We start from the raw sequence: 144,179 nt of genomic DNA on the forward strand, positions 1-144,179 counted from the left end.
ATATTTTCATTTATAACTTTATTTCTTATGTTTAGAACATTACTGGAAACACAGAAGCTTGTAGGCACAAACAACTTAATATCCAGAGTTTTTGAATAAAATATTTGCTAATGAAATCACAGTGACTCATTTTCATGAAAACTACGTAATTTAATACATCTTATATACATACAAAAATCATGTGTTGTAAAGACTTATTTTGTCTAAACAGTGGGTGCTAAAATCCACTGCAGATCTTACATTTTAAATCTCATATCTCATGTTTTAAATAGATTATTATACGAATATCACATCCCCAAAGAAAACAAACTTCTAATAAAGCTGTGTATTTTCTTCATATTTTTTTCCTGAATTAGAGAAAAAAAAAAAGATAATTAATAACACAACAAATGTATAATCTAGGAGTATAAACTAGAATAAAAATGCAAGGGTAAAAATATGTTCTTTTTTTGAGTCTATGTTCCATGAGCAATATTGCTTCTCTACTGGCATTGGTTTGATACATGTAAGTCTACAAAACATTCCATGAGCTATTATGTAACAGGAGAAGAATTAACTGGGAATTAGAGGAAATAGTCCTTAAGTGTAATAACTGGCAACTACTTGCTATATTTCTTGCTTCTACATACACTTTTTTCTTTCTATGAGGCACATTCAAAAAAAAGCCAAAATCCAAATTTCAGTTTGCAATGTACTTACAGTCATAACATTTTGAGTCTAATTCAGATCTCCTGTTTTCTACTTCTGCAAGATTTTTCATCATTCAAATAATTCCTCCAGTTAAAGTAATAATTCTGAAAGGACTGTTTCTTTACATAGCCTTGTCTTGTTTCTGCTTCTATAGATATTCCATGCTGGCCACTAAGGAGTGGACCAAGCACAGTGTCCTTAGGCACCAGTCTGTTAATGTCAGTGGGAAATCTCTGTAATGCTAATCCCTATGTATGACTCACCACTTCTGAGTGTGGTCATTCTTTTGACTTTCCAGTTCTGCTAGTGAATTCCAGTACAGTAAAGATATGTATATTTGCTTACAAACAGAGTATATGTATAAACACGTAGAAAATACGTACTAAAGTTAGTTTTGCATCCCTGATCTGAAATAGTGTTTGATCTACTGACACACTGAGAAGAAGATGCACTCAGCCATATAAGCTATCTCGAGCTTCTTTATACATTTTGGAAACTAAGATTCTGAAGAGGCAGTCTGAGCAAAGGCAGACAGCACTTGAGTGGGACTGGAGAGATCTGCTTTTCTTCCTGAGTCTGTCGCTGCCGAGTAATTAATGAGCGCTTCTTCTCTTTGTGCCTCAGATTCACCACTTGCAAATTTAAGGTAATGATTCTGTCTTTTGTATAAAGTGCTTTGGAATTAATGGAGAATAAGCATTGCTTAAGAGGGAAATTTATTGCTAAGGAAGGGCCTTAGCCTTATTTCTTTCTTCACTTTTCTAATGAAATAAACACAAAAACTGTCTTCTTTGAAATCATTAGGAGGTTTACACTTGATAATAATGCTGCTAGAACCTTTTCTGTGTGAATGACAGAAATTCTGCTCCTTTAGAGACAGCATTAACAGCAATTCTTGCTCAAAGACATGTAACTATCACCCTACCTATGAAATGTCTACACTTTAATAGGTAGAAGATAAGCAGTAGCTTTGAGAGCAACAAGGTAGCAATTTTCAATGTAAATGCTATATTTGAATAGCTCTAAGACATTCATAATGCAACAGCATGCGTATTAATAATATTAGTACTACACTACATTTTCCTATATAAGATTTTGTCACAGAAGTTTCCTAAAAATATGCTTTGTTTGTTCATTTATTTTACTATGTCAAAGCAGTTTGTAAAGTACAAATTGTAGTTTATAAAGTTCTTGTGTGTCCTCTAAGAAATGTATGTGCTTCTTTTATATTTGATGTTATTTGCTATCAATAGGAAACAAGCTTTAATCATTCCTATTATTTAAAAAAAAAAAAAAAGCTTAGAGAGATATCCAGCAAAATTCATATTTTGGACATTTATCCCCTTCAAAATGTTTTAAGTATCTCGTGACAGAATAGTTGAATGATTTTCTTTCCCCTTCTCCTCCCCTCCTGTTCCCCTCCCCTTCCCCTCCTGTTCTCCTCCCTTTCTCCTTCTCTCCTCTTCCCCTCCCCTCCCCTCCTCTTCCCCTCTTCTCCTCTCTTGTCCCCTCCCCTCCCTACCCCTCCCCTCCTCTCCTCTCCTCTCCTCTCCTCTCCTCTCCTCTCCTCTCCTCTCCTCTCCTCTCCTCTCCTCTCCTCTCCTCTCCTCTCCTCTCCTCTCCTCTCCTCTCCTCTCCTCTCCTCCCCTCTCCTCTCTTCATTTAAATGGTGAATATAAAACCCCATAGACAATGTAAACACAATAAATCTAGCAATGTATGAATCCAAAACCATTCTAATTGGAATATACTAATGGAAATAAGTTTTACTCAGCTAATCTGGTAAACAGAGTAAAACCTTCCTGTTACTGCATCCCTCTCCAACAGCAGCATGTGTTCAATAGTCCTCCGGTTCATTCACAAGTCATGCTGTGTGTTCACTTATCCATCAGATCTGCTTGAAGTCAGCCTTTCTTACAGAACCTTTGTGAGCAACTCCCCAGCCAGTCCTCCCTGAAGAAGTTATCTGTTGCCATATACACACAGTTTTTATACATCCTGATATTCTTCTACAGCAAGCATCTTCTCCTCTGAAATACCTTGTGTTCAAGGATTCGTGGATTGATGAGTACAGAGGAGATGAATCTCCACCTATTCTAGGCTGAATTTTCATCATCTTTATTTCAAACACTGTATCATACGGGAAAGGCATCTCATGCTCGGGGAGGTAGAGAAAATCTCCATTTAACTGTGCTTCCTTTTGATGAGAAATAGATTATTTGGCATATCTGAGATTATTATTTTATTCAAACTACCTAAGCAATCAGAACTGAAAATTGCACAGAACAGGTTGTCCACATCACTCTTGCATTGCATGATAACTTCATCCAGCATGCAGTTACATGTCCTAGCATGATCATTTGCCTTTTTTTTTCCTAGCATTATACAATGCTTTCCATTGTAGTTACATGAGAATATAAATATCATGATTTTGATTTCTAAGCCTTCCACAATATGCTCCAGATGATTTTTCTTATCCTGAATTTTTCACTGGTATCTAGAGAGCACGATTTTTCCAATTGTTGGCTGTTTTCATAGTAACAAAAGTAACTCTTCTTTTTTTTCAAATTCCGAATATTTGTTTTAAAACAGATATAAATCGGTACGATCTGTTCTGGTTGTTTGCTGTGTATAGGTTTTACATGATTAATATCAGACGGGTGAGAATGCATGACAGACTCCTGTCAGGGCAATTTCACATGACTACACATTTGCCCTTCAGCTTCTCTTTCCTTTTCTGCTGCTTGCTTTTTTTGCCATCAATTTGCAAACTCACAGTCCTGCGTTTCTCTAAATTCAAAAGCTCTTGGAATAACTCCTTCACATTATGGTTTAGCTTGGCAGAGGTCTCCACGAATGCACACTTCCACTTCTTGGCCGTAGCTTCTCCTTCACTGCTTTCTACCTCTCGATTTTGGTTCTCATCATTTTTGTTCCCCACCAGCATTATTGGAATGCTTTCTACATCACCTTTAATCTGACATATTTGTTCATAGATTGGTTTAAGTTCTTCCAAGGACTGTCGACTGGTGATAGAGTAAACCAAAATGAAAGCATGTCCTTTAGAAATAGAAAGACGTTGCATGGCTGGAAACTGATGGCTCCCTGTAGTGTCAGTTATCTGCAAAGTGCATATGCTTTTATCACAACTGATCACTTGCCGGTAGGTGTCTTCAATGGTGGGGATGTAGCTCTCTCTGAAAGTGCCTTTCACAAATCTCAGGACCAAAGAACTTTTGCCAACTCCTCCAGCCCCGAATACAACAACCCTGTAATCATTGCTTTGCTCCGGCATGTTTCTCAGTGTGTCTGTTGTTCAGCTAGAGGGGAAAATCTAGGAAAGAAAATACCAAAAAATAAAGATATTAATGCAGCTAACTTCAGTAATTGAACTTATCTTTCCCAGTAAGAGAAATAAACGTGGTAGAAGTGATGTTATGCATGTTGCAGAGTTGCGGTCTAGCCTGGATAAGTAATAAATGACTATCTTCATCACTTACTTAAAATGAACGTTGTGATTTTAAGTTATATTCCTACTGGAATAACATTACCAAAGCAAAAAGCTACATATGGGAACTGGTATTTTATCATGGCCGTGTCCTGAACAAACTGAGCAGAAGTGAGACTGAACTCCTCCTTTGTATCCAATAAAGTGTTTCTAATCACTGTTAAAGCACACTGCTACATATGTGTATGACAGTCAGAGAATCACTGAATCATCAAGGTTGGAAAAGACCACTAAGATCATGTTGTCCATCTATTAGTCCATTGCTCTGAATATGCCGTCTCTTCGGCAGCTAGGGAATTTATTTCCTGTGCCCCTGGACAACACGTCTCCATGACTTGTAAAATGTATTTGCAGATTAGCTGGAGTACTGCATCCAGATTTGGGGCCCCAAATACAGGAAAGATGTGGAGCTGTTTTAGAGGGCCTGGCGGAGGGTCACAAAGATGACAGAGGGCTAGAGAACCTCCCCTATGAAGACAGGCTGAGGGAGCTGAGCTCGTTCAGCCTGGAGAAAAGAGAGCTGTGAGGAGACTTCATTGCAGCCTTCCAGTATTGAAAAGGGGATTATAAAAAGGAGAGGAATCAACTTTTTTCAAGGGTAGGCAGTGATAGGTCAAGCAGGAATGTTTTTAAGCTCAAGGAGGGATGTCATGGTGAAGTTCTTTACAGAAAGTGTAGTGAGATGCTGGAACAGCTGCCTAGAGAGGTTGTAGATGCTCTGTTCCTGGAGATGTTCAAGACCAGGCTAGATGGGGCCCTGGGCAACCTGGTCTAGTATCAGATCTGGAGGTTGGTGGCCCTGCCTGTGGCAGGGAGGTTGGAACTTGGTCATCCTTGGACTCCCTTCCAACCCAAGCCATTCCATGATTCTGTGATTCTATTATTTTCTTCATCTAACTTGTCTGCCCATTGTATTTATGACTTGCCTCTTATGTTTGTATTTGAGGTATTAATAATATATTCATTTTCTTCCACTCCAGAGGGGACAGAGAGACAGAGTTCCTGCATAATAAATACCTTCAAAAATTCTGAAAATGAACTGACTTGTATATTTCCCCTCACTGTAAAATTAGGTTAGAATATCAGGTTAGAATACAGACAGAACATTAGAATCCAATGTGGGGCCCATCTACAAGAAGGATCATAAGGAGCATCCAGTGAACTACAGACCTTTCAGCTTGACCTCTGTATCAGGGAAGGTGATGGTGCAGATTGTCTTGAGTGCGATCACGTGGCATGTGCAGGACACCTAGATATCAGGCACAGCCAGCATGTGTTCATTAGAGACAGATCTTGATTAACTAACGTCATCTCCTTCGATTACCAGGTGACCCACCTGCGGATGAGGGAAAGACTGTTGACATACTCTACCTAGACTTCAGCAAAGCCTTTGACACTGTCCCACAGTATTCTCCTGAGGAAGCTGGCAGCTTAAGTCCTGGGCAAGTATGTACTTTGCTGTGTAAAGAACTGGCTGGAGGACTGGGCCCAGAAAGGGTGATGGTGAATGGAGTCAAATGCACCTGGTGGGCACTCATGAGTTGTGTTCCCCAGGATTTGGTACTGAGGCCTGTCCTCTTCAATGTCTTTAATGATGATCTGGGTGAGGGCATTGAATGCTCCCTCAGTAAATTTGCAGATGGCATCAAGCTGCAGGAAAATGCCAGTCTGCCTGGGAGTAGGAAGGCCCTTTAGAGGGACTGGCTGGATTGCGGGGCTGAAATCAGGGGGATGAAGTTCAAAAGGATCAAGTGCTGGGTCCTGCATTTTGGTTACAAAAACCCCAAGCAGCACTACAAGCTTGGGGCAGAGTGGCTGGAAACCTATGTGCAGGAAAATAATTTGGGGTATTAGTTGTCAATCAGTTGAGCATGAGTAGCAGTGTGCACAGATGGCATTCTAGACTGTATCAGAAATAATGTTGCCAGCAGGAGGAACAGGGAGGTTATCATCCTTCTGTACTCAGCACCAATAAGGCCACACCTTGAGTACTGTGTTCAGTTTTGGTCCTCTTAGTACAAGAAAGACACCGAGGCCATGGTGTGTGTCCAGAGAAGGGCAACGAAGGTGGTCAGAGGTCTGGAACACATGAGGAGTGGCTGAGGGAACTGGGATTGTTCAGTCTGGAGGAGACTCAAGAGAGACCTTATAGCTCTCTATAACTACCTAAAAGGAGGTTGTGGTGAGGTGGGAGCTGGACTCTTCTTCCAGTTATCTATCAACTGAATGAGAGGGATGCGCCACGGGATTTTTAGGTTGGATATTAAGAAAAAAACTGTCTTAGAAAGACCAGTCAAGTATTGTAATAGGCTGCCGAGGGAGGTGGTGGAGTTAACGTCCCAGGAGGCATTCAAGAAACATGTAGATGTAGCACTTAGTGGGTGTAATGGTAATGGATTGATGGTTGGACTTGATAATTTTAGAGATCGTTTCCAACCTCAGTGGTTTGATGATTCTATGATCATATAGCCCATTGGTGCTGGTAAAATCCTTCTCCTTTTATAATTGAAAGCAGTTAAGAAAAAGATACTCACTACGACCTATCACAGTTTTGGTTTTGTTGCAACGTTTTCACCATGTTGCACTGTTAGAATTCCATGCAAAGACACATTGCAAATTTCTTTGAAACTTTTTGGCTAGATGTTTTAGAGCAGCGTTCATTTTTATAAAAAATCTGATCCTATACTTGTTATCTGGAGCCAGAGACTTTGATCCAGTTCTTGAGCTCTTATGACGTCCTATCGAGATGTTAGTTTGATATACAGTACAGCATTGTCAGATGCTCTGTATTAATTTCCTGAAAGCTCTTTTTCCTCAGGCAAAATCATCTCATGTCAGTCAGATTTATTTATTTATTTATTTCTTCATTAAGCCTACGGAAATGTTCCTGTATTCTCATGGTTATGATGAAAATCCAATGAAATTTCAGCAATGCATTTGGTTCAAAACCTTACATGAATGTAAAACAACAATCCATAAGGCTATCTAGTGATGATACCATTTTGCAATGATACATGATGGAAGGTAGACATTAGTAGAAAATGCTGTTAGAAATATGATGGATTAGAACATGGTTTATGGTGACATCAAAGGTAAAAAAGATAAGCATTATGAATGAAGGGAGAAAAAGAACTCTGAAAGGATTTTTTACATGTCTATAGAAAAGTATTTCTGTGGGAGTATTATCACGATGTTTGCCATGATGGCATTTAAAACAGCTTTTCATTGCAACGTGAGGTTTTAGTGCATTTGGAAAGCACTTTTTTATTCCCATGCTGAACAAAATGTTCTTTGAAAGCATGCTTCTTGATGATCAGCCAATATAAATTGTGATTTCTTCATTGCAGGAACGTTGTAAGACTTGATTTATGTCAGCTCTGGTTTTTAGGTAGATGTTGTTCTTGCTATCTTTGTAAGCAGATATGAATACTTTTGTACTTTGTTGAAGTTTTTGTTGATACTTGAATGCAGCTTTGGTCACAGATAAGCATCCATTCAAAACACCTTCTATTTTTGCATTATATTTACATAAAATAGGAGGTCAACTCACCAAGTAACAACAATGCGAATATCTGTGCATAGATTAACCGTAAAATACAGCTAATAAAAATTATTTGATATTCGGAGCATAACTGTTTCCTGAATCAAAATTTTAGTTTGAAAATGTTGGCTTATTTTCAAAACGTTTATTTATAATTCTGTTAATTCCGTGCACTTGAGTTTAAGTCTGATAATTTTGTAAGCAGTTAGCAGACTGTTGGGTAACGTTAAAAAAAATAGATTAAATTACATTAAATTAAGTAAAACACTATTTACTCATAACTGTTACAACTTTTTAAATACCTTCCTAAGAAGGGAAGTATTTTAGACCGTAGCAAAATCAAGCTTGAAATGCAAAGAAATCAGTTACATAATTTCAAAATAACAATATGCTGCATTTTGTTCAATGTATTTATGCAGTGCCAGAGATCTTTAAGATTTCTTTGGGTCTTCCTCACTTGCACAAACAATAATGATACCAAATGAAAAGTTTACCAAGAGTGGACTAATGTTCTACTGGGTGTCACTTTCCAGTTAGTGGATTGGGTAACCTTAAAATTAAAAAAAAAAAAAAAAAAAAAAATCTACACTCAAGGTCTGTTTGAATTCATCTTTACTTTTGGCATGTTAGATACTTCACTTAATTGGAACTACTTTTAGATTTATTTATCTATTGGAGTATTTGGTAAAGCAGTATGTTATTATTTTAAGTGCTTAGAGACAAATGTCACTGAGCAACCTTAGAGGTCTTGCATGTATGTAGATAGGTATTTGTTAATTCACGCACAGAAATAAAAATGTTGAGATAACAGCATGGTATTAAATCACTATAGAACCGATATGCTTTTATTTGATTTTTCTCCCCATTGTAACAACTGGGGTTTGTTCAGTTTACCATGGATTTAATTCATCTTACTAAAGAAAAAATTACAATTTTATATATTAACTTTTCACTCCGTAATGCCATTGGATAGAGCTGTAGAACTTTTCACTGAAATGTTCCACTTGTACGAATATTTGCATGGTTGAAGACTAAGTCTCATCTCTCAGTCTGTTTTTTAAGAGCAGAATGCTCTTTATGGAAATGAGGTATGACTATACATGCTGTGGTGAACTTCTCTGGATGTCCACTACCCCTCAAAAAGTAACATTTTTTCTGTATCTAACAGAAAGATGTGTGAGCTAAAAGTTTTCCTTAATGAAGAAAGTTAGAAAAATATGGGAGAAAAAAAAATCAAAACCAAAATTTCTCAAGTAAACGTTTGGCTCTAAATGCTTTGGGTGCTAATTCCCATATACTGTGAGATTCATGATAAAAACATAAGCATATAAAAGTACAAATTGACACATAACACTGTGGATGTTCTTGGAAGACTGTTTCTGTTCAGCAGAAAAAACTGTACAATGATCAATGGCCCTTTTGCCTTTCCTCCTTAGTCCTCAATTCCCTCACATAAACTTGAGACTGTTCAAACAACACTTCTGTAGAAGCAGAATCATCACAGATTCAAGTGTTGATGACTTGTTCAAGAGTATATAGCTCCTACTGTTCCCTCTTCTTGCCACACATGTAGTGACTGCTATCTTCACTACTGAGATAGTTCAGATAGTCTTATATAGACTAAATAATTCCCCATTCAAAACAGTGTGGATTAGATCTAACTAAAGGCTATCACTATCTGCTTTTCAGTCCATGCCTTGCATAGCTTGCTGTCCAAAAGCACTACCAGTCAATGAAATATATTTTGCAACTGTTAGGCAAGAACTTGTGAATAGGTTAATACAGTGGGTTTCAGGGCCTGAAAGAATATCTGACAAATGATTATATAGTGCAGTTCTGTCGACAGTAAGGTTTCAAGTGCTAGGAAGAAGCCTGCGCTTTCACCAGAAATTGTCTGTAGATCAAAAAGTTTGGAAAGCAGCAAGTAAAGTATAAATGCGGGATGTGACAAAAGAATGAAGATTTCTGATAGTGGTTTCAAAATTTTCACAATAATGTATTTGCTGCCTATGATGTGCTATTTGCTGATGTAGTAGGAAATATATTTTTTTTATATATATATATATATATATACTGTAAAGTGTATTTTCTTTAACAATTACTTTGCAAATCTGCACCTCAAGTTGTTACTTTTGTTACAAAATACTTTTGTTACTGAAATGTTGTGTTACTTTTAAACAGGAAAGCGATTTCATATTCGTTTTAACCATTTTCCCAGGTTTCTGTACTTTCTATTCTGAAGTAAAAAATGTATACTTAGCCTTACGAGTAGTTTACTTTCAACTCATGTTTCTTTTCCTTGTAGCAGCGTGCAAAATTATAAAAGTCTGTATTTTAAAAATAAAAAATACTTTCTCAGTTACACACATCTGCTTTCTAATGTTTGAGCACATAAAGAAAACTGCAGTGCGTTTTGTTTGCAGGAATATATTAGCAATTTGTGTTAGCCAATATTCGAATACACATAATACCTTTTTAAGAACAAACAAAAGTTGTCAGTCTATATTTTCAGAAAAGAATATAGAAATCAATAAAAGACAGTAATTTTGTTTTTCCTAACTTCACATTCATTTTAAGGTAGAACTACTGAATTTTATTAGAAGGGAAACATCAGTTAGCCAGGAATGTATTTACACTTTTCATATGACTGGTTGCCTACACACAGATTTTAATCAGTGATGTGATTAGAATCACAGTGATCTGTGAAGATTTCATTGACACCTATCCTGAATCACCTTAAACCAATTCCCGTGCTTGAAGTCATGATGAGGGAGATTGTATGTCACTGACACAGCCTACTGCAGCTCTGCATAGTCAGAGGAATCAGAGGCTTATTCTGACCTCATAAACATAAGTCTAACATTCAACTCGAATTTACTCAAGAGGATGTGCTTCTAACTTCACTGTGAGTGGAAGAGTATGTTTGTCACACACTAATACCCATTTTTTTTGTCATTTTGCGTTCACATCAATCATTATATAGTAATCAGTATTTTTGCTTGTTTTCTCAGAAAGGTGAAAGAAAATGTACTCTGTTTCAATTCATACATACAGTGGAATTGTCACATGACTTTTTATCACTGCCTTTGCAATGGTAACAAAAGTCGTACATTTTGTTATTTTACTGCAACACCGAGAGTGCAGTGAAGTATTTGCTGATAAAATCTTTGTTTGAGTGGAAACTAAAAAATAACTTTCTGAATAATTTTTCCTTTTTTCTTTTTTTTTTTAATGTTTCCTATAAGAAAAACTGTTCATTTGAAAAAGAAAGTAATATTTCTGATATTGTGTTTTTTTTTTTTTTTTTTTTTACTTTATTCTAGTATGTAATACTGACAATTCATCAGTAAGTTCTGTTTCAGTTTCCATGTATAAATGGCCTCATGCTTACATGCCACCTGGAAACTGGAAGATTGAAATGCATCTAATTAGTTAGTTATTACAGAATAATTACTGAGATTTACTGCAACTTGAGAGCAATTCAATGTAATGGTGTCCTTTTGATAAAAAACAATGCAGAGAAAAAAAATATTTGATTAAAAAGAAAATAAAGTAGAAGAAAAGGGAATATAGGGTTGAATGTGATCATTCTTTTCTGTAAGAGAATCTTTGAGCAAAAATAGTTTTTAATGCAATTTTTTAAAGATAAGCCTGGGGGAACAGGGCACACTCTGTCACAATGAAAAGGTGTGTCTTTGATTTTTACATGTGATGGTGGGATCTTTACAGGGACAGATGTATTGGTTAGCATAAAAGTGAAGTTTTCAGTTGAAACTCAAATGAAACTAGGACCACCATTAATAGCAACTTCAGAATCATCAGTGACAGAATAAATCTTATCCACCTTGAGAGGCTTGGGTTGTTGTTTTTTTTTGATACTATAGACTGCAGCGCTGGTATAATACAATACTGACCACTTGGGCAGGAGGAACTTTCTCTCCAAACTCCTATGTTCCACAGAGACCCGTTCTGCACTATACAAACGGGATATCGTTTAGTCTAATGAGCATCAGGGCTTATGTATCTGCTCTAGTGCAGAAGTGCAGGAAAACCTAGAAGAAAAATGTGCTTGTGCTGGGCTTTGTTGTGGGACATGCAGTAAACTGTGCTTCCCAAGTGTCTGGCCAATTTGCAGAGATTTTTAGGCAACTTCCAGTGAATGGCAAAAATGGTATTTGACACTGAAAGAGACCTTCTAGAATTTCAAATCCAATTCATTGCTGTTGCAGGCAACAATTTCATAATCTCTTCCATCGAGTTCCATCTGAAAAACATGCAGAACCTCTTCATTACTTCAACAAAAAAGCAATTTCAGTAGGTTAGTGCTCTAATGGTTTGAAACCATCCATTCTGAGTGTACTCACACCCCATTTATACCCATTTGTTCTTTGCTTTTCCCAGGGATGAAGACTGCTGTATATTGCAATCATTTTCCCAGACTTTCAATTCCATGGAGCCATTGATTTGCAGTTACATATTTGATGTACATATTTAATGTTTGGATAGCTATTCATGCAAAACCATACAAATGCATTGCGCAATGTAAGAGGTATCATGAGACCTGAAGTTATTTCATAGTCCCTGAAAAATGGCACAGATGCTGTTCCATGAGAACTAGGCTCTACTGCGTTTTGCAAGCACAGCTGGGTCCCCCTGCAGGGAGCTCCTGAAACTGGAGTGAAGTCAGAACAGGGGGAAAAACAATAGCCAAAATAATCATCTGGCCCAGAATTAACCATTTTAGAATCTGAAAACATTCCAGGTACAATAACGTATAAACCCTAGCAAAAGTAAAAACAGCAATCACTTGTAACAGCTTCATTTTTATTAAAAGGTATGTGAGCGCACACATCACACGTGCAATTATGTCAAATCACAAACGGGCATTAAACATCCATGTATGATCAATCACACATAAAAATAAGAAATTCAGAGAATTATTTTAAAATGAAACACTTCAAATCTTGTTGCTCAGCCCGAGCTCACCCAGCTGTGACTGCACCACACAGAACAGCCCACATTTTACAGGACAGACACCATAAGAGGAAGTACTGTCATCTATGAATTCATGTCACTTACTTGAGAATAGCCCTTCATGATTTATTTTCATTCATTCAGCTGAGAACTGCACAATATACAGAGCAAACAAAATATTTTTCACCTCGAAGATGAATGTTGAAAAGTTGTGTTTGTTCCAAAGAAACCCACAACATTTTTGTGTTCTTTCCTCACATAAGGAAAAATGTACTTTAACATAAAAATATTTTTTAATAAAAAATTTTTTAAAAACCCTCTCTTCACACCATTGTAGTGGCAGTGTATTAAGTAGGGCAAAATTCAGCACATACAGTTTTAATGAAAGGCAGTTCAAAAAAAATAGAAAGTGATACAGCTATGACTAGCATCCCAATAAACAGAAAAATAGTGCTGTTAAACTGGTCAGCGTGCATGTTACCGGTTCCTGGCTTCTATACCAGCCCCAGCTTTTACTGTGCCATATTCTCTATCTGTGGCAACGATTTGGATCAGATCTTGCAGTTGTAACTCAAGCAAAACTCTACTGAATTTTTTCCTGAGTGAGGACTGTGAATTTGGATCAGAGAAGGTAAAAAGAACCTCTACTCTCCTTGCAAAGCTATGTTTATGGATAAGGCAATGAAGACAAGTGACGGAAAGAAATTTACCTGTGAAGGAACAGAAGGCTGCAAAATCTCCTCAGTTTCTGCCTGTCATCAAACCAGCTGCTCACCCTCTCTGCTGTGGGTTTTTCTGTGCTAGGAAAGGGAATGCGTCTCAGTCGCAGGGCTGTAGGTCTATCCTCTCCTCCTCTGTCTTGGGTCCTGTGATGCCCGTTGCCTGCTGCCTGTCCTAGGCTGTGGCTCTGCACTCTCCCCGAGTGCTGGGGCCAGGTGGGTGCTACTGTTGGCTGGGCTGCAGCTTCACTCCTGCTTTCTGCTGCTACAGATAGACTGGCTTCATCCTCCGCTCCTCCGCTGGTGCTGCTGCTTAAATGGCGACTGCACAGCCCATCTAGGCTTTTAACTGCCACCTACTGAGTAACTGTGGAATATGTGTATGGATGCATATGTTACATTGGCTGCAAATTTCTGGCATTCTCCCCAAATGCAGTGCATTTTTACAAATAAACTTCAAGCCTTCCAAATATTTAGTAGTTAAAACTGTAGTTTACTTTAATCTTATACTTTTTTTTCCCCTTTTTTTTTTTTTTCCCAGTAGCTAAATGGAGCAAGATCACTCCTTTAACTTCAAAAAGCTTACAAAGCCTTTGGTTAGGCTAATCCTCAGTGGCCTAAATCACCGTAGCTCCATCCAAATCAGTGGAGCTCTGCTGATTTATATTAGCTGGGAAATTTGTATTTTAGGTCCAATATTTATTTGCAAAAATACAGTAGAAATGAAACGCTAAAAGCAGATGTTATCCAACAGAGCCTTTCAACATTTCAGTCACCGGAAGCAGATGAGATAAATTTTCTGTGTGTTTTCCTGAGAGCAGAGTAAAATCATTTTCTTGGGTTTTACAGTCAAACGAAAAGTGAGCAAGCACACTGATTTTTCCAACTTAAAATGCAATTTTTTAATGAAAAATCCAGAGACAAGTTCTAGTGCCTCCTTCAGATGTTTATACCCAAATCACCTCCTTGCAATGCCCAGCTTTCTCTCTCCAGAGTAGAAGCGGGCTCTACACAACGTCTGCACATTCCCTCACATGGGTCACAGGTTGTTCTGTGTGACCGAGGATGATGGCACCTCATAACCTTGTGGCACCACAGTTTCTCTCAGTCTGCACACAAAACTGAGCCAAGCTGCTAGCCTGGTGGGGAAAAGGAGCTACCCTGCAGCGATAGGTGGCATCCAGCACCAGGTATGACAGTAAGGAGAGGATATGATTTTTAGATTTGCTGTGACTGTGGTGGGAACCAAAGGTTGAGCAGTAAGCTCACAACAGCTGGTAGGATTTGTTAAATGTCACTCGTGGTAAAGAGAGGCTTTGTTTTGCTCGTTTTCATGAAACATTCATATATCATGTTATTTTGTTTGACACAGAAATGAAAAGGTTTTTCCTTTACATGTGCATTTTGCAGATGTCTGAGAGCATTAGGTTGCTGGATGACCTGTCCTTCTAGCCCTGAGGAGTGATTTGTACTGGGTGCAGGTCTGGTACAGACCAGCCTTGACCCTTGTTCTTCAGGCCGCCAGACAGCAGGTATGGGCCCAGCCATGCCCCAACAGCCATAGGCCTACTGAAGCAGCCTTCCAGCACAGCCCTACCTCAACAATAATCTAACCCTGTGTGCTCTGAGGACTGGCTAATTAGTATACTGAAAGCAAAAAGTGGAGGTATTACAAGACTGCAGTTACTGCAACAAAGCAAAGCTTAATCTACAGGCTGTGTAATATTAGATAAAGATTTGGCTTTTTCCTGGTGCTGCCCATGGCAGCATGCACGTAGGATCTGGCTCTGCTTATTCCAGAGTCTACAGAGCGCTTCTGAAGCTATAAAAAATACATCTTCTCAGTGATTTGCAGGTAGCAGATCTCAGATCTAAGCAAGTATACCCTTACTACCAGTGCAATTTTTAACTTGCCTGAAAAGTGTTAGAAGCATCTGATGAGCATTAGAGTCATAATTTGCAACAACTTTCACTCATTTGATTTACACCACTAGTCAGGGAAATTTTAATTCTTGAATTGTATCCCAAAAAGACAGATGTTCAAACCTTCAAGACCAGGTCTTTTAAAATCCTGATCCTTTCTGAAATACAATTTACGTCAATTGCAACTATCAGCGTAGGCTGCTGTCATTCTACTAACATGTCCAAAATAAAGAGTTCTCTCATTGGCAGACACATCTGCGCTGGTATACACATGCTCGAGTTAAGCAGCTTTCAGTAGGGCTCTCCTCCCACTGCAATCATGGTGAGGTTTTTCTGAGCACAAGTGCAGTGCTAGGCTTGCACTATAAAGCCCTGCAAGGGACACAGGCTGCTGCAGAAGTAATGCTTCCTATTTATTTCTATGGAAATTACAAAAGATATACAGAACACATTAATGCTGTTTGATAGCTACAAAACACTACTTTTCAGCATAGTCACCAACATTTGCTACACATTTTTGCCTGTGATGAACAGGAGTCTGCAAACTGCACTTGTGAAAATGTGTACCAGTGGAGGTGACCCACTGCTGCTACCGCAGCAGTGTCCAATGCTAAGACCATACTCTAGACTGCAGGAGAACCACTGTGGCAAACTGAGAGAGTCAGTGAGAGGGAGAGTAGCTGGTGTTCTGCCAGGAGCTCCAATGAAGTCCCCTAGGAATGCCGCTCCTCCCCTCTGAGAACCTAAAATGCCCAAAAAAGACAATTCACGCAACCAGAACATTAACTCTTTAAGTCCCACTCCCACCAACAACAAAAATCACAAAACCACAACATTCCACCCCTTATTCCACATCACTGCATCATGCTTAACATATATCTACATGCAAACAAGCAGTAATTAACATGCATTACATACACATGTTACTGATGCCACATGGAGTAAGTGGATTGTGCTGGTTACACAACAAGCACAGATGGGAAACCTCAGCCGTTCAGGAATCTTAAAGGTGATTATGGACTGTCCTGAAGGCAAAAAGTTTGGAACATCACCAGGGGAAACAGTATTGCATGCTAAAGAGGCCTTACCATACAGTGAACTACCAGAAAATGAAAAGAAATATGCCCTGTTCACAGATGAATCATGTCGTATTGTAGGGAAGCATTGCAGATGGAAAATTGCTGTGTGGAGCCCCAAACAACAAGTTGCAAAGGCCACCGAAGGAGAAGGAGAATCAAACCAGAGGTGGCCAATTGCTTTATCTTTATACTGCCTCAAAGATGGTGGCAAGTGCCTTACGGGGGTGGTTACAGCAATGGGAACAAAGCAACTGGCAAAGAAGGGGTAAAACTATTTGTGCTGCTGAATTGTGAAAAACATTGTTGCCTGAACAAAGAATATGGTTGTAAAGGTGTGCCATGTAGATGCTCATGTGTCCAACTCGTACTGGAGTTCTAACATATCTGGCACAGCAGCACTCAGTGGGGGTGTGACTTCATTCATTCCACGATAGTCTGTCAGTCTCCATTTTCCACTGGCTTTACACACTGACCATATGGAGCAGTTAAAAAGTGAGTGAGTTTTGCTGATCACTCCCTGACTCTCTAGCTGATGAATCAGCTTATGAATGGGGAGCAAGGAATCCCTGTTGGTGCTGTACTGTGCACCATTTTTGTGGCAATTGGTACCTGCTGCTCTTTCACCTGTAGTAACACCACAATAGACAGATCTTCTGACAAAGAACAGATCTTCTGGCCTGGCAAAACAGACAGCTGCTTAACGTTGTGTGTATCTACAGCAGCTATTCCAAAAGCCCATTAATATCCCTTGGAATCCTTGAAATGCCCCCCTCTGAGATAATTTATACCGAGTATGCACAGAGCCCTCTGGTCAGTCACTATAGGATGCTTCTGCCAGTCTTTACCAGTGAGGCTTATTTCTGCCTCCAACACAGGCAATTCCTGACAGCCCCCAGTTACTCCAGAAATGTAAATCAGTCCTGTGCCTTTATAACCCAAGGGCATCAGAGTGCACTGGGCACCAGCATTCACCAGCGCCTTATATTTCTGTGGGTCTGATGTGCCAGGCCATCACAGCTCAATACACTCTATTATCCTATTCCCTCTCTCCCCTCCCCCTCTCCCCCCCAACTGAGGGCATGGCCCCTCTATTGGTTACCTGCAATAATGGGAGCAATTTCAGTGGTGGTTGATCTGTTTTGTAATTCTCTCACCCATGCTCATAGTGCAGGAGTGGGTTTGTTATGCCACTTCTTCATGTCCTCTCCATGCTCACTTAAGCAGCTCCACAGGGTGGCATGTGACATAGATTTACTGCAGTCATTTGCTCAAGCGGAGAGGTGTTTCCCTTTGATAGCTGAGACATTAATCAGTTCGGTCATCTCTTTCAGCAGACACTTTTGATCATCCTGGTCTTCATCGTGTGTTTCCGATACCGCCACGGGTTCATCACAATTAATCAATAGGGATGATTCCTCCAGCATACCATCTTGTTTTTTCTCCATTTTATCTATCATCTTAACTACTTTATCTAGTTTTTCTGTTACTTGGGAGACAGCTGAAATGAAAGCATGGGATGGTAATAATTTTTGTTCAAAATTTTGAAGTGTAATAAAGTGAAGTTCAAAAACTGGTGGTCTTCTGTTTTGATCTCGTTACCTATCAAACATTACTATTAATGTACTGGCGTACCTTTTCGATGTTGCTCTTGTGAGCTTCAGCCATATATCAGGTGTACTCCTCACTCTCTCAGGATCATGGTCCTGGTGTGGATTGTTAGGAACAAATATGGTATCATACAAAATTTTCACCACAGCTGTTTCTATCAAATATTGAATACCTTTCTTGCAGTATTCCAATTTCTCATCTCAGGCTCCAGATTGTCTTTCAAGGGATATCTTTCCTTCATAGCTGCTAACACTCATTCTCAGAGGGTGCCGGCTCTGTTTTCCAGACATCTACTAATCCCTTTGTCAATAGCTGAGTCTCAGGCAATGCCTCCTAGTTGGTGAGCTTCGTTACCATCTTGAGACATGGCTACTGGCCCCGCTGTCCCAACAGTGAAGCAAACAGGTGACAGTAGTTTCATTTGGGCACCCTGTAAACTCCTTTCTGGAGCCTTGGATTTCAGTCATCTTCAGAGATCAATGAATAGTGGTAACAGTGACTCCCTCCTCCTCACTCTCCTCTCCGTGTCTCTTAGTTTTCTCATTTGCCTTTCTCAGTGATGGTGGTTTTAGGGAGGGCCCCTCACCTGGATCTTCCTCTACTTCCTCCGCTTCTTCTTTCCATTCTAGACATGAGGACACCCGTTTCCATTTCTGCACTCCACAGGGGAAACTGACATTGATACTGGTGCTTCCTGTGATCAGTTGAGTTTGACTTGGAGACTTCCCCCTTTGTTCAGATCTCAGTTTGGAAACTCTTTCTCTCCAGAATAGTATTATATAGAGCTAGGTAATCACAAGCCAAGCCTGAGATAAGCCATTCCTCCTAGGATCTTCCTAAGCCACACCATCCCTTACTCAAATTCTCGCTTAGTTTCTTGGGATCCCACAGTATCCAAGAGAGAAATCCCATGACACCGAGGGTCCCCATACTTCTAATCTCTTTCCTAAACCTCTCCACATTCCCTAACACTCCACATTCTCTGGCTTTGGGAAAAGGTTCCTCCACATAATGTAAATTAGCATTGCAGAGAATACATTCAGAGAGACTGATTACACAGTCCCTGAGGTACTAGCCATTTTGTGGCCCCACCAGCCCTGGCCTGTGACTAATAAGGCAAGGCACTTGTGGCCCATGCACTCTGGGAGAGTGGGAGAGGGGGAAGGGAGATAGGGAAGTAGCAGATGGGTCTAAAAAAAAACAGAACAAGAAAAACAACAGGAACAACCTGAGGTGGAACAGTAATTTACTAAATCCAACAAAATTAAAAGAAATGAGAGAGAAAAAGTGTCCAAAGCTAAGATCTTACTTTAGATTGCAGGGGAACCATGTGCTTTCTCTGCAGCAAACCAAAAGAGTCAACGAGAGGGAGAGTGGCTGGTGTCCTGCCAGGAGTTCTACCTTTCTTCCTCTGCAAGCAAAGTCCTCCAAGAATGCTGCTCCTCTCCTCCCCTCCAAGAACCCAAAATGCCCCCAGAAAACAATCTGTGGAACCAGAACAGTAACATTTTAACTCCCACTGTTTTACATGATGTTATGAGGTGGAATACCAACAACAAAAATCACAAAACCAAAACACCACTGCTCAAATGTACCACCCACTGCCTCACTGTGCTCACATCCACTGGTTGGTCTCCATAAACATTCAGCAAGCGTGGATGAATGGCAATGGGTGCTATTTTTTCTTCACAAAGGAATTCAGCAAAGGAACACACCTTTGCTTCACATGCACTTCCATGTCAGATGCCATTTTGTCAGACTGCCCCTGTGCTGCCATCTGTCACACTGCAACAAAATGTAATGGAATATGGTGGAAAGGTTCAGTCTCTAATTCTGTACCACCATCCACCTCTGACATTGTGGGCCAACATGATAAAATAGAAGGCATTACTTTCAGAGCAACCCATGTATTTTGGTGTGAGATTTCCTTTCCTACATATGCTGAAAATGAGCATGACAATTTCTGCCCTCAGCTATGGCTTTGTAGGCTTTGTAACACTGTTGTATTCAATAGTGTTACCTAGGTATTCCAGGATATGCAGGCACAGGAAATGTGTGTTTCCCAGGTGTGCGTCACCTCACTGTAAAACCAGCGTAATCCCAGCAAATTCCAAAGGCCTAACCCAGCCCAGAAACAACAATATACGAAATTCCCCACCCCAGGCTGTAGGAAGCACATTGCATTGCGCTGGGTGCCAGCTCTGGGCAGAGGTGATACAGCCTCACAGAGGAAGCCATGCAGCCATGTTTGCACCTCAGTGCCTCTTACAGGTTTGTGGTTTGCAGAACTACAGGGATCACAGAAGCAACATTAAGTTCTTCATCCTGACATGCAGTCAGTCCTGTTTCATTAGTGCATTATATCCCTCACAGTGCTGGTCACACTGAAGAAATGTCCTTCCCGAAGGACCTCTGTGGTAAAGTCCCAAAATACAGTGTGCTCCATGCATTGCTCAGTGCAAGGGAAAGTGGAGAGGGCAACATACAAAGCCCTTTGAGACTGCTTCCATAAAACTAACATTGTCGACAAAAACCTCTTGCATGCTACATGATTTTTGTGGTTCTGTACTGCACATGAACAAGAGACTTCCTTAGTTAGCAAAATATAACCTGTCTAAAGATTGAATGCACATCTATCATAAAACTATACATGCACTGAAAAATACTTTATTACATTTCTAAATTATTAAAAATTCTCTGAAGCAAAATATAGCATTTCTATCTCCATAACATCATGGAATCATAGAATCATAGAATTGGAAAAGATCTTCAAGATCATCAAGTCCAACCACAACCTAGGCATACTACCCTAACTCTAATAACCCTCTGCTAAATCATGTCCCTGAGCACCACATCCAGGTGGTTTCTAAACCCATCCAGGGATGGTGACTCAACCACCTCTGTGGGGACCCCATTCCACTGTTTAGCAACCCTTTCTGTAAGGAAGTTTTCTCTTGATATTCAACCTAAACCTCCCCTGGGGCAACTTGAGGCCATTTCCTCTCGTCCTATCACCTTCACCAGTGAAAAGAGACCAGCCCTGATCTCGCTGCAATCACCTTTCATATACTGGAAGAGAGCAATAAGGTCCCTCTCCGCCTCCTCTTTCCCAGACTAAACAGCTCCAGTTCCTTCAGTCTCTCCTCACAGGGCATATTCTCCGTGACCTTCACAAGCCTTGTTGCCCTTCTTTGGACCTGCCCCAGCAGCTCAATGTCCTTTCTGTATTGAGGTGCCCAAAACAGAACATACACTGGTGGGGCCTCACCAGTGCCAAGTACAGGGGGAGGCTTACTTCCCTAGTCCTGCTCACCGCACCATTTTCGATACAAGCCAGGATGCTGTGGGCCTTCTTGGCCACCTGGGCATGCTGTTGGCTCATATTCAGCAGACTGTCTATCAGGTCCCACCAAGGTCCCTTTCTGTCAAGCAGCTTTCCAGTCACTCCTTCCCTGGCCTGTAGGGTTGTCTGGGGTTGTTCTGACCAAAATGCAGGACCTGACATTTGGCCCCATAGAAACTCATACAGTTAACCTTGACCCATTGATCCAGTCCATCCAGGTCCCTCTATAGTGCCTTTCTACCCTCCAGCAGACCAACACTCCAACTTGGTGTTGTCTGCAAACTTATTGAGGGCGCATTCAATTCCCTTATCAAGATCATTGATAAAGATGCTAAATAGGAGTGGTCCCAATACCAAGCCCTGGATGATACCACTCATGACTGTTTGCCAACTGGATTGGGCTCACACAGACTGAATAGCTGGTGGAGGAGTTACAATTACATTACTCAGTACCATTTAAAAAGGATTTTATTTACCGTTATTAGCCAGAAATTTTATTTACCGTTATTAGCCAGAAATTAAGATATTCTGTGTAAGACTCATAAAGGTAAATAATAATGTTTCCATTTAATGTATTGAGTTCATTATTTTTGCAGCACTTCAAATGTAAATAATGTATATACATAGGTATATCTGTTTAGAATTTATACCAATTATAACAGAATATGTGTGCACAGCCATCATATCACATTTGCACTTTCAATACTTCATAAGATCCCTACTCGCTATACTTATTTGTTAATAAAGAGCAGTCTGACTCTTGCTATTGCTTTCTTCATTTAAGGCTAATTGGTTGATGTATCAGCTGTAAGTATTCTCTATTAATCATTTGAAGTGCAGAAGACAGAAGGTCTTGGCATTTTAAGTACAGACAACATAATACACACTTTGGAAAATACACTAATTTTATTTGTCCCAGGTCACAGTTCCCAATTTTCTCTTCACTATTTATTGTTGCCTATTTTAAACTGAAACTTCCATCATAGGTTGTCTTGACATCACTGATCTAATTGGTACTCAGATCCATCAATTACAACAATTGGATATGAGTAGTGAAAGATGAAGAGCCTTCCATCATTTTCCACATTGCTGCTCCCAATTGCTTTTGGATTTGTATCCATGTGTTTTGGGGACCTACAGGCCAGTGACTGAAGAATGATCCTGGGATGGAACAAAGTATTCTGACAGTTTTAAGGGAAGAATTTTGTTTTGTTTTGTTTTGTTTTTGTAGAGAGAGCTGACCTTGGTAGTTTATTTTGTTTTTGCCAGAGCTTGTTTTGCAAGCAGGTATTCCACTTAGGCTCTGTATCATGCACTAGCCACACAGGCACAGTGTAGAAAAGGAAAAAAACTATGTAGACCCTGGGGAGAATAAAGCTTGAGAGAGGCTGTGGTGGGAGAGAAACAAGAGCACTTTGAATCAGGGGATTTCCTGCTCTACCTGCTGAATCCACTGATGGCATGTTCCTCCTCTCTCCTTTTCAGCGTTTCACCATCTCTCAAGGGTTGGTAAGTAATAGAGCACTTGCTTGGAGAGCTTCTGCTTGCCACTTACTGGGATTATCTAAAATGGATGCCTGTGTGTGTGTGTATGTACTGAATAAAACTCCTAACCCCCTGTGATGCTCTTAGTGTGTAGTTTGCTTCCCTCTGCTCCTGAGACACCCTGTCTCTCAGATCCAAACATACCCTGAAACACCATGCAAAGAGTAAAATCAGAGTACCAAAGCAGGAAGCAACAGGGAATTGCTAATTAGGCCTGGACATCACTAATGTGATACTCTTCTACTACCAAAAGTATAATTTCTCATGTTTTTGCAGAAATGTCCCGGGACAAGAATGGCATTTGTCTGGAAGTCCTACAGCATGCACAAAAATTGCACATTGTAAACAATTATTTGGTTTCTGCAGTATATCTGGAGTATCAGCATGACTTTTCATCTTCTCAATTCTTGTCTAGTATAAACTCTCACTTCTACTAACTAGATTAGATGCAGTTGTATCTTGATGTTATCACTGTATCCAGAGCTGTGCACTGTTGGTATTCATCTCTTTTTTGAGGATGTACAGAAGATAACAGAACTGCTTCAATGCCCATGGTATCTTTTTAGTTGGGCCTTATGGTTTTCACGTACTACCTACTGGTTTTCTCTCCTATCCACCATTAAATGTTAAGTACTACAGCACTATTTGGCCCAGTGTACAAACCTATTAGTACCAATATTAGTGAGAATCTATTTCCTGAATACGTGCTGTGAAGCAAGGTTAAGTGCATGTTTATTTCTTTCTTGTCACTTCCCATTCCACATGTTATTTTGCCAGTCCTTTACTCCATTGATTCTATCAGCATTTCTGTCTTTATAGAAATTTTATTTGTCTCTGGCAATGTTTTAATAAGCAGTACTCCATCACCTTGCCAAGAATAGTTGCAGATTTAACAGAAGTTCTATCTTCTATGCTGAAATTCATATTTACCTGTCAGGGTTAAAGAAAGAACACACAATGCCATAGTCACCTGACTGCAATTAAGCAACACTGGTTGAGTCTGCTAAAATCTCCCACTGGTGATGGTGTTGAACATGCTGGGATGGCAGTTATGACAACCTTGTGCTGTGTTCTGTGCACAGCAGCTGACACTGCTTGTCAGAGTGAAAGCTGATCAGACTATCCCTTCCACACATCCTCCTTTTGGCATTGGTCAGGAAGGCTTATACCAGCAATGCAAACAGCCTAACACCACCTTGTGTTACAGAGATCTGCCTCCATCCTCCCCAGGTATCCTACCTTTTTGTAGGATTCAGGCAAAAATGTTATATTCATTTCCAGTTATGAAAATTAAGTAAATAATAGAAATGCAAAAGCCAGTTGATAATATGTCTAGTAGATTCCTCCGTGTCACTGCCTAATATTATGCCATATTTTAATTGAGTTTCCATGAAAATGACAGGAATGTTTCTATCTCTGCCTTATGTTATGGTGATACTTCAGTTTTCTTTATGATTCTTGCTTCATATTTGTCTATTAAATTTCTAATATTTTAAGACTTTTCGCAGGATCAGTGCACCTATCCATATCTGCAGATAATGCTTTGGCACTGGTGACACCTTTAATATCATCACTATGGACTCACTTGCAAAAGCCAGTGAGTCAAATATATTTGTCCTTTTTACAAGGACTGCCTCTCTTCCCAATGGCTCCTCATCTCCTTCAAAGTAAATGATCTTGAGAGAAACTTTTAGCCACATAAGAATGTGGAATTGGCGCAACAGAAAAGAAGAACCTGATATGCATAACTTCTTTCTCTTGAATTATCATATTCAACAGCTTAATTGGAAAAAAAAGAAACAACAACAACAACAACAAAATACCGTAAGTCTTTTATTCTTTATTTGCTATTAATGACATTAAGGAGTGCAAAGTGCAGGTATTTCACTGGACATGATGAAATTCAAAGCCACTTCACAGTGTTAGCCAAAATATGAGGAACAATCTTCCAAGGGATAGTGTGGTGTAAGCAAAATTCTTGTTTAATATATAAAAATTTATCATTCTTATATATTCATTTGGAGGAAGTACCATTCTGAATAATATTATAAGAAAGATATTCTATTGATATTTACATTTTTCGCAAATACCTATCAGTTTATAATCCAAACGCAGGTCTCTGTCCTCATACAAGCAGAGCTGAAGCTCGGAGAGGTGAACTTGTTTGCACAAGGTCATCTAGTCCACAGTGACTCTTGAGTAAAGTAGACCTTGCTGAGTCTTAGCAGAGCTTTCTGCACACTAGCACCTCCTGTAGCTTTATTAGGTTTAAATTTAGGTTTATTATGATGCTGCAGCTGTGGCCTTAAGGACCAAGGTATTTCAGAATACTTATTATTCATAAGCGTATGTTTCAGTCATTTTCACTGGATTCTGATGATATGTCTTCGCTGCTGGTCAAGGGAGTAGAAGCAGTCTTACTGTGATTTCATGGATGAGAGTAAACTTGCTTGTGTGAAGAGTTCCTACGACAAGAGTGCTTCTATATTTGGAATTGAGTCATTAGTAGCTCTTTTTTGGATATCTGTGTATTTCACATCAGTGACACTGGTGAAGACACAGCCTGAGTCTGTGACATAGAAAGATTAACAAAAATCATAGGATCATAGAATCACCAAGATTAGAAAAGACCTCCAAGATCATCCAGTCCAATTGTCTACATACCATCAATATTTCCCCACCAAACCACGTCCCCACCAAGCCAATCTACACGTTACTTGAACACTTCCAGGGATGCTGACTCAACCACCTACCTAGGGAGCCCATTCCAGCACCTGACCACTCTTTCAAAGAAAAAAAAATCCTAAATCCAACCTAAATGTTTAAGTCCCTGTTTCAATGCCTACTCACCTACAGTCTTTTAGGCTTCATAGCATTCATTAAATAATACACATTTTTAGGAATCCCTAGATGTGCTTCTTTTCCTTTCAAAGTGATTGAGAGTTTGCAAAATCATCATTTGGTCACTGAAGAAATCCCAGTTTTTTATTAATTTGGGTGATTGTGAGGAATGTCCAGTATTCTACTGCTGGGAAAGCATGACTAATGAAGTACAGCTTCCAAAGCCTTAGATTTGAGAGAGGCAGTGAGGATGAGAAAGGAGAAAACTAATGAGTTTAGAAAGCAGATATACAGTAAACATGTAGGGTAGGGCTACCCTTAGTTATTGTCCCAGTAGAATTCCAGGAAATATTGTCAGATTCATTCCAAATATTTCCAAAGATGGAAAAAGTCAAGGCTGCATCAATGTCCAATGCTTGATAAAAGGTCAAATGCTAACAGAAAATACAGAGCTGCTGCCTCCCTTCAATGCTGTGATAATACTTTTGGGAAGCCTTGATACATAAATCCCTGCTTACTGGGCTGGATAATGTCATCAGTAGCTGTCTGCTCTGAATAGAATTGTGGATTACTGAGAATATGATGAGGCTTCCCACATGCAGTTCATGCTACTGTTCCTGAATACAAAATACAATTTTTCCTGTGTACAAAATATATCAGTAACAAAAAGGCGAGGTACCTGTATTCATAAATTGTTCATGGGCATCTCAGAAATGCCCATTTATCACAGTTGGTTACATGTTGATCTGAGATGAAGAAATAAGAAAAAAAAATGTGTGCATCCTGTAGGATGTCACAGATGTGACTATAATAAAAATGTTCCCTGCTTGAAATATAATAGCCCTTTCAGTGTAATTTGAATGCCTGCTGTTCATTTAAATTACCTACTGCGTGGGCTGTGTGCCACTATACTGTACAAACATAAAATAAATATATAGTATTTGCTTTTCCTAAGAAGAAATAAGAAATACTAATGTTGCACATTTTCATAAAAGTATAATCATGTTCATTTAAGCTCTTCAGAAAGAAGAAAAAAAAAAAGAAATTGTATTACTTCTGCAAGCTACTTATACACTTCTCTTTGCCACTGTTACTGAAACATAGGCTTTTAATAATCAAGAATGTGGCTCTGTTCAGAGAGTTTACAGGCCTCCTGATACCTGATCTACCACCTGCTAGACGAATACATCAATCCTCCAAACATTTCTCTTGAATAAAGATGGTAGATTTGGATGCAAGAAAGTGTTACAGCTTCAATTCATTAACTCTGGGTCTCTCAGAGTAGGTTAAAGAACACAATGTAGTCTGTGTAGAGATACTTAAATCTGTGCCAAATAAGCTAGCTCCAAAATTAAAAACAACACAGTCATCTCAGCTCAGCAGTTTTCTCAAAGCAATTGACTCTACTGAAAACTGCAGTAAGATGCCTTCAGAGACAAGATGCCTTCAGAGACATGATTGTACTTTTGGACCTCTGCTAGAATCTTGATCCACTGCTACATGGAGGTATACTGCATTAAGAAATGTCCAAAAAGCCCACCGGCCACACAGTTTTAAATGGCTTTATTCACTGTGCAGCAATGCAAACATCTACACATATGTCAACTAACATTACTGCATACTGAGTAACTCACAATAAGCTGGATATAAATAGTATTTCTTAGAACAGAATTTGCCCTGAAGAGCCCATCTACCTATACAGATAGTTATGGCGTGGTCACAGCAATAGCACTCATGACATCAGAGCCTTTGTTTTTATACTGGAGCTTTGTGGACTTCCACTGAAGACAAAACTTGGCTGGTAATTTTCATTATTTTTTTTCCTCCTAATAAACTGAATTTTTATACAGGAAATACCTACATTGGACATGGAAACTTTTGTGCTTATCAGAGCTCTCTCGCTAGTTTTGTAAAATATCTCTGGGTTACCTCAAAGAAGCATGCTGTTTCTGTTGCCCTTTCTAGGGGAGATAATATTAAGCAATGGTAAGACAAATCATCATTGGATTAAAGCCCACCTTCATTGTAGTAGACTATAAGATATGCCAGTTTACAGAGCTGAGAACTGTTCTGTTCTGTAGCTGTTACTGTCCTGGAACAAGGATGAGTGCAGGTATATTCTGCCAAAATCAATTCTACAGGCAGAGACAGTAGACTGTCTCCTTGCTGTTAGAAAAAACAAGAGGGAGAGGAGTATTTTGAAAAATTTCATCGAAGTCTTTCAACTATCTCCAAGCAACAGAAAACAACAGAGGAGCTGTGCGGTTCTTTCAACTTGCCTTTCATTGTAAGAGGCATCTTTGTTGAGATTTGTGTGCTTCTTTAAAAATATCTTGGTTTCAGTGAACTTTACAAAGACTACCAATAAATGTGACACCATGGCATTTCCACTGGGAAGAGAATGGTGCTTCCCAACACCACATGAAGCTGCAAAATCCAGTTCAAGGCTGGAGCTTCATTTGTGAAAACAGCACTTAATGTAAATCTGTTACTTCAGTTAACTCAGTATTTTAGATTTACATTTCTGCATGGATTGGATAGCTTGACTAAATGCAGTATCCTTATCTCTTTCTATTTTTGGAGGGCTTGGTTTTCCATGTACTATTATTTGCAAAATATCAGCATGTCCTGCTGATCTTCGCAAATTTTAAAATATATGAAAATACAAGAGTTGAGCCTTTCACTGAATTTGTATTGATATAAGATTATCTTGATAGTCACAGAATCACAGAATTACAAGGGTTGGAAGGGACCTCTGGAAAGCATCCAATTCAGCCTCCTGTTAAAGCAGTTTCCTACAGCAGGTTGCACAGAAGAGCATTCAGGTGGGTTCTGAATATCTCCAGAGGAGACCCCACAACCTCTCTGGGCAGCCTGTTCCAGTGGTCTGTCACCCTCCAAGTAAAAAGGTTTTTCCTCATGTTTATATGGAACGTCGTATGTTCCAATCTGTGCCCATTGCTCTTTGTTCTGTTGCTGGGCACCATTAAAAAGAGCCCGGCCCAACCTTCTTGACTCCCACCCATTAGGTGGTTATAACCACTTATAAGAACTCTGAGTGACAGAGTTGTTCTTTTCTGATTATTTCAGTAATCTCATACTTTCTTCTTCTTCTTCTTTTTTCTTTTTTGTTTTGTTTTGTTTTTCCTTTGTTAACAAAGATTAGTCCAGTTTTCAGTGTCAAACAATAACTGTAGCATCAGACCTGAAGACTGTCACACTGTCTGCAGCCTGCAGGCTCAGGTATTGCTCTTCTTCCACATAGCAAGATATGAAACTTATTTCAGGAGTGAATGACCGGATTTCTCATTAGCTAGGCATGGGACTGCCATCCTCAGTCCAGTGAAGCAGTAACTCTAAAAAAGCATAATCTCATCTTTGGCCAGAACAACGAAAAATATTTTTAATCATTCTTTTACAGGGTGAACAAAATAACAGGCTACATTGTTCAAACAAAATTTAGACTGATCAAAGAAACTTGTGAATTGCACTTTGGTCTTTAACCAGCTGTTGTCTTTCAACAGATACTCTGCATGTCCAGACTGTGGCCTCACATTATTGACAGTTGCCTTCCTGTGCTCAGTACCCTTATCTTCATTGCTCATTTCTGAATAGGACTGTATGCATTAGTGATTAGCACACATAAGTCTGCAGAAGACATGCATGTTTGAAATACAGTCCCTAAATCCTGTATCAATGAGCACTTCATTGAAATCTCTATATGACCTAATGCACTGGTGAAGTCTGTAGTAAACCTAGTTCCATTACAAAGCAAATAAGCCTGAAACACAAAAGCCCATTACTTCCAGGATTGCTAACTGTGAGCTTGTGGTCTGAGGTGCCTCATTTTGCTCATTATTTGAATCCTTAGAATAAGTTTAATTGAACACTATGGTTCAACACAAGCTATATTAACTCTTTTTTTAATCTGTTCCTTAGGCAACTACTTATTAAGTAATTTTCAGAAATACCACATGCAGGCATTTATGTCAGAAATTAGAAAGCAAGAGTTTCTCAATGTGATTCCCAATGTCTTTTTTTAAAATTCATAAGTCTGTCTGGAAATTCAGAACAGAAGGCTATACTAGACAGGATTCAGTCACCAAAATAGATTCCCCACTCATCAGGCACCAAAAAAACCTTAAAAGAATGGTTCATATCGTATTTGAGATTACATCTTTTTTTGAAGTTAAAAAAATCAGACTTGGCTAGCTGTTGAATTTTCTGCAGATCTACAGTGCCTGAATAGCCAATGATAGCAACTTACTCTATCCTCCGGCATTGCAGTTTTAAAAAAAAGTCTATTTCAGTACACCTTACCCTGAAAAATAGTAATTCTAAGGGTGTACAACTTAAAATATTGAAATAAATATTTCAAAAATATTTCAAATTGCTAAATTTTGTGTGGGAGGATATTTGCTTCAGTTCTTATCTTCTGAGAAAGGATTAAAAGGGCAATGTACAGAACAGGTTTAAGTTTTAACTGTGGCTCCCTTGAAACCAGTAGTATTAAAATTGTTGACTCTGGCAATAAACGTATTCTATAAGATATGTTACATAAATAGATCTTTAAAAGAATACATCATTATTCAAAAGACATAAAATCAGGTAGGAAAATTCTGGTCATTTTACAGTCTTTTTATCACAATTCCTAAATCCGTAAGATTAACTTTAGCCTCTGGTAGTTTGGATTTTTTTGCTTAACAGTTTGTATCCTCTCCCACAAAATGGTTACTTTCAGCTAATTCTGTACTCATTTGGTCTCTTCTTTCACCTTTTTTCCCTATTGTCACAATCCTGGCCTTGCAAGCCAGGACAAAGCAATTCCAAGCAAATAAATTAGCCCTATTATTTTCAGTAACTGCCATTTTTCTGCTATTTTCATATAAGGATCTTTCAGCTGCCTTTTCACAGAAGAATATCTGTGAAAGAGAGTGGAGCAAGTCACAACTGCAACCATTTCATTTTCAGCCCTTTACATTGACAGAATAGTTCAAAGCAGTTTTCAGCATTATTACTACTAGCATTGGTGGATAGATCTTAATCACAATACACAAGCAAATTCTTTACCTACTTCCTTTCAGTGTGCTCAGATTTTAAGCAAATATGAACAGAAGCTTCTAGTCAGAAATCTGTTCAATGCAATCAGATTTCTACGTGACATAAAAAGGAAAGATGGCCATGGGATTGACATAAAACTACTTCAAATGTGGTAGAGTTTTATGCTCAGCTCCCTGAAAGTTCCTACTGTGCTGAACAGAAAAATATGATAAAGGTCAATCAGAAGATGGAATGGAAATAACAAACAAAAAGTATTATGTTTATAGTCCTTTGAAGGACAAAGAGAATGAGAATAAAAGTTAAATCGTGTTTAACATATAACATGGCATTCTGTCAGAGATGACCACAGTTTTAATGGATGACGTAGAAAAGTCACAAAGCAAAGTAAAAAAACTACTCTATTTGATTATTCTGCAGTGACAAATGAAGGTTAAATAAGTGGGCATCTGTATTTCTATAGCTAGAGTTTCTTCTAAAATTCTCTGAATTACAAAGTTTGAAATGACTTGTAGTATGCCACCAACTGGGATTGTGCTGGATGTTCCACCAATTTCCATGTTTTTCAGAACAGACTTACTTTTTGCATTCCTGTACTCTCAGATAGGTCAAATCCAGCAACGTAATTTCCATATCCCCGTGCAATTTAATAGCTTTATATGGACTATATTTTAAAATCATGTAGCTCTTGTTCTTTGTGCATTCATGTCTGTATTTATGAACAAACAAAGAAACAAGTAAACACACTTGAAGTCTGTAAAATGAGATATTCCATTTAGGTAACAGAACCTATAGCAAACAAATGTATCTGTCAGAAAGCTATCTACTATCTCTACAATATGATGTCACAATATATTCAGTCTCATACAAGAAAAAAACAACAAAACCCTAAAATGAAACAAGGAAAAAAAAAAAAAGAAGAAAAAAAAAAGCCCTTTCTCTTCACTGCTACCATGTTGGTTCTCTACCTCTGTGTCAGGGATATCTGAGACATTTAAATAAAAAGATTTTGCCAAAATTCCCAATGCCTTGTTTATTCATTAAACACATGCTGCTTTTTTGAGACTTTCAGCTACAGTGACCTCTGAATTTGTGCTAACTACTGGCCACACAGCAGTTCTTGCTGTTATTTGTGTAGTGTGTGTTTATGTATTCAATTTCCTTAGGTCAACCTATAAAAAAAACTACAGTTTGAAAGAGAGCTTCATGCAACTTCTAAAATGTATCCAGAAAATATAACAATAAGGATCTTGCATTTTGTTCATCCTGTGAGAGAATAGTAACAAAGTGAAAAAAAAGAAAAAATAAGAACAAAGAAATAAATGTTAGTCTTTTTCTGATTCAAGAAGTGAAACACAACCGACATAACCGAATTTGAAACTAGTGAAATGCTGCCAATCATATACTTCTGTTCACAAGTGAACAATTTCAGGAATTGAAAAACACATAAACTAACATTTCCTGAAGTTTTGCAAATTTAAAGGTGTTTATGGTACAACAGAAAGCAAACGTTTGTATGTAAGAAACTGAGAAGCAAAAGGGTTAATGTCCCAACAGACAACTGAAAAGGAGGTTTCACGCTTGCAGATAAGGGGCCTTGTGAAGGCAAGACCAAGCTTTTCCGGACCACTTCTTTTATCTGGTGATAATACACAGACCTGTTGAATTACAACAGGCAAACTAAGTGGGGGAAGGAGAGTTCTGTCAAACTAGCCTGTGCAACAAAGAAGGTGAGCTAGCAGTCATTTGGGTGGGACAGAGTGCCCCCTGGCCCCTGAAACCCCTCTGATCCACTGACCCACTTCCAGAATTACTCTGGATCTTAAACTGCACTTGCACGGGGTTAGGGCCATTCTTCAGTCCCAGCGGAGACCTGACGACAACCTGGGAGCCTGGACTCATTTACAACTAATGACTGAACTCCTCCTCGCAGGGAGAGTGTAAATGCATGAATGCAAAAGACTGCCATGTTGGACGCGTGCCCACCACCAGAGGACCAACCCTGAATACCAAGACATCGCTAGATTGAAGGGTGGTGACTCCCACTTTTTTATCTTTACCTCTCTCCATCTCTCTCTTTTCCATTTACATTAGAATGTAACACAAGGCATATCACCATTGCAAAGGAGTTTGATGTTTGTGTCCACATCGCATCTAGTTACAGCACTGAATTAGTAAAACCCAATGGCTACTGCTGTTAGCTACTACAGATAAGTGAATCACATAAGCACTTAAGTTGGCATACCTATGTTATGATTTTTGTACCATCTCTTCGCAAAATCTCTGCCTTGCTCTCTTGAATTTCCACTGTTTGTTTGTTGTCCCTTCTTTCTCAACTGGAAGGACAGAAAAATAGCAACTACTGTAGTGAATAAAAGGTTAATCTGTTATATTGTAAAAATTGTAAGAGTAGTTTGTGTAAGAGCACGAACAATGGGAACGATACGGGGTCGCTAGGTATGGGTGGAGTTTGGGGCATAGAATAGGCGCGGAATATTGTAACAAATTTCTAGAATTAATTGTAATAACCACTCCTTGTACCATGAATATGCATGTATTCCCTCTATAAGTAGAGACGTTTACCTGCTTTCAGCGTGCAGGCTAGGAAGGTGTTATCCCCCCTGCACCCGGTCGGCCAAATAAAATGTACTTGTTCTACAACTACTTCGTGATTATAGTTTGTTCCACAAGTCAGTTTTGGCGAGCCAGCCAGGAGATTCTTTGCTGGACCGCAGGACTGGTCGGAACAAGGGACGCTTTCTGGCGTGTCCCGAAAACAATTTTTTTCGGAGAAGACTCCCCAGGCCGACTCATCACTGCGGGGCAGGGGAAGAGCTCCGGCGTGGACCAGCTATACTGCAGGCACAGGGGACCCATAAGTTGTAAGGAGACGTCCTACGCGGGGTTGAAGGAGCGAGGGTGCTCCCCCTGAGGGTGGATCCACAGATAACGTTTGGGTGATCGAGATCGGTGTGGGAGTACGCCCCTCGGGAGGGAAGTCCCACTTAGGAAGGTAACTCAACAATCCCAAGAACCCCACAGATACAGCGCACGAGGTATCCCAAGTGTGCTCGGGAATGTAAGCTTTGTAATACTCTGTAAAGATCGTAGCTACAAATGTGAGTGGGATCCATAGTGTGAATGTGCTGCGAATGAGACGTAGCTAAGCTACGGAGTGACTGAGGAGTTCTTCTGATCCGTCGTTTCGTTCTCCTGCGAAGAAGACAGCTGGAGACTGTCATTGAAGTGTTTAAAGTGACTGGTCAAACGGGAGGGGGGGGGGGGGCCCGAACTGGTTTTCTTTCTTTTGTGATAGGAAGTGTGTTTGTCATTGTTGCTTATCTTTGTAATTGTTAAGTGCTTTTGCTATAAAAATATTGCTTGTGGAATCCCATTTATAATATAAGTGCTATTGTTGCTGGGGGACATTGGTTATAGCTCTTGTCCAGGGAATTCAGTGTTCCCATGCCCTGGGGAAGTAAGCAGACTCAGTAATAAGTAAGTAATAACTCAGCAACGGAGACTTTATAAGCGGCTGCTATGTAACGCGAATGTTAAATATTGGGTCCAAAGTGTGAGAGGTGTTAATGTGAGATCTGAGAGTAACTGGATGCTTGTTACACCCTAAAAAACAATTGCAGCCCTGTATTTGTTGTTAGATGCTTAACCTGTAATACGGACCAGGAATTACAGTGGAACATAGGAGACTGGCATTTCTGGTGGGTTGTGAGCTAGGGTTTAAGAGAACACATATCAGGTCTACCTGATACACTCGCTATAAGGTGTGGACTTTGGAGTGCAATAAAGAATTAATAAGATTTAGTATGGGGGGAGCACAGAGAAAGGAAGTTCCTAGGCGAATCCCACTTGAATGCATCTTGACTCACTGGCGAGATATTGCTGGGGAGCTGGGGGCACCCTGAGCAATAAAACTTTAATTAAATACTATAATCGGTGGTGGTTGTTATATAAGTTGAAAAGCGGTGAAAAATTGCCTGTAAATGACACTTTTAGGTGAAAATTGTCCTGTAAACGGCACTCTGAATTACAATACCCTTTTATAGTTAATGTTTCTGCAGAGGGAGGACAAAAGGGAGGAAGCTGCATATGCTGATACGTTCTCCACCCTCCGTAATCACCCTGAATGGCAGCGGGATTGTGGTATGGGGCCGCTCCAGAACCTGATGGCTGTAGCATTAGAAAAAGAGAAAAGCGGTGGCAGAAATAGTAACTTGAAACGCTGCTGTTGCTCAGGGCAGTGTTGCACCAGACCAGGCAAAGTCAGGGACCCTACGGAGTTGCCGTAACACTTTCAGGCTCCAGGAGCTCCGTGGGAGCAAAATAGGTCACAGAGCAAGGAAGAAATTCCCCCGCCGTCACCTACACCCCCACACAGTCCTATAGCATCGAAGACTAGGAAACAACAGGGAATAATACAGGGACCTCTATGGGAAGCCGTAGGGCAGATGAAGGGGCAGTTCTTATTATGGTGCCCTTTTCCTTTTCTGATTTAGAGGTGTGGAGAGGGGTTGCTAAGGATTATTGGAGCGACCCCACAGGAGTAACCAGGCATTTTCAGTTTTTGGTTAAACAGCATAGCCTCGACTGGAGTGATATTCGGGTTTTGCTAGAGCAATTAACAGAAGCAGAAAAGCAGTTAGTGCTAAAAGCAGCACTGGATTTGGCAACAGATGCAGTAACAGCTAAGAGTGGAGATGTAAAGGATTATTTTTCTCTTGCACATTGGGATCCAAACCACACTGCAGACAGGAAGTATCTGGAAAGATATAGAGAGTAGGAAGTGAAGGGAATGGAAAGAGCTGTCCCCAAAACCATTAATTAGTCAGTCTTGGATACCATAAGACAGGGACCAAGGGAAATCCCGACTGAGTTTCTTGGTAAGTTAAGGGACACTATGAGGAGGCATAACCCCTTAGACCCAGGATCAGAAACGGGCATTCAGCAGTTCGTTTCACTCTTTATACAGCAATCAGCAGGGGATATCAGAGGAAAGCTTTGGAAGTTAAATTTAACAGAGAGCAGGAATTTGGAAAGTTTGCTGGATGAGGCATGGAGAATATATACCATCGAGAAGAGGAGGATAGGAGAAAGGATAGGAAAGTGTTGGTGGCAGCCCATCAAAGAATTAGGGAAATGACGTTCGAGAGGCTCCGGAGACCCCTAGAGATGGACCGATGTGCGTTATGTAGAAGGAAGGGACATTAGAAGAATGAATGCCCCTTTAGGGATTGGGAAAGGAAGGGAGCTTGGAATAAAATCCAGGCCCCAGTAGAAAGGAGTTGACTGGGGCCTGGGGAATCTATCCTAGCAGATCCACTGGTTAAAATTAAGCTAGGGAAGAAACTGTGGCATAGTGAGGAATTTTTAGTGGACACTGGAGCAACTTACTCAGTGTTAAATACTTCTCTAACTCCAGTAAGTGATGAATTTGTAACTGTAGGGGGAGCCACTGGTCAAAATGAAAAGGCTTATTTTCTTAATCCTCTACAATTCAGTATATGCCCAATTCACCATAACCAGTACTGGGATGAGATTTACTTGAACAATAGTGAGCAGAGATAAAATTTCAGTCTGGGAAAATAGAATTTAGGATAAATGAAGACCAATTGATTGAAGTACTTAGTTTGGCATTGATTATTAACCCCACTGGCACAGGAGTTCTGGATGAAATGTCAAATCAAGTTTACCCAGGAGTATGGCCAATGGAAGCCCCAGGATAGGCAAAGACCGCTCTCCCAGTTGTGGTCAAAACCAGGAACTCAACCAGTGAAGATCAAACAGTATCCTCTGCAGCTTGAAGATAGAAAGGGAATTCAGTCAATAATCAATCGTTTTGAGGTTTGGACTGATAGTAGAATGTGAATCAAAGTATAATACCCCTATTCTACCAGTTAAGCTAGATGAGAGTTACAGGATAGTAAAGGATTTAAGAGCTATCAATAAAATAGTGGAGGATCTGTACCCACTGGTGGCAAATCCACATACAATGCTTACCAAGTTATCTAGTGAATTGGCTTGGTTTACCATACTAGATTTAAAGGATGCCTTCTTCTGTCTGTCCCAAAAACCAATCACTATTTGATTTGAATGGGAAAACCCCAGCTTGGGAAGAAGGACAAAACTTCATGGACAGTGCTTCCTCAAGGGTTCAAAAACAGCCCAACTATCTTTGGGAATCAATTGGCTAAGGATCTGGAGCAGTGGTAACACCCACTTGGGAAACAAATTTTACTACAGTATGTAGATGATCTTTTGATCGCTACTGAAACAGAAAGGTTATGTGTGACATGGACAATAAGTTTACTAAATCTTCTTGGACTTAACGGCTATTGAGTATCCCTATACAAAGCCCAAGTGGCTCAACAGCAAGTAGTCTATCTAGGCTACGAGACCACCACCAGACTGAGAACACTTGGAACGACGAGGAAAGAGGCCACCTGCCAAACTCCTGAACCACGGACAGTTAAGGAACTACGTACTTTCCTGGGAATGATCAGATGGTGCATGGAAGTGAGAGAGGCTGGAAGGCACAAGCAAGTCATCTCCCAGGTCTGTCTTACACTACTCTTTCCCAGGAGCATGATCTACAGTAATACCAATGCTGGCTTTGAGGACATGCAGCCAGAGCCCTGAGTGGGTGGAGAGTTGGCAAAGGTCACTGCTTGCACTTAGTTTCTATCTGGTACTTAGTTCCTCCTTTCTCCCAGGAAAAGAGAGACATTTCTAAGTTGTTTCATATCATATTCCTGCCCTGAGTCTCCAGTCAGAAGAGAGATGATAAGCAATCAGCCATAAGATGTGAATTTCTACACAACTATCTACAAACACTCCGGCAGTGTCAAGAATTACCAGTGTTAAATTAGCTTTTTACTGGATAATTACTTCATCTAATTATAAGAGGAGTTCCATCGGCAGTAAGCATCAGTGAGGTACTATGATGATCAGTAGTGATCAGTAGTGATCAGTGAGCTGATCAGTAGTGATCAGCTACTCTCTGGTTCTCAAATAATTGTGCAGCTAAGTGAGACTGGATTTCTTTCATTTGGAAATTACATAATGCTTGGCATTGCTATCTTTCATGTCCATTTAGATCCATAATGATGAGATCTGTATGCAGTTTAATAATGTCTCTAAATTACTGTGAGTGATAAACACTAATAATTAGTCTATTATTTCATAATGTAAACATTTGAAAGATATCCCTCATCCATTCTTCTTGAACCATCTTCAATTCCATCATATCCACATTTCTCATCAAATCAATAAAAATCTGTCATGGTTTTATAGTTCTTGTTATCAGTATTCCACATCGTAATATCATGTAAAGCACGGGGAATTAAAGTCCAGCTCTGGTGGACTGACAGCTTTCTGGATACCTGGTTCTCAAAAGAGAAGAAGAACTACATATCCCAGGGGACTTCACATTCAGAGAGGAAGATAGGTCACAGGAGGAAGTCACGGCACTCGCTTGCTCACTGCCTGGCAGTGTGTGGGTGTGCTCTCCAGCTGTGTGCCTTCAGTTCAAAGTAAGGTTTTTGGTTTTGGACACACTTTCTCTCTTATAATTGGATTTAAGGCTAATAAATCAAATAAAATAAGAGGACAGTTGACTCAAACTGGACAGAGGGATGTCCCATGCCATTGATATCTCCTAATATCATGTATGTCTCCCATATCTTCCTACAGGAAGCTGTCCAGGGGGATGCTGTTACTCAGAGACTGTCTGGGCATCAGTCAGAGGATAGTGAACATATGTAACATGGATCACTTGTTTCATATCTCTTAACATTCAGCCCTGCAGAGAAGGACTTGAGGGTTCTGGTGGACAAAAAGCTGGACACGAGCCAGGAATATGCTCCTGCCAACAGTATCCTGGGCTACATTAAGAGAGGGGTGGCCAGTAGAAAAAGGGAGGTGACTGTTCCCCTCTGCTTTGCCTTCATGAGGCCCCATCTGGAGTACTGCATCCAAGCCTGGGGACTCCAATACAAGAAGGATACAGAACGGTTGAAGTGGATCAAGAAGAGGGACGCAAGGACGATTGAAGGGCTGCAGCACCTTTCCTATGAAAAAATTATGAGACACCTGGACTTGCTCAGCCTGGGGAAGACTCTGAGGGAACCTCACTGCAGCTTTCCAGTACTTGAAGGGAGATTATTAAGCAGGAAGGGAAGCAATTTTTTATACAGTCCAATAGTAATAGGACAAGGATGAACAGCTTTAAACTAAAAAAGGGGAAATATAGGTGTGGGGAAAAAATTTTCACCCAGAGGGCGATAAGGCACTGGAACAGGCTGCCCAGATAAGCTGTGAATGCCCTATCTCTGGAGATGCTCAAAGTCAGGTTGGATAGGACCACTGGCAACCTGATCTAGGGGGAGGCAGCCCTGCCCATGGCAGGGGGCTGGAACTGGGTGGGCTTTAAGGTCCCTTCTAATCTAAGCCATACTATGATTCTGTGATTATCATCAATATTATTTTCCCCTCCTTTTCAGTACTATGTAATTGGCTTTATCTCAACCCATGAGTTTTACCTTTTTCTGATTCCTTCTTCAATCTCATGATACGGTGTGAGCAAACAGCTGTGCAGTCTGTTCACTGTACAACTGTGCAGCTGCCTGCCAATTTAAACCACAGCATTAACAGACACACAGGGGAGATAATTAATTTATGTTATCCAGGAGAAAACAACTGTCATATCTGGGAGAGCTACCTTCTAGGTGGCAGATACTGCACTGAAAGCACAGCTTTCCAAACTAAGAGTAGTGACCACAGCAGCATCTATGCCACATAACTGTGGAGGTATAAATCAAATGAAGATAAAATTCCAAAACTGAGAATCATTAAAGAAGTCATAAATCAGGAGTTGAAACTGGAAGGTCATTTAGGTGAAATTGACTTTTTACTTAGTTCTCCTTTATAGGTACTATATGCAATTATTTACTAAGAACTCACTGAAATCATACAGGAACACAACAGAATGTTGCTTTAGAGCAACCACTTACCACTTGCTTACCACTTACCTGGCACCTTGCTGGTTATTTTATAAAGCTATAGCTATCATGACATGTACAGTGATATTCTGAACAGGAATCTTCCCCTGTACATGAGAAACAGTGATAATACACAGGTCATCTCTGCAGAGATATTTTGATTAAAGCTTGTTCTAAATCTGTTTCCATTTGCTTACAACAGACAACCCTCTCTGTTCACTTCATCCATTTTCCTATCTTTCAGGGTCAGTGAAAGTTCATTTATGTTTAACAGCAGCTGATTTTACTCATTATGACTTATTCTAAACAACAGTATTCTTGTTCTAAGTAACAGAGTACTAACATATACAGATATCTTTCTTTTCAAATATTTTGGAATATACTATTCTTAACTGATCTTCCTATTCATGTTAAAAAATAAAGAAATAAAAGAAGACAGAAGCTATCTGTTCTTTACTAACAAAACAAAACAAAACTAGGTTATGTGCTTGTTTTCACAATATACTAAGAGAATTACCTTGTACACAATTTAATATCTATGCTTACTTTACAGCTAAATTGACTGCGTGATAACCTTTAATGTTAGCTCAATTTTAAATTGTTCAGAGACATTCACATGAATGTGTGTAATCAACAGAACATACAAAGTTACATAATTAATGGCAAATGTTTCCACAGTTCAAGGAAAGTAATTATAACACCTGTGTTATTAATTTACGTAAGTTAGAGTTCTCTCAACTTAGTCACTGTCTTTCCCTAACAACAAGTAAGCAAAAATTTCCCTGTTATTTGAAAAATCATTTCTGAGTTGTTAGGAATTTCATGTTCAGAGCATATATTTATCAGCAATATTTTATTTTTAGTGCAAGAAAATATTATCCTTTGTTTCTTTATTTCGGACTCTTTCCTTGAACATTTACATATAAAAATCTAACTCAGGACATGATTTTGGAAATCTATATAGAACTGTAACCTATATGTCAAAATGTGTATCCAATTGTATTAAATATTATGACCATGGGTGCCAATTCCTAACCCTATAGCTAACATAGCTGTGCCTCAGGCTCATCAGTCAGGCTTGTATTCATCCAAGTGCAATGAAATAGGTATCATAGGCTCAGCTCTGAGCTGGCATCCCATTTAAATAACTTCAGCCATACAGAAGCTAGACATCTAGCCTAAATTGCCTCCATAGTCTACAGAGAGAGAGAAAGAAAACCAGAAGATGAGGTATAGAATTACAGAATCACGAAATTGTAGTGGCTGGAAGTGACCTCTTGAGATCACGGAATCCAACCCCCTGGTAAAGCAGGGTCCTGACAGATTACACAGGGAAGAAGCATCCAGGTGAGTGATGATCTCCAGAGAAAGAGACTCCACAGTATCTCTGAACAGCTTGTTCCAATACTCTGTCACTTCACTATTATAGTAAAGAAGGGTTTTTTTGTGTTTGTATGAAACATCCTGTGTTTTAGTTTCCTGCTTGTGTTAGACACTTACTTTGCTATAAAATTAATATTATTTCAGCAAAGAGTATTACTTTGTCCTTTTTTGGAGTCTGGATATCCAAGCTGTACTGAATACACATACTATTCCAGATTATGAAATATATGTGAAATTAGACCTCTATTTGAATTGTGGATTAACATGTATGCAGGATGTGAACAATACAATGTAAATTTGCATCCTAACACATCAAACTAGTCTTCTCAAGTAGGCTGCTTTCAGGCTTGACACACCCAATCAGACAGCTAGACTGAATCTGCCCTTCACATGGTCACAGCACACCATTTTGATTCAAAACACTGAGAAATATATTATACCAATTGTTACACTTTGTATTCAGTGGAATTCACATTTGTACACAGCAGAGACTAAATACGTGAGGAAAATAAACGTTTCATGAATTCATACCAAATGGGTCACCAGACCATCATTTTGTAATCTTCAACTATGTTCAGCATCTCCTAATGACTTACCCATGGCTTTTGTGAAATGAGGGGGTGTTTTCAGTATGAGTGTCAACTAGCAGGTGTTCACCGCATATTACTTTTTGTCATTTCAGGTATCACCAGTGCCCCAAGAATGTCCAAGAAGTTAACATCATTTGGATGTAGAATAAACCATCTATTTCATTCCAAAGCAAGCTGGTTCTTATGTTCTCTTTTCAAAATGTAATTAAACTCTGTGTGGTACTCATATCTGAATCATAATTGGTCAAACAAACCATGGATAAACTGCTGTATTTGGACAACTAAACTGAGCTACTGAGAAGGAACCAATGCAAAACATGTCAGTGATGCCACAGTGCTGAGGAAGTCTAAACACCAAAATGTGAGAGCAACCAGTGAAGGCTGTGCTAGCTTGCTGAAGGCAAACTCACAGGAGACCATCTGAGTCAGTCTCAGAGTGTAAGATTACCCTTGAAATCTTTTGCAATGAATTTACCTGCAGATTCTCCCAGAATTCCTTAAAATTGATTAGCCAAACTCTTAAGCTGCCTTTTTTTCTATACAGATTTAAAAATATCCTAGCACAGTAACTTTTTATGAAAATCATCAATTGAAGTCCAGTAAATATGAATTTAAATTTTAAGTTCATATTTGTAAAAATCTTAACAGATAAGCTAAGGCAAAATGAAAGCATTAAATGATATTGTGATTAACGTTAGGCTAAAGCTTAACTGTTGAGAATTTGATTTCAAAATTACATTCTTTAAAAAGTGAAATTAAGGACACCAGAATAACTACTGTTGAAATACATGATGATAATGGAAGAAAACCACAAATAGCATAATGCTACCAGTGCAGTATGGCTGAGATCTTTTCAGGTTATTTTCCTGGGGAATGGCCTGGCAGATTAAGACCATTGGATTGGGAATGACTAATCCCACCAGCCAAGAAAGTCTCACAAAAAAAATTTACTACAGAAACAAAGCCAGAAACAGTACAGATTTGAGAAGCCTTTGCAGTGAAATAGTCACTGAGCTCTGGAAATCAGATTCTGCTGAGAATTTGCCCTAGAAAACTGACAGATGCACTATACTAAAGACAATCTCAATTTCTTTGAAAAGAAAGATCACATCTGTGATGAAATCCTTGAAAAGTAGCATTATGCCTTTAGGATAAATCTATACTAGTATGTTTGAGCAACTGATATCAGTTTTCTTAGTCTGCCTGAAGTCTCCATAACACTTGCATACTAAGGTTCTCACAAGTTAAATGAAGTTAATTCACTTCATTGTGTTTACACTTTACAGTACATGCCCATTAACTGTACAAACACAAACTAATTTTTCCATAAGAGCCCTGCTTCCATCAGCTTCTAAGAGAGTTGGCAATTTACTAAGTAGCTTGTCAGTATTTCATTTTCTTTCAGTGCTCTCCAACAAAGTGTGCTGCACAGTAAGCCAGAGTTGAAGCTGAGCACTGCACTATCTGAAGGCTCACAACCACTTCCAGTACATGAAGGAGAAAAGGAGGAAAGAAAAAGGGCTTTCAGTGGAACCCATGTCCTCCCAATCTGAGTCACTATGAGAGCAAGCATGTCCCTCTCATGCCATGTGTCAGGGATACTAGATGGGCCATACAATATCAAGAGATGTGCAGTAAGTAGGATGACTTCACACTTCATACATCACAGAATCACAGAATCACAGAATCACAGAATTGTAGGGGTTGGAAGGGACCTCTAGAGATCATCGAGACCAACCCCCCTACCAAAGCAGGTTCCCTACACCAGGTCACACAGGTCGGCGTCCAGGCGAGACTTGAATATCTCCAGAGAAGGAGACTCCACAACCTCCCTGGGCAGCCTGTTCCAGTGCTCCGTCACCCTCACCGTGAAGAAGTTCTTACGCACATTCGTGCGAAACTTCCTATGCTGCAGCTTATGTCCGTTTCCCCTCGTCCTGTCTCCACGTACCACTGAAAAGAGACTGGCCTCACCACTATGGCCGCCACACCTCAGATATTTATAAACCTGGATCAGGTCCCCTCTCAGTCTTCTTTTCTCAAGGCTAAACAGACCCAGTTCACTTAGCCTTTCTTCATAGGGGAGATGCTCCAGGCCCTTCACCATCTTTGTGGCCCTCCGCTGGACTCTTTCCAAGAGATCCCTGTCTTTTTTGTACTGGGGAGCCCAGAACTGGACACAGTACTCCAGATGAGGCCTTACCAGGGCAGAGTAGAGGGGGAGGATCACCTCCCTCGACCTGCTGGCCACGCTCTTCTTAATGCACTCCAGAATGCCATTGGCCTTTTTGGCCACGAGGGCACACTGCTGGCTCATGGCCAACCTGTCGTCCACCAGGACGCCCAGGTCCCTCTCTGCAGAGCTCCTCTCCAGCAGCTCATCCCCCAGCCTGTATTGGTGCATGCAATTATTCCTCCCTAGGTGTAAGACCCTACACTTGCTTTTGTTGAACCTCAACCGGTTTCTTACTGCCCAGCTCTCCAGCCTGTCCAGGTCTCGCTGAATGGCAGCACAGCCTTCAGGCGTGTCAGCCAATCCTCCCAAAATACATGTTGTAAATTCTATCATTTCTTAATTTTGATGAATTAACATTGATATCTCAAGGTTGTCTTGCTGCATTATTTTTTATGTGTGTCCTCACATAGAAGACATTTTGTTACAGACACTCTTCTTCTGTTGTTACCTCCTCCGCTCAGGTCTCCTGCCTTTTTTCTTTTTGTTTTTTCTTTTCATCTTACTTCTACCCACCTATTGCTACATTATTGTTTGTCACGTTTTGTTTCACAGTCACAAGGCTGAAGATATGCTTTATAAACCCCCAGATGTCATACACCCCTATGGTGCTATATAAACAATAATAACTAGAAAAAAAAAGTCAAATTTATTTTGTCAGCTTATGTTACCATCTTTTGAAGGACTTCTGAATGAAACACTTCAGCATTTAGCACACTAAAGACAGACTTGATGTTCTCTCTTAGCTTTTTTATGTACTTCATTGTATTCAATACAAAATAAATAAATTATTTTAGGTGGTTTTAATGCAGCACATGGTGCTGCAAAGGAGATAGAATTTCAAAAGTAATGACACAACATATATTAATGCAATACAGTGATTTTAAAAAACATACTGTTCTTTCACTGACAATCCCCTTACTACAAAAAAAGAATGAAGTCCATTTCTTTGTCATAGAAGACTTACAGATATGGCAACTAAGTATCTATTACTGGTGTCTGGAGAGAACAGAAACAAGCAGATGATGCTCAGAAGTCCAAACGTCTACGTGTGTGTGGCTTTAAGAAAATACATCAGCTATTCCTACAGGCATGACTAGTTAGCCTACCATTGCCTTATATTAATATAGATACACACACATGAATCTAGAATCATAAGATAATAGGATCACCAAGATTGGAAAAGATTACCCAGTTCAATCATTCGCTATCACCAATATTTTCCACTGAACCATGTCCCTCAGTACAAAATCAAAATGTTTCTTGAACACCTTCAGGGACACTGACTCCAGTACCACCCTGGGCAGTCTGTTACAGCACCTGGCCACTCTTGGAGAAGTACTTGCTAACTCCAATTTGAATCTCCCCTGGGGCAACTTGAGGCTATAAATATGTGCAAACTAGTGCTCATCACAGACTTCCAAGTATATACTCAGTTCATATGAGTGAGCTGAGTTGATGGAAAGTAAAGATATTTTAGAACCATATCATAAAATGAGCCACTAGTTTTAAAAATTATTATTAACACAGGGTAATCCTCACAGTTGACTGAAATTTGTCATTATTAAAAAAAATAATAATACAAAATAAAAAAGGTGACTCTGTGCCATAAAAATCAAGTAAAAATCTGCTGCTTCTTCTACCAATTTTTATGAGGAAGCCTGCACATATTTTAGGGATCTCATGAATCCTGATTTCTCACAATCAGCTGCCTGATCTCCTCCTAATATACCTAGGTAGTGGGCTTAGCTACACAAGCTATTGGGCTGTTCTCATTTTGCAGTAGATGGATGCACACTTTAAAAGGTGCGTAAGCTAAGCATGGAAGCCATTTATGGTACTTAAAAAACTGAGGGAAGAATAACAAAAATACATTTCTACCTCGATTTGGAAAAACCTCTAAATGACAACTGAATAAACATACAGTATCCAGTGAGAATACAGTATCTCTTACAATTGCAAGAGAAATACCACCTCTATAAAATGGAGTCTAACGACAGCAGATGCAGCACAGCTGTATCTACAACCTGTAATTCTGCAATCACAATCTCCATCATCAATCATCATCTCTTTATGAATCTTTCTTGTCTGACTGGAGAGGTTGGTAGAAAGAGTAACCATGAAGCTACCTTTAATTTCTATGAAAAATTACAAGATTTAAAAATAACTGAATATAATCTAGGGATTAAGTCATTTAGAAATCAGATACAGATTTTGCTTTAGCAGGCTGGGCTCTACAGTGCTTTAAAACATGCAATATTTGATCCAGAGTAATGAGCCACTTCAGATGCTGAACATCAGCCCAGCTCTCATACTGATCCAGCGTGACTCCATAACGCAGATATGAGTGTTATCTATGTATCTAGAGACATCAGTGGACTTCTGACTTCATCTACCTTCGAACTTTCTGTCTCCAGTCTGAAAGTCAGTTCCCACCCCTTTATAATGTTAAGATAATAAATATAGCATATAGACATGTTCTTTCATGATCTGGGTTTGAAAAATATGAAATACAGAAAAGTTTATATGGTCAACACAATCTGAATATAAAGTTTATATGGTCACAATCAGAAATACCCCACCTTATTAAATAGAAAAGGCAAAAAAAGCCTGGCTCCCTAAGTCCAAATAAGCTCAAATTTCAAACTATTTGATTTTAATTTTTATGTGTAATGCATCGCATTTTTACAAAAGAAAAAAATAAGATTAGGGGAAAAAAAAAAAAAAAGCTTCCAACATCTATTACATAGTTTTCTTCTATTCTTTACTGCTCACATGCTGTTAGAAGTGCCACAGTCATGACACATCAGAGGGGATATTTATTACTCATGAGTGATTAAGGTTGCTGGACATAAATAAGTGCTTATCATTCCAACTCCAAGGAGACTGTTTGCAGTACAGTGCCTGACTATAAGGGTTCTAGTCTTCAGTTAATATTTTCGCTTTTTATCACAAACACCATGTTTACATTAATACAATAGACAGATATTCTTGTCATATAAAACTCATTCATTCAGCTTCACAGTGAAGCTTCATAAGAGTTGCTTCACTATGATCATAAGTAGACACAACATACATTACAGGCATTAAGGAGAATTCTGACACCATTAACCAAGAGGTCTAGTAGACAGTCACTGCTGAATAAAATCAATGTAAATAAATTGAATATTGAACTAACTTCTGTTTCCTGTTATCTGCTTCCTATGAAATCCCCAGCAGTTTCAGTTCTCAAAAAGTTACAAATATTTTTACATTCACATTTGCATCAATTCTGATAGGAATTCATGCGGGAGAATTCTTCCCATGTCCACATTCTGAAGGAAAAACAGAGAAAACAGCCCATACTTAGTTGGCCCATATCACATTTCATTATACATTTTTTAAATTTTTTTGCTGGAACTCTGAAGGCTTTCCAGGACCATGTGGCTCTTTCCCTTCTTGCACAGACCAGCTGGACAACCTGGGACCGTTAGAGAGGAAAAGCCTATTATGATGCTGATATAATTATTTTTCATGCCTTTGCATAATTTAAAGGTGTGTGCCTTGTTTGAGTTGATACTGATTTAGTTCCATACACACTACTGAAGACTGTTTTAAAAGCTTTTTAAAAGTGCACTCATACATATATAAACATAGAGAAAAACAAGACCCTACCAGTTTGGGTTTTTTTGTTGTTATTGTTTTTGTTTTTGTGTGTGTGCGTGTTTTTCCTACATTGTGCATCAAATAAAATGACATCACTATGCTTTTTGGCACAATACCTGACAGACATTTTAAAAGCTGTTGGAAAGGCAGTTTATTTTTGTTAAAATTCTACTGTATATCAAAAATCAGGAAACAAGTATTCGTATAAGTGGCATATTCATACAGACAACCACAGCCATGATCCTCCTGCAGACTGGAAGGCACATTAAGACTTTTGCAACTGATTAAGGAAGAAATTCCCAAACCAATTCTACCAGTGGTGTCCAAAGCATTCTGAACAATCTTTTTTTCTTTTTTTTTCTCTTTAATCTTCAGCGTAGTTTTAAGTACTTCTCATGGAGAACTTCAGAGATAGCCTACGGAAAAGCAGAGTCAGTGCCAAATCAGGCCTCAGAAATGGGATGGAAAATGGAAAAGTGTTATTTGTGTACCTTTTAAGATACTACAGCTTCTCAGGACTATTGCTTCAACCTGCAGGCTCCAGCTACTCAGCAGGAGGAAGCAAACCAAAATTAAACTACTTATGAGGACTCTTTATACTAAGGAAGTATTTGTTCTTACTGTAAAAAAAAGGAAAGCAGGTTATGAGAGCAGATGGATAATATTTTGCATTGTAAAAAAGGCTGCCAAATTCAAAGCAGTGAATCCTGAGTCAGGAGCCCATATGGGCTGGTTGGAAAAATATACAAGGGATGCCTGGATGCAGTATCAGATCAGATCTGATAGGACTTGTTAGTTTAGTTACAGTGATGTGGGAATGCAGTCATATAATTTCCAGCACTAGCTGTAATCCAAGAAATAGCACATGTGCTTTCTGTGTCTCAGTCAGAATCCGTGACAATTCCAAACCAGCTTCATTAAATAACAGGTGGGGTATTACCACACTCTGCTTCTTACGAAAAGGAGTACTTCTTGCTGTTGCAAATGGCATTTATGCTTACTCAGGAAGTAGTGTGGGTCCAACTCATTAGTTTTAAGCAATATGGATGGCTGCTAGATCTTCTAAGTAAGTGAAGTGAAGCACACAAAAGCAAACTGCACCAGCACCATATCTAAGCAAATAAGTGGTTCTAAACCACTATGCAAAGATATGAACTGGCTCTTAAGGAAGCAGTTTACATCTGTTGCAGCCAGAATGAAACTGCAGCAGGATCCATACTGACTGTTGCAGTCAGTACTCAGCTACTCCCTGGTCCTCAGATAGGGGATATGGCATGAGACACTCAACTAATGAAAATATTTCTGGAGCATGAGCATTTCTGTGAGAAATACTGTAGAAAAGCCCCATAAGTTTGTTTGGCACTGACTTATCTTCATAATACCTGCAAGTACGAGGGCTGCTCCAAATGTAACGCCTCTTATTTAATTATGTTGACAGTGTCAGAGGCAGACGATGGTGGTACAGCAGTAGAAGCTGAACCTTCCCACCAATATTCTGTTACATTTTGTTGCCATGTAGCAGATGGCATCCAAAGGGCAGGCTGACAATGACATCTGATACGGATTTGTTTATGAAGCAAAGGTATTGAACTGTTCATTGAATTCCTCCATGCGGAAAAAAATTGTACCCTCTGACATCAAAAATAGAAGTTGAGGAGTTTTATGGGGCGCTAGTAGCTTACATTAGAAACACCTCTTTCTCTCTCCATGTGTATTTACTCTTACCGAATATGGTATATGAAGTCACAAAAACAGGATTGACACAAGCCTATGTCTTAACTTTAACACGACAACTTATTTTGAAAGGTCACATAAGTTTCTTAGCAAAGCTACGATTGTAGCCTGTACTACTCCATCTAAATTAAAAAAAGAAAGGTCTCATCTCTTCTCATATCATAATCTTTCACAAACAACGTATACATCCTGAGATCACTCTTCATGACTAGTAAGCAAAATTTTCATTAGTTTTATAATAGACATACATGATGAGCATACTCCAGTTTTTGTTCTAACAGAAAAGGATATGGGAAAAGAGATAAATGTGGCTCTTAAAGGCATTATCATGTCCGTTTTTTTAAAACCACCAGAGCTACAAACACAAAATAATGCCAGATATCATTATATCTAGTGCTACCTGAGAAAGAAAATATCTTGATGGCCCTGAATTTTCTCGTTATTACTCTTAACTTCATATAGCAAAGATTACTGCTACTGCCATTGTCTAGTTAAAACAGTAAATTAATGAAATAGTTATAACTGATGGATTTGCACAATGAGCAATAGATTGACTCCTGAAGTATGGAGATGATGGAAATGCTGAGTACAATCACCAGTTGAGTCTCAAAACTGGTACACGGTAGGACTGTTACATAGTACATTAAAAAAACAACCTTATTCTGGACTCCAGAGACAGTAAGCAGCAGAAAAGGGGAACGGCATGCTGGAGGTGATGCATTTTGACTTGGAGAATGAGCAGTTATCCCAAGATGTTGATAGCATCTGGTGCATGCAACCTATGTGGCACAATTTTGTACAGAGTTCTTTCTGAATGTAATATAGGAAATCTGTTTTTATGTCACAATTTTGCTTTCAGGCAACCAATTTTCAAATTTTACACTATTGTGCTATTAACTACTATTGTGCTAAAATTGAATCACTGCTTTCTTCAAAATTAAAATGAAATAGATAATAAGCAACTCCCAAGTAGCACACTTTTTTTTTTTCTTTCTTTTTTCTAAATCAGAACAGAACTGTGCAAAACTTCCTATTGCTTAGGCAAAATGAGTCGCTTCTGCATTCTTCTCTTTGTGCACACAGGGAGACCTATCTTATTGTCATAATTGCTTCTATTTTTGACATGTTTGACTTTTAGCAGTAGGTTATGGGAAAATAACAAAAATTTGCAGTTTGAACCTCAGATGAGATTGTCTGTCTGCGGTACATATGAATGCTGCTCCAAAAGTAATTCCTCATATTTTATTACATACAATATACTATATATTTTATTATATAGCACATGATGTCAGAGGCAGGTATTAGTGGAATAGTGGTGTAGCAGTATAGTTTGAACATTCCCACCTATATTATCACATTTTCTTGCCCTGTGACAGATGACGGCAGAGGAGCAGTCTGACGAAGTGGCACCTCACACAGAAGCGTGTACAAAGCAAAAGCGCGTCACTGAATTCCTCCATGCAGAAAAAAATCACACCAACTGACATTCATTGATGCTTGCATGGGGTTGTTGTGGCAAAACTGCGGAAGCTGGCACTTGGTCTTGCTGAGCTTCATACAACTGACCTCAGCACATCAATCCAGCCTATCCAGATCATTCTGTAGACCCTCTCTGTCTCAAACAGATGAATATTTCGTTCCAACTCGGTAATATCTGCACACTTTCTGATGGTGCACTCAATCCTCTCATCCAGATCATCAATAAAGAAATTAAACAGAGCCAGCCCCAACACTGACCCCTAAAGGAATACCGCTAAGGACCATTTGCCAGCTAGGTTTAACTCCTTTCACCAACAGTATTTGGGCCCAGACATCCAGCCTGCTTTTTACCCAGTAAAGGCTACACATGTGTATGCCAAGAGCTGTCAGCTTCTTCGGGAGAATACTGTGGTTTTACCAAAATTTAGGTAGATTACAACTACAGCCTTTCCTTCATCCACCAGGCAGGACACCTAGCCAGAGAAGCAAATTAAGTTCATTAAGCAGGACGTGTCTTTCGTGAACCCATGCTGGCTGGCCCTGATCCTACAATTGCACCTCACGCATTACATGCCATTCATCGCTATCTTCCAACTCAGGTGACTATGCTGAGGATGACTATTTGACAACCAAAGACAAAATGAAGAGTGCATTAATCACTTCTGCCTTTTTGATGGATAAGGCAAAAGTTTCCCACTGCATCCAATAAAGGTTGATGATTCCTCTTGGCCTTCCCCTTGCTGTTAATATATGTGTAAAAAAACCCACTTTTTGTTACCTTAGACAATATTAACCAGATTAATTTATAGCTCAGTTTTATAGCATTTCTAATTTTCTCTTTACATGTCCTAGCAACATCCTCGTACTTGTTCCCAAGCTGCAGGTCCAAATTCCAAAGGCAGTGAACTACCTTTTTTTTGCCCCAGGTCTCAGTGACAGTTACCTGTTCTGCCACCTTGGTCTTCTTTCCCACCAGTTCATCTTATAGCACACAGGGATGGTTTGTTCCTGTGCCTTTCAGGTTTCATTCTTGAGGTATGCCCAGCCTTCTGAACCCCTTTACGACCGTATCCCAAGAGACCCTCTGAACCAATGTCCTAAATAGTCCAAAGTACACCTCCAGAAGTCCAAGTTTTGCTCACCTGCTCCCAGATTTCACCAAGAATTGAGAACTTAATCATTTTGTTGTCACTTTTTTCCCGCAAATGTCAGGCAAGTTGAAGTCCCCCAAAACAAGCTCTAGCAATGGCGTGACTTTCTGCTAGCTGCTCACAGAATGTTTCATCTGTCTCTTAATCCTTGCTAAGTGGTCTATAACAGACTTACAACAGGATATCAGCTTTGTTTCACCAGAGTCATGGCATTTCAGCCAGGATCCGCCTGTCTACTCTACTACTCATACTCACTGATATGTAAATAATTGTGTTGCTGCAAAACCCCCACCACACTACACGTATCCTGGTCTTAAGGAAAACTGCACTATCTTCTTAAAACAGATGTCTTTCAAATCATATTTGCAATAAGGTAAGCATTTGAAGCATCACTCACATGCTTACAAAAACTATGGAGGATTACAAATAAATTACTGGAGTTATTATACGGAACAGCTAGTGGGAGGCTATGGACAAACTATTGATTTCTACTGTAGGAATTCTCACTGGGGAAGAGATTCAACAAATCTGCTGCATCTTTAGAGAACATAATCTGCCTGATTTTGCCAGATATTCCCTCCAAGACATTAATTAGAGGAATTAATTTGTTACAGGTCTCCTACAGAGCCACACATTACTGAAAAGGTTCATAATGATAACACATAAAATAGTATCTTACAGTGTTGTGAGTCCCCTACCAAAAAAATAAGGTAGCAGAACTCTGTAACAATTTTTTTCACATAGCATTACAAAATATTTACTTCCATGAGTTCTGTTTTGCATTAATCCTGACCAGCAGACAAGTGCCCACACAGCCTCTTGCTAAATTTCCCCTGCACAGCAGATGGTGGAGAGAACTGAAAGGAGCAAAACAAGAAAATGTGCATCGAGATACGAACAAGTGAGGGAGAGTGAAGATCCTACTGATGCAGCCACTCCCCTCCTCCATGAGGTGATTGATGCTCAGCTGGTCTGTGAGCAGGAAGACAGTAATAGCTCCTGTCCTTTTCCATCCATCCCCATATTGATTCTGGCTGTGGTATAATCCTCCCTCTGCTGAAGCTGGTTCCATCACCGTCCCTTCCATCTTGCCCATTGCTTGCTTACTTGGTGAGGACAGGGGCAGAGTGCAAAACACAGGAAGCCTCACCACTGAGCAGCAGTGCCCAGAAGCAAAGAAAATGTGTTACTCATACTCTACTACTCAAAATCCCGGATAGGCATCATATCAGCTGCTGCAGAAAGTTAACTCCAACCTTACAAGGTCAAGTACTCTTGCTCACATATAATTTAAAGTCATTTTTTCACCAATTTAAGATTAAACTTCTGCTTGAAATCTTGCTCATAGCGCAGTAATGACTTTCCAAAAGCCATTTCCCGTAGACTGTGCTCTGCTTTTGGATGGTTTTAGGAAAACAGCTGTGCCATCAAAAGACATTCAAGGTTTTTTTAATTCTTTGCCTTGTTCTAAAGCATAGGCAATGCCAATTCAGAAAAGTATCTGCACTGTAGCAATCAAAACAAAAGAAGGGACCTTCTTAACCGGTATGAAACATGAGATTCTTGCCTTTGGCAGCTCTGTTTAGTAAAATGGATGTGGAAGGAGAGCCAGTACTTCCTCGCAGCACCTCTTTCTTACAATAAGCGGGCCCAACACTGCAGCAATCACTTACTATAACGAAGCAGGAAACAGAACTCGCCTCCCGCCAACACTGCCCATCACGGGACCGAGCACCGTCACGCAGCGACCATGCCGGGAGGAGAAGGTGTGGCTGCGGGTGCGCCTGAGGTGCCGCTCGGTGTCAGGGAGCAGCGCGTTCCCGCGAAAACTGTTGCCGCCTGTTGGCTGTGCAGACATCTGCGGCGGGAGCTGACTCCTTGCTCCGTGGAGCCTTGGAGTGGGGCTTTTCTTCAGCTCTCTGCATGAAGCCGGTGTAGTTTCTTCCGCACCAGCAGCTGCTGCAAAGCTAGTAAATACCGTATTTCTGACCGAAGTATATTTTTAACTGAAATACAGCACGAAGGCCCGATGTTGTGTCAAATACAAACCGTTTTTCTCTTCCAAAAGTAATTTTCTCACCAAAACACAAAAGCACCGAAATAGATTGAGTTTCAATGCTGACAATCAGTGGATCTATTCCTTTTCTCCCAAGAGACGACCACGCTTGCAGCCCTTTGCTTTCCCACTCGCGCTGCTGAGCAGCCCCACGTTCACCTTATGCCACCGGACGCAGCAACCCGAACTTCGGGATGCCGCTGATCCCACACCACGCACCCTCTTCGACGGACTGTCTGGCGGGCCGGGGGCCGGGGGCCGGAATTGCCCCGAGGGAGGGGGCAGAGCGCCGACAGTTCGTTGAGGAAGTGGCCGCGGCTGCGAGAGAAAACGAGGAAGCGGTAGCTCCCGCAACGCCTAGCTGGGGTACAGCTCCACTCTTGGCGGAGCCGCGCCGCCCTGCTCGCTCCGGGGAGCGGCAGGAGCCGCCGGTGGGCGGCAGTAGGCAGTGAGCGGAGGAGTCGCGGCAGTGGTGAGTGGGGGCCAGGCCGGGCGGGGGCCGCACTTGCTAGAAGCGAGCAGGTTGGGCCGGGGTCTGCCAGCCGCCTCTGGCAACGAGAGCGGGATGCAGGGAGCGGCAAAGCGGCGGGGATCGCCCCGGGAAAGGAGCGGCTGGCTATATGCGGAGAGCGGCGAGCAAATGCACCAATCTGGAAGCAAGCTGAAACGTTCCGTCCTTCTGTAATAATATAATTAGCCCGGCATTTGAGGAACTAGAATATGGAACTTAAATACAGAAAGTATATAGATTTAGTTATGTTTTGATGTGTTGTGGTAGTAGTTTTTAATTTAGAGCAAAATTTATTCTAAAGTAAGCGATTATCTGACTTCTGAATGGTGCATAGTGTAGCAAACATTTGACACCTGGGAAAGTGGCTTGGAAAAAGGGCTTATTTCTTATCAAACTTCTGATTTTGTTTTTGACAAAACAACCGTAGAGTATTGATAGAAGTGTTGAAAGTCAGTACTAAAGATGTGATGGCTGACTTGCTGCTGATCATTTCAGTGTTGGCCAGTGTTTTCTTCTTTAGATGTGTACTACATGCACTTTGTGCTAGGGTTAATCAGGTTCGGGTGTAAAGTGATGCTACCCTGGGCAGAGCTGAACGCTGCGTTTGTTGGGTGACACTGACCCCACCAGAAGCGGTAGAGTCACAGTTCGGCCAGATTACACGAAATATTGCAGAGTAGTTCCATTTTAAAACAAAATTATTCCTTCTAAGGGAATTAACTGCTTGTAACTTTTGTGATGATCTTTTCTGTTGGGCTTCTTTCATACTCTTTTTATCCAAACAAATTTAGATTTCTCGATTCTTTGGGCTGAATCTGCAGCTTAATCCGCAGGCACAGCTATCTGGTACGAGTATCAGCTTCTAAAGCTGTGCACTAATACATGCTTGGACGCCATGAGCTGAAGCAGAGCAGAATACGTTGAGGCAGCCTAGATAGAGGAACTGTGACTTTTTTTCATCCCTCTTTTGAACATTCAGTGATAGAGACAAATAAGGAAGTTTGAATGTTCTATATTTCTGACACTTTTCCTGTGGGGGAGAAATGTTATAGTTTGGTAAAGACATTGAACTAAAAGGTTTGGAATCACTGAACATGCCCAGAAATGTAAGTAATTGCTTCAGATTTCAAATGTACATGAAATAATTGCAGAACCCCATGAGAAATACTGTTGAAGTGTTCTAGGTTTGCTGTCTTTGGAAAGTATTAAGTTCATAAAATCAATGGTGAATAGTGCTACTCTTCCATTTTCATGTTATGAACCTGAAAGAAGCAGAATTAGATCTGAAGTTGCAGCTAGACAAAACGAGAAATTCAATTTTAGAAGGAGATAGCAGGTTATGTTGAAAAGTAAATTGCATTTTAGAACACTGATGGTAAAATTAAAAGCTGGATTTAAGCACCGTTGAAAATAGTAATAACAAAAAATATAACATAGACATGTTACTGTAGACTTCCATCTTTTTTTTTTTTTGTGTGTTATGACAGAGACATGAGCAGAAGTCACTACTGAAATGTATGTTGTGTACAGAGTTCATGGGATTGCAATCATAGTTTTTTTAAATAATAAACATTGATTCTTTTTTCATTCTTTATGCTTTTTCATTGTGCAGAATTTAGCAAAAAAACAGTAAATCATCTGGCATTTCTAGTTAGAATATTGTGACTGTCAGCAATTCTGTTTGTGTGTGTATCCATGGAAGAAATATACTAGATCGTGTTGTCCATTTTTTAGCTTTACAGACTCTTGGATCAGTGGTTCAATATCTATTTTGTGCACATCAGTTGCATGTTTAGCTCCAGGATAAAATGGCTGAAAAGGGGAACACGTATGGTTTTGTATCATAATTACAAGGAATGCAATGCATATCCCTGCATTAACTGAGTAACAATTACAGAAAGATCCTTCCAGTGAGCTATTTAAAATTGTTTCTTTCGTACTTCAAGATGATTGTGTACTTGTGTGAGCTTCCCCATTGGGGTGAATGTACTTGCGCCATTCAGCCTGTGCACGTCTTCAGTCTGAGCACAGTGGTCCTCTTTAAAAGCTCAAGGTAATCTTGTGAACATGAGAAATGCAGTTCATAAGAGTGAAATATATAATAAGTGAAATATATAATAAGAGTGAAAACTTCTCACATTGCAAGCATTTGCAGGATCATCTTACTTTCTAATTTAGGGAAAATACCATATTATAGGGAAACACTGTTGTTTTGCTTACATTTGACAAAATAAGAAAATCTTGGATGTGGAGGTGATGGTAGCTTGTTTTCTGACATTTTAGTTGTCATTTCTAGAAATGTTTTAACAGGGAAATGTTCCTAATGTTTGCAACAAAAGAATGGAATACTAAGAAAGGATAATTGGTACTTATTAACATTTGATATCTGCCTTAGAGAAGTACAATAGAAGTATGTACTTCTATCTTTACATTTCAAAGCCAAGATTAGTTCAGAATTTCCTGTCTCTGTATGTACAACGACTAAGTGACTACTTCAAATGAGTTTGTTGAAAGGAAAGAAAGGGGAAAATATTTTAAGATCAGTTGGGTCTCAATCTTTCTCTTGTAAGGATTCCTCGGTATCTGCCTTCTCTCTGTACCAGGTAACAGAACAAATTTTATAATTTAGAACTTAAATAGCCAGTATGCAGAAATGTAGTAGAGAATTACCTTGTGGGTTTCTCTGCTTGTTTGTAACTAGCTGATGATGGAGTGTATTAATTTGAACAGCAAGGACTACCCTGCCTTTCCTCCTGCTTTGCCTTAAGACAGTGTTCCTCAGAAAAAGTATGGAATGCTAGGTGTCTTGAATGGATAATTCCTAATATGTGCTCTATTCCTAATAGAGCAGCTTCTCTACCTTCCATAATGCAAAGAGATGATACAAGGAATCTTTCAGAGTTGATTCTCAGTAGAGGTAAACTCAGAAGAGCTAAAAACTTTTGTAAAAAAAGTAGGACTGTACTGTATATAAATTCAGCCTTGTAAATCCTAGGCTGAAGATAGAGCTGCAGTTGTAAGAATCACAGCTGTGCTTGGAGATGCAGAGAATATGTACAAAGAAAATGGGTGTAAAATTATCGAAATATCTTTTACATTATAATGTAAATAAAAACAGAGCTTGTCTGTTTTTTAAATAAATAATAAATTTAAATAAATAAATTTTAAATTATTGTGCTAAACAACAGATTCATTAAAATGAGTGAAAGATCCAGGGCTCACCACTGAGTACATCAGCCACGACTGTGCTACACCCACTCTCCTACATAGTCTTTTTCTTATTTCTTTCCCTTTCTTTGGACAAGACAATGAACTAGTCGGAGAATAAAAATATATACATGTTTTTTTAAGTCCATAGCCTGTAGAACAGACAAAATCCAGTGCATTTTCTTTTAGTTAAAGCTGGGGTATCTGACTGCAAAATTAAGACTGTGAGATGCCGGAGGTAGAGTGATAAAATGGGTGCTGCTGCTGATCACTGAGTGTGAAGTTCTGCTTTTAAAAATAGTAGATGAGATTTCAGAATTGGCTATACAAATTTCAGAGGAGTTAATCTTAGCTTAAAATAGTGTCATTTTTTTTTCTTTTTTTAGAAACTTTTTCTTGATTTTTGGTAGGGCTGAATGAAAAGTTAGTTTATTTAGTTGGGGCTGGAAATTTGCTATAAAGACTTCTTTTCAAGTTCTTTAAAAAATCTGGTACAGGAAAATATTAACTGAAAAACACTTTCTAATATTTTTTTTGAAAAGAACATAGAATAGCAAGGTATTAAGTGTTTGAAATGTGTTTATGGATAAGTTCAGTCTCTGGGAAACTCAGGGCAAATTTGGTAAGTTGAATCAAGGCAACCAGTTCACTGTGTGTAAAAACAAAAACAGCTGTTGCAAGGTGAAGGTCACCAATATCTGAAACATTCAGAATATAAGCAAAGAAAGCAACATTAATGCAACCTATCTCTGACATAGAGTGTTAGAGTTTACATCTGCTTTTCAAAGAATACATATGATTTTTGTGATATTTTATTCAGAAATTGGTAAAGCCAAGTAGATGTTTAAATAAGGATTATATTTGGAAATTGGATTTCAATTTCCTTTTATCCAATTAATTCCCTTTTGAATTGGGGAATGTGCAAATTTCAGAGTACTATGTTTTATTTAAACTAATGCATGTCAAGAAGAAGAGCGCTGTTATGATCAATTCTTGTCGTTTGCACATCAGGACAGTCCCAAAACCAAAGCGAATAACGAGGCAGGTGACAGTGGGTGAATATTTTGTGTTCAGGTTTCACAAAGAAACCACCTGCTGCTTCAAGCTATATGAACTGTGTCCATCCAGAGACCTAACAAAGGTTGAGCTGGTGCAGCAAGGTCTCCTGTGCGCAGAAAAAGGGGAAGAGTGCACTCAAATCCACTGAAGCCTTCCTTCTGCAAAGGATGCAGCGTTTTAGTAGCCTGTTGTAGTAAACACCACTCTGGACTGGTTAGCAGTGTAACCATTGACAGTGCACGTCTCGAATGAGGAAGCCTGACGACAAATTTTTTTTTCCAGCTTGGGAGAACTAGGGAAGCATTGCAGGTTAGCCCAAGTGCATTTTCTTTGCTCAGAGTGATAAACATGCCTTATCAAGAGTATTTCACTAGTCCAGGTGCTGCAAATAGGTTTCCTCCAGAGGAGGAAGGAGAGGGCTCTTGTCTCTCTGCATACCATTTCTTAAGAAATTCTTGTGAGAAGCGAGGTAGCAGTTCTCCCAAGTGATTATTTGCTAGCTAAAAGGGATTCCTGCCCCTTAGGAGACTGGATTGCTTGTTCACTGACATGATAATTGGTAGCAGGTGCATTTTTCTACATAGCTTGCCTTTCTAGCCTTAGTGCTGGTGGAAACTATTTCTGGAAAGCCTTTCCTTTGATTTAGGTCCAAGTTAGAAAATTATTCAGTAATTTTGTTTCAGAAACCAATCTTTAATGATAATAGTCAAGCTGTGTAAGCTAGTATCAGATCATCCCTCTCCCACCCCCTCAAAGAGAAAGAGGAGAGAGAAAGAAGGAAGAGAGGATAAAAGAGGGGAGGGGAGAGGAGACGTTTCTTTTGTTCTGTCTTCTTTTTAATAATGACTTCCTTCTGGAAATGATTTTTTTCTTCAGAGGGATATCTTTTTTATCAGCTGATGATAAAAAAAATCCAAGAAATCTAAACTAAATCAGGGATTACGCAGATAATACACGCTGAAGGCCTCATCCTTCTGGAAGAAACCAGTCTTGTTCTGTTACGTTGGTAAAACAAATCCACAATATCAACAGCTCTGTGATCAGAACTGCAGTTCTTTATTTTTTTTCTTTTTTTTTATCCTTCCTGTTTTGTTTAAATACTGTTATTGATAAAATGTTCTGGAAGATCTACTTCTTTTGGTGAGTTTATGAAAAACAACTGACAGTAGTGAACCTTGAAAAAAGATTTTGGAGTCATTTTTAGAGAAAGTTTAGTGACATCTTGATGTGTCTTGGTTTTACTGTGCTTTCTTTTTCATAACTGTTCTGCTGTAGCAGTCTCTCTCTGTAGCAGTCTTCCATAAAAATAGTGTATTTGATCTGGAAATTTGTTATGCTGACATCCTTAATGTCACTACGATTGAACCTGAAAATAGTCAGGCCATTGATCTTGCATTCCAGTTATTTTTATTTTTTTTTTACAGTTCTTGCAAGTAGACTGGTAGACTGGTGTTATATGTTCGCTCTGACTTTCTGAGTTTTCATTTAATGAAAATGAAATAAAAGTTTAGAGCTTTCATTTTAAAGCTCTATCTAGAAGCAGTAGTAGCCGCCATGGTATATAAAAAGGTTTTACTTTTTGCTTTTCTGCAGATGCTTTAAATGAAACAAGAACAGAGAGGATCTTCATGTATTAAAGTTAACTCAGCTTGGTTTATCCTGAAGTATTCAGAAATAGCTTTTGGTTCCCCAAATAGGCTTTTTTTAACTGCACCCCTGCCCAGGCTTTTCTTGTTAGCACTGGGAAGGGGAGTTCTCCCTGTCACCCCATTGTGTAGGACCCACAGCACCTGACAGCCAGACATCAGGGAGAGGAGCACTGGAAGTGATTGCTTCTGCTCAGCGCCCAGAAATGCTGCTCTCCACAGAGCAGAAGCCTGCGGGCCTGCTCAAACCTGCACAACTTGCGTGTCTAGCCATAGAAGCCCTGGACAAAATGCCTAGGACAGCACCTGTGACTGCAGAAAAGCTCTGAGGTCATGGGCATCACATTCAATTTCTCTTGAAATCTCAGTGGTCTCAGGGCCAGCTGCTAGATGTTGCCCAGCCAGGAAGGCAAGCACTCAAAAAGTGGAAAGCCCACCTCATTGGACACTGTTATCTTCTTGCGAACCTTGTCATCTTCAGGCCTTTTGAGTCCTCTGCCCTGGGAACCTCCTCAGCCCAACTAGAGGGCCCTGGTTCACCCTCTGTGAGGGCTGCCAGGATAGGAGGACTCATTCCTGGGAAAGTCAGAGAGAGATCGCTTGAGATGACAGAGTGGAATAAATTGAGTAGCAAAGCATTAGCATTATGGTATGCATTTCGATACGTTGGGTAACCACAGTCCTGTGGACAGCAAAAAAATGCAGCTGTGCTTTGTGTTTTGATAAAGGAATTTGAGAACAGGTTTTGCCAAAAAAATCATCAATTTTTTTTTTATTTGCAACTCCATTTCCAGTCAGCATCATATTTCAGTCATACATTTTCTACACATTTTCAAACGGAATGTGTAGAGTTGCAATCAGACATTCAGCTCAAAAATCTGATTGTGTCTCTCTACTACATCTTTATAAACCCTGCCTGAGAGAAATATCCCTCGCTTCACAGTCGCTTAGTCATGTCACTGCTTCCGGGCGGTACATAGGTTTGTGAACAGCTGTTTTCAAGGGTGAAGTGCAGGGAGGGTAAAATTTCATCACGCGTCTCTTGACGCAGACCTCAAGAGCTCACAGAGAATGGCAGCCACTGCCATCAAAGCAGGCTGATGCGTTAATTTCACAAAAATGAGGTCAAACTAGTTTTATGGTTGTGTTGCTCTCTCTTTTTTTAATAAAAAATATATATGTAAGGAGTAAGTTCTGTTGCTTATATTCATCCGCATACAAGACTTGTTCCAAAAGTAATGCCTTCTATTTTATTGTGTTGGCCCATCGGAGGCAGGTGGTAGTGGAGGTGAAGCAGTAGAGGTTTCCAGTAAATACAGGTTTTTTAAGTGTTCCTGTGGCTGGTTACAAAGGAGGAGATTAATGCTGTTTTTCTCTAAAGCTGGTAGATTAAGTGTCACCTGTTCAGCAGGCATTTTAGAGCAAATGTTTTCTCTTAAGCTGAAAGAGATGACAGCAAAGCCAGTAACGTTCAGAATCAAGACAACACAAAACCTGTCATAGACTGGTAATCCCATGGGGTACTTACTGATGGTGTTAGTAGATTTAGGTTGTGAAATCCCCTGCAGAAGTCTTCTGGGAACAAAGCTGCTATATTCCTTATCTTATAAACAGAATAGATTGGTTGCAAGGGCCTTTCAAACATCTCCAAGTTCAGTTGCCTAAGCACTTCAAGGCCAACCAAAAGGTTAAGCACATTAATGAAGACACTGTCAGAACTGCATACTGACATGTATGGGGCATTGACCTCCTCCATTCCCACGCAACACATGGCAGCAAAGATGATGTCAAATAAATGGTATTGATACTCAAGTGTGCATCAGGGACAAGTGTGCCACTGAATTCCTCCATGTAGAAGTAATAGCACTCCTTTACATCCACTGATGCTTGCTGAATGTTTATAGAGACCAAACAGTGAATGTGAGTGTAGTGATGTGGTGGGTGGTTCATTTCAACAGTGGCGACAGACACTGGTTCACCTGTCTGGTGCATATTTTTGCAATCACCGCATGTAGGCTTTTGTTCATTGCTGCTGAAAATGCTTTGCTAATGTTTGGGAAAACAGTGTTTTGTAGCTCGGAATTTGCTCTATCAAATACTGTTATTGTGCTCTTTGTGCATGTCATTTCCATGGAAGTACATAGGGACACTCTTTTGAAGTGCCCAAGACAGTACTCCTTTATTCAGCTCAGGAAGAGCTGCCATGCACATGGCCTGCCTCGGCAACCTGTTTCAGTTCCTAACCACTCTTACAGCATGGATGTTTCCTAATGACTGGGAGAAACACTGTGTATTTCTGCCTCATCTCAGTGGATACAAGAGGTAGCTTAGCTCCATTGTCTTTACATTCTCTCTTAAGATATCTTTACACCTTGATGAGATCTGCCCAGAGCCTTCTCTCAGCTGAACAGCCTGAGCTCTCTCTGCATCCTACCTATGGGAAGATGCTCCAGCCTCTTCCTCATTTTAGAGGTCTTCCAATGGACTTTCTGCATTATGTCCATCTCTACCTTGTACTGAGGAGCCCAGAACTTCACACAGTACTGCAGCAGGGTACTTAGCAGTGCTGAGAAGAGAGAACAGCTCCCCTGCTCAAGCTGCTGGTGGTATTTTTCTTCAGGAGTTCTAGAGTCACTTTGCTGGGTCATGCTTATTTTGTTGTCCACCATAACTTTAAGGTTATTTTCTTCTGCTTTCCAGGCTGACAGTTCTCAGTGTATATTTGTGTTTGGCATTATTCCTCCCCAAGTGCAAGTCCTTGAATTTTTCCCTGTTCAGATAAATCAAATTCCTCTCAGCTAAGCTCTCTACCCTTTTCAGGGTCCCCGCGACTGGTATCCTTGCAGTTTAGTATTATGTGTGAACTTGTAGCCTCATTGCCCCTCTCATTAGTGCAGATGTTGGATAGTACTGGCTCCTGTATGGATCATGGAGTTTACTAGTAAGAACATCCAATTGGGACACGTGTCAGTGATTACAAACCTCTGGCCCTGCAATGACTTACTGAAATAATGCATTTAATTGAATGGAAGTCCTCTTAGTCTTCATTTGGTGCAAATGCAATTGCCGCTTTGGATGGTATTTTTTGTAGAATGACTGTGGTGACTTACTGACTACTGTCCTCTTCCACTTCTTACCTTACAGGTTTCTTTTGCAATAAATAAACAAAGAGATGTACTGATAGATAATTTAGACTAAGAACATGACTGCCTAAAATGTAGAGATTTATAAGGCAAAGCAGAAGGAAATTTTATCAAAAAAAATGCTGAAAATATTAAGTTGAATGTAGAAAGTGATCTTAAGTTAGTAATTTTTGGATGCAAACCATAAGAGTTAATAAATAAGCTGTATACAAATCTGTTTTTTAGGACTAAAGTAGTTCTGCAGCTGGTATGTCTCCCTTCTTCAGGAAAGGGAGAAAATCATAAGTTCTGCAAAACATATGGCTCAGTCTTGATGCTTCTCTGCATTGTCTATACTTCTCTGCATTGTTTTCTGTGTTGTGGGATTCTTGTTCAGTTGACTTGTGTGCTCCCCTCACTGCAACTACCTTGCGTACTCAGAGTAGTAAAGGTATTTCTCACCTGTTTCTTGCCCCATGTGCAAGAAATACTAGATTGGCCACAGTTTACTAGTAATTCATCTATGAACTGAGCAGGCCACAGCCATGCTTGCAGTAGGACTGCTAAGGAAGATGACAGCCTGAAGCACCCTGTGACAAAGGGCTCTTTTTAGGATGCCAACTCCTTGGTTGCAGCGTTGCTCCAGGAACCCTTCCTTCTTAATGGTTTTCCATAAAGTTCTCTCCACCCGTTTTCACATGACTTGGTTGTGCACTTCAGCCAGCTGCAAGCTGAGTGACCTTGACTTATACTTGCATTTTTTAATGCTGATTCCATGGACTTCTGCTTCGTTTCCCTAAAATCCTGCCATTTATTTTAATTGTGAAGGGTGTAATGCTTCTGCAGCTAGATCCTGCACAGCAACTGAAACAGCAGCTGAGCTTCTCATTCTTTTGTCAGCCTTTATTCAGCCCTTATTCAAAGTAATGAAGATGGAAAGACAGAGTAACAGTAATATGAATAAAACTGATATCTATTTTCTACATTAATGTTCTCAGTTATTGTGCTTTGTATACACACATTTTTCTTAGTGTACATACACTGGAAAAAAAGAATATCAGATATGCAGTGATCTTTTAAAGACAGAGAAACAGTAGTCTTCTTTTATAGGACAGTACCTAGCTGTCCAGGCAGTGTAAATATGTCTTAGGGTTTAATAAAAGTAAGTTTTTCTGATGGCAGTGTCAAAGATTGAGGTAACTCAAGGGAGCACAGGAGACAAGAACAGTACTCCTGTAGCTAGAGTTCTGTAGAGACACTGCGTGTTTTTTAGAATAACATGAGAGATTTCTTTAACTGTTAAAATAATAGTAAAATAATTTAAGCTATTGTCTTCACTACTCTTCAGAGATACTGAACTTCATTCTTTTCTGTATTTTCATTGTCAGTGTTCCTTTGTATTATTACAATATAAGCAATTAGAAATGAAAGCTATTCAAGGTGACGCTATCACTTTAATTATTTTTAGTGATACCCATGTTTCCTTTTTTCTTTTCAGGCATTAAACATTAATTGACTACTTGGAAAGAAAAAAAATAATCATGGCTTCCAACATGGCTAGCCCTGCTAACCATCTGCCATACTTCTTTGGCAATATTACACGCGAGGAAGCTGAGGAGTATCTGATGCAAGGAGGAATGAGTGATGGACTATACCTGCTTCGCCAAAGCCGGAATTACCTAGGGGGCTTTGCCTTATCCTTGGCCTATGGAAGGAAGGTTCATCATTACACAATTGAGAGAGAGCTGAGTGGGACATATGCTATTGCAGGAGGCAAATCACATGCAAGTCCTGCTGAACTCATTAACTATCATTCAGAGGAAGCAGATGGCCTTATCTGTCTACTGCGAAAATCTTTCAATCGACCACCAGGCATTGAGCCCAAAACAGGGCCTTTTGAAGATTTAAAAGAGAACCTCATCAGAGAGTATGTCAAACAAACATGGAATCTGCAGGTAAATCCAGGTGAATTTGCCATAAAGCGGACCTCAGGGCAACCTACAGCTTCCTCACTATGGGAGTATAGGGGCAGGCGCTAATCTCTGCTCTCTGATAACAGCAGCAGGACACAACAAGGGAACGGCATGGAGCTGCATCAGGGTAGGGTCTGGTTGGGTATTGAAAAAAGGCTCTTCACCAGAGGTGATAGCACTGGAACAGGCTCCCCAGAACAGAGGTCATGGCACCAAGCTGCCATATTTTGAGCAGTGTTTGGACAGCACTCTCAGAGATACAGTTCGACATTTCAGGGTCGTTAAATATGTCTAGCTATATTGGACTGTCTTTTCAGTTGAGATACTAATGTATTAAGTTACTCATTTCTTTCTCAGAAATAAAGGAAAAACCTTTTAATGTCTGTGTAGCAACTACTATTTTTTCGTCACATAAAACAAATACGTGCATGTTTTAGGTGTCCCAAAAGCAATACAATACTGGGGTTATATCTGTATATTTTTTACTGCAGAAGAGAGTTAGAATGTCTCATTATTTTGTCAGTCATTATTTTGTCTCTCTCTCAGGGTCATGCTCTTGAACAAGCTATCATTAGCCAAAAACCTCAGCTGGAGAAACTGATTGCCACTACAGCCCATGAGAAGATGCCTTGGTTCCATGGGAGGATCTCTCGGGAGGAGTCAGAGCAGCGTATCCTCATTGGATCAAGAAACAATGGAAAATTTCTGTGAGTGTTTTCCTGCACTGCTGCTGTTTGCCACTTGTGTCATTACATAGTCCACTTGAATGGATAGCAAGTGAGAATATACCCGAAGAGGTGGCTTAGCTGCAGTGAGAGAGCCTAGTCCATCATGATAGATATTATATGATGTAACTATTCCTACATTAAGCAAATGTCTCCAAAATTGGGTTTTCACTTATTTAAAGATGGGAGATGATAATGGGGAGTGTTCATTTGCTTGCAGGCGGATCTGAATTGGCTAGATTAGTGGATCATATCCAATTATTATGGCATTCAACAAAGCTACATGTTGAGTGCCTTACATCATTATAACTCCATGCAGAATTATAGGAAGAGTGGCTGACAAGTTTCCCGGCAGAAGAGGACGTTGGGGTTCTGATCAACAACTGGCTGTACATGAGCTAGCAGTGTACCTGAGTGGCCAAGGGCACTGGTATCCTGGCTTGTATCAGAAGCAGGAATTGACCAGGGAATTGATTTTCCCTCTGTACTCAGCACTGGTGAGACTGTATCTTGAATACAGTGCTCGGTTTTTACAACAAGTTGCACCAATAGAGGTTTAGATTGCATATCAGGAAGAATTCTTCATGAAAAGAGTGATTAGGCATAGGAACAGGCTGCATATGGAGCTGATGGCTTTGCCTATCCTGGAGAAATTTAAGAGACATGAGTATGTGGCGTGTAGGAGCATGATTTAGCAATAGACTTTTAAGTGGATAGTTGGTATTGATGACCTTTAAGGTCTTATCCAACCGAAGTGGTCCTGTGATCCTAATGCATGATTCTGTATGTATATATAAAATCATTGTTACTGTTATTTCTGTCTTTTGTCTTAGTAAATAGTTTCTATCTCAAGCCGCAATTTCTACCTCTATTTTTTTCCCAGTTCTCGTTATCCCGTAAGAGGAGGGGCATGAGCAAAAAGCTTTGTGATGCTTAGCTGCCTGCTAAATTAAGCCACAAGTACTAAGTGGCTGTGGTGTGTTAACCTTAGCCCACCAAGTTGCTCTCACAATCTGCCACGTCAGCTGGATGGGGAGTCAGAAAACAGGAATGAAAAGTTTGTTGGTCAACATGCGAGAGAACTGGGAAATTGTTTACCAGTTCTTGGAGAAAACTGATTTATTACCAATTAAAATTTTGATACTAAATTACAAAGACAAAAACATGAACCACTGTCGGAACACTCCCCTCCCATTTTCACAAGCTCAGTTCACTCCTTCATGCCCAACTCCTCTCCCCATCAGACAGCAAAGGGGATCAGAGTCAGGAGTTACAGTCAGTCCGTAATAGTTTCCCTCTGATACTTCTTCTCAAACTTCCTGTTGCAATGCGGGCTCTTGGCAGGCTGCAGTTCCTTCTTGATCTTCTCCTGTTAAAGGGCTACACTCTGTGCGCACAGCTGAGGGGCTGAGCAGTGCCATAGAGGTGTCTCACGGAGCTGGCTGTAACGAGCCAGTACTAACCTTGACCTGCTCAGGGCAGATCTGACCTCCTCCCACTGTGCTCCTCAGCCAAAGCCTTGCCACCAACAGCCAACACAGTGATTTACCGATGACATAAAAATACCGATAGACAGCCTGCATTAACCAGTTCTGATGCCCATAGCTGTCAGTGTTCCTGTGGTAGTGACTCTGTTTTGTGTCTGTCACTTTCTGTGTTAATGCAGACCCTTTACTAGAGTTGGTGGCTTTTTGTTGTAATCTTGTCAGGATCAGAGCCAGTTGAAATCTTCCAGCTAAACAGTTCTTCTTCTGGAAATCCTCATTTCAGAAGTTCTGATGTTTCCACTGTGACATCTTTTGCAATTCTCCCTTCTTCTCCCTGACCCACTCCCCAACCTCCAAGAAAAAAAAAAGGGAAATTGGAGCTCAGAGGGCATGTCTAAGGAAGACTCACTTGGCAGACATTTCATCACCTACTGGTGTAATCTTCTTCAGTATTCATCTATCTTTGACTTTTCTATAGCTTGTCCAAGGTGAAACCTCAGAAGTGAGTACGGGGTAGATATGCTTCTTCAGTACCAACTGCTTTCGCATTACTGATTTGCCATTATTTTGCCAAGCTCATTGGCAAATTATGGAGATGGAGCCTTCATATTTTTTTATATGGGTAATTTAAATTTTAAGTCTTTTAAATCTTCCTTTCAGTGTGAGTTAATTTCTGTCATGTCTTACCTACTAATACTTTGAGCGTATCGACATCTGATTTCTTAAAATATCTCCCATCTTAATCTCTTTTCGTACTTCATGATCACTTTCACCCAAGTTTTAGTGCACCTTCATATTTTTGCTTCTTGCCCTGTTTTCTTAGGATGATGCCCTAAAAGTCACCTACTCAGCTGTTTTCTCTACACATGATAAGAAAAAAATTCTTAAAAGTTTGTGCAGCCAAAGTTTCCTGTTGTCATAGAACTCTTCTGAACACTTTCAGTAGCCCTGAAAGGTTTGATGAAAGTAGTCAGCACATAGTACATTACCACCAGCAATATCATTCCTTCTTTTCATTCCCTTGTGATTTTTCTCATTTCTTTTACTGTTTTTTGTCTATAGGAGCAAAATCTTAGCAAATTATTATTGCATCATCAGAATCATGGTATTGATCATATATTAAAACTGTCATCTTTTCCAGTTTACCTCAGGACATATTGTTTTGTATGTGGTCAGAGTGCTTCTCTGTGGACGAATAAAGAAAACTAGGTTTCTTAAAAAAAAAAAAAAAAAATTGGATTCCTTAGCTAACATTTCTTAAGAGCGGAGGTATGATTTGGAATTACAGCATTTTTTTTAACAGATGTGATGTTTTCGTTCTCCATTGTAGACCTGGTGTCTTTTTTTTTTTTTTTTTTTTTATCTTCTCTTAAGTATTCCTTCAGCTCTATATAGAAGTTATTTTTGAGCACTTTCCTCTTTCCCTCAGAGGTGGCCTGGGAGGCATTTCTAATACTGTTTGCAATGAGCTGTGGCAGGCATGGTCACATCCTCCTTGGGACTGATTATGTCAATGGGTATGTGACTTAGGTATCTCTATTGCAACTCAGAACACTTCTTTCAATGATGGGGAGATTACTTCTTCAGTAAAAATTTTAACTTTAAAGTTCTTTTTAAACCATGAGAAATGTCTCTAGAACTTATGTTCAGCTTATGTCCTTCTTATTAAGGACAGCAATCTATACTTTTGCATCTGCAGGATAAATGCTACAAAACATTAGCAAGAACATTACAAGAACATTAAGTGTTATTGTATGAGTTGCCTATGTGGCAGGTTTAGAGCTCAGTAACCATTTAGCTACTGTTGACTCCTATGCTTCTAGGGAAAAATCAAGGTGACATCATTGACTACTTCGTAGTTTAGCAAGAGAAGTAAGGTGTTGGTTATTTGTACTAGAAATCTGTTTTCCATTCTGGAGCTCTTCTAGCTCTGAGATCAGATCAGAAGACTAGATAGGAAATATGAAAGCAACTGTCTAATTCAGAGACATTTTCTGCAGAGTTTTACCTAACATGGGCTTGCTAAGCAGATACAGAGAAATAAACCACTACTTTGTAAGCTAACCAGGAGGTGCAAAATTATAGTGAATGCTAGAGAGGTGCATTGTTTTAGATTTCAGGCACAACAATCATAGTTTTTCCTTACCAATAACAGTGCATGTTGGAATCTTCTGTACATCTGTGGACTGAACACTGAGAATTTTGCTTGTGAATGTAGCTGCTCGAGGACTTCTTTCTCACATTGATTGAGACACTCAAGCCTAATAGGTGGCTGAAGGGTAAAATTTAAAATACTTACTATCTAAAAGGTCACTTGTTAAGTGAGGGACTGGAGAGCAGTCAGGGAGAATAAATGGAAACTAGATTTTGAAAAGTTGTGGAATTGATGAAGGCCACAGGTAGGCCTGAAATAATGCTGGCATATGACAAATATTAACTTCTTTATTTTGGAAAAGACAATAAATTTTAGGAGGCTATAATACTTCTGTATGTTCTTTTTCAAACCCTTCTAAAAAGTAATCACACCAGGAATCTTCTGTCTAATATTTGTTGCAGCAAAATCCATTGCAGGGATCTCCATGAGACCACATCTAATCCTTAGACTCCTAGCAGTTTCTTGCATCACTACAAGATTATTAAATCCATATGTTTATACACAATAATTATTATGGAAATACTTGAAAAGATTTCTAATTGCCTTTCAAAATGTCCTAAAAAGCATCATAAATCTAAAACCGCCACTCATTCAAGTTGCTGGAAGAGTTCTGAGCTAACTGTGAGTATACTGCTAAAGAATTTTCAAAGGTCTTCTTAAAGTTTTTGTCACACCTGAAAAGTTACAGAAATAAGTGCTTCTTTGAGTGCTATAGTTTGTTTTCAAATCCAAATACAGAAACCATGACATGACATGGATGATATGACATAAAACTGGAAGATGTGCCCAATTTTTCCAAAAAGAACACTTATGAAAAAGATTGCCATTCCAGCTGCAAAATTTGGAAGAATGGAAAGAAAATATAACATCCCTTAAATGATCTGAATAGCAAGTCAAAATAGAGGATTTAAATTGAGTTTCAAGCCCCTGTTGGCTTCATTAGCATTACTTTTCATGCTGTATAGGGCTCCAGTTCTTATCAGAATTTTGATAAGCATTAGTTTTTCATTCGACCTTATCTGGTAGAAAGTATAATTACAGAATATGGTGATCAGCTTTATCTGGGTGATCACAGATAATATTACTGGTTTTAGTGCTATTATTAATAATGTTAGTATTATCAATGTGAGTGCATATATGCATGAACTACTAGAAAAATGAACTAAATTTTTCTAGGAATTACAGACTAACAGTATAAGAAATACTAGCTTTCCCTGCAGTTACAACTCCAGTAAAGTATGAGATAGCTTTTGGCACATCTTTGTCATTTGTAGTGAGAACTTCAATTGTATGTGTTCTTGTTTATGTGTTAAGAATCAAAAATTCTGAAGCTGAAGGAAGATAAACAATATTCAGAAATACTGCTAAACATAAAAGCTCATCCCTAAGGAAAATGTGGCTAAGACATTACACAATTAGCAGATTACCCTCTATGAACCTTTTATATCAGTCCACAGCCATATGTAATTCATATAATATGTGAAAAGTTAAACATTATTTTAGTGTCATAAGACCGTCTTTAATATGTAATTAAACATTCTAAAGCATATAGGACTAGTGTAGACCATGTAAGTGGCTCACAGCAGTACTCATAGTGGCACCTTATGACCTCTAGGGACCAAGCTGCCTCTAACAAGTCAGAACACTGTTACCAGTGTTTTGAAAATAACAAGTTCTAAAGTGCAGTTATCTGTAAGAGTTCACTTCTCTTTTGTCTGAGCAAAAGTCTGTGTTAGTGATACTGTAGCTTTTTGTATTTATGCTACTCTTAATGTCTTCCTCTGGGCATTTGCTACTAAGGGGCAAATGAGCAAGGTGGGGCACTTACCTGAGCTTGTAAAGCATTTTTAAGTGCATCTACCCTTACTATGTTTGTATCCATAATTAGAACTGGCCATGGTTGACATAAGATAAAATGAAAATAATATGACCTAACATGACCTTAATTCAGGAGTATTAATTAAAAATTAAGTTCCTCTTTGAGACGCGGAGCATTTGCTAGGCTGAGATAGTTGTAGCAATTTAATAGAAAAAATGATAAAATACCAGCTATTAACCGTGCTCCTGGAGGTGTTTATTTCCTTTTATTATTTTATTATTTCCTTCCACAAGAAGGGAAGAGTTTTGGAAGAGCTGTTCATTTGCCTTCAATTAGGTACGTAGGTGGATGGCACTTGCAAACAATTGCAACAAGACTATGATTTCTCAAGGCTAGCTCTGTTATGTGTTTCAGGAGCAGAGTGGATCAGAGGTGGTCAGAGGTATAAGGAAAATATGTGAAATAGTAATAGTGAGAAAAGTCCCTATAGCAGATGCAGTTTTAGAAGAAAGCTATTTAGTAGGGCTTATAAGCAGTATAGAGTATTTTTCTGTGAGCAAAATAGACAATGATGATGCAGTCCTGCTTGCCACATTGTTTCATCATTTTGCAAAAAATCTCAATACTCTTACTTTTCTTAAAATATTCTTCTTAAAAATAAAATTTTGCATTCCATTTTTGATAACAACAGCCTGTGGCTGATCTAGCTCTTAAATTTTGAAGTATGCTGACATCAAAAGGCTGCATGTTGTCCCTGCCTATAGCAGTGGGGTTGGAACTAGGTGATCCTAGAGGTCCCTTCCAATGCCAACCTATGATTTTATGATCTCTGAAGTGGTTTTTAATATGTCCTTAGCGAGAGGAGGAAAAGTGATTTAATGGAAGACTACATTCAGTCCATTTTCACCTTTGTGTGGTCCTCTTACAGATTACATATTGTGCTCAGATTTTCAGTGTGTTCAGTGTGGTGCAGATTTTTGAAGTGAAAATGAAGAACAGTGATATGAGTAACATTACAAGAAAGATGATCATAAGGACAGGCAAGCAGGGAATGGCTGTATCTTCATGTTTAGTGGGAAAAGTCAGTATCTTTGGCATCAGGGAAGCTGTTATCACTGAGAAGGTAAAACAGTACCAAGAAAAAACTTGTTTATGCTCTTGGATGTATAAATGACATTAATTTCATACCATTCTTAAAGCAAGCATTTAGCTAATTGCTTTCCCTTATTATTCTCTGCTAGAATGCTGTGTCTTTTTTTTTCTATATGGTCAGTGAGCCATGTTTAATAGTTTTTTTTATTTTCTTTTTACCCTCAGGGATTCTTTCATTTATAAAGAAAGATCATTTGGTTTTTCACATGAAAGCAGAAAAAAATTGAGGCAAAAATTGTTGTGGTTGCTTCCAAACAAAGACAGAGACTCCATGAAAAGAAAGAATGTATAGCTATTTACAGAGTTTATAATGATATTCTACATAGTAATTGCTGTTTGGATTGCAGAAATAAAAGCATAAGAAATACCCAAGCATTGATCTCAGGAAAATAAAAATCTAAGTTATTTTGCATTGCATTATGTAGCAATTTGAGTTTCTCCTTCTAAAGTTCCTGTTTTGAATATGCATGTAGTAGATAATTCAAATGCTTTAATGTTTCTCTTTATTATATCTGTGAATTTGGATTTCCACACATTGAATTTGTTATATTTTCAGGCTTATGAGAGTGGGTGAAAGGGCAATGTTGTTTGTTTATTCTTTTTATGTTATTTCTTTACTCTCTTTATGTTTTTATGCAGATTTATAATTAGCTATGATGGTGTGAAATGGAAGAGCGCTTGATATTTCACTGCTGGCTTCCTTCCTTGTAAAAATACTTTTAAAAAAATGATCTTTTTCTAAAGAAGATTTTTTGCTTTCATTTTGTATTTGAGAATGAAAAATATCATGCTTAACTTCAGAGCACACCAGAAGACATATTACGGTTTGAATTTTGGGCTTTTTTTCTGAATGTGCTTGAACTCTGAATGTGCTCACTTTATATAGAATCAAATTTGCATTTGAGAGAGCCCCCAAAACTGATGTGATGACTGTGAGTAACTCAGTCAGAATCAAGATGATGTGGAAATACTGATTTTCATTTGAATAGGTTTCAAACTTTCAGTCTGAGCAGCTTTTTTATTTGATTCAGTTTTTTATGATAAATGTAAAATACTGGATGCTCTATATTGAGCTTCAGTTCTAGAGGGCCTAGCCTAACCTATGCAGCTGTTATCACAGTCTATAAGACTGTGATAAAATTGTGAAATCTGTGTTTATGATAATAAATAGAAGAAGACAAGTTTTCAGTTTGAACTGTAATGATAAGTTCTGTGGGAGCACTTCTTGAATAACTAAGTGATGTGATTGCCAAATTAAGACTTAGGAAGTATTTTCTAGTTTCAAAGCACTTTTGTTCTTAAGATGTGTTTGATGTGTTTTGAAACATACAAATGTCTTCTGCTGCTGTGTTTCTTAGGGATACAAATTGCTCTCGAGTTAACTGGGCACAGCTTAAGAAAACTTTACAAACATGAATTTTGCTTAAATCCTGTATTGCATATTGATGGAGCTACTTGGATCTGTGCCACAGTCCTAAGAAACCGGGACTTTTCTCATTGATGTCTGTGCTCTTAATAATTAGTTTAGAGTACCTCCTGTGGTAGTAGCAACTGCTGCAAAAGGGAATCAGTTTCAGTAGGACTAGTCATATTGAAGCTACCATTTCCACATGTGAAACATGAAGCAAACTTGGAACTGGGAAACAAGCCAGTAAATTTTTACAGTCTTAACTTGTGCTGTATTCTGAACACAATGAAATGCAATTCATGTTTTGGAAACACTGTCTTCTTATCTGAAAACATCTTTTCAAGTCTTTGTTAGGAGCAAGTCAGAGGAAGACAAAGCAAAAGTCATTCTTCATTTTAGCAGAACCTGTTGTTCTCCACTGGTCAGTAAGCACAGGAAATCAGCATGCTGAGAAAACACCTGCATGTCATGAAAAACCACGATGTGTTTCAAGTTGCTTTGGAAACAGCATGCAAGTTATTTTGGTTTCAGAAAAAAAGAATCCCTATTTCCCTCTACCTTTAGCTGGTGTCCTGTTCACATTTTCTGCAACAAAAATCACTCTTCATGAAGAATAGTTGCATCAATAGTAAAGCAGAGTTTTAGCTCAGAGTTGAGAGACTGAGGAACAGAATTTAATGCTTGCTTTTTCTAGATAATAACTGCTGATGTATATAGTGACAAATAAGGTCAGTTTCAGCATAAAATCTGAGTTAGATGTAGTTGACCTCAATGGTCTTTCCTCTTGCAAAAAACAGGCTTTTGTAAATACTGTTCTCAATTCTTTCTGAGCAGCACTTTGAAAATCTTCTTGAGGGTCATTCAAATCTGGGCTCCATTTATATGGGAAATTGCGAGCTGCTCAGTGTCCACACTGCCTTAGGAAATCAAGTGGTCAAGCAGGTCACTCCATAGGTTGTCGGAGCTGATCAGTATAGAATCACAGAGTGCCACAGGTTGCAGGGGACCTTAAAGATCAATTATTTTCAAGCCCCCCACTGTGGGCATCAGTTGGGAGCATGAAGAGGAAAGGAGGCAAATGCAATGGAGAGAAAGAGCACCTTTCTATGCACACTGAAAATGGGAATGTAGGTGTTGCTGAATCTGGGCTTTTCATAAGAGAAAAAAAAAAATTATTCCAGAAAAGTTTCAGCTGACTCTACTGCTCTCTCAGTACTGCTGTCAGCAGCAACTGAACACATGCAGTTTAAACTAAAAGCTGCTGTCTGAACTAAAAAAATGCTAGGCCAACTGTGATGGAGCTAGTAGCAAATTCTCTTACTCTGGATGCAGCCACTAGAAGACATCTTGTTTCAGTGTGAATTAGCCCTGAGTATACAATTGTTCAGCACAGTAAAGGTATCTCAGATCTTCTGAAAGCAGGATATCATCCTGGATACCTATGAATTTTAGGGAATTATTTTGCATTATATGCAGTTATTTCTCTCTAGTGAAATTTAGACGTGATCTGTAAAAAAATACTGTGTCAAATTTCATGTGAATTCTGTGTAAAATCAGAAACAAAGCATTATTGTCTTTCTGGAAATTATAATTAATGATTACAGAAATGTACAATTTTTTTCAGTTCCAGAAGCTTACTACAGAAAAAAAAATTCCCATTATATATATTGCTCATTACTTTCTTGTAATATTTTGCTTTCTACACTCGCAGCCATCTGTTAATTTCAAAAGAGAATCTTATTTTAATAAATACACTTATCTATTGTTTTTAATAATTTTTTGGGATTGGATTGAAGTGTAGCTACTTTCACAAAATGGATTTCCATGGGCTTTGTACACCTGCAGTGCAAGAGCTTTTTAAGTGCTTCCTAACTCAGAGAGCACAGTATGCACTGCACAGTGTTTTGTGGCTGCCTAGCAAAGAGCTCCACATCATGGATTTTCTGTTGTCATATGATGACTTTTAAGAGAAAAAAGAGAAGCATTACAGAAGTCTATCTGAAAACAAATGACACTAAGAAATAAATGAAGGTTTAACAAAATGTCTTTTGAAAAAGCTGTGCGGGCTTTGCTGTTTTATAATTCAAAAGCTTAAAGGAAAAGGTGATTTTAAAAGGCAGCTTCAACTCAACTCCTCATTGATAGTAAAGAGTAACCCTAAAATTCTCTCTTAATCTTACAGAATCCGAGAAAGGGACAGCAATGGTTCCTATGCCCTGTGTCTGCTGAATGATGGAAAAGTACTGCATTACCGTATTGACAGAGATAAGACAGGAAAGCTCTCCATACCAGATGGAAAAAAATTTGACACCCTCTGGCAGGTCTGTTAAATTTGAATCACTTGAGTATCTGTCATCATGTTGCAGTTTTACCCAGTTAGGCGGTCTCTTTTACTTTGCTGTGCTTCAACTGTCTTTAGCTAAATAGCAGCATGTTAGAACAGTTTATTTGTCCTCCTTACAACTTTTGTGGTTTTCCTACACAAATGTTCATTACTGGAGAAAGCTAAGTAAATGTAAAGATTTCAATCATTTTAAAGTGGTGATGCTGCAGCTTCACTGAGTTTTAAACTGCTGTAAACATTATTCATTTAACAGGACATTCTCTAGAATGGAAGACTAATTTAATTTGTAAGAGATATACTGTATACAATAACAGTTATGCCAGGTACAGTGTTTTGCTTATGTCCTTTGTAATAATGATAAGCAGAATTTTAAGAAACACATGGGATGGTTTGGCATGCTGTACACATAATGCATTATTTAGCTTTGAAATTCCCTACTTTGTAACTGAACAAACATGGTTTGTAATCATTACCACAACAAGATGTCTGAATTCTATTGAAAATAAAACAGTTGAGAACTGGATAGTTAACTGTGCCATAGTTGGTAATAAAACTGGAGAAATGATTGGATAGGTTGAAGAAGCTAAAGGAAGTAAAAGCCTTGAAGAATCCTTTCTTAAAACCTTAATAAAAAAAAGTGAGTCATAAATTTAAAAAGCAAGTTTTTACCTGTGCATATTAACTCCCAGCATTTCTTGTAAATATCCTGCATACCTGTTGAGTTACTGGAAATTTTAAGCAGCCTACAAAATGTGCAAGTTTTTTGAACATCTCTATTCTTTCATTTGCAGACCCCCTTTTTCCTACCCAAATGCACCAGTACCAAAATAGGAGTCATGTTCCTGTGATGTAATGACAAAAAGTATGGATAGGATAATACACGAGCACAAAAGTCCACAGCTTTGTGTGTTTTAACTGTTCACATACCATTATGAGCCTGAGGCCAAAGAGAACATCTTTCAAACAAAAATAAACAAACAAAAACCACAACCACAAAAAAAAAAAAAAGATGAAACTCAGATGTTTAAAAATAAGTTATTTATTTGGAGCTTAGAAATTGTTGTTAACATAGCCAGGTGGAGAATATAGCATCTCACAAATCCAGTTATTGGATTGGGTTCCAGATTCTGCCACAAAATCCCTTCAGAAATACACACTTCTGCTAGAGAAAAGTAAAGATTGTCTAAGGGTACCCAAAGTAAGGTTCTACACGTGAAGATGATAAAGGACCTGGAGCACCTCTGTTATGAGGAAAGGCTTAGCCACATGGGTCTGTTCAGCCTTGAGGAAAAAAAGACTGAAAGGGGATCTGATCAATGTCTATAAATATCTAAGGTGCAGGAGGCAAAGGGATGAGGCCAGACTTTTCAGCGGAGTGTGATGATAGGACATGGGGAAATGGCCACAAACTGAAGCATAGGATGTTCGGCATAAAAAAAACCAACTTCATAGTGAGGGTGATGGAGCACCCTCACAGGCTGCCCATTGGGGTTTGTGGAGTATTCTTCTTTGGAGATGTTCAAGACCCACCTGGATGCCTACCTGTGCAACCTGCTGTAGGGAGCCTGCTTTGGCAGGGGTGTTGGATCTCTCAAGGTCCCGTCCAGCCCCTACAATTCTGTGATTCTGTGATCATTTGGTGTAACAAATATGGATTATTGCACATAAGCACATGATTAGGAGACAGTCAATTTATACCTCTCTTACCTTTTGGTATCTCCTTCTTTCTTCTTTCTCTCTTATTTTTTTTTTCTCTCATTCTGGTAGTTAGTTGAGCATTATTCATACAAACCGGATGGATTATTAAGGGTTCTGTCCATTCCCTGTCCACGACATGGCTCAGAAGATGGTAAGTTATTTCTATTGTTTTGTAAAGCATAAAAACGCACTTAACTGCTTCAAGTGGCACTCTGTTTTGCTTGGTTTGTCTGTGCTGCCAAGTTGCTTGTCCTGACACTCCTCCAACACACTTTACTCCAGGGAGATGTCAGCATGCCAGCACTGATGGTTAAGGCATTTGGATAGGGTGCAGTGAAACAAAGGTTTCACTGCACCTGATGCTGAAAAAGAGAATCTTTAAAATGCCACCCACTTACAGTGCCTAGAGGCACTTATGTCTAGGGGATAAAAGGAATCCTGAGGTCCCATGCAGTCTTGGACCTTCATGTCATGCGTCATCTGTGTTTACACAAATGAGATCGCATCCACTTCCTCTTTAGCTGCCTTTGTGGAAGGAAGGGATGCCATTCAGAGGGATCTTAATAGGCTTGAAAGGTGGGCCCAGGTGAACCTAATGAGGTTCAACATGGCAAAGTGCAGAGTTTTGCACTTGGGCTGGAGGAATCCTGGGCATCCATACAGGCTGGAAGGAGCGGTCCTTGAGAGCAGCCCTGTAAAAAAGAAGCTGGGGATCTTGATGGATGAAAACCTTAACGTGAGCCAGCAGTGTGCTCTTGCAGCTCAAAAAGCAAATGGTATCCTGGGCTCCATCAGAAGAGGGGTGGCCAGCAGGGACAGGGAGGTGATTGTCCCTCTCTGCTCTGCTCTTTTGAGGCCACATCTGAAGTATTGTATCCAGGTCTGGAGCCCCCAGTACAAGAAAGACAGGGAGCTGTTGGAGAGGATCCAGAGGAGGGCCACTAAAATGATCAGGGGGTTGGAACACCTCCTTTACAACGACAAGCTGAGAGAGCTGGGTTTGTTCAGCCTGGAGAAAAGAAGGCTGCAGGCTGACCTCATTGCAGCCTTTCAGTATCTAAAGGGAGCCTACAAACAGGAGGGGAATCAACTCTTTGAAAGGGTAGATAACAGCAGGACAAGGGGAAATAGTTTTAAGTTGAAGGAGGGGAGATTTAGGTTGGATGTCAGGAGGAAGTTCTTTACAGAGAGAGTGGTGAGGTGCTGGAACAGGCTGCCCAGAGAGGTTGTGGGTGCCCCATCCCTGGAGATGTTCAAGGCCAGACTGGATGGGGCCCTGGGCAGCCTGGTCTAGTATTAAATGTGGAGGTTGGTGGCCCTGCATGTGGCAGAGGGGTTGGAGCTTTATGACCCTTGAGGCTCCTTCCAACCTGGGCCATTCTATGATTCTGTGATTCTGATCCTTGTCTGACTCTTCTATTTCAGATGCAGTGTTCTCTCTATAAGAGCTGCCTTCTATTTTTCTAACTGAAAGCCAGAGCTGTGCTGAACATACTTGCTCTTACTTTTTACACTCCTTTGAGTCATTATTAAGGCAGTGCATGTACTTATGTCTTTGTGGCAGTAAGTACCAAAGTGTGAGTGATGCATATTAAAGCCAGAAGCCAAGAAGATGAGCTAAGAGAAATGCTGCAATATGATTTGAAAGTAAAAAGTTGGTCTCTAATGTAAATTATTATTTTGGTACATTTCTTATCTTTTTCAGTATCTTTCCACATTTGATTCTTTTACAGATAATGTTTTTGACAGCCGTCCTCTTCCTGGAACCCCTTCTAAGGTAGGTGGTGATGTAGCAATAAATTTATTTAAGAAGCCTATTGTCACATAATCTTCTGGGAATCCTAACGTTTATATTGTTAGAGTGAACTTATTTTTCTAGGGATTGTTTTATAAGCAGTAGATAGAAAATAAGCCTAAAATATTTTATTATTCCTATTGCTTTCATAAAATTTTTGTACTTAGCTATTAAGCATTTAATTTTGTGAATCTGTTTTATATACGTAATGTATGTGCAAATCAGTCTGTTTCATGTGTAAAATGAACATTAAGGGTCAAGTTCTTTAGTGATGGTATCAACACTAGGAGGATAGATACTAGCACTGTTTAAACACGTTTCAAGACATTGGCAGCTGAAGCAAAAATGAAGGTTCACTTTACTGAGTAAAGCCAGATATTTCCTTACTTTGTAGTTAACATCCAGTTTTGCATGATGGTTTGATTCCTCGTGAAGTGAAATTAATGGAAGTTTTTTCATTAACATTTTCATGAGTGAGCATGCCTGTTTGTGATTATAATTGTCTGCACTCTTAGACTCTTTTGATTACAAGAGCCACCTGAGGAGTGATACATAACGCCTTCTCATTCAGCTGTACTTAATCTAATCTGAAGTAGGGAGTTCAGCTTAGTTGTTTCACCCCTCCCTGGAGGGCCTAATCATCTAGGTTTTTCATAGAATCATAAAATTGCTCAGGTTGGAAAAGAGTCTCAAGATCATAAAATCCAACCGCAAAACTTAAGAATTTGCCTGCCTATCCACACCACGTAGTTTACATATCAGTTCTCACCTAACGGTTGGGGACTGAGTGTGCAAATACCTGCTCCAGAATTATATTTTGACATCAGTTTGAATGACTGGACATGAAGCAGACTTGAAAATGAGATTTAAGAGCACATTAATTGCTGCACCCTCTTACTTAATCTGAAGATTCATAAAAAGGTAGCTGTCTTGTCCAGACTGAACCCTCCAAATTGTTAGATACTATCCCTACATACCTGAGGCTGCTCCTGGGAAAGGAAAAGGCATTTTTAAACTCAAATCTAGGAGGAGAAAATAGAAGAACAACACAGGAGCTGGAGATGCCACTGTCTTGACATTGTAGGGCTTAGTTACTTCAAGGTGGCCTCTGCCACCTTGCAGGCTTCATGCCTATACTCCAGCTACCATATTGCCTTCAATTACACTGACGTTTTATTCTCTTTTTTCAGCATTCCAGTCCCTGGGGGTTAGAGCTGAGCATAAAGTCACTGTGTGCCTGCTTCTCTTATGCCGCCCAGTTTGTGCATGTAGAGTTGACTACTCTAAAATCTCCATAGCCACTTATCCACTTACCACAACAAAAATGATTGTTTCCAGTCTTCTCAGATAGGGAAATGGCTTTAAATGCCGTGTAGTGTGATATCTGGTTTTGAGTATGCATCTGAGCATGAAGTGTTTTACACAGTTCCCCCTCCCTGGCATTTCTGACTCAGCAATCTGAAGAGCCAGTCTGTCCTCACAGCAGCTGAACTCACACCTGTAAGCTGGTAATTCTCAAATACTTTACAATGAAAACAAACAATTTCAAATGAAAGTATCAATAGAAGGATATGAAGGATATGAAAAGAAGGTCACAAAAAGAATATTATAGATTGACTGAACAGATACATTTGGACAAACCGAATTCCAAATACCAAATAAGAAGCTGTAAAATCTAGTGCCAGTATAAAGGCCTTCATGACTTGACATTATGCCAGAATTTTACTGGAGAGAGACACTACATAAAATATATCCAGTTTTTGAGTTTCTAAGTGGATCTCTGCAGTTGATGTAGTCCCACATTACAGAAAAAAACCATTTTCATTCAAATAAGCCAATTTAATTTATTTCACTGTTGAGTCTCCGTGGGCCCATGAGCAATCATATTCGTATCTGTTTCTGAAAGTCAGGCACCCATTTAAAGTAATGGAATTTTACAGTTAGAATAGGTGCTGTTTTTCAAATGTCCCAATTTATGTCATTTACAAGTATGAATGGGATGTTTAAGCACACTAGCAGGCCACATGCATATAATCTAGCATATACACAGTTACAGAAAGTAAATGGGCCAAATTCTTCTATTTTTCATCAGTGTATTGCAGTAATAATGACTCTTGTGCTTTACAGGTAAAAGACTTGCTAATAAGCTATGATTAATCTTGCCTAACATAAATCAACTCAAAAGAGCAGTCTTAACAAATCCTGAAGGCTTGTTTTTGAGAATTTTTTTAAGGAAAGAGAGAACCTGCCTAACAGTCACTTCAGCATAAAATCTGTTACTGTCTATTCATAAATGCCTACTTTTTTCCACTCAGAAGGGGCCTTGGTGATTTGTCAAGACTGCATGCCATGCTTATAAGTAGTCACAGTTGTATGAAATCACTTCCAACCCTGAACGTGTATTTCTCTGGCAAGTAGTTGACAAAAAGGAGCTTGATCATACATGCATATTTTCAGAATTGACCAGTAGTCATTATACTCAAGGTTAGCCACGATAGAAGAAAAAACACAACAGATAAGAGAAATAAATATACAAAGTCAAAAAATTCAAATTAATATTACTATTTATGGAGCTCAAAGATTTCAGTTAATATTGGCAGGTTGTCATACATGAACAAATCTGTGCAAAAACTGTAACTCACTTATGACCACTTGTGTAGGTACTCGTATATGCAGAACCTGAAATATAATGAATTCAAATTGTACAAACAGAAATGTATCCTGAAAAGAACAAAGAAAAATTACAAACCCTTATGCACAAAATGTGTATCTTCTTTTTACTTAGGTTACTTCCATTAAGTTTAGATTAAGTAATTTTGTTAAAAAAAAAAAAAAAAAAAGAACAGAACAAAGTTTATTAGGAAGAACTGCAAGATCCTACATTTTAATAATCATCTGCAGAATACAGCATGGGATCAGCAATTTTTCAGAGGATGTGGTAGCTGTAAGAGATCTGACAGGAACACAGACATGCACCAATACAGTGGTATATGAAAGTGAAACATCACAGGTGTTTCCAGTTTGTTCACTTCCGCTAAGGTGTCAGCTAGAGTACTTTCTCTCAGAATATATGCCCTAAGGCATATGTACAGATTCAAGATGGTTTAAGAATATTGCAGTTTAAATCAATTTTATTGCTAAGATTTCATATACTACATTTGTTTGATGTTTCATATGTGCACTTACCAGACACATACAAGAGAAATGTTGGGAATGTTTTTTGTTCTTGTATACTACATGCGTTTTGTGATATACCTTTAGTAATTTTTCTGGCACATTTACTGTTCCTCTTTGACATTGTGGTTTCTAGAGTTGGGCAAGAGGTGGAATTATCTCAAGAATCAAATCGTACACCTTTCCAAAGCCTGGCAGCAAAAAGGTGCTTTATACAGTCTTTTTAGGTTATCAACTGAGTTAAAAGGACTTACACTCGGCTAATTTCACTCTTTCTTTTCTCTTTTTGCTTGCTATTACTAAATGTGTGTCTTGACTACTAACAGATTGTGAAGGTTTTGTAAGCTGCCTTCTTTACAAATCATCTGCACGATTGCAGCCTTAATTCTATAGAACTAAACCAATTTCTAAAGAAGTTTTGAAAATTGGGCTATTTTCAAGTAATTTTTCACATCCCAAATTGTAGAACTAGTACTGTTCTCAACATGTCTGCAAAAAAAACATGAGGGATAAAATACATTTCACAGAGTAGTCACTTTAAAAAAAAAAAAAGTGACATTTCTAATGGAGAATACAATTCCTAGAAAATCGGCTTGTTCACTAAACTTTGACAGAAGACATTCAGGGATAGAGCTTGTTAATAACAAACACAAAGTATATTCCTACAGAACTTGTGCACAAATCTTGTTATGCATTGAAGTTAGTTACATTTAAACAAGTGTAAGGTGTTGCAAGATCAAGGAGAATGGGAAAGGTAATATGAGGGAGTAAAAAGAAACAGTCTGGTGCTAGTAAGAATGTTGTATGGACAGAAAATTGTGCTGTTTAGTAGTTGGCATACTTGTGAAGCATGCTATTACAGGCTTTTTTTTTTTTTATGCTAAGAATAACTTTTATGTCCCTTTTCTACCTAGAAGTAGTTCTGTGAGTCTCTCATTTTGCTGCTTACTTCTTTGTTTATTCAATGCCACTTGCTCTGTAACAAAAATGATCAACACAAAAAGCCCTAGAGATACACTGCTGTTCAGAGTGAAAGTCTTTTTTACTTATACTGTATTTGATAATCCTGATTAAAATATATTAGAATATATATGTCTGGCAGGGTGATTGTCCCCCTATCCCTAGGCTCTTGTGAGACCCCATCTGGAGTACTGCATCCAGGCCTGGAGCCCCCAGTACAAGAAGGACATGGAGTTCTTGGAACGGGTCCAGAGGAGGGCCACTAAGATGATCAGAGGGCTCTATCCGATGAGGAAAGGTTGAGGGAACTGGGCTTGTTTAGCTTGGAGAAAAGAAGTCGCTGGGGAGACCTCATTGCGGCCTTCCAGTACTTGAAGGGAGCATATAAACAGGAGGGGAAATGGCTGTTTATGAGGGTGGATAGTGATAGGACAAGGGGGAGTGGTTTTAAACTGAGACAGGGGAGGTTTAGGTTGGATCTTAGAAGGAAGTTTTTCACACAGAGGGTGGTGACACACTGGAACAGGTTGCCCAAGGAGGTTGTGAATGCCCCATCGCTGGAGGCGTTCAAGGCCAGGCTGGATGTGGCTCTGTGCAGACTGGTCTGGTGGTTGGTGAGCCTGTACATAGCAGGGGGGTTGAAACTAGGTGATCATTGTGGTCCCTTTCAACCCAGGCCATTCTATGATTCTATGGTATATTAGACAAGAGAGTTGTGATTTGGCTTTGTTCAGAAAAATGGACAACCACAAAGCTGACTTTAAACCTTTACTGGTTTGCTTAGGGTTGCTTTTATTGCATCAAAACCTTTCAGACTGTAAAATATAAAATGTACAATGTTATATTTTTTTCAGACTTGAAAAATATGCTAGTTCTGTGTGATTTTTTTTTTTTTTAATATTTATTTGTTTCACAGACTGGTTATTTAGGTGTATTTTTAGCGCTCTGAACTTTTTTTTTCTGGCTTCTTTACTCGTAGAACTTCCTTTTCTGATGAAAGTATAAGTGACTTTGTGCCACCTAGTGGTTACTATTAAGTTTTATCCAAAGTTCATCGAGGACTTTGCTACTAAGGCCTTTGTTCTGCATTTTGCTACACAGTTTGGTTCAGCAAAATAAAATTATTTTTGTGGTCTTGCATATACGTTTGGGTTATTGCAAATCAGAATTATTAACATGAAAAGAAATAACACTTACTGTACAGATTAACTTCATAGATACAATCTCTACTATGAAATAAAAATACTTACTGTAAAAATGAGATTTAGAGTAATCTGCACCATTTCATTCATATTTTAAAACAAACAATAAGTGGATCTCATTCAACAAGATGCTGTCATAGCTCCTGAGGGGTTATCCTACTGTGGCCTTATCCTTAAATAGAAAGTGATGTTCCTTCTACTACAAAAGAACCTTCATTTGAGTGTAAACTCTGTCTCTTCTGCTTTCCTCTTATTGTGGATATTGCTGTGTTAGCAGAGGAATGCTGCATCTGTATAGCCAGTCCTTATTTAAGGAAAGAGTGGCAAGAATCTGAGAATTTTAACCAATTAAAATTAAACACTAACTGAAAAATCCATTCATGGGACATAGAGGTCTAGGATGAGGACATAAAATGACAATAAAATCATAGAATCATAGAATCTTTAAGGTTGGAAAATACCTGTAAGAAGATCATGTATTCCAGCCATCAAACCATCCCCACCATGTCCACTAACCACATCCCTCAGTGTCACATCCACACATTTTTTGAGCGTCTCCAGGGACAGTGTCTCCATCACCTCCCTGAGCAGCCTGTTCCAGTGCTTCACCACTCCTTCTTAGAAGAAATTATTTCTAATATCCAACCTGAAACTCTCCTAGCACAACTTAAAGCCATTACCTCTGATCCTAAATGACACCTTGCTTCACAGTTTACCAGAGTGCACACCATAAGATGTCAAATAATCTGTGCCATTTTTAATGGGTTTCTCTGGCAGACACTTTCCTCTTTCTGTTTGAACTATAAGAGCAAATTCATAGGTGTTTCACTCATTTTTTGTTCTGGTAAGAATGTAGGAAGCAGTCCCCTAGTCTATAATTTGGTTGTACTAAGGCAAAGCTCCCTTTCTCAGAAAGACCTGCACAATTAAACTTGCTGCTGTTAAAGCAGAGGGCAGAAGGAACTCTGAGTTGAAATGACAGTTCAAAACAAGGCAGGGTTTTTTGTGCTATTACTCAGACCACCATACAAGCAAAGATAAGTACCTCCTTCCTCGCTTTATAGATTGCTACTCTTGACTGCAAGAGAAAAGTTCTGACCTTTCTACTGGAACAACTTGTTCAAAAGACTGAAGGGTGCTACATACCATGAATACGTAATTGACAGGGCTAAGGTTGAGAATGCTATTTGAGGTTTTCTGAGTACTAGCCAGTATTCCTGTGTTACTACTAAGAGCTATGGAAAGGTACATTTGAAACACAAGATTACAGATTAAACCAAAATATTAAAGAAAAGCCATTGTTAAGCTGTTTAATTAAGCTGCAACAATAAGGAATATCATTCCACAATTATATAACTGTTAGTTAACTACCTCTAATGGTATATAAGATATTATTACTTATTTCAAGCTGTAGAAGCCTTCTGAGACAGAATCCCTTCAAAAGTTTGTTTGATTTAATGTCAGTGGGCTATCGCCAGTTCTTACCGACAGTTTTATTTATAAGCATGGGAATTAATGCACTCAGTTGTTAGTGCGGTTCCTGAATGTGATCACCAAATTATTTCAAATTCATTTATTTTGCTCTTGAATTACTAAGGAGAGGAAATGTCTCTATACTTCCCATTTAAGGAGTCAACTTCTTTTAATCAGAATATTTTTACCAGCTGTTCTGCACAGGTGATTGTCTCCTTGTGAGACAAATGTGGTGTACATCAGTGTTGTTTGGCCAGTGAAAAATATGTCAGTTCATATACTGAGCCTGAAACCACGGATATTTAACTACTTCTCTGGTTCTTAGGTAGTCCTAATCACATATATGTAAAATAAGGACAAGGTGATTGGTGGTAATCAACTTGGCTTGACCAAAGGCAAGTCATGCCTGACAAACTTGGTGGTCTTTTACGATGGAGTTACTTTATTAGTGGATAGAGGAAGAGCAAAACATCATCACCTACCTGGACTTGTGAAAAGCGTTTGAAACAGTCCTGCATGACATCCTGCTTGCCAAATTGGAAAAAAATGAATGTGATGGATGGACCTCTTGCTGGACAAGGAATTGGCTGGATGGTTGCACTCAGTGTGTTGTAGTTAACAGCTTGGTGTCCAAGTGGAGATGGATGGTGAATGGTGTTCCTCAGGGATCAGTGTTGGGACCAGTGTTATTTAATGTCTTTGTAGGGGTTATAGACAGTGGGATTGATGCACCCTCAGCAAGTTTGCGGAAGACACCAAGCTGAGTGCTGCAGTTGACACCCTAAAAGGAAGAGGATGCTATCCAGAGGAACCTGGACAGGCTTGATAGGTGTGCTGGTACCAACCTCAAGAAGTTAGCCGCAGAGATGATCAGAAGGCTAGAGCACCTCTCCTAAGAGGACAGGCTGATAGAGAGTGGGAGGCTGATAGAGGCTGGGACTCTTCAATTAGGCGAAGAGAAGGCTCCAAGAAGACCTTACAGTGGCCTTCCAGTATTCAAAGGGGGCTTACAGGAAAACTGGAGAGGAAGGGACTTTTTGTAAGGGCAGGTAGTGACAGGACGAGGGGAAATTATTTTAAACTTGAAGAGGGTATATTTAGTCTAGATATAAGGAAGAAAATCTTTACTGTGAGGGTGGTGAGACGATGGAACAGGTAGCCCAGTAGGGAATTTCTCTATCCCTGGAAGCATTCAAGGCCAGGCTGGGGCTTTGAACAACCTGATCTAGAGGGAGGTGTCTCTGCTTATGACAGGGGGTTGGAACATGGTTATCTTAAATCTCCCTTCCAACCTAAACCATTCTATTATTCTATGAGAGCATGTGCCCTTTTAAGTTTGAGGGATTGTCAGTGCCGATTGAACGTCTTAAAGAGTTTCTGCCTTGCTGTTCTGCAATATTTAGATGTATTTATCTAATTTAAGTGATTTTTTTCTTTTTTTTCTTTAAACAAAGCGTGTGACCTATGCTTCAGATAGAGTTATTTGAGCCTTGGAAGTGCAGATTTTAAGTTGCAGATTTGACAAGATTTGCCACAGTAGAAAAACAGGACTAGGAGAAAGAATAAATCTTGTTTCTTAGCATTCTTCTCCTTGTTCTTGAAGCTGGCTAGTCAGTTTTATCCCTGACCTATGTCAGAACTGCATCACTACTCTGCTAGCCTCCCGGACAGCAAATTGCCTGTTCAACACTGTTCCACAGGACTGAATAAGGCCAGTCAGAAATGTTACCATCTCTTATGCCACCACACCCATCCCAACAAATGAGAATCTTGCGGAGTTTGTCTCCTACTTCTGGTTTGCTGTAAAGTCCAAGTAGCAAAACCTCTTCTGCTTCATCCACTTGGGCAGATCACGTTTTATGATTTAATTTTCTCTACTTCCTGGATCAAAAAGCTTCTTCCAATTGATGAAATGACAATAATTAACTCCTAGGCATTTCCCAAGCTCTGTTTCTCGTTACTTGAAAACCACAACTACGTCAGGAAGGAACTTATGCCACAGAAAGCTTCAGTTATTAAAGATAAATAAATAAACACTTGGATATTTGAAAAATAGCCCTATCCAGGTTTTTGCAAGTACAATGTATTTTTATTTCTTATGAGAACTGAGCAAACTCTTATTGATGTCTGAACTTTTGTTTTTGATGCACTCTTTTGGGGAGCATGAGATCATTCATCACTAAAGTTTTTACACTGTGAAAGAAACTGAGGTACTGAACTGAAAAAGTAATTTCTGTAATTTTCTATTCTTAGAACTGTACTCTTCCAGTTCATAATAAAATAGAGCAGGTTATAAATTTCACTCTTCTATACTTTATTGTGTAAGAGTCATCCTTCCAGCATTCTTCCAGATTCCAGAATGAGCATTTTTTCTGCTACAGTCATCTATGCGCTTCATCATATTGAATCAGTTGTTCAAATATCTAGTGATCGGGTCATTTTCTTCTTTCTCAGATGAGAAAGACAAACATACTACTCTATGATGTTTAGTTATTCAAACTTACTAAATTTTCTTTTTACCCTCATTTCTTTCAACTGGAGTTTCTTTGTAACATTCATGAGATAAACAGGATAGGGTTGTTGGTTGTTTTTTTTCATTCATTCTGGCAATTTCTCTATGGCCCAGATATGGTGAGAGATAACTTGGAGGGAGGAGAAAGACAAATCGAAGGGAAATAAGATTTATAATGTTACATGGCAGATTTGGAAACCGCATATAAATTTAACATCTGCAGGATAAGATTTGTGCATGACCTATTCCAGTTACTTCTCACAGATTAAATGTTTTGAAATATTTCCTGTAACTTCTTGAGATGCAGCAATGTGTGTGTTATTTGGCCTGCATATTTACTCAAGCAATAACCTCAATAATTAAATAAGCTTTTTTTTCACCTCTGTCTTACTCTTTGATTCTCACCTGTGTTTCTCTTGCAATCATGCCATAGTTTTCTGGAAAAAAAAAAGTTTTTAACTTACTATATTTTGCTCAGTTTAAAAATTCTGTTTGTGTGCTACAGTTCCAGACACCTGTTGGTCCCCCATCTGATGACCAAACACCTTTTAATCCTTATGTACTGCAAAGGGGAAGAGGTCTAATAGAAGCAGAGAAAGGTAGGCACTAATTTATTACACAAATACCACCTTTTTTCTTTATACCAGAACTCTTACCACAACCCATATTTCTTCTTTACTTGCTTGTATTTTATGTCATATTGTTTACTGGCATATCAGTGTCACAGCTCAAGCCCGATGTCAGTGTCTATAATAAAAGTGATTTAACAGAAATCCCTTTTTCCATGTAGAAGTGGAGGCTGATTACCTCTTTGACTCTAAAGGCCGCATCCTTGTCCCTCATAAAGAGAATTGTGCCTCACACTGCCAGTCTGATGCCTAGGCTTTAGGAAAGCTGCAAATACTGCAATTGGGGTGAAGAACTGTTTGAGCACTAACAGGAAGTGCTAAGGAGAAGAGTATATCTTTAACCTTCCTTCTGTCAAGGAACATCCTTGTTTCACATTAAGCAATTGCTCAGTAGTTAGAAGATGTCACCATGTAAAAGTCATTCTTTTTGAGAATGTTCTAAAGTGTGCGTAGCTGCACTGTATGAGGTTTTTTTATAATGCTTTCTTAAGGCAAACACAAAGATGCAGCAGTTAATACTGAGCATGGATATGTTGAATATAGCACCTCTGCAAGCAACATAGTCTCACATAATCTTTAATTTGTTTATTCCTTGAACTGCAGGTGATCAGAGAGAGGCTTTACCCATGGACACTGAGGTTTATGAAAGTCCGTATGCTGATCCAGATGAAATTAAACCAAAAAATGTCACTCTTGACAGAAAATTGTTAACCCTAGAGGAAGGAGAACTTGGCTCTGGCAACTTTGGCACTGTAAAGAAAGGGTTCTATAAGATGAAAAAGTAAGTGTTTCCTTCTGTTTTCAGGAAGTGCAGCATAGTCATTGCCCAGCTGTTATTTTTGTCTTCAAAATGGAGAAGTGCCTCCTATCATTCTATGACTCTGCTATCAGTTACAGTAGAGTAAGAAGCTCTGTGCCTTTCTCCAGAAATTGTGTGGGCATTCATGGTACTGGTCTGCGTAGTCTTTCTGTGACAGATAGTGTAGAGAGCCATGTACAGTTTACTTGTAGCGAATGGATTCTCACCTAAAATAGTATGATGAATACCTGTTTCATGAATCTATAACATTGATTTTCAAGCAGACAGAAGATGTTGTGCCTTTCTTATCATGGAGTTTCAGAAGGAACAGACCCTGTTTATACTGACAGAAGTCAAATCACCTGACTATTCATGCATTTTCATAATGAACTGTTACCAGTGTGTTGCTTAAATGGAAGCTTATGTATATGCTTTCACCAGTTAAAGCTGGAGGCTGCTCTTTAACCCAGATTTTCAGAATCAAGGAGGAATTTTCATTCTCCCGCATTGTCTGAGGGGATTTGAAGGGCTGTGGTTTTGCTTATCAGTAGTTGTTTACATTTGAGCTCTGTCATCTCATAGGTGACTTCTTCACATGCATGTGCTGTAGGTTGCAGGAGCAGGCTTAGTTTTTCAGCAGGTCAGAGCCCTTGCCTTGGGACTTTGCAATGCTGCATTGTCTCAGGTGCACATCAGTGCTGAGAAAGCCCTTACAGCTTTTCCTCTGAGGACTCTCAACATAACATAACATAACATAACATAACATAACATAACATAACATAACATAACATAACATAACATAACATAACCTTTTTGGAAATCTTTCCACTTTCATTAGTTAAGACTAATTAGAATGGGTAAGATAATTTTGTTCAGTACCTTTGTTTTCAGACTTGTTTAGATTTTTTAATGATTACTTCTAATTTTTGTTCTCTACATTTTATTTCTTTTGCTTAGCTGTCTTCTGATCATTTGGTAGAGAGTTATTCCCATTGCAGTCAGATTCCTTCCTGTCCAAGTATTCAGTTCTATCTTTTATCACTGTTTGAAATATGTGTGCAGAAACATAACTTGCAGATTGTATAAATTTACATGCAGATTTTACATACAGCAACTAATCCCAGGGCATTGTCTTTTGCAGGGGGGCCAAGCCAGTGGCTGTAAAAATTCTTAAGAACGAGAGTAATGATCCAGCCATAAAGGATGAGTTACTGAGAGAAGCAAATGTAATGCAGCAACTGGACAACCCATATATTGTCCGAATGATAGGTATATGTGAAGCAGAGGCCTGGATGTTAGTAATGGAAATGGCTGAACTTGGGCCACTGAACAAGTTTTTGCAAAAAAATCGGTGTGTAAGCTCTGATTCCATTTCATAGTATTTATCCAAAGGGGTGGAAAAAACAAGAGAAAGGTCTTTTTATCTTATGTAATAATTAGCTATTGTAGATAATCTTCACTGGGACATGATTATATTGTAGATGTCTCCTAAATGTCAAATACTTTTATAAGATAGTGCATTTTGAATAAAACAAAGAATTTTTAGATGTTCTTTATTGATATGATCACAGTTTATTGATATGATCAAGACATTCTTATGTTGCCTGTTCTAATTAAATTTTAGCTAAACATAAATGGATCTTGTTACTAACGTATTGTATATATATATAATATGCGCAATTTTGTGTTTGAACTCCTTGAAAAATAATGAAAATGAACTACTGACCTCTTAAAGATTTAATCATGATTTTCAGGCACATCACAGAAAAGAATATAACAGAACTTGTACATCAGGTTTCCATGGGGATGAAATATCTGGAGGAGAATAACTTTGTACATAGGGATCTGGCTGCGAGGAATGTGCTATTAGTCACCCAACATTATGCCAAAATCAGTGACTTTGGATTATCTAAGGCTCTTAGTGCTGATGAAAATTATTACAAGGTAAGATTTGCACAAGTTGTCAAAGCTGTTTACTAATATAGCCTAAGAAGATTTTTTTTTATTTAAGAGCAGTTGTGTTTAAAAGTTGAAAGGAAGAAATGCTATGTACATATTTTATAGTCTTCTAGTAGTAATCATGAATTTTCAAAGTATGTGATCAAAGTTAAGAGATGAATAGGGAGGGAAAAGCTAGTCCCTTATTTAGTTATTTCTTTGGTAAATTTGCAATTACAAGATTGAAATTTACTGTGGAAATGAGATATTTCCTTCCATAAAAGTTGAAACTATCTTTGTTGCAAATACTAATTTAGCATTTGGTTTACATCATGTCAAAGGAAAATATAGGCTAACAGACTGTCTAACTAAATAACAAAATGAGATTTGGGGAGTTTGTCGAAGGGGTACAGGTGGCAAATAATCATTTGACCTAGGTAAATTTTGTTCGGCTTGATTTTAAATTACCATAATCTTTGTGCAGCAAGAGACTAAAATCAGTGCCACATTAGGAAGGTGAATGTATCCTTGGGAGCTAAAGCTTCTAATTATGTATGCATCTTCTTTTCCTACATATTGCTCTTACAGTTAAAATTATTTTACCCTACTGCTTTTTCTTTCATCAGTTGTTTAAAACCAATAAGCCAGACCATGAAACACTTCAGAGGAGGAGCAAGCACATACTCCCCTCTGATGACCTTCCTGTGGGAACAGTAACTGCTGCCAGAAAAGGCAGCAGCATCTTAAATCACTTCCAACTTGCCTCGTTTATCAGGAGGTTGAGATATGGTATCAAAAGCTCATTCCATTTACAACTGCACAAAATGCTGTAGGGTTATCTCAATAGATTTAGCACTGTTCCAGTATGGTTTGATGTTTGCACTCTTGTAGCACGTTATAGCAGGACGTCATCAAATTGCAGTTTGTCACAAAGCAGTTGCTGTGCTCTGAAATAAAGCATTGACTTAATCTGAAATTAAGGCTCAAGATTCCTTCTGGCTAAGTTGGTGTCTCTTTTATAAGAGTTGAAAAATCTTTCTTTGACACAGCTTAACAAACACGATGTTAGGTCCTTTAACTAAGCTTTGCTTTACCACAGCATTAATTCCAATGCTTTATTTGAGTTTGGGAGATTAGGAACAATTTTGTAATGGTATTGAAGAAGCTGCTGCCAATTTCTCTAAGGCAGACTATATCAGAAATACTTAGTATGAACATATGAAAATCCAAGTTAAATTGGCTTCTGTGAATATGAGTGTTCTTTACCCCTTGTTACTGTCTCAAGTCTGCTTTTATTTTCTGTTATTCCATATTTTAGGCACAAAGTCATGGAAAATGGCCAGTCAAGTGGTATGCTCCAGAATGTATGAATTTCTACAAATTTTCTAGCAAAAGTGATGTCTGGAGCTTTGGAGTTTTAATGTGGGAAGCTTTCTCTTATGGGCAAAAGCCCTATAAAGTGAGTAATTCTTTCTGTCAGTTCTTTTAATATAAAAATGTAGAGCAAATTCAAACCATCACCTATTTTTTCCTTCCTGGAAGGATTGCTACGGGTCAAATAAGGCTTTAGAACCCGTCTGTCGTAACAGACAAGTCAAAGGACAGCCACCAGTTCAACTCCAAACTTCTCGTTGTTTTATACTATACTAATATGTGTTGTAATCATATGCAACTCAGAAGATTGCTCTGATCATCCTATTCTAGGGAATGAAAGGCGGTGAAGTTGCACAGATGATTGAAAGAGGAGAACGAATGGAACGTCCTGAAGCCTGTCCAGTGGAAGTCTATGACTTAATGAAATTATGTTGGACGTACAAGTGAGTGTAATCTGATACTCTCTCTTTTAATAGTGGTATATTTTAATCTACATGGTTGGTAGCTAGAAAGCATGAAATAAGAATACTTCAAAGCATATTGTATCAGCTAGATTTCAGCTTAGAAACACTCTGAAAAGGAAGGAGTCAGTTGTGCTTTCAAAAGAGAACAACGTGAAGTAATGAGTATAGTACAGGAATCTGATTATTTTGCACATATGATATATTTTTTGCTTGAGCAAAAATATACAAAAAATTGTGTATCCTCAAAATCAATTTATCAAAAACAGTTTATTCCACCAAAATGTCAGTCTGATGTATTTAGAAAAGTAAGTTTGAAATTAAGGAAACATTTTTGTTTGATTTTGATTTCCAGGACAGAAGTTTCAAAGTTCTGTTGTCAAATTATTCATTCTATGTCTCAGTTTTTAATTCTTTTGATCATTTTTTTTCTTCTGTTATTTCTAAATGTCCTCAATTTGGATCCCACATGGACTTCCTATTAGTGAAAGTTTTAAATACCTGCAAGGGGAAGGTAAACAACTATTCAGATCTGAGGTGATGGATTGCACTATGACACAAGACAAGAAAAACTGCTCAGAACAGAAAGACAGGTTGTTCTTTTGCCCCCAGAACACCCCTACCAAACAGATTCAGGGCTCAGTGTGAAGGATATTAGTGAGACTCCTTGCTGGGAGACATTGAGGCACCCATTTGTCATTTGTACCATCTCTCTAGAGAGGTTTGCTGCCTGCCAGGACCCCACATTTGTAGTATCAAGAAGAGGCTACAATGCCTTTTAAAGCTAGAGTATTACCATCTCTACGCTTTCAAGCATGGTCAGATGAGGCTGCAATGAGGAGATTCCAAAATATCAAAAGAGAGTTTATGTTTTTCAGAAGGATGTTGAAGGGTTTGGGAATGTAGTGCTCTCCTCTCTTCATTCTGGTAACTGGGACACGGGAGGAGAGGCATAAAGGTCAGTTGAATAAATGTTTGGCTGGCTGGTGCCACACTCAGGGCTTTGGGTTTTGTGATCTTGGATGCACCTTTGAGAGACCAGATATGTTAGATGGGATGCAGCTGACCAGGTGGGGTTACGGTGTTCTGGGCAGCAAACTTACTAGGTGTATTAGGAGAGCTTTAATCTAGATTCGACTGGGGAAGGCATGTACTTCTGAGCAACAGAGCTGAGCCAGGGAACACCATCGTTAGGAAGCAGCAGAGAAAAACCTTAAAACCTTAGATTTGTCCCAGAGAATTTTTGGAGGGCTCCTCCAGGAAGGTTGTGCCACCAGTAGCTGAAGTGCCTCTGCATCAGTGCATGCAGCAGGGGAAATAAGCAGGAGGAGATGGAAACTGTGATACAGTGGCCTAATTGCTATTGCTATTATGCAAACAAGGTGAGATGAATCGCATTGTGAGAACACTATGATTGAGGGTTACAAGGTTTTCAAAAGGGACAAGCACAGTAGGAATGGTAGGATAGACTGTGAAGAGCTGCCACTGAGAAACAGCCATGATTGTGATCTTGTGGGCTAAAATTAGGGACCAGACCAATAAGGGGCACCTGCTGGTTGGAGTCTACTACAGGCCATCGGGTACTCAAGTTCTATGCCTCAGCCTTTACTGGCAGTCAGGGTTCCAACATTTCTCAAGTCCCTGAACTTCTAGGTAGGGGTTAGAGGAGTAGAATCTCTCCCAGTGTAAGAAAAGAGCAAGTTCAGGACCACCCGATGAGATAGAACATGTACAAGTCTGTGGGAATCAGCAACATGCATCTCAGGGTCCTGAAGGAATTGGGCAGTGTAGTTACCAAGCCACTCTTACCATGTTTGAAAAGTCATAACTGTCAGTTAAAGTCTCAGTAACTGGAAAAAATGAAAACATTTCTTCCGTTTTTAAGAAGGGTAGAAAGGAAGATCTGGGGAACTACATATCGGTGGGCCTGTGCTTAGGAAGATTATGGAACAGATTCTCCTGGAAGCTATGTTAAGGAACATGCAAGACAAGGAAATGATCTGAGACAGCCAGCATGTCTTCCAGCAGGAGCAAATTCTGCCTGACCAATCTGGTGGCCTTCTATGATGGAGTGACTGCAGCAGTGGACAAGAAAAGACAACCAATGTCATAGACCTAGAGTAAAACCTACGATATGATCCCACATTATATTGCTATATCTAAATTGAAGGGTGAGCTACTCACTGTATAAGGAATTGGCAGGATGGCCATAGCCAGAGAATTACAGTCAACAGCTCTCTGTCCAGATGGAGGCTGGTAATGAGCGATGCCCATCTAGGGACCACAGCTCTTTAATATCTTTATCAGTGACTTAGATAGTGAGATTGAGTGTACTCTCAGCAACTTTGCTGTTGACACCAAGCTGAGTGGTGTGGTTGTTGCAATAGAAGGGAAGGATACCATCCAGAGGGACCTGGACAGGCTTGAAAAGAGAGCACATGTGAACCTAATGAAGGTCAACAGGCCAAATGCCGGGTGCTGCATCTAGGTCAGGAGCAATCCTGAACTGAAGTAAAGACTGGGAGTAGAACTCTTTTGTTGAAGTTATCTTTAGCTATAGAAAGGTTTCCATAAAGCAAAGAAAGTCCACTGTAATGTGGCTTACTCTTCCAATTCACTATCTGGAGAATATGTGAATAATATGTTCACTAAAGATCTTTAGGTTCCATTTCAAGAGTTATGTTATTTCCCTTCTAGGAACCTTGCTTCTTTCTTAGTTTTATTACATCTAGTATTCTAGAAAGAACATGGAATCATTAAATAATTTCTGCCCTTTTTCTGTACTACAGTAAAGTAGTAGCAGTTGTAGAGTGAAACAGAATCACTTTCATTAAGTTTAGTAAAGGTACTATAAAGGATATTGCTTTTTATTTGTTTGTAATCGAATATCCCAAATATTTGAAAGGAAAAAAAAACTAAAAGAAAAAAACTAAAAAAATGTTCAGCTTACGCAGTGCAACTATCTCAATATGTAACACATTATTGTCAGAACTTCTTGTCAACTTAATCATATTCTCCTAAATCTAAAGAGGTGAGATACAGAGGAAATCAAGACAGTACAGCCATGTAGTGTTTACAGAGGCTATTCTTAATGGCATAAAGCTTATCTGTATGGTTGTAGAACTCATTATAAGGAAGTTAATGCATTGTAAGTATTCTTTTCTCTAGATTATTACTGAAGTAAATGAAGTAGCAAATTAATTGAAGCTGATTTACCATTTCTAATAGTACCTTCCACAACCACAAAATAACTTTGATGACAATAAATCTACTGACTGAATGCTGTGTAGTAATATTAACCTCTCGGTATTCATTTTGTAGCAACGTTTTGGTAGCCTTAAAGTATTGTGGCAGCCTCTAGGAGTTGTCACTGCTGTGAAGTCCCAGCTATTGCACGGCCCACATAACCTCTTCAGCTTTCTCAGTCCTGTGTGGTGATACTTGTCATGTTTCCACAGTGTTGATGACCGACCAGGATTCGTTTCCGTGGAGCTGCGATTACGGAACTACTATTACGACATTTCCCACTAGCCGTGTGAACAGCAGCTTGCCTTTTTTCAGCAAAGAGAAGCAGTTCAGATTCTGAAACTAAGTGACTTATTTTTGAACTGTCACCTTCGCCATATAAAGTTCAGACCTAAGCTCTATTTGTGACATTGCCTTTGGTTTTTTTTGGCTTTCTTGCGGAATATCAAGCTCCAAAGTAGAGCAGCACAACATAAATGCAGATGCATAGACTTCCATTACGTTCCATTTTATTTACAGCTTTATTGTCTTCACATTCTTCTGTCATGTAAAACCTATTTAAAGTCTTTCAACTCTCTTCCTCTTACATATTTGAGTGCAGATGGGGATTTAATTTTTTGTTTTTAATATTCTTAGCTCTCAAATTGGATTGTTCCAGCCTTCTTCCTGTTTGAGAAAGAATAGCATAAACATTTTTCACTGTAAAAAAAATTCACTGTGATAGTGTCGGTCACTTTGACTGACATTGTGTTTGATTTTACCCCTACTACTTTATAACCAAATTGTTTTCTTCTTGTTAGTAACATTTGCAGTCAGGAGCTGGGAGATGTGAATTTCTAAATGTAGAAAAATAAAAGGAATCATCAACTCCATTAGGTGTTACCAGCTCCTCTCTTTCCTCATCTCTTGTGGAATCCCCAAATGGGAATTACTTTATTAATGGTAAAACCAAGGAATTCAAGGGCTTGCTCTCACCTTGGGACAAAAGACTAAAGCAATTAGTCTTCTAACCTGAAGTCCATCACTGCAGTTCCTGAAAAGACAATTGCGCTTCGAAAGTTGAAGGAGCAGCAATTTTCCTTCATGTTATTTCAGCCTTCTCTAGATACATCTTTTACATTGTCTTTGGATATATCAAAGCTTCTTGTGTTGTATTTTAAGCAGAACCATATCTTTTTCCAAACCTTTCTTCAAAAGCATATGTGGTTATTCATCACAGCTTATAACTTCTGAATCTCAATTTCACTCCCAGCTCAAATATTTTGAAGTAGGCTCATGGATATTCACTTTACTTTTGCCCTCTCCTAAATTCTAGCATTATTAATCCTTGTAAACATCTCAGAAAAAGGTGTCTGTCTTACCATATTTTTTGTGATGCTCCAAGCAGAGTTTCCTGTACCGTGTGGGTATAGCAGTGATAATATAAATTATGTAATCAATTTCTGTCCCCAGTTTTCACTTGTATGTATTTTTGTTCAATCTCATTTTAAATGTTCTAGAAATTAAAATTTCTTCTCTGTGTTCCCCACAAGCAGCTATTTGATAGGCAGCTGTGTATATTTCAGGAGTCTACTAGATACAGAGATTTTAGAGAAATATGAAAAGTAAGATTTAGAGTTAGATATACCTATTGCACCCAGATATTTGGAACATATGTTTTTAATTGTTATGTGAACAGGACATTCTTAGCAATGCAGTAATATTTTTGGGCATTTACACCAAGAAAGTGAAATAATATGAATAAAATACAGCTATAAAAATGTTGGATTTACTGTGAAGCAGTGTATTTCTGATACTAATTTTATGGTTTATTTTAAAATAAAAGCCAAGTGATTTTGGTAGTTTAACCAGAATCCAGTGCAAGATACTTCAGAAAGTACTTCTACTGAAAGATACTGAGTATAAAGGTCACGCTTTAAATGTGATTCAGACATGACTTACCTTGTTGATGATTTCATTTTTTGATTTATTTTTAACAAACATTTTTCTACAAGAACTGCTGGTGTAGATGTTGCTTGTGATTATATATAGCCATGTTTTAGCATTATCTCTGTTGCAGAGAAACTGTCAAGCTCTACATGTGCAATTAGAACATTCATGGGGATAACAGTTGCAAAACAGTTGCAGAAATCAAAACCTATTGTACATTCAGTGAGTGACAGCACTATTTCCCTGCAATATATGCGTTTAAGTTTTACCACATATAAGAAAGGTAAAAAAAACTGGAGGATTAGTTCTTCCTCTTTCTTTGCAGCAAATGTCTCTTTCTAGTTACTTAATTGTTCTTAGCTTCACTATTCTGTAATTACATTAAGAATATAAAATATTGTGAAATAACTTTTAAAACTGAGATTAAATGCATTGTTTTAGAAAATACGTTGTTTTAACAAGAATTATTCAAATTCCTGAATTTGCTGCTGATGTGCAAAGCTTGTATACTTGCTGAATTGCTGTGATTGTTGTGGAACACTGAAGACTTCCTTATTGGCACAGGCTAGTACCTGGCAGAACAGATAAACCCACTAATTCCCCAGAATCTTTAAAAATATGCATTGTTTTTACACCTAAGCCTTTCCAAGAACACTGCTTTTCAATGATATTGTGCTGGATCTGGGAAATTAGAGGTGTTGAGAGTCAGTGCACTACATCAGTTATCCAGGGATTTCTGCACCGTGTCAGGTGTCAGCCTTGCAGGATTTAATGGCGCATTATACACATGAAGACTCTCTTAGAAGTGGAGGCAACTGTTTTGGAGTTCTGAAATATATATAGGTTCAAAAAAGTGAGCATCTGAGAAGGGCCTCTGTACAGGCAGCTGTACATGGCACTGCCAGGAGGTGGCAATACATGAACGCTTTTAGGCTGATGTGCTTGCATGACTGTTGCAGGCAGTCTGTCCTGTCCTGGTTCTTGCTGTGTCAGTGCAGCACAGAAGAGCTTGCTGATCTACTTACTGATTGATGCAAAGCAAAGCTCCACATGAGTAGAGTTTGTGAATGATTTATACTGTGAATGATTGGTTGTGGATATTAGCAAAGTATTTCTGAAGCTCTTTGTGATCTTTTCACTGTATGTGATGCTGTAAATGGGAAATTGCAGTAGCACACTACGGAGTACATCCCACAGGCACATGGAAGGGTGTGAGTGTGGCATGGACTGACAGAGGACTGACCAGGAATTAAATGGACACAGCCTGAAGATCAATTATAATATTGTTTATTGAATATTTCACATACTTTTTTAAAGGAAAAAGGCTGTAGCTGTGTTGAATACAAAGGATATTAAGTCAGCAATTAAAATTAACAATTTTACATTTCATGAGGACAAAACCATTGTAAATCATGCAGAAAATGATTAAAAAAAAAAAAAAAAAAGAAGAACCACATGATTCCTGACAACCACAATGAAGAAAAATAGAGAAACAGCACAGGAGGCAAAACAGTCCCAGGCTTGGAGGGAAAAGAGCCACCTCATACCTATTGTGATCCATATCCCAGGTCTATGCCAATGCTGCACAGCATGGTGCAGTGCAAAGCTATGGCATGACATGTTTGGTCCTGGCCATCCCTGCAGGTAGGCCTAGCGGTGCTGGGGAGTAGCCAGGCTCACCAGCAAGTCCTGCTGCAGCTGTAGGTAGTCAGTGGGGCACACAGCCCGCCTTGATACCCCAAAATCTGCAGCCAGCCTCAGAGCTGGGAAAGGAGGGGAGGAATGTGGGTGGGGCATGCAACAAGGATCAGAAAGGCAGAGTGTGTAGGCAAATAAATTGTTGGTTAATGGTAGAAAAAGAGGCAGGCCTTTGGCATGCATACCTTCCTTCAGGCTTGCAGTTCGCCATGAATTCCAATGAAACAACAGTCAAAGCAACAGCACTGATAACCTCACTGGAAGCAGCACCAATTACCTGGAATTCTCTGAAGCCAGGCTAATATTATGCATTAATATCCAATTTTTTTCCTTTTCTGTTGCATACATGTCAGGCAAACACTCACTGGCTTTCTCAGCCAATCATTAATTCTGCATCAAGCCTAACCACTGTTTCCTGAGGCAGGAGATGTGCTCAATCAGAGAAGCAGGGAAAATGAGGGCAATCATTACACCTTGTTGTTCATTAATATTCATGATTTTGATTTTAAACATCACTTTGAAGACCACTCCAGTGTAAACGTACACAGACCATTAACTCCCTATGTCTGTCTACCACTGTAGATGCCTTGAACCGTTAGGGCAAGAGCTGCTTGCACCTAGATGCCTTCTGTAGCTGAATCTGAGTGCCTGTTGTGGGCATGTCACAGCTTGAGCTGCCTGCCTGGCATGCCGTGTGCCACCTTGTGTCAGATCTAGGTTTTGCGTTCCCCAGTTCAGCTGTTGCGAAGGTATAACAGTACCACAGCAAATTGTGTGAGCCAGCACCCCATGCTGCAGTGCAAGCATCACTCTGCAGGAATGCTCATTGCATCCTGCAATGATCCTGCAATGATCCTGCAGCATTGCAAAAAAAAAAAAAAAGTTTGAAGACTTTTCTTTTTTAAAACCATTATACACACATGCATCTGTACTTTATCTTTTTCTCCTACCTGTGTGTTAGATGACTGCCTGTGCTACTGCCTCCCCTTGCTTCACAGTCATAAAGCTGTATCTTCAGGTCTTGTTCTAATTTGTGTGCAGATTTCATCAGTCCCGTGATTTCTATCTGACTGGCATATCAGGCAACATGCTCCAATATCCTGAAGCAATGACCAGCTAGCAAAGAATTATTGAGCTTGTTTGTGAGTCATATTTCTAGAAGACAGCAAGAAAACTGCAGAGGAGAGGCTGGGAGCCAGGGACAGGAGGGATGTGAAGAGCTACACCACAGTTACCAGCTCACTGAATTTTCCAAGGAGTGGGATTCAGGGGTATTTTATCCTGATTGCTTTAACATGGTGGTAAATTGACAGCGTGTCTAATTCCAACGTTTCTTTCCCCAACAGATACATATTTTGAAGCCAATGCTTCTCTGCTTTTCTGTGAGGGAGCTTAGCCATAGTTCAGTATAAACTCCTGAATGAATACCATTTTATTTCAGTAAGGTTTCCACTGTTCTTAACAGATTCCCCAAATCCAACAATTTGTATCTGTACAGCTCTTCTAGCTGCAGAGGAGTACAGCAGCCATCCTTGCCTCCACAAAGATCAGGGGTCAGGCAGCACCAGGAGAAGACACAAGTGCACTCCTGCCTATACCAGGGGATGACTCCTACCCTTCCTGTTTTGCTAGGCAATATGGTGTCTTTAAAGGAAATAGAAAATGGTAGAGAAATTTGGTATCAGATGCCAGTGGTGTGACAGGAGCCTCCTACCCTACTTTGCAGTGGGGTATCTTCTATATTTCTGCAGGATCCCAAGGAACAAATTCTTTTTTTTTTCCTCTTTCTTTTGCAGATGTGTTACTGATGCTGTCATTGATTCATACATATATATTTTTTTTAATCTTCCCCAGGATCATGTAGCAATATAGGCAATAGGTACTATTTTTAAACTCTTTAGTCAACATGACTTCCTTTCCATCTGTCTGCTCTGTAGCTACTGGAAGGAGCAAGCGTGGCATTCCACATATTTTTGTGGTTTCTGCTCATAAAGAGTAGGCAGGACAAGCAAGGGATTCTTGCTGGAACTGAAGTGCTGCACAAATTAGATTACAGGATGAAGTACGGATTGAATCATGTCTCAGAAATTCACTCTCCAGTGTCACGTTGTAGCCAGATTATGCAAACCAGAACTCACAGAACTCTGAGTACACAAGCATGAGTACAAAGCTCTCAGCTTGTTCCCTATGTTCACTCAGCTTTTTAAAACAAACACAGCTATTAAAACAAACAAACAAACCCTAAAAAACAACAACTAAAAAACCTAGTATTACAACACATTCCTGTATGCATTGGCAGAACTTTATGTAGGCTATTTCTTGTATGATTTAATTACAAGGAAACTGAGGCCTTAACAAAGAAATATAATGAAGGTTTGCTTGGGTTTTGAGCACAACCTTTGTCGCCCTCTGCAAAATGTAAATGTCCTAAGGTATTTGATGTGCAGCAAGGAGGAATGAAAGCACCCACCACCACACAAAGCCTGGAAACTGATATGGCTGTGAGACTGCTGCCTGCATCTACTCCCTGAGTGCTGACTTGTCTGGGTGTTAGCAGCCTGCAGGGCTGGTGGATCCAGTGTGGCTTTCTGCTTGATGGCAGGTGCTTGCTGCCCATCATGTGTTAAGCCTTTGTAAAGGGTAGGAATGGGGCTGGAAAGTACTGAAGAACCTCAAACCCATGTTTTGTATTGCACTATAAAACACACTAGCTGCACTCCCCAAAAACCAGGAAGGCATCCATCCTGGAAAGAGCAAGAGACTTCAGAAAAAGGCACCGACAAGCTGTGTCCAGGCAAAGGGCGCTATGAGGCAGTCCTGCAGATTCAGCCATGTTTTCACCAGTACAGCTGAAGGTCAGTGAGATGAGTAGAGCCACACCAGGAACCAATAAAAGTGTGTCAGGAACAATACTCATACTCTGAAGTATTGAATAATTGTTGCAGTTACCTGCTGACTGCATTAAAATAAGGAATGTTATGCCACTGGAAGCAGAGCAGGGTGAGAATGTCCTGTCTTTGTTTCATCAACTGTATTAGCTTCTCTTTTGTGGACAATGCCCTGCTTCCAGTTAATTTACATGTACTTCACTTAAATTGTTGTAGAGGACATGATGTACTAAGCCAACATTACTGAGGGCAGCAATTAATGTATTTTATCTGAGTTATAAAAAGTAAGAAAAAGAGTTGCATAAGGCCTTAATTTTTTGCTTGTATTTCAGGGCTCTTCTATCCATTTTACTGCATGCATTTCCACTATTGCCACGTGTAGGAAAGAAAAAAAAAGAAAAGCAGTCTTGAATCTGAGTTTCACATAACTTATTTTATTGCCTATTTAAAGTTTTAGTGATCAGTTCTTGTTCTGAGAGAAAAAAAAAAAAGTAATTTATAAACTCTTAGGGAAAACACTTTGGCTTTCCATTGTGTGCCACTTCTACCCTCTTTCTGGTGTCCCATACCCTAATACCCTCAGGAGGGCATGAGCACAGAGCAGGAGATGAGAGTTAGTCATAAACTCTTTATTCGCTTTCCTCTTGATCACAGATCCTTTCCAGCTGCCAGCAGTTTGAAGCAGGGGAAATAGCTATGAATGACCATGCCAAGTGCAATGAATGTCTGAGGAGGTTTAACCCCAGGGAACAGGAGTGGCAAAAGGTAATGACTAGCATTACTGGGACTCCTACCCTCCCCAGGGGATGGCCTGTATCACATCCTATGCACTGGAAGAATGCTCTTACGGCTGTGGTCAGGTACTGCTGGTCATGCTGTGCGCACCCCAGCCATTCCCATCCTATCATATTGCAGATTGGCAGTACACACAGAAGGTCAGTTTCATGAGATTTTATTTGCCTCTTCTCCCATGTATTCCTAGAGGAAGAAGATCCTTGCTCCCCTAAGTAACTTCAGTCCTAGTGTGTCTTATCGTAAGTGCCAGCTCCCTTGTAGGCACCAACATAGCCACTGTTGTCTGTCAAGTCCTCACGGCCAGCAAGTCCTTTCCCCTTGCCACTCTCATCAAAGCGCTCTTTGTGACTGCCAGTGTATTTGCTAGTGTCCGTCAGCCTCTCGACCCCAGCTACCTTCGCGACTTTCTGCAGGAAAGGAGACCAGAATTAGGAACAAGCTCAGACAGGCTCGCCAATGTTAGCAAGTATAACACTTGGTATGTAGGGGCCCATGGCAATTCCAGGTGGACAGTGGACAAAGAAACTCCTACTCACGGTGGTGCCCACGCTGCTTGGCTCTTTCCCCTCAATGAGGCCATACACAGCTTGCAGGGCTTCCTCTGGTGATTTGCCCTTGAAACGCTTAACACAGATCTCCTTCATGGCCTGCTGGAACTCAGCAAAATTGATAGTGCGGGCACCCTTGGTCCTATGGCCAGAAAAAAGAAGAGGAAGGTTACTAAAAGGAAAGTTACCAGGAGGAAAGCTGTGTGGCAGTAGGAAGGAAAGACTCCATGGCTGCCCCTTGAGTGAGTGCCTGGCTGCTCCTTTGCCTACAGCATCTCACTGCCTCACTTACTTGACTTTGTTGAATACAATGTCAATGTCAGTGCTGGTCACAGCTTTTCCATCCATCACCCCACACTCTTTGCACATCTTGGAGAAGTTTTTCCCTGTCATGTTGTTGCCACTGGCAGCTGTGTCACCATATATTGCAAATTTACGGAAAGATTCTTCTAGCCCAGACATCTTGCTGCTGTGGAGAGAATGAGTTGGCAGGGAAGGAGCTGCTAGACTGACCTGCAGCTGGACTCCTTCAGAACAAGTGACATCACCAATGGGCATTGCGTTGCCACAGTGCTGCCCAGGCAACCAACTAGGCACCAATACAGAACAGGCAGGATCCAGGTGGGAGAGGGCTTGGTCTGGAACCCAAGGGATGCAAAAGAGGGGTGAAAGTGGGGCTTTGGGCTCAATTAATCACTCATGTGCATGAAGTAATTGGGACATCCAAATCTTTTGAACCTTTTGGAAATAAAAGTTGCATTTGGCTTCAAGAAATAATGCATGCATTTACAGATGATAAAAGGACTACATTTGTCTTCCAGACCCCAGATAATTGCCTACATATTGCACATCTTCTTTCAAATAGTTACCAAATTGTCCATATCTTTCCCATCATACCTTGTCATCTGAACAACTCTCTGAATGAGGCTGCCCTCTTCCTGACCCCAGTAAATTTTCTACTTCTGATTAACTTAGACCACAAAAACTGGATATTAGGGATCTCTGAGGGAATAAAAGTCATTGTTCAAGTTTTAAATCAGTCTGCTATAGCATGAGAAATCAACTCCTGCTGCTTGCAAGATGCACTCAAGTCCTTTTTAAATGTCCAGCCTCTCCTAAAGCCATAAACTTCACCCAGGGCTCTAGATCTCAAGATTGCTTGTAGGCTGCCATTTAGTATAAACCTTGGGATCTGAAGGATGGACTGTTCAATGGATTAAGAATTAATTGGCTGGATGCAGCCAAAGGATTGTGATTAATTGTTCTATGTCAAGGTGGAGACTGATCACAAGTGATGTCTCTCAAGGGTGAGTCTTGGGACTGATGCTCTTCAACATCATCATCAGTGACATAGATGATGGCATCAAGTACACCCTCAGCAAGTTTGCAGATGACACCCAGCTGAGTGGTGCAGTTGATACATTGGAGGGAAGGGAAGCCATCCAGGTGGATCTGGACAGGCTGGAGAAGTGGGTCCTTGAGAACCTAGTGAGGTTCAACAAGGCCAAGTCCAAGGTGTTGCATTTGGGCTGGGAAAATCCCATGTATTTATACAAACTGAAAGAAGATCTCCTTGAGAGTAGTCCTACGCAGAAGGATTTGGGGGTCCTGCTGGATGAAAAGCTGGACATGAGCCAGCAGTGTGTGCTTGCAGCCCAGAAGGCCATCTGCGTTCTGTGCTGCATTAAAAGAGGAGTGGTTAGCAGGGAGAGGGAAGTGATTGTCCTCCTCTACTGTGAAGCCCCATCTGAGTACTGCGTCCAGGCCTGGGAACGCCAGCACAAGGAAGACGTGGAGCTCTTAAAGCAGGTCCAGAGGAAGGCCACTGAGATGATCAGAAGGCTGGAGCACCTCTCCTATGAGGAAAGGTTGAGGGAACTGGGATTGTTTAGCTTAGAGAAGGCCCCAGGAATACATCATTGTGTCTTCCAATATTTGAAGGGAGCATATAAACAGGAAGGGGTATGACTGCTTATGAGGGTAGATAGTGATAGTACAAGGGGGAATGGTTTTAAACTGAGACAGGGGAGGTTTAGATTAGATATTAGGAGGGAGTTTTTCATACAGAGGGTGGTGACCCACTGGAACAGGTTGCCCAAGGAGGTTGTGAATGACCCATCTCTGAAGGCATTCAAGGCCAGGCTGGATGTGGCTCTGGGCAGCCTGGTCTGGTGGTTGGTGAGCCTGTACATAGCAAGGGGGTTGAAACTAGATGATCGTTGTGGTCCTTTTTTTGGAAGGGACATCCAGAGATCATCGAGTCCAACCCCCCTGCCAAATCAGGTTCCCTACACCAGGTCACACAAGTAGGCGTCCAGGCGGGTCTTGAGTATCTCCAGAGAAGGAGACTCCACAACCTCCCTGGGCAGCCTGTTCCAGTGCTCCGTCACCCTCACCGTGAAGAAGTTCTTACGCACATTCGTGCGAAACTTCCTATGCTGCAGCTTATGTCCGTTTCCCCTTGTCCTGTCTCCACATACCACTGAAAAGAGACTGGCCTCACCGCTATGGCTGCCACACCTCAGATATTTATAAGCCTGGATCAGGTCCCCTCTCAGTCGTCTTTTCTCAAGGCTAAACAGACTCAGTTCACTTAGCCTTTCTTCATAGGGGAGATGCTCCAGGCCCTTCACCATCTTTGTGGCCCTCCGCTGGACTCTTTCCAAGAGATCCGTGTCTTTTTTGTACTGAGGAACCCAGAACTGGACACAGTATTCCAGATGAGGCCTTACCAGGGCAGAGTAGAGGGGGAGGATCACCTCCCTCGACCTGCTGGCCACACCCTTCTTAATGCACCCCAGAATGCCATTGGCCTTTTTGGCCACGAGGGCACACTGCTGGCTCATGGCCAACCTGTCGTCCACCAGGACACCCAGGTCCCTCTCTGCAGAGCTCCTCTCCAGCAGCGCATCCCCCAACCTGTACCAATGCATGCAATTATTCCTCTCTAGATGCAAGACTCTACACTTGCTTTTGTTAAAAAAGTGATACAAAATCGTGATGCTGCATCTGCCTCTTAGGCAAGTAGTAATCACCTTGGTTACTTGTTTTATCTTTCCTTGTTGAAGGTTGCCTGTTTTGGAACCAGTGTTGCTGCCTGTACATGGAAAGTGCAGGATAAATGAGGCAGGAAACGAATCACAGAGACGAGGAAGTGGGGGATTGATGTGCACGTTTGTTGGAGCACATTTTTTGTACAGTCTGGAAAGGTTTATCTTTCATATAGCAGACCTGATATTTGGAATTGAACTTTTTTTTTTTTCCTCTTAATTGCAGTGTGTGATTTTTTTAAACTGGTAAATGTTTAGCTTGTTTAAGGTGATTAGATGAAGCTGATACCTTCAGATAGAAGGCAGAGTGGGTAGCCAGAGAACCATGAATTTCAACGACAGGATGGTAGGAATTCACTTTTTTTTCACCTATAACTCAAAACCACTTCAAATCTGCTCTAATCACAGCAGCTTCTTTGTTTCTGTTGCTCCCGGTTTCTGTGTGACAATGGTGACCAAAAGGTCACTTTCCTTAAAGTTACTGAGAAAATGCTCTCTAGCCATAAACTAAACAAACTGTAAACAAAAACAACTCAAACCAAATGAGTTTCCAAAACTGCAGAAATTGCTTTGAAAGGTGAGGCACATACAGGTGGGCTTGCATGGGCTGAACAGGTAGTCTCATCCAACCCTGCCTGACCTGAAGGATAAAGCCCTCACCAGCCACGTGCCTTGTGGACAGAGTGAGCATATGGGGAGTTTACCAGAGCTCACCACAGTTTAACACTTTTAGTATTTAATAATAATATTTATAATATATAATTGTACACATACATTGTTTATAATAGTATAATTGTACACTCTTGGCTGGGTCAGGTACTGGCTGGAGGGCCAGGCCCAGAGAGTGGTGGTGAATGGAGTTAAATCCAGCTTGTGACCGGTCACGAGTGGTGTTCCCCAGGGGTTGGTGTTGGGGCCTGTCTTCTTCAGTATCTTTACTGATGACCTGGATGAGTGCATTGAGTGCAGTCTCAGTAAGTTGGCTGGAAGTGTCAATCTGCCTGGGGGTAGTGAGACCCTACAGACGGATCTGGACATGCTGGATTGCTGGGCTGAAGCCAAAGGGATGAGGTTCAATAATACCAATAGCCAGGTCCTGCACTATGGCCTTAATAACCCCAGACAGCTACAGGCTTGGGGCAGAGTGGCTGATAGACTGTGTAGAGGAAATGGACCTGGGGATATTGTTTGATGCTTGGCTGAACATGAGCCAGCAGTGTGCCTGGGTGGCCAAGAAGGCCAATGGCATCAGAAACGGTTTTGCCAGTAGGAACAGGGAAGTAATTATCCCACTGTACTCAGCACTGGTGTGAAACTGTGAAACTGAACTGTGTTCAGTTTGGGGCCCCTCACTGCAAGAAAGACACTGAGGTCCTAGAGCGGGTTCAAAGAGGGACAACAAAGCTGGTGAGGAGTCTGGAGCACAAGTCTTATGAGGAGCAGCTGAAGGAGCTGGATTGTTCAGTCTAGAGAAGTGGAGGGTCAGGGGAGACCTTATTGCTCTCTATAACTACCTGAAGGGAGGTTGTAGTGAGCTGGGTATCGGCCTCTTCTCTTGTGTAACTGGTAATAGGACTAGAGGGAATTGCTTCAAGCTGCACCAGGGGAGATTTAGGCTGGATGTTAGGAAATACTACTTTTCTGAAAGACTGGTCAGGCACTGGAATGGGCTGCCCAGGGAGGTGGTGGAGTCACCAACCCTGGAGGTGTTCAAAGAATGTTTGGACATTGCGTTTAGGGACATGGCTTATTGAGAGCTACTGGTGATCAGTGGATGGTTGGACTGGGTGATCTTGTGGGTCTATTTCAACCCTGGTGATTCTATGATTCTATGAATATATTTGCATGTAATAGTTACTATGTAATAATATACTCAAGAGTAGTATGTTTATTTCTAATCTCGTGTTCCTATTCCTGAGGGGAAACAACAAAAAATGTCATGCACACACATGCACATGTGGCCAAAGATGGTCCTCTAATCAATACATCTCATTAACAAAAAGGCAAATGGCCAGATTGCAGTTTTTCTGAACTTTTGTATTTCTCTAGAAGAATCTCTCTTCCTTTTGTTATCTACAAATTTTATGAACAGCAATATTAGCTGTATTTTCAGCTCATAGATAAAAACATAGAAAAGCATTGGACCTAGCACCAAAAGTTGCAGACTCCCTCCACATAAACCTCTAACAACAAGTAACTCCTGTGATCTGCCAGTTTGCTATTGCTAAATTAATTTAACTTGGACAACAGAACTTCTAAGAACCTCTCTCTAGAATGACAGCACATTACTGACATATCACACAGTGAAATTATTTTAATATGTTTCAGATAGTGCTCCACTGAAGTTAATGCACAGATTAATCTGAATCATTGTGCCTATGGTTTTTGCTCTTCACTTCTCTCGTGGCTACATGCCAATTTTTTTCTGCTTTCAGTTGGAGGTGTTTTGACAAAGTCAGGCTATGGGTGTGTAGAATTTGTTCCCAAGTAACTAGTTAACTATTTGAGGCTGCTGCCAGACTGTTATGAGCTCAGCTTAAAATTACATTGAGGGTGGTATGAAGCATTTTTGATTGACCACTGCTAGAGAAACAGGAAAACCACCAGAAGACAAAAAAATAATAAAATAATAAAAAAAAAACACAAAAGGAAAAAGTAGTACCTTGTTAAAAGAATTCGAACAACATATAGAAACAGAGAAGCACACACACTGTTCCTCTGTTCCCAAAGCGGATGAACCATTAAAAGGAATTCCCAATTTATGAAGGGAAATACTAAGCTTCTTAAACCTTCATTTATAAGGAAGTGATCTATTCTGTAAAATGCTTAGCTGCAAAACAGAGCAAATGCAGTGTTCTGTGCAAATGCTCACATAAATCTGCAGGAAAGCTGGAGGACAGCTTTGATACCATCTTCATGGAAACAGCATTATTTACTTAAAGAAAACCAGTATTTTAAAGAGACAAAAAGTTAAAAAAAAAAAAAAGTTAGGGCATCTGTACATCTGTATAACTGAAGAAAACCAAATTCACTCTGCAAAATAGCAGAAATCCAGAAGAAAAGACTAAAAGATTAATGCCTGAAACTTATTTGTAGGCAAGAAGAATATTAACTTATTCTGTTATGAATAAATGAATTCTAAATTACACTTTGCCCACTTTTGTTCATTTTACGAACTATTTCCATAATCACATAAACCTCCTTTTTCATATAAAACTATGTATAGCATAAGACCTCCCTTTCCGTGCTGTGGTCAGAGAAACCATTCAAATAAAGATTGCTTTAGCAGTGAAGCTAACTTCCAGAAGGTGGACTTTGACCTTTTTAGGATGCTTGTTGCAAGGGTCACTTGATCATCACTCCTGAAGGGCAAAGGGGTCCAGGAAGCCTGGACACTCCTCAAGATGGAAATCTTAAAGGTACAAGAGCAGGTTGTTCCTGAGTCCAGAGGGAAGCCAGAGAGAAGAAGACCAGTGTGGATGAACCAGGAATTTTTGTTGAGACTCGGAGAAAAAGAGAGTCTCCATCCTCTGGAAGAAGGGACAGGCTATTTGGGAAGATTACAAGGAAGTTGCTAAGATATGCAAGGAGAAAGTCAGGAGGGCAAAAGCCCAACTTGAACTCAGATTGCCCACTGCAGTAAAAGAGAATAAGAAATCCTTTTACAAATATATCAGTGGTAAGAGAAGAACCAAGGAGAATTTTCATCTTTTACCTGGTACAGCGAGGAATGTGATCACTGAGGATGAGGAAAAGACTGAGGTTCTCAATGCCTTCTTTACATTTGCCTTTAATAGGCAGATCAGTTATCCTCAGGGCACTTTCTGTCCTGATCTGGAAGTCTGCGATACTACACAGAATACACTTGTGATTCTATGATTCCTTGATATTATGAAATTCCAATTACTGAATGAAACATTCTAAATCTGTCAAAACGGGCTGCTTGTATTACATCTAGACCCTGAAAACCCTAAAAGACGGACAATGAAGGTAGATCAGAATTCGCATGCGGAGCTGTACCCATTCTACAAGCCCTCTGTGTCCGATTTGAGATCGTGTGTTTCTGCAGTAAAATTGTCTCTTTCCTGATTGCTGAATAGATGAAGAACAAAGTTTTCTTTAAAAACAAGAGTCAGCTGTGAAAGTGTAATGCATGGTTCAAGTTTGAAAGGCAGTGATTTTAGTTGTCTTGCTGAAAAAATACAATGTCTGATGCAGATACGTGGAGAAAAAGAAAGAACAGAGGAATGTATTGATGCCTCGGCTTGAAAGAGAAGCTATACAGATCAGCCGAAAGAGTAAGAACTCTGCACTGAAAAAAATTGAAACCACTTTTCAGAAATTAAATAGAACTGAAGAGACCAAACATGCTGCTGTTCTGTGTAAAAATAGTTTGTGGGGTTTCTTTTCAGTATCTTGAGCTTTTGTGCATTTTTCTAATTTGTCAGGCACATACACAGACAACAAGAAAACCTCTTTTGGGTACATAAATAAAACTTTTGTTCAAGGCAGTAAAATAGAACAAGTTCAATAAACACTAACTGTAGTTTTATAAATAATCTTGCACTGAAAATTTTCAGCCTGGGTAAATCCCATGCAGTCCCTCTTTCTGATCTTTCTAAGCAGAAAATCTGTGTCATTTTGTAGTGAAGTGACTTTGCCTATTTACCTCAATCTATCTCATGTGAGCCAGAGGGCCTGGTTCTTTCCTTGAGAGCTAACATCAAAAACTCTTTTTCTCCATTATTCTAAGGCCTCTGGTTATCTGAAGACATAGTTTTCTTGATTTCCAGGCCTATGGAAGTCTATCATATTTTTTTCCAATTCTCATTTCTTCCACTTTTGCTTCACAGTGCTGCTCCTAGAAAATGGGAAAACCTGCTGTGATCAGTGATTCTTCTAGAACAAGCAAACTTCTAACACACCACAAGACATTGTTTGTTTTAGGCTTATAGAAATTGAGAAGCAGGAGAGAGGGAGCACTCATTTTCTAGATTTATAGCTAGTAAAATGACTAATATTTAACTTTAAGAAATAGTGGTATTTTCCAAACTGCTTAGGAAGAGCTGAGAGTCTACTGTTCTCAAGCAGTGCAAGTCAATGGAGACAGATGCCTGAGGCAGCATGTATGATTGCAGTACATTTGAACTTTCCAAGGAAGGGAAGTCCACTGCCTGCAAAGCAAGCATCACTGGCCTTGTCAGAAGCAGCAATCCAGGCCACAGAGAGATGCTGCCATCATTTCACTGATGCTAGTACCCAGTTTTTGCTTCTTTGAATGTGTTGCTCAGTTTCACAGCTCACTTTGACAGTACCCATAAAACTAGAAAGAAGGACAAGGGAGCAGAGCCAGTTTTCAGTTAAGTCTGAAATCCACAGAATAAAAGAAAAAGCCTTTTCTGTCTAAGCACATTCTGCTTTCAGAAGCAGCAGTCTTGCTTGATTTCACTGCTTGAGCCATGTGGTATTATTCTGGACAATTGAGATGATCTGTGGCATAACTATTACCCTGGGGAAAAAAAAAAAAAAAAAAAGAAGTATGCAATGATTAACAACAGTTACTGGCTGAATATTCCGTAGATGCACCATCCTGCTTCCATCCAGGTTGAAAGGGCCACAGGGTGTTTGGCAGTTTCGGAAAGGCCAGCAGCAGATTCCACTCTGGCATTTTTCTCTCCCTACCACATTTTGATGCACAGGCCCTGCTTCCTTTGCACTTCTTTTCATGTACCAGATTTCAGCAGGTATAAATCGGTCTCCCCCGACACTGGCCAGTCACCACCAGCTGAGAGTTTTGCTGTAGGTGCTTATTTTCCTGAAGGCATAGCAACTGTCCGAAAATCTGTCAGGAACCTTGAGCTGTGCTCTTTCCCTGATCCCTCCTGGCAACAGACCTAGGTACAAGGATCCGGCTTGGAAAATATGAAACCATTGTTAAAGGCCTAATTTCAGAAAGAAGGACAGAACTCTCCAACACCTTCCCTTTCTCACACAGAGGATCTTCACTCTCTCCATGGAGGGAAGAGGCCTGCTGGACATGAGCCACAGCCCTGCTGGATGTTTCCACCAGGCCAGCGAAGTGGAACAGGCCCATAGCTGTAATGGTATTTTATGCAACTATTTTTGTGGTGGGATCAAATGGCCCGGTATCTGGGACATCTGCTGGAAGCAAGATACTCTATGAAAGTCTACACAGCTCAGCTGGTGGCACCCTGTGTGTTGCTGAAGCCACAGCCTGGGACTGCTTCTCAGGATAGAAAAAAAAAATAAATTCAGCTTGCTTCACACAGATGTCAATCATATCCTGTGTTACCATGTTAGGTGCATCTTGAGTGAAAATAAAGAACTAGCAGCATACCTCCATGTGCCTCTCTGCTTTCCCAAATCCTATTTTTGAGTGTGAAGTCAGAGTTAACTCATGGACCTGGCAGGATCTTGCCCCTGGCAGCTCTGGTGCCAAGTCTCCCTAGTGTATACTAGCAGAAAAATACTCTCTTGCACTCAGTCTCTGTGAGTGCAGCTGCTCAACTGCCAACTTCAGGCCCTTGTTCCTTACTGATGCCAAGATATAAATATAAACCTTCTTGGCTCCCTTTGTTCCATTTTAACCCTGATGTTCTTTCCTGTAGATAATTCTTAGGGTCAATTTTGTGATATGAAATCCAACATGTAGAGCCATCTGTTGCCTTTGTCCCATGTGCCCATGCAGTTAGACATCCAGCATCCAGAGGTGCTCCAGGCTGGGGGCTGTAAGTTAGTAGAAGGTGTTTTAGACAGAGCCCCTCTACCTGTGCAGAGTGAAAAACACTCACTCTCTAATTATTCTTCTACTTGCAGCAAAGGTACTTGTCATTTGTGCCTGCAGTATGATTTTTTACATTCAGAAGTAATGCTGTTTGAGAGTGTATGACGGTAGCACAGAGTGAATATTTTTATACCCTCCTGAGGACTTCTTGCTGTTTCTATGGCAAGTATTCTAAACAAAATCAGGGGACTTACCTGTGTCATAGTGCTGGCAGCATCCAGTCCTGGCCTGGATTGTTGCTTATTCAAGGGCATAGTCCTTCAGGAAAAGACATTTTAAAGTCTCTGTATACAACAATGATTTTGGAGAATGAGCCTTACCTTTTTCAACATGACAGGGGACCTCAGTAGTCCTTTCAACATTAAGACTCAGCAGAATCTTCACTTTACATAAGCTATGGGGTTGAGTGAAATGCATGTTTACATATCATAAATAAAAAAAAGTGCTCTTCCATCTTTTCCTTTGCTTATCTGCAGAGAGATTGGCATAGTCTGCAAATTACCATATACTTAGTAATGGAGAAGACTACCCAAAGAACCCTTTGATTAATACACTTCCTGTGATCCAGCCATATACTTACTGGCTCAGTAAATGGCTATGAAGAAGACTCTCTGAGAGGTGTCTGAGGACCTTCACCTCAAGTGTATCACATCTTTCTGGAGACAGTGGCATGGAATGAGTTTGTTCTTTGCCAAACTCCAAATCCTAGATTGCATTCTTTTTCCAATCTACACTTTACTGGAGTGTGGTTTAACAAAGTCATATGCTATTTCAGATATTTAACAATCAAAATATAGTCAGAAAATCAAAACCATCTTGCTACACTCAACAATTACGTACAAGTTCTTCATAATATGCAGTCAAGAAAATGGGAGAGCGCAGGCAGAAATCATGAAGAACTTTAAATCACAGGGTAGGGAAGATATCTGAAAGAGACTTCAAGAGGCCAGCTATTTTTTTACTTAGAGCAAAATCACTATCTATGTCATTCCTTACAAATGTTTTTTCTTGTCTTAGGCAAGATAAGACAAACATCAAACTGTAGTAATGAAGACTCCAAAGCCTCATCATGCAATCTGTCCCGGCACTACACTGCTCTTAATGCCTTGCATGAATTTTCTTATTATACTTTGAAAAAGTATACAATAAAGTGAGTAGGATTCAAACTAGAGAAATTTTGTAGAAGGCTGCAGTGAGGTCTCCCAAGCCTTCTCAGGCTGCACACCCCCAGTTCTCCGCTGTCTCCATACAGACGTGCTCTGGCCTCTGTGCTTTCTCTTGTGCTCTGGCCTCTGTGCTTTCTCTTGCTCTCCTATGCACCCACTCCAGAAGCTCCATGTCTGTGGCCCCCAGAGATGATGGTCCAGTTTCCCAAAGCTACAGGACCAGAGTGTCCTCAGCTGTTCTTTGCCCTTTCCAGCACTGTGTGCTGTCTGAATACCAACATTTCCTCTTCTCACATTATTGCAGACCTCATCCCTAAGCAAAAAGACTGTTTATTTGGGGATTAGGAACACAGCTTGATGAAGGAAGGACTTATGATTTCTAACAATCAAGTGCATGCATCTGCATCACGAGTATCTTTCATCCATTGTTGACAACCCTGCCCGCAGCAAGGTTTGGAGACTGATGATCTTTAAGGTCCCTTCCAACTTATGCTGTTCTGTGGTTCAGTGATTCTGTGATGGCAATTTTGTTTTTCTTAGTAAGATGAACTTGAGTTGTTTTGGTGTCAGACTAAAGATTTTTTTTTTTCTTTCCCATTTTTTAGGGCCAAATTTATTTCCATGTTTATACTGCTGATGTTCAATCAGCAAAAAGAAAAGCAACAGTAACAGTAAATTACTGCGAAGGTGTGGAGATGGTCAAAAATACTGAAATCTTTCATGAATATACCTGTTTGCCTGTTAGAGGTCTGAATCAGCAAACCTGAAGACCTGATGAGGTCTTAAGTCCTAACACTGAGAAAGGTAGGAGAAAATTTGACATTCTTATTTGTCTGCTGAAATTTTTAAACACGTTCTGGTTACACTAGAAACCTTATCTCAGGCAATAAGAATATTACTGCCAATTTAATTTGAGAACAGAAGGCATTCAAGGCTAGGCTGAATGGGGTTCTGGGCAACTTAATCTAGTGAATGGCAACCCACTCATGGCAGGGATGTTGGAATTAGATGGTCTTTAAGGGCTCTCCCAACCCAAACCATTCTATGATTCTGTGAACTTCTCATAATTCATAAGTAATGCAGTGTTTCTGAGTGGAGACATCACCATAGTTCATTGCCACAGATAAACACATTCTGTGCAGGACGTAGTTTGCAAAAGTATTGTTTTTGAGGCTGGTGTTCGATTCCCGTGGAAGGGCATTAATCAGTATTGTTGGCCATGTTCAACTTGTCCCACATTACCCACGTAAACATACATTCGCAGAAGCCAAAGTTTGCTGCAAGGAATGAGCTGTCATAGCCTCACTGACTTGCACTCGGTAGCAGTGATTTCCATATATTAAGATTCTGTTCCACAAATATCTACATGCTTGGTTCATTTTGTGTTTACAAAAAATACACTCCGCTAGCTAGACATTAAGGAGAAGTTAACCCTCTATATTTGGGCTGATGTCAGCTCCTTTTGGATGCTTTCATGAACATATTATGGTCATAGAGAAGACCTTCAGCTCACAGGAGAGACCTCATGGAGACCTCATTGGAGACCTCATTGTGGCCTTCCAATACTTGAAGGGAGCGTATAAACAGGAAGGAGACAGCTGTGTATGAGGGTGGACAGTGATAGGGCAAGAGGAAATGGTTTTAAACTGAGACAGGGGAGGTTTTGGTTAGATATTAGGAGGAAGTTTTTCACACAGAGGGTGGTGACACACTGGAACAAGTTGCCCAAGGAGGCTGTGGATGACTCATCTCTGGAGGCATCCAAAGCCAGACTGGATGTGGCTCTGGGCAGCCACATAACAGGGGGGGTTGAAGCTAGATGATCATCGTGGTCCTTTTCAACCCAGGCCGTTCTTTGATTCTATGATTCTATGAACATGATCACAAACACTTGCTAATAGAGCAGCCAGAACAGGTAGATTTTTAGAAACTGAATGAAAAACTAACTATGCTCTAATATTAGATTAATTAAGCATAGAAAAGGAGTGTATTAAAGATGGCACTTCTGTAATTTAAGAGGGACAGTTATTACAAGCAAATACTAGGTGACATAAACTAAGTTTTGCTGTAGGAATGGGTATGCTAGCATTGCGGTCAGAATTTTTTTTTAAGTTAAATAGTTATTTTATAAATCCAAAAAAATAATAGTACCTATAAGAAGGTTAGGTGTTTTTCATTTATTGATGTTCTACTCTTAAGGTTTAAACTATGACAGAAGGCAAGCCTGCAAGCTGATACCATTATAGGAGAAAAAAATTTCATACCCAAAAATAAAATGCTTACAAATGAAAATCAGTCAGGTAAATTGTTTGAAGTCTTTTCTTAAAAGATAAATAACCTTTTCTTCAGTTATGTACAAGGAGAGAGCAAACAGAAATATTCATGTTGGCAAAGCAATAATGAGCAGAATATCAGCATCTGTGGATTTTGGTGAGAAAGGGCATGAGAAACCCCAAGCAGAGAGTGCATGCACAAACAAACCTGACTATTTCACATCTTGTAGATCCAAATTCTGTCTGTCACAAACATTTAGGCTGAGGTTGCAAGGCAGCTTGACACTCTGCTTGCCAAAGCCTTGTAGCAGAAATCATCTCACACCACATAACTCCACTAACAGGGAAAGTTTGATTCAATGTGCCATAAAGATCTTATCTGTAGAAACACAGAAGCACATGTATAAATTTACATTCATGATCAGATCATTTATAGTACAAGGTCTGTTCTCTTGTGCAATCCTCCTAGTGTCTTGCAAGAACTGACTTTTCATCTTTTGATATAGTAAATATAACATTTTTATCATCTGCACAGCATAAGTTTTTTCCTGGACTGAAAGGAGAAAAAAAATGGAGATCTAGGCCATTTTTCAGAAGGCTATGTGCCTTTGTTCCTCTTCTCCATGACATGATGCTATTACTTTCCCCCAAAACAGAGTGAATATCCAGCACCCCACAGTCCTGAGAGACTTTCCTGAGCAATGTGCTCCATTTTATTGTTCTTCAGCCTCTCTGTGCAGCTGAAGTAGAGTGTTACTTCAGGTTTATTACTCATCTCCTATCTCTGTGTGATACAGGCACTCTTAACCAGTGTTGACAGGTCTGCCAGCTTAGAAATGATTTCTTTCTCATTCCCCGCATAACATGTTTTTGATGGCAAAAACTCTAGATACAGGTTCCATCTGACAATGGTTTGTAACTGCCAACAGAAGCTAAAAGTCCTCTCCAACATTGATAAGATCTTATCTTCATTTTCCTTTTCTGGCCCCTATTTGTCCATTTGAGGCATCCAAGAAGTTCACATATGACCTCAGAGGAACATGAAGAATCTCAGACCTTCCACTCACTGCTCCACTATATGCCTCAGAGGCTGGGGTAGCATGTACCCAAAAGGTTCAGTTCCTCAGCACTGCGCCACCTGAATCCATACTAGACTTGGCAGGTCAGCAGAGCAATACTCAAAAGCTGCAGTGGGACCTCCCAGCACTTACAAATCCTTGGAAAGCTCTGCAGTCTCTCAGATGCTCTTAGCAGAAGGCCGATGCATCTTTTGTGGTAATTTGCAATGTTTAATAAATGTGTGTTAAAGAAGAAGCTACAATGTAAAACTCACGTATTTAGTTCAGAAGGGCTTCTGTGCTACATTCAGTCAATGGTTCCTATGTCAGGCTAATCCCTGGGACAAATATCATAGTACTGAGCTCTAACAAATACAAAATCTTTCCTTACGTTGCTCTTTCCATTGATAGTTCTGCATGTCTTTGCATGTGTCCTCAAGGGTTATCTGCAACCCCCAGATCCAATAACTGATTCAACCAGCACATCAGCTTAGATCTATCTGCCTTACTAATTCAATCCCATCTATCGTCAGCTCAGCACCTGGTGGAAAGACTGTTTTTTAAATACATCTGCGTAAAGGGCAGAGAGGTAGCTGACATATTATCTTTGAGTTCATGTAGATCTATGACCATAATGTCTCCAATTGGAACTATATATTCATAAATCCATTGAGGATAAAACATAAAGAATGTAGCCCATTAGTATGTTGTGACAGTGTTTAAACGTATGTCAAGCAAGTAAGTTTGGTCACAACAGTATCTGTAGGAAGGTAAAGACTTAGACATGACATGCTTTGTGGAAATGGGGAACAACCAGAATATCTCCTTCCATGGCAATATCTTCTTTTACTCCCTGAAATCACCAGGACTTCCTCCTTGGAAAACAGAATAAGGCACTTTCTTCTGTTTAGGCATTCTGTACAGCTCTCCTTGGCCGGGTCTTAGTCTTACATAAGAGTCAGCAAAATCCGCTGTTGCCACGTAACCACAAACTTTAATGGTTTTGTATCAAATTATACATAATTTGCTTTTGGGCCATCAGCTATTTTCCAGATATAAACAGAACTCTCTTCTGAAGTTGTGAAATTAATTAGGCTCACCAGTAATGTCAGAAGTTTTCTAATTAACTTCCTCCGTAGCACAGCAAAACACCTTCCTTGTTCTGTCTCACTAACTCTTGTCCAACCGGACATCAGCAGCATCCTGAGCAGCTACATGTAGAGAGAGATATCAAAAACCTCACTATAATTAGCACTTTACGACACTTTAATTGGAGATCTCTGACTAATGTTATTAACTACCATGAGCTAAATGATATTAAGAGCTAGAGGAAAGCTATATTTTTGGGCCAGGGAATATTGTTTACTTCTGCTGAGCAGCAAGGGGAAGGGTAGGCTTTGCTTATTAAGAAGAGAAATCAGTAATGTAGCCACCTAATTTCTCGTCATTTGTCAATTTGCAAAACATGTGCTGATGCATCTCCTCTGAATGAATCAAAACTAAATGATGGATATACAAACAGCCAGATAATAGTTCTCTAGACCTGTATGCAGGTGTTTTGTACCACCATTTCTCCCTATCTTCTCTCAAACTCACTACGAAGCAAACCACCAGTTTCTGATCCAGCCTCTGCTTTAGAAACCATCACTTCAAGGCTGTTCAATGAGATGGAGGGATCTGGAAAGAGTAGCAGAAGTACATCCCTCCCTTCTCTGAAGCTGTTTTCTGCTGTAAAGGAACTTTCCGTCTCTTTCTCCCGGTTTAGAGCATGAGAGTGGGTATGAATCTGACAGGGACCTGAGTACTTACCATCCCAAATTTATCCAAATTTCGTAGAATCATAGAGTATCCTCAGTTGAATGGGAATCATAATGATCACTGAGTCCAACTCCTGGCTCTGCACAGGACTGTTCAAACATATGGATCCAGGCTGACATCCTCACACTCTGAGCTACAAGAAAATCAATGTTACTTTCACGCCCACTGGTTGTTGCATTCAGACCTTGTGGCTATGGGATATAGGATCCTTTCCAAGCACAAGACCTTGCTTATCTGAGCATGTTTTCATGAAAAGTTTCAGAAGACTTACCAGTCACCAATTACGGACCTTCTTTGGGTTTTGTCAACATACGTGTAAGCAGAACACAGCCTCAGCACCATATCCCCATCAGACTGAACTTGCCCAAGCTTAAAGCACCTTGAGCCTCCCAGCAGGGGCAGCTCCTGAACCCTTTCAGTGCATACCTGTTCAGGTCTCTGTGGTAAGGGTAGAAAAACAGCAGAGATACAGCCACAGATACCACCCAAATAGTTTCTATGCCATAAGTGCTAATACTGAGTCATACTCAGTAACCATAGTTATGACATAAACTCATTTTTTAAGTTGAGGATGTTGTCTCCCCATTCCTCGCCTGTAATGCCAAATTAAGCTAGTTTTTTAATAAATACTGTTAATACTTCATTGTATACAGTGAATACTTATTTTTCAAATAAGTAATGGAAGCTTGCCCTGTGGATGAATTTAAAAAAGGCTGACTGCCTAGTGAACAACATGGAACATGGAACAAATTGCTGTCTTACAGGAAGAGGTGAAAATACTGTGTAAAATGCAGCTGTTGTTCAAATCTCTGTAATGTTTAATGATAGTGTACAGGGCACAGTTGCTAATTTACACCATAAATAATAACTGATCTTCTGAAGATTTCTTGTGCTTTTTTTTTTTTTTTTTTTTTTTTCTCCAGTCAGCCACACTGTTTTAGAGCAGTGTCTGGAGAGTTGACTGGTCTGAGTGGGTCAGGCCCAGCCATAGCAATGCCCCCTTATCTGAGCTGTCAGGAGTTTTAAGATGGGATTACTGGTCCATCACTGAATATGACACCATCAATCCATCGATGCATTCACCCATCTTCTATCCATCCATGCTACGCTGCTCACAGCAGCAGATGGCACCAGGCCAGAGCCTAGTGCAGCAATGACCTGGCTGTCCCTTCAAGGCTGTGCTGTGGTCTGCATGCAGATGCAGTTTAGAATGCCTTCTTGCTGTTTTACAAATATTCATTCAAATCTTCAATTTGTGGCTGTGCTTACACTCTACCACCTACACTAAAGGATGTGTGCAGGTTTTAGTTCTCCTTCCTGCCATGATATCTGTAACTGACAGCAATAACGCCTTTCTTGAGCACTCCTGTATATGTAAATACCATGCAGATATTTACAGCAGCTCATGGCTGCCTTTGGGCCAGATAGGGCTTGCGTTTTGTGGTCAGAACAGAAACGGAAGGTGAGATTAGGTGTTGGTACAGACATGGTTAACCTAAATCTTCCCTATGGTCACCCTTCAAGATTTATTCCTAAACCCAGAGGTTTTAACAGGAAAAAAGAGACATATTTCAAATAGAAGTGGACATTTTAAGCTCCTCTGCTCTCCAAAGCAATATGGTTTGCAGTTCTACCTGTTCTCTGCCTTTTGCTAACCAATAAGGGTAGCAAAAAGCAGAAGTCAGCAAAGGCAGGCTACTACCTTTGAGACAACCTCTACCATGGCAGAGACGCCTGCCTTTTCCCAGTGCCTCCCCATGGCAGCTGCCCAGCTTTCTCAAGGATTTTCATGAGAAAGTGCTTTCTGTGTCAAGCATTACTGCAGGGCATTCCAGATGCCTGCATTAACAGTGAACTGGGCAGGCTTGTCTTGTAAATTCTTTTCCTTTCCAAAAAATGGTAGCAGATAGAAGTTGCTACCAGTTTTAATTTGGTGTTTTGTTTGCTTGTTTGTTCGCTGTTGTTTTTTTTTTTTAGTTCCCCACTCTGCACAATGTAACAACATTCACCAGCCACACCTATACTAACCATCTATGCAGGACTGCACCAGATCTTCCCTGAAGTACAAGCTACACATTCTACCTCCCTTCAGGCTTAGGTCCTTGCAGCAACCTTATCCAACTCTGTGACATACTCTTGCTCCACTGCTCTCCTGCTCCCTTTCCTCAGAATAGCTGCTCAGAGCCCCTGGGCATAGATAATCCTTTGGAGGCTCAGCACTGTGCTGGTGCTGAGCATGGACCATACCTCCACAGCTGAAGCAACCATATTTGCTCCACAAGCTACTGTATAACATCTGGTAATTCAGGGAACAAAGAGGAACATGAATAAATAAATACATAAATAAGTATGCCAATATCTGTATGCCAATGCTATCTCTTTCTCTATCTCCTTCTGTTTTTCTCACTCACTCTTCATATATATACATATATTCCAAAAGTAGCATAAGGAGGAGCCTGGCTACAGAGGCAGGATGGAAACAGTCACAGAAAAACAGAGAGAACCTGAAGAGAGGAGGGAATTTCTATCCTAAGTATTTTTCTGTCTTTGTATCTCTTTATTTCTAAAGATAAAAAATGTGGAGGGAATAGTAATAGACTATCCCGCTTCATCGTGTGTCGATGTATAAACTTTATAACTAATATGTGTAGTACACATGTAAAAACAAAGTAGAGGTATATGCACATAATCTCATGAGACTCAAATCACCAGCATGTTCTCAACTTATTTATTTTTTTCTGTATATCAGCACAGCTGAGTTATGTTGTGGACTGAATGTTTTCAGTGGAGGAAATTTTAATCCTTTTAATTTGTTAGGGAGCATAGTGAGAAAGCTTTGACTACAAGTTCCTCTCACTTGTATTATATCTTGTCACACCAAGCCCAGAAGAAGCTATATTATCTGCTATATTTGAAAACTTGAATATATCATAGGTGGTAATGTGTCCTTCTGTCAGAAAACAGCTAACAAAAGCCCAGTTCTTGCACTTCATAATGGGCACCCTTCATCTGTTTTTCAGTAGTTTTAAAACTGTCCCTCAGCTTACCTGAAATACTAATGAAGCTCAGTCAGCAGGCAGCATTAAATTTGCATGAAGATTACACAGCACAATGTGAACTGATGGAATACCAGACTCACAGAGAGAAGACAAAGAAAATGCTATAAAAGCGGGGATGCTGACAGCCTTCGAAGAGGGGAGTACAGGCAGACCTGGATGTTCCACAATCTACCTGCCCAAAAAGCTGCTGTGGAACTGCCAGTGGAAGAGGGCCTGCCCAAAGCTGCGGAACTGGTGCATGGCAGGGTAAACAGATGTCTGTCAGGATGCATAGTTCTTCAATCACCAGCAGCACTGTCTCTTGGCATTTTATAAAAAGGCATTACTACCCATTGTCCTTGTCCTCTTTTCATAGTATGTAGTGCTGTTCCTCCCTGCACACTGTGAGCTTGCTTCTTTGTCAGCATAGATAACTCCTCAAAAGCTGGCACTTGCTAGAGCAGGGAGCTCAGTGAAGAATAGGAAGAGGAAGCTCCAGCACGCCATGAGGCTGGTAATGCATCAAGTATCAGAGCACCAGCAGAGAGAAAAGACTGAGATGTACGGAGTTTGTGAAGAAAAAACAGTGCAATTACAAGTGTAGACAAGGGAGTAAATGCAAATGCTACACAGTCAAACATGTACAAATTAATATTTAATTTATACCGCTAGCAATACTGATTAGCAATGCCTGTAAGAACAAAATGTTTTGAAGTAGATTCAAGTAGTAGAATATCATTCTGCATTCACTGCTCAATTAGTTGTTACCCATCCAATTTGCTCAGTAGGTCAGCTTGGACTCCAGTGGCCAAGGACTAACAGGTGCTGCTCCTGAGGCTCAGTGTGAACTACAGACCACCAACCACCAAACTGTTGTAACAAGCAATTTATGTTAATTTTAGGTATGGAAGTTCAGACCTGAACAGCTAAGAAACAGACCTCATTGAAATTTGTCTCTCACAAGCACAGAAATGGAAGAAAAAGAAGACACTTTTAAAAATTTCTGTCTTTTTAATGAAAATGCAGAAAAGTAGTTTCAAATTCCATGCTGGGAGGGCATGTGATGGAGAAGGAGCTGGATGTGATTTTGCCTGCTCAGCTACCAGCATTAACTGCTGTCATCAGCAGTCCAGCATAATGCCTGTTTCTTGTGCATACATGGGCATTAGTAACACTGTACAGAAATATGCAGTGCATGTGTAGACACTCACACGCCCAAGTCTGATTATCTATGCTGCTTAAACACATGCACATATTCACAAAATCCCCCATTTTTCCAAAGTACTGTATTCAAATTAAACATTTATCTCCCTTAAAAAGCAATTAAATTTTACTGTCTACTAATTTGCAAATCTAAACAGGAAAGGTAGAAAAATGATTAGCATGGTAAGAAATCAGCTATTTTTTCTGATAAGATCATAAATCCTTTTAATTAAAATCACAAGATTTTAATTACTAAAGGGAATATTTAGTTTATAATATAGATAACGTTTCTGAGTTTAAATTTAAGATCCAATTTAATGCCGTCATAATTGAGCAATGTCCTCCAGGGGGCAACAGTATCCAGCAAACAAAATACTGTGCGTCTTAATCCTACCGTAGGATTTTCAGGCATGAAAATGTATCTTCTTCAGATACGGGAAAGGTAGGTTAACCCATATGAACTCAGACAATTCTCCTGTGAGCAGCACTTGTAAGCCATTTCAAAATCACACTTACTTAAAGTTATTAATCAAGATGCGAGAGTATACATTCAGAAATTATATGTATGAAAACTAGAATATGATCTGTAACCAAACATCTAAATATCTGTGATTTGCTTCCTAAGCTTTCAGAAATATCTCTGAACTGTTACTGAATTGTCATACGTCCTGTTTTCTCCAAAAGAAATCTAATGATGCGAAAACTACTTATGAATTTTAGTGGCTTGCCAGTGGTAAGGCTGCCACTACTTCTATCCTGTTCCTAGGCCCTGCTGGTAGTAATGTTGAGTGTATATTCCCAGCAGGGAGGAGCACACAGAATATATATATATACCTACTAATATGGTCAGGCATACATACAGGCATTCTCAAACTCCACATTACCACAAGAAACAAGAGCCTCATCCAGCTCCCCATGCTGACTGGTCAGGATGAAGGTCCATAACGGAGAAATACACATAAATAAAGGCACAGTATGGATCCCTTCAGTAGCTAGCTCCTGAGGCAGCCTAGTGGGAATTGGGCAGATCCTTGTTTCTTTCACCAGGCTATTGTCTGTCCCTCAAATGTTGGTAGCATGTTGTACTCTGTTAGGCTCACATAGTTAATTACAGAGACTAACAATGAACATATCCAAGATGGATTAACTTGAGGAATTCTATGATTCTATCATTCTGTGGATGGTAAGAAGCACACTTCCCAATGCCAGGCCACCAGCATTCATCAAGTAGAAAAAAATCTTATAAAGAAGTCATACAAGTGACTTAGGTACCTTTGAAACTGCCATTTCCTGGAGATATTGATCATAAGGCATTACTATCAGATGTCTACTTAATGGTCTTTGTAAAATACTTTCAGCTCCACTTCAAGTAATCACTGTAATGGAAATCTGCTTTTAGTACTACAGAAAAAAAAAGAAGGTAGGTACTATATAATACTTACTGTGCCATTATGTTTAACAACCTAGTCAAGATCATAGTTAGATACCTAACTTCATGAGAAAGGACTTAACCCAGAGAGTCTAGTGTAAAATTACAAGGACACTCAGAGGACTGAAGGAAATATTAACAGGAAAGGAAAAGATGCAAAGAAAGAAGAATATAGTCACATCACCAGGAGCACTCTATTAAAAATGAAAGGAAAGGAGAATTAAAGAAGGAAACCAAAGACAGGAGAGAATCATAGCAGTAAATAATTTGACATTCAAGGAAATAGAGCTCCCTTCTTCCTTCTGGACATCAATCCAAAAGTTCTGGACTGGGGGCTGGTGATAGGAGAAGGGCCAATTTAGCATGGAATTGTGTTCAGATACTGTCTTTTGATTTTCCAAGATGCCCAGCTGACATTGAGATCTGACAGGCTCATTCACTACTTAAGTGTAACACTGACCACTTTGCAATCTCTTGTTTTTGTTTCACTTTTTGTTATCTACATAGCAGTCAGAATACAACCTTAAATTAAACTTCATCATGTTCAACTTGGTAGGTTTTACCAGGATTTGAGCACCAGGTGGGATATTTCTGATGATCATAAAGAAGGAACTGTATTTTGAAATATTTTGGTTTCCATTCATCATGTTGCTTTTGTAGTTCACCAAGTCCAGTCTCAGCTTTCCATCCCCTGTGGTGAGCTCAGTTATCCACCACTCCATAACATGCTCTGAATGCACCTGAATATTTGTAAACATACCTAATCAGTATAGCATGTATTTTACCTGTTGTGAGATGAAATGCCTCATGCATCACCCTTTTTGGTTGCCATGAGTTCCCAGAAATACACATCACCCATACAAAAAGTGAGAGTCCTTCCAAAAAGATCAGGACCTCAGTACTGATTCTCATTTCTGTACCTTCCAGTTCTATCCTTCTTCATGTAAAGAAGAGTATTAATCTGCTTTATAGTTGAGATGTTTTTTTCTTTTTCATAGCATGTTCTAACAGTGGTAAGCCTGAGTCTTTTAAGTTAATTTATAGCAAAATAGTAAAGTAGAACAGAAAAGAGTGCTCTACAATGGAGAATCTGTGCCAGCAAAAGTCCATTCACCCATTAGCTGCTGTGGAAAGGCTCTCAGAGATACAATGGGCTGCTGAAAAAAAGGAATGGATCTCCTGTTCATTTGCTTCTTAAGAGTCCCAGCAATGAACAGTGCACCCTTTTTGTTCCCTGGCACTCCTCCCAGTTTAATGGGTGCCATTAAACTGATTAGTGTCATTGAACAGATTAGTTTATCTGAATATGAAAATATTCCAAAAAAATTTCAAAATTCTGCATGTAACCTTCAGCACGCTTTGGGACTTAAATTTTTGTTATTAGCTCCAATAAGGGAGCCAAGATCCTGCAATGAACAGTCTCCTTGGCTAGAACAAGATCCTGCTACTTCCGCTGTTTCACTAGTATGAAAGAGATTTCATACCAACCAGGAAAGGCAACTGGAATGTCTCAGGAGAGGCACAGGAAAAATCTCCTTCATGCTTTTCGTGTCACTGTTTTAGACATAATCTCTGGTGTCAGCATGGAAATTCGGGTAATGAAATCCAGAATGACAATAAACAGTTATTCTTGTGTGCTGTTTGTTGTTGTTGTTTTTTTTTTTAAACGCCTTCTTTTTTATCAAAAAAGTTAAGTTCCATTAAATTTAGATAACCACTGCTTCAGCCATCAGCAAATTACAAGATTAGACATATTCTAATATCAATCTTTTTCCTTTAATGAAGCTTGCATATACAAACTGAAAATCTGAAGATCCATGAAAACCTTTTAATCAACAGAGAAGGTGGGATGAAACAATTTTAGATGACATTTGGCAATACTTATCTTGTTTTGTTTGTTATAACTGTGCTGTTCGTATACACTCAGTCTTGGCATTCATTGACAAAGCTGACAGTGGGGTCTAGAGTAACAGAAAGTGGTTCAAAACGGATTTGCTAAATGTGATGTCTGTAGTTTATGTTACCTGTTAGGAAATTCTGTGACACATAACAGCTCTGCTGAAGAAAGATCAGTTTATAATCAAACTATCTATGACACAGTGCAACACAGCCACACACAGTGTGGTATCAACATCAAGCAGCACCAGTCAGTCAGAGGAAATATCGTATGGAAGAGACGGGCATACTGAATTGATAATCTGGGTTATTTCTACCTCCAAAAGGTATTTAACCTTCATCAGAACTCTGGAGATTCACTTCAGGGTGGCATTAATTATGTTGGTCACTCTAACAGAATCTGCAGTCTCTCTGATGTTCCTCTCAAAGCCACAGAACTTTGTTTCTCCCCCTCAAGACCTTGGCTTTCATATACAGCAGGTGGACACTTGGTGGCACTCATTCAACATTGTTTTTATTTCCCATACCAGAGATTCTATGGGTTAATCCAAACAGGTGAATAATTCTCCTGAATAAGATTATCTCATGAACTTTGTCACTACCAACCAACTTCTGCAATCATTACTAAGTTTTGATTTAATCATTGTTAAAGTCAAGAGTGATTTGGTTTGTATAGAAGAAAACTATAGATTACTTTATTGTAATGAGCCAGTGACTAACTATGAGCTGAACTGTTTTTGTCTTTCCATTATGTTGTAAAATCTTCACTTTTCTGCTTGGCTGGGTACCTAGGATTTACTCCCCGTGTAATGTTCAAATTCTTTGACCCTGCACATTATTGTCACTGGAACTTGCGTGCAGCTGTTCCAAAAACAAACAAACCCTGACTGAAGAATCTAGTAACCAAAATACTACTGAGAAAGAGACAACTGTGAAGGAGGTAGAGATTTACACTTGTTCTGTTCTGTACCCAGAACAATTCTAATTCAAACTTCAGTGTGACTGCTATTTGCAATTCAATATTCATACTGCTTTTTGAAAAAGACACATGGGAAACCAGACATAATTAGGTGAACAAATTCCCGTAACTCCTCTGTAAAATCCTTATTTCCCAGGAATCGCCCCAGTTGCTCACAAATTGTGTCCTAAAAACCTGCCAAGGATCATGGCCTTCTTCCTGACAACTGGCCACTATTCCCATCAACGCTGCTGAAAGATCTGACAATGAATGATTTGTCTATTACTCTTAACAACAGGACACTATACATAAGCTAAGGGTTATCCACCATTAAATAGACAAATCTTGACTGAAGATGCCTCCTCTGTGGGAGGGAAAGAGTGATACCAGTGTCCCTGGAAATCTCCACTTATTGCACTCAAAATTAAATTTCTGTGAAATGCAGGTTACAAATAGGTCATCAGCCATTATCAGCCAAAACATCCTTGATGGGAAATGCCTTAATCCAAAGGAGTGCAGCCAAGCAGAAAACCCATCTACTTAAAACGCAGAACCACTTGCATTCCTCTGAAACAGGAACAGGACCATTCCAACTATCTCTAAGAACATGGCAGCAAAGGAGGACTGACCCATAACTGCTACCCTCCAGTCATAGTGCCCTCAGAGACTGATTAGTGTGTGAAGCTCCACAGAATCCAAGTCTACGACATCCATGTTGCTAGGAAACTCCCTTCCCAGAAATTTTGCTTTCATTTGTCTTCCAAGTTTTATGAGCTGCGCTTGGATAGCTTTACCTTCTTAGGACAGAGCGCCCATTGCATAACCTTCACCATGTACTTTGTTTGTATGCTCAGTAGCATTTAGATACTTGAAATAAAAACCCTGCTGATAAGGTCTGTACAGTCTTCCAATAAGGTCTGTGTTAAAATCTAGCATTTCTTTTCAAAAAAATCAAAAATCATAGTAGTCTAAAAGGTGCATGCCCAAGGCAAGCCAAGTTCTTAATCTGAGAACATTTTACTCCTGGCATGTTTTATACATAAAAATAAGAGAAAAGTATCTTCTCCGTATCCAAGGTCTTCTGCAACTATATGGCTTTTCCTCTAACATTATTTTTTAAAGAGTGAAAAAAAATAAAAATCTTGTGTTTTAACAGACACCCAAGAAAACAAAATGCGATGAATAAGGGAGTTGTAATCAATAAACCAAATGCATCTCACACTGATAGCTATTTTGCAGCATCCAATACAGAGCAAGTTGCACACTGCCTGTCCATGCTCTTACCTCTGGGACAGCTCATAGGGTGCAGCAAAGAGGAACACAATTCTACATCCCTCTAATGGTCTGTCCCTGGGAGGAAGATAGGACTGTGCCGTGCATAAATGTCACTAGCATCATTTCTGTTCATACAAGGAATTCTAGTTCTGCCATACTTTACTATAGATATTGTTTTGTTAAAGATTAATTACCAGCAGGTAATGGCCAGGTCAGACACTGGTCCCGTCAAAGCTCACAACAACAGACAAACAAATCAAAGGCTCACTGTTTATCAAGGCAGCTGGGATGAAGCCATTAACTCCCCAATAGATGGTGCTGCAAGGCCCAGATTTTTTATGGCCTGGCTGGTGGGATGCTGCTGCGCCTGCACTTTGTGCGCGACGCTGCTTCCCACAAGGCTGGATTTGCGCAGCTATGCAGCGTGGGAGGCTCTGGACGGCGTGGAGGGACGGGCAGGAAAAAGTAGGTCAGTGGTGTCAGGCAGCACTGCTGCAGGGGCGGCTGTGGCGGCCTACGGGAGCAAACCTGTCGCTGTCAGCATTCTCGCAGCCCTTAGCAGCACCGCGCACTGTTTACAACCTGATGGCTCTCCACTCATTGCACTTCTGTGATTTTGTAAATACAAAGACATATTCAAGGAATTTGAACCGGGGAAAGGAGGAAGGTGCTTAAAAGTGAAACATGATTTGAAATTCAGCCTACACCACAGCTTTATAATCAGCTTGTGACGTGCTTGGCACTAAACACTGTTTACGTCCACAATTAATACAGTTACTGCTACGTTAGTAACTGTGGCAGCCAGCCACGTGCATAGGCTGGCACATGGGTGCCTTCTGGTAACTGAAGAAGCACACTTTCTCTTCAGAGCACACAGTTGGGTCAGCTTGAGCGCATCTGGAACCAGTTCAACTGGAGCCTTCCTCCAGTGCAGTATTCAGTATTGCCAATGTATTCTTTAATTAAAATGCTATGAAAGGGAGAGAAGAAATTAGAGCAAGAAGTGGGAGTGGGAGAGTATGAAGAAAAGGAAGTGCAGAGCTCTTTTCAAACCAGGTCACCCTGTGACAGCAGGTTTTGTAGACTGCTTGAACAAGACCCAGTATCAGGGAGCCTCTACATGTGCCTCTATGACCAGTTTGGCCAGATCTTGTTCCCTCACCTTTCCCTGCAGCTGGACATCTCCACCTACTTGCCACCAGTGGCAGAGTGTTGTCCCGGTAGGTGAGGTACAGTGGCAGTGCTGTCTCCGTAGAAGATGGCTCACCTGAGGATACCAAACTGCATCTACTGCCTGCAATTTCAAGTAACTTACGGATTTTTTTAAAAAAGCTTTTCCAAAGGCAGTCATACCATGTTGCAACAGGAAGATAAGCATCTCGTGAGCTAGTTGCAAACTTAATTTGTACTTTTGGGGCAGGAAGAGAATTCGGAATCTGCATTTTTACAAGGTTCAAAAGTTCTGGTAAGACTCCTGCAAGCAAGTGCAAGGTCTCCTTGGGAAACCAAGCATCCTTGAACCTTGTGTTTTTGCAGTGCCTTACCTGGGAAACCAAGCATCCTCAAACCTTGTGTCTATGAGGTGCCTTACCTGCTCTCTAATACACTTGGAACATTGATATCATAATGTGCCCTGCTCTTCTTCCATGGCCAGTTATAACTTCAGTGAAGTACAGTGAGTGTGCAGTTCAGTCATGCATGGAGTAAAGCCACTGACATCTTTCACATGTTTGTCCTCCTATCCTATCTTCAAGGAGAGGAGTATTTTTTGGGCATTTTACATGTTCCATAACATTTATGCCAGAAATATCAAGGTCAAATAAAGGTGCTCTCCTCTTTTGTTAGTTCCTACTGAAATCTGAGATGAACTTCTAGAGGGAAACAATCCTACTTCAGTCATGGCCTGCCCAACAAAAATCACTGCCCTCTGCATAGATACACATCACCCTTCATCTGGAGAACTACTTCATGCCAATAGAACATCTCTGTCTACTCTCATCCTTTAAGTCAATTCTTTAGATAGTTTGAGGATGATCTGTCACATAAATTAAGGTACAAACTCATTAAAAGGAATAAACAATTCATAGGGGACAAGAGATTGCTCATGTATGCTGTTGCCTTCAAATTTCTATATTAATTGCTTTTGGGATCACCTGTTACTGCCTTTTCAACTGCTGTAAGCTATTAGCAGAAGAGTAGGAAATGCATTGCAACTCCTGTTTCAAAATTTTGGAAGTTACTTTGACCAACAAGCAAGCTTCCAAGAAAAAAAAAAAAAAAAAAAAAAAAAAAAAAAGAGTCTCTATAAGAAAGAAAATAAATAAATTACTGAGATCTCCACTGAAAATGGTCTTCAGCCTAGGCACATTTCATTTTTACATGCTTAAATACTGCAGAATTAACACTGAATACAGATAACAAAAGGGTTACATACACACATTAGGAAAAGAAATCAGCTAGCTAGCAATGTAAAAAAACTCAAGAGTACATAAAAGGATTGTGTCCAAACAATGTGAAGATTATGAAGGGAGAAATTTCAATATCTACTGAAGGGAAATTGTATCCTACCCAGGGTGAAGTCGTGGGGGTACATTAGAGTGATGTTTTATCTTCTAAATAATGAAGAACAGAGATCAAGAAGACTTGCTGTTCATGACATGTATTAAGTAAAACTGCCTTTTTTTCCCCATCATTACAAGCTCATATTTAGGAAATCAAGATATAGAAGGATAGACCCAGTTTTCTCCTGCTGCTGAGCTCCTTGCTTAGGATAATAATAATTTTCAGGGAAAATTACTTCCCTGCTACACACAGTTCAGAGTGTCTTTTCTAACCATTTGCCTGCCAACCAGAATCAGAGCATTCCAGCATGCTGCTTAATTTCTCTTTTCCTGGCTCCTTAGGGCAGAGATAGGCTGACCAAAGCCAACAGAGACATACATTATTTAGCAGGTTTACAAGCTGGTTTTCTTGGACTCTGCTATTCGTTATGTAACACATTAAGTCTTTAAACATGAGAAAAGACAAAAAGCCTAGAACGGACATGGAAAACACATGGTTTTATCATTCAAATTATAGAGTGTTAATTATCATCACTCTTCTAATAAGGTCAGTCATCCATGATCTCCTATTATGAGCCGGAGAGCAGTGACTGCAGATACAGTTCATGTGGTTGAATCTTTGTGGGGAAAAAATGTGGGAAATCCTGTTTAAATATAGTGATGAAGATTAAGGAAAACAATTGGCAGAGATGTCATTTTATGAAACTTGAAAGTCATGTTCTCTCTTCTCAAGTGGATTCAGTATGCTTTTTTTACTAGTAGCCTGTTCAGGAAGCATAAATAAACAGGAAGTTACACTGAAATACACCTAGGTAATCATCAGTGTTGGATGTGGAAGGCTAGCCAAGTCACCAGTCACCATCAGGTTACCAGATTGATGGTATGCCTCAAAACTAGCAGTAGCTTTGGAGATCAGTGCAGAGTCAAACCACAGCAGAAAGGAGAATAGGGAAATTGAGGCTTTTCTAATTCTTTCCTGTTTTCTCAGATAAGCAGAAGATATAAGAACTAAGGGTTGTTTGATTCACAACTTGGAATGATTGGCCCATTAGCTACTGTTTTGTTACAAGGTCTACATTTGTATGTGGTAGAGCTGAGTCAAGTAGTGCCTTCAGTCATTTGCTGACTAACACAATCTTTGTGGTTTATTTATGCATCAAGTTTCAAAGTTTCACTGCAAAACTTTTGATAACAGTTATAAAGGCATGTGAATATCAGTGTAGGAAGGCAAAATATTTTGAGCTGCTTAGTTTTACTTTATAAGTATTTTTGGAAGCTACCAATATGAAATGCTCCACTCAGATTCAGCACTAAAAAAAAAAGCTTCTTCTAAAACAAAGGCACATCTGTCAGTGCAGTAATGTATAAATTTACACGATCTGCAGCACAGAAAAAGTAGTTTCTCAAACAAATTAAGCTGAAGCAGGTAGAAAAAAAGAACATCATGAAGCCCTCTTGCAATGTCAACAGTATTTAACAGAGCACTTTTTCATTGCCTGTGCTTCCTATGATTCCTAGGTACTTGGTGTGAACCAGCTGCCCTCCTTCTCTGTTTCTGAAGCCCAGAGTTGCAAGTGACCGTTTCTTGCAGTTTGCCTAAAATTAACTTTTCAAATGTTGTATGCCACTGAGTATTTCCCCTTCATAGGACAGAAGGCAGAGCACAAGAAGACATTCTTGTAACTGCTTCAGAAATTTGTAGGGTTTGCTTGGCCTCTGAGTCCTATGGGAAATTTGGGGGATCTGCTTTGTTTCCCAGGTGTGCAAGAAGAAAACCAGCACACTGCACCATGCAGACATCTTGATAGTTTCTTCATTCCCAAGTTTCTCTAATGATAACTTGGGAGAAGACAGCTTCCTTATTTCCCCCATGGACACATTTGGAAGTTTTCTTTATCCTCCAATCCTGCAGCAGGGAACAGTCTGCTTGTGAGCAAAATGTGTAGCACAAGTGAGCGTGCTTCAGTGCTCTTAGTCCTTCTGGACTGATTTCTTCCACATATAGGAGTCCTTTGATTGTTGTCAGGGAGACAAGTGTTGGCACAACTTTGCCTTGGTATTTGTAGAGCTCAGTCAAGCAATTGCTTTCCAGTGCCTCTGCACAGATACAGTAAGAGAGCAGACAGATGGACCTGGCTTCTTCCTTTGCCAGTCTGAGTTCACAAGTGTGCACTATCTCCAAACTGCAGCCAGGAGAGACAGCCAGCATACCTCAGACAACGCTATTTCAACTACTCTGAGCTGCAGTGTAGTAAAAACTTGGTGCAGACATCAGATGTAGCCACTGTGAGGCACGGGACTTATTTAGAATGTTGGCCAGTGCATACTGCTGATAGTACTTCAGCTAGTTTAAATTATTCCATGCCAGGATGAAACACCGCAGTAATGCTTTCCTGATGCTGGAGTCTTTCACACAGTACATCCCCAAGCCTAGAAGTTCCCATCAGTCTACAGTCTGTGCCATTGTTGGCCTTTCCTCTGCACGACCTTAACACTTTTTTCATTCCCCTCCACCAAGATGTGACCAAACCTAAATCAAAACAGCCATCACATCCCCTGAATTTGCATAACGATTGAAAACAAAGATAGTGAACTTTGCACAGGCAGTCATTTATGATTAAACCATGCAAAACAATTGCTAGTAGTGCAAAAGCTAATGGTACAGAATAGTAAGGGCCAAGACACAGAGAAATCAAGTGACTTGCCCAGTTTGATATGGCAGTTCAGTGACAGAGGTAGAAATGGGCTGCCCAGTTCTTTCTCTCAAGGCAGGTCTAATCTCTAGATCATGCTTTGATCTTCTTTTAGCATTAAAAAATAAAACTCCCTCTGTTCATGCTGGAAGTCATTACTGATATTACTTTCAAATTACTCACCATTATCACGTCGCTGCAAGATCAAACAAAAAAGAGGGCAGTAAGAGCAGAAAAGAAGGCTTACTTTGTATCATTCTCCTACAATCTGCTCAGCAAAGCCAAAGAGGAAAAACTTTTTTTTTTAAACAGATACCTTTTGGAACACATCAAACACTTCTCATGGGTGTATGTCAGAGACATTTTACTACAAAGATTTTGTTCTTTGCATTCATGAATGTTTGGATGTTTATGAGGATTTCCCATTCCCTAAATTCAAGATTGAACTGGGATATGCATTCAGATAGCAGCAAAAGTACATCAACAAAGTCCACAAAGCAAAATAAGTGAAAAAAAGCATTAACTCAGCATGTTCCTGTGCTAAAGCCAAAGGAGGAGTTTCTGCCATCTCAAAAGGAAGGTCTGGAGAAGGAAACTGTGTTTGAATACTCTGGCTTTGCAGGAATGCATAAGCTCAGTCTTTAAATACAATAGAGGCCTTCCCAAAGCTTCTTGTTTGGGTGAGGTGTTGTCCCTTCTAGGAGCAAGCCAAATCATGTCTCTAAGTGCTTTTCAGCTCTCTGGTTTCTCAAAAAGGGGAAGTGACCAGGTGATCTTCCACTTACTCTCTGGCCTCTGCTACCACTCCATGGCCTGTATTATCGCATAGAGTATTCTGAGAGGTGACACATCAACTTGCACATCGTCCCTGCTTCCTATATCAAGGAACAAACAGACTTGACTAGCAGATGTGTATAGCTTTATCTGCAGGAACAGAACCTGAGTTTGTGAATTCCAGCTGTAACTCCCTCCCTAGTGAACTTTCATGAACCACCTCTCCCTCTGGGCTGAATCAAATGGAGCTCAGCTCACTCTTCCTCAGAGATGCCACCCAAAAGTTCTCTCTTTCAGACTGTACAGTGTTTACAAGAAAGTGGTGGATACGAGGAAGCTCTGGCAGATATTCTAGTTCACAATGGGCTGGGGAAAATTAGCACATAATTTTCTGGCAACAATAGTGGAACAATAAAATTAATGAGCCATTCCCATCTGTTCTTAGTGCAATATATATATACTGGATATATACCCATCCATGAGTCTATCTGTGATGTTAGCTCAAACTGAACTATAACCCAGTAACTAAATAAATAAATTACAAACCTCAGCCTTTCCTGTGTACAAAAAAGTGTATAAAAGAAGCGATGAGAGTTTCACTAGCTTTCAGATAACACTAAAATTGGGCCTATAAAATCCTTCCATAGAAAAGAATAAAAAGAGGACAGATGGGACAGAAGCAGTAGCAGCAGTGCAAGGCTGATACTGACCATACACATTACAGCATATAAACATGGAGCAAGGTGAGTCAAAAGAAGACATTTGTCTTCGATGCAGTGTCTTAAAATCTCTCTCTCCTACAGGAAATCACTCTAATATCGAATCACTCTTCTATACACATTGTTTTTCTATACAGAAGTTTTCCATAATGAGGAAGTCACTGCTAGGTTTTACAGTTTAAAACTACACTTTTATTTCAAAAGATTTCTCAGAGAATTCAGCCGTCCCTGTACAGAAAAATACTCAAAGTACATCTGACTTCCTTTGCCCTTAGTAAAACCTCTGACCAAGACAGTTCAGGGATACAGGACAGTGCAGGCTACAATTCTTTCATATTCTTCCTGGAAAAGACAGAATAGTTTGTGACTTTTCTCTTCCAAAACATCCCAAAAAAGTAGTTCAAATGAACTGGAGAAGATTAGTCGAATGCTTATAAAAATGGAAGTTTATCTCCAGAAAAATGCAATCAGATTGCCTGGAATTTTTCTATTTTTCGTTTTTTTCCACATAATATATTTGTTAGTGGTCATATTTTCAGAAGGAATATTGTCATTTGAAATGCTTACATTGTGATTGGAATTGCTTAGTTTGCTCTGCTAAACAAACTTTAACAAAAGCCCTATCAAATTGCTCTTTAAAAAGCCTCCAAGATTTGGGAGATGCGTGAGGAGTTAATACAAATTCAACTGTAGAAAAACATGCTTAAAATTTATTTCCTTTAATGGTTATTAAATTTTTGAAGTGCAGACAGAAGATATGCTGATAATTGAAAAACCTCTCTTTTGCAAGTATAACAATAAGTATAACAATATTAAGACATTATTGCATGAGAGAAAGAAAAGATAAGCTTGTCATCCTAGATATCCTTCCCTTTCTCAGTATGGCCTTTGGCAAACATAGGGACTATGATATTATCCAGGTCATCAAATAGGGAAGCTTCAAAACAAAAGGTTGTGAAAAAGATTTGAAGAAAATATGTTCATAATTAACAACAGAGCTTGGAAGAAGCCCAACAATAAAAGCAATTCTTGTTTTTTAACCTGGAGAACAATCATTCTGTAAACACAGTGAAGGAGATTACCATAGTAATGAAGTAAAGCAATGAAGTGAAACAGAGTGCACCTTCGACACATGAAAAGGTTTCAGAATTTCAGTGATTCTCAGCCAAGACAGAAGCTATCTGTCACAGATAGACTTAGGATGTAACATCAATACAGCTTCACAGTCTTCACTCAGAATGATTCTGCTTTCTTCCACTACTAGCTACTCCTGAATGGAACTATTTCCACTATCTTTCTAATATCCTGTAAGTCAGCACTGCGTAGAGCAAGGTGGTTGAATTGCAGTTGTTCTTTTTAGTGAGCTGTTTTTACACATTCACTGCTAGCTCACTAAGTGAGGCTTCAGGCTAGATACAGGGGGAAAAAAAGAGCGAGAGAGAGAAAAAAAAAAGAAAGAGGGTGGTTTGGATTTTACAAAAACCAAACCAATTTTTTTCTGAACCCTGAAAGTTAAAGCCTGAGTAGCTAGGATAAGTGCTTCTAATTCTAGTATATCCCTATTTAAAATAAGAGGGAATATTTGTTTTTAGAAACTAGGATGGTCTGGTACAAAGTCTCCATAAGACACTTAGGGAGAATTCAAATTCAAGCAATTCACCAGCACTCCCAATATCTCTACTGATTTTTTATCCTTTTCCTTCCATTGCTGTCTAATTCTTGGATATTGATTACGTCTTCTCAATTTCCAGTGGAGCTTGAAATTAGATTTGTTTTACTTCATTGTTCACAAAGATCTGATCTGCATATCATGGTATAAATTAGTTCCCAGACTGAGTCACTGAGTTTTCCTCCACATTTGTACCTAAGCTAGTTGAAACTGTGCAACAGAATTCACCATATATGCCTTTTTATTGCCAATATTATTTAATTTTGGGAAGGAAAATCCTGCTTTCAGTTGGACTGAGACAGAATCATTTAATTCTAATGGTTTCAGTCTCAAATTATGACAGCAAAAATTGGCCAACAGTATGGCTCAAGATAGAAATAGTATTCTTTGTCACAGCTTATAACTTCATCAAGACTTAACTTGGGCAAGCTGGCAGCAGTAATTCTCACACTGCTACAAACTGTGTTTTCATCATTTTTGTTGATACTGGCAAAATGCTTATTTTGGCTTTCTGCACTTTGCAGTCATTACCACAACATGATATAGCCATTTTCTGATATATTTATGGGAAGGTCATTTTTATTCAACTGATTTTTACTGAAAACTCATATAAACAAGTGAGTTAAAGACATTGGCAGTCCTACTTCTCAGTCCATGCCAAATTCCATAAGCTGATCAGTTCAGTTAGGGTAAAATTCAAGAGGAGATTATGTCAGCTAGAGGAAACAAGACACTACATTTCTTCTTACTTGAGGAATACCTGAAGCACTGCTACTTGATTATAGTTAAGTACATCCATAAGGCTGTAGGTGTTTAAAGACAAGCTAGAACAAGCTTGTTCTATGACATTAGCAAGATTACTCATCCTGTTCATAATCAGGAAAAATTTTAATTGAAATTTCACAAAGCAGAAAGTATAGAATCATGACCATTTATTCACAGTTGTTTGTAGAGGCTTTCTAAGGCAGGAAAGGATGTGGTGTCTAGGGGAGAAAAAAAGGTCCACATATTTTCATTTTTAAAGTTTGCAATTGTAGCAGTAACAAAACAAGGCACTTTTGAAAAGTACTTATCTTTTATGCTCATTAAATTGCAATCCAGAGATGACTGAACATGGTATTTAAGCAGGAGTGTTTTTGCCAGTGAGTTACATGATCAACACGAACTGCTAATGTTTTCTATTCTAAACCTTCTCAAAATGTCAAGTGTTCTTGTCAGCTGAGTAGAAGTGGCATAAAACTAACGTCTGAAGTTGCTTTCAATGATATATCCTTGGGGAACTTAGTACATATACTGAAATCATATTCACAGTATGCGCTAATATCTTCTGCTGCAAGACGTTAGGCTTTTAACTCTCATTTCCATTAATGGCAATAAAGCATAGCCTGGGACTTCCTTCCAAAAAAGACAGGGCATTCTTATATAAAGCAAGTCTTATTTCCTGAATTTACTCATGCTATAAGAAAATAAAAATATAAAATAAAATAAGGAAATTGCTTCTAAAAACAGGCCTGGTAATTCTGCTTTTGCCCTCCTATTTTTATTGTTGTTATTTATTAATTTATTTCTAAGCCAGTAAATCACCAGAACAGCAGAGAAATTCACAGTTATCTAAGACAGTTGCTGAAGCAGTCTCGGTTTTTGTTCTTTGTTTTTGTGTGTGTGTGTGTGTGTTTTGTTGTTGTTGTTGTTGTTGTTGTTTTTTTTTGCGTGTGTGTGTTGTTGTTTTTTTCCAGTTTTGCGAGCTGAAACATCAGAAAAGGTATGAAAGATGGTAAATCACCTGATGTCCTTGTTAAGGTTCAAGAAAACTGTTTCCTCCTGCTACTTAATGTGATAATGAACAAGTCATCAAGAGCTATTACCGGTGATTTGTATCAGCCTGAGCGTACAGAGAGCAGCTCTGCTCTGCAGATGCCTTCTGGGCACAGTTGCCCCTGGCGCTAGTTATCAAAATGACCCGAAAAGGACCATGGACTTCTAGACTTTCGCCTCAAAACAAGACTGATGGTGGTTGTTGCAGTATTTCCAGCAGAAGCTATGATCTGGTTTGCTTCTCTCGTTTCATTAAAGATCACCACCAATGTGGTATTTCCAGCACTATGTGCCTACTGTGTTGATAGATGTCAAACTAAGTTTTTTTGGAGTCCCTTTCTTGACTAATGAACACGTCGATTTTATTTATTTATTTATTTATTTATTTATTTTTACTCCAAGTGTTTTCCCTGTACATATATCTAATTCCAGAAACCAGCAATACACTGGACATGAAAAATTCAGCTTAGAGTTTTTAGCACTATTTATCCAGAGTAATAATAGTGGTACATAATTTGACCTAAGCCATAAGTGTTTATGAAGATGAGATTTTATACCCAGCTTTTATGCCCATCGATAAAGTGCAAATAAACATAAAAATCAGATAGCAGGGCAGGATTCTGGTATGGATTCCATTATATCCAACTTTGCATTCACTTTTTTTCACTTGGCCTGTAGCAAACATTAGTTGGGATATTGGTTCCATTAAATAAACAGTTTAAAATCTGAATGCTTCCAAATTGCTAATTGCTCAATTGTGATCAGTTAGCAAGTGATCAGTGTTAACTTCTCTGAAACAAGTAATGTATGTCTAAACTGGTTTTCACATTGCTGAAAAGGTCAAGGATGTTGGAAGAACAAACAGGCCTCCAAAAACATTCTAGGGTCATTTCACATGTTGGATCACATCTGCTCTTGTAACTATGTCATGCATTGCTGGATTTAAAAGCTCATTTTCACACTGGTAATATGACACTTTACAGCACTGCAATTTCATTCACTTCACATTCACAAACATAGCTAATGGGTTGAAAACACACTGATATATTCAGTAACTAGGCTAACCCACATACACACATATCCAGAATGTGGGTTAAGTACAGGTAGATGCATACAGCTGCCACATCCAGGTCAATGAGATGCATCTGGGTTCCGCAGCCCATCCTTGCCTCAGCTGGCTCCCGATGTAAAGCAGTCGACTGGGCCAGTTAGCGATGCAGCTTAGCAGCTTGCTCTATAAGCAAGGCACTTTTGCTCCTATTAGCCCGAACTAATAATACTTTGTTGAGAGTAACAAATCTTGGCACTTCACAACATTGATCCATTACCACAGTGTTAGAAATTAATCTATAGAATATCAGAATATCACCTAAAGCAAGCAGCTTTTTTTGTTGTTAAATAAGGTTCACAAAGCCCTCAGTAAAGCATGGAGACATGAAAGTAGCTAAAAGCAGCCAACCAGTATGAATATTTAACTGAAACTGATGAGGTTTCTGATGAGTATAAAAAATAACTTTAATGCTCTTAATTTTCAGGTGATTTATTTAATCCTCACGTGTACGCGTAGTGAAGCAGGGCAAAAAAAACCCCAAACATCCGTCCCTGCTGCACAGGGAATACAAAGTAGTGAGAATAAAGGATTTGCCCAAGGCCACACATAAAAAGTCAGGAATGTCTGGCTGCCAGCCCCATTCTCAAAATACATTGCTCCCTTTCTAAAGGCAGCAGCTGCTTGTTCTCTGACACTTCTAAAGCATCTATGTTTATTTCCACTGAAGACAATTATCTATCCAGTCCTGTGGGAGTGAAATTGGGCCATAAAAGTTTAAGCCAGTCCAGTTTCTCTGCAGAGTCCTGGTAAACACGTGATTACATTCAACACTGTAATTACAAGGTTTAGTTGGAGAAGGTGACTGGCACACCAAGTAGGAAGGCAATGTTTAGGCAATGGCACAAGAGCTGTTTCAGTTGTTGGTGCTTCCCTGATAGTGGCTGATCACCTGGCTGGGGCATTTCCTGAAGCTTGATTTACAGTCAAGGCTGTGAGCATGCAGTGAATCCTCCCATGCCATGTCTGGATATATGTGTTTCGTGTGAAAAATATACAAGCATCCCAGTACCCACACCCAGTGTGTGCG

General features: G+C 39.6%; 3 protein-coding genes across 6 annotated transcripts; 1 reads left to right on the forward strand and 2 right to left on the reverse strand.

The window, feature by feature from the left end:
- Nucleotides 1-2,251: 2,251 nt before the first annotated feature.
- DIRAS2 (DIRAS family GTPase 2) lies at nucleotides 2,252-13,801 on the reverse strand. 2 transcript variants are annotated; one of them, XM_085213582.1, is made up of 3 exons: nucleotides 13,424-13,801; nucleotides 5,369-5,534; nucleotides 2,252-4,024 (listed from the first exon to the last, which is right to left on the reverse strand). In XM_085213582.1, the coding sequence occupies exon 3, from the start codon at nucleotides 3,983-3,985 to the stop codon at nucleotides 3,386-3,388; it is 600 nt and encodes a 199-aa protein (XP_085069708.1). In that variant the 5' UTR covers nucleotides 3,986-4,024; nucleotides 5,369-5,534; nucleotides 13,424-13,801; the 3' UTR covers nucleotides 2,252-3,385. The 2 variants fall into 2 exon arrangements, with proteins under 2 accessions (XP_085069708.1, XP_085069707.1); XM_085213581.1 differs by lacking the exon at nucleotides 5,369-5,534 and having other exon boundaries at nucleotides 2,254-4,024; nucleotides 13,424-13,800.
- Nucleotides 13,802-54,390: 40,589 nt separating this feature from the next.
- Nucleotides 54,391-99,830, forward strand: SYK (spleen associated tyrosine kinase). Of its 3 annotated transcripts, none has more exons than XM_085213569.1 (14): nucleotides 54,391-54,586; nucleotides 65,158-65,614; nucleotides 66,179-66,339; nucleotides 76,561-76,699; nucleotides 78,490-78,571; nucleotides 80,154-80,197; nucleotides 83,526-83,594; nucleotides 90,042-90,135; nucleotides 90,769-90,946; nucleotides 92,106-92,315; nucleotides 92,719-92,908; nucleotides 94,221-94,361; nucleotides 94,607-94,719; nucleotides 98,196-99,830. In XM_085213569.1, exons 2-14 carry the CDS (start codon nucleotides 65,201-65,203, stop codon nucleotides 98,266-98,268), a joined length of 1,908 nt encoding a protein of 635 aa, XP_085069695.1. In that variant the 5' UTR covers nucleotides 54,391-54,586; nucleotides 65,158-65,200; the 3' UTR covers nucleotides 98,269-99,830. The 3 variants fall into 3 exon arrangements, with proteins under 3 accessions (XP_085069695.1, XP_085069697.1, XP_085069696.1); XM_085213570.1 differs by lacking the exon at nucleotides 54,391-54,586 and adding an exon at nucleotides 55,505-55,731; XM_085213571.1 differs by lacking the exon at nucleotides 83,526-83,594.
- Nucleotides 99,831-104,870: 5,040 nt separating this feature from the next.
- Nucleotides 104,871-106,565, reverse strand: LOC100549241 (tubulin polymerization-promoting protein family member 2). Its single transcript, XM_003213592.4, has 3 exons — nucleotides 106,134-106,565; nucleotides 105,830-105,983; nucleotides 104,871-105,700 (listed from the first exon to the last, which is right to left on the reverse strand). The coding sequence occupies exons 1-3, from the start codon at nucleotides 106,397-106,399 to the stop codon at nucleotides 105,518-105,520; spliced, it is 603 nt and encodes a 200-aa protein (XP_003213640.2). The 5' UTR covers nucleotides 106,400-106,565; the 3' UTR covers nucleotides 104,871-105,517.
- Between the last annotated feature and the right edge of the window lie 37,614 nt (nucleotides 106,566-144,179).

Source organism: Meleagris gallopavo, chromosome Z, assembly GCF_905368555.1.
Source record: "Meleagris gallopavo chromosome Z, MGAL_WU_HG_1.1, whole genome shotgun sequence".
NCBI classification, from domain to species: domain Eukaryota; kingdom Metazoa; phylum Chordata; class Aves; order Galliformes; family Phasianidae; genus Meleagris; species Meleagris gallopavo.

What these genes read in the sequence shown, in the direction of transcription:
- SYK (XM_085213569.1), top strand. Translation starts at nt 65,201, where the DNA reads ATGGCTTCCAACATGGCTAGCCCTGCTAACCATCTGCCATACTTCTTT. An exon ending in AATTTGACACCCTCTGGCAG is followed by an intron (nt 76,700 to 78,489) that starts GTCTGTTAAATT and finishes TCATTCTGGTAG; the next exon opens with TTAGTTGAGCATTATTCATA. An exon ending in ACGACATGGCTCAGAAGATG is followed by an intron (nt 78,572 to 80,153) that starts GTAAGTTATTTC and finishes ATTCTTTTACAG; the next exon opens with ATAATGTTTTTGACAGCCGT.
- DIRAS2 (XM_085213582.1), bottom strand. Translation starts at nt 3,985, where the DNA reads ATGCCGGAGCAAAGCAATGATTACAGGGTTGTTGTATTCGGGGCTGGA.
- LOC100549241 (XM_003213592.4), bottom strand. Translation starts at nt 106,399, where the DNA reads ATGCCCATTGGTGATGTCACTTGTTCTGAAGGAGTCCAGCTGCAGGTC. An exon ending in ATTGTATTCAACAAAGTCAA is followed by an intron (nt 105,984 to 106,133) that starts GTAAGTGAGGCA and finishes TTCTGGCCATAG; the next exon opens with GACCAAGGGTGCCCGCACTA. An exon ending in CAAGCAGCGTGGGCACCACC is followed by an intron (nt 105,701 to 105,829) that starts GTGAGTAGGAGT and finishes CCTTTCCTGCAG; the next exon opens with AAAGTCGCGAAGGTAGCTGG.